General features: G+C 43.3%; 3 protein-coding genes, 1 long non-coding RNA gene and 1 pseudogene across 7 annotated transcripts; 3 read left to right on the forward strand and 2 right to left on the reverse strand.

Annotated features, from left to right (window-relative positions):
- Positions 1-1,461: 1,461 nt before the first annotated feature.
- NAPB (NSF attachment protein beta) lies at positions 1,462-88,632 on the reverse strand. Of its 3 annotated transcripts, XM_037022441.2 has the most exons (11): positions 88,454-88,629; positions 25,857-25,936; positions 21,725-21,841; positions 19,891-19,937; positions 19,686-19,763; positions 13,012-13,067; positions 12,769-12,853; positions 6,649-6,753; positions 5,803-5,871; positions 5,397-5,447; positions 1,462-4,441 (listed from the first exon to the last, which is right to left on the reverse strand). In XM_037022441.2, exons 1-11 carry the CDS (start codon positions 88,549-88,551, stop codon positions 4,331-4,333), a joined length of 897 nt encoding a protein of 298 aa, XP_036878336.1. In that variant the 5' UTR covers positions 88,552-88,629; the 3' UTR covers positions 1,462-4,330. The 3 variants fall into 3 exon arrangements, with proteins under 3 accessions (XP_036878336.1, XP_036878337.1, XP_017516478.1); XM_037022442.2 differs by lacking the exon at positions 5,803-5,871 and having other exon boundaries at positions 88,454-88,632; XM_017660989.3 differs by lacking the exons at positions 19,891-19,937; positions 25,857-25,936; positions 88,454-88,629 and having other exon boundaries at positions 21,725-21,784.
- On the forward strand, positions 45,635-46,583 carry LOC108397524 (glomulin pseudogene; annotated as a pseudogene).
- LOC140849545 (uncharacterized) lies at positions 58,682-73,887 on the reverse strand. Of its 2 annotated transcripts, none has more exons than XR_012131551.1 (2): positions 62,893-73,887; positions 58,682-60,360 (listed from the first exon to the last, which is right to left on the reverse strand). It is a non-coding gene; the product is annotated as an uncharacterized lncRNA (long non-coding RNA). The 2 variants fall into 2 exon arrangements; XR_012131550.1 differs by having other exon boundaries at positions 61,234-73,887.
- Positions 88,633-112,647: 24,015 nt separating the features above from the next.
- CSTL1 (cystatin like 1) lies at positions 112,648-117,201 on the forward strand. The gene is given in 4 exon segments (XM_017646131.3): positions 112,648-112,774; positions 113,172-113,486; positions 116,251-116,349; positions 117,118-117,201. Coding segments are annotated over 3 exon segments (399 nt in total). The 5' UTR covers positions 112,648-112,774; positions 113,172-113,270.
- A 26,329-nt stretch (positions 117,202-143,530) lies between these two features.
- LOC118973166 (endogenous retrovirus group K member 7 Pro protein-like) lies at positions 143,531-143,854 on the forward strand. The gene has a single exon (XM_037022433.1). It carries the CDS (start codon positions 143,531-143,533, stop codon positions 143,852-143,854), a length of 324 nt encoding a protein of 107 aa, XP_036878328.1.
- Positions 143,855-144,179: the final 325 nt, after the last annotated feature.

Below are 144,179 nucleotides of genomic sequence, written 5' to 3' on the forward strand. Positions count from 1 at the left end.
TTAGAGATCCTTTTTTCTCTCTGTTCCTCAGCTTCTTTGTATACCTCTTCTCTAGTTTCTATTTCATTTATCGTCTCCTCCACCGTATCCAACCTGCTTTTAATACTGTGCTCTTCAACGATTGGATCTCCAACCTGAATTCATTCCTGAGTTCTTGGATGTTTTTCAGTACCTCCATTAGTATGTTGATGATTTTTATTTTGAACTCCCTTTCAGGAAGAGTCACGAGGTCCATATTTAAATCTTTCTCTGCAGTTGTATTAATAATTTTACTCTGGACCAGGTTTCTATGGCGTTTCATATTTGTATATGGCACCCTCTAGTGTCCAGAAGCTCTATTCTGGAGCTGCTCAGCCCCCGAAGCAATGTTAGGGCTCACAGGGAAACAGTATTCGTGCCTAGAAGAAGGAAAGAGCCGTTCCCCGCCTCCCGGCTGCTGTGCCTGTCTCCACTGCCTGAACCAGTGGGCTGAGCACACAGATACAAGCTTTTGTCCCAGAGCAGCCGGATATGGATACCTGCTTTCCACAAGCACCCAGAATCCCAGTCTCTCCAGGAACTCCGCTTGTCACAGCTTTCCAACCCCATAATCAGAAGAGTATGATGAAAGCACCATGAAATGTAGGTGTGTGCTCCCAGCGCAGATCTCCGGAGCTAGGTATTCAGCAGTCCCAAGCCTTCCACTCCCTCCCTGCTCAGTTTCTCTTCCTCCTGCCGGTGAGCTAGGGTCGGGGAAGGGCTTGGGTCCTGCTGAGCCACGGCTTTGGTACGTTATTCCGTTTGGTGAGGTCTGCTCTTTTCCCCAGGTGTATGCAGTCTGGTGCCATCCTCTTTCCTGTTGCTCTCTCAGGATTAGTTGCGCCAACTATATTTTCTAATTGTATCCAGTTTTAGGAGGAAACCTCTATCTCTCCTCTCACGCCGCCATCTTTAATCCATCTCCTATCATCCATTTAAAAAAATTTGCTTCAAATTACTTTTAAGTTGTGAACGTAAGGATGTAAGGATGGCTATGCTACTCCCTGACAAGGTGAGCTGGCCCCATGGCATGCTCTTCCTCCCTAGAGCACCTGCTGCCCCTGTACAGACACCTGCAAAGGTAAATGGACATGTGCTCTTCCAACAGAGCTGAGTGCTGAAGGGGTACTCACCTCCCCCAATCTAACAGTCTTCTAAGAACCATTCCTATCTCACCTTTGCAAGTTAAAGGATGCATGCAAGATTTCCAAATGGGCAGCAGGAAGGATGAAAATGTGAGGCTTATGGATACAACATACAGACTCAGCGGACTGTACGAAAGGGCTAGCCAGGGCCACCATACACCTGCAGGTGGCCCAAAATTCCACCACAGCATGCAAGTGTCAACACAGAGGAACTCATTGGATGGGCACTCAGAGAATCTAGGGAATAGTAGTGCTTGCTGCCTTCAACTTAATGAACAACTTCAAGGACAGTAAGCTATCTTGATCTGTGTAGGTTTTATTTAGGAATTAAATTTAGCCAGGAAAGACCCATCAAAATATTACTCATAATTTTCTATTTAATTACAGGTTCACATAAAACATACACACTCTTTCTCCTAAGGTAGATTTATCATCACATTGTTAGTTTTCATAACATGACCTCCCATGCAAGAGCATGATGGAGAAGACCACAATGACAGACAGGCAGGAACCTGCTCCATGGCAGCTCACACCACAGGTAGACAGGCCACAGGTGGCATGCTGTGTGGCCAGATGCTCCACAGAAAGCCACAGCAGTTTGCATTTGAACCTTTTAAATGCACAGTATCAGAGAAAACAAATTTATGCACACTATGGTTATAGTAATGCCATCACACATGGTCACAACTATGCAGAAATACTGTTTCCAAATAAAAAAGAAACTCCACGAGCTATAAAAACATTGCCACAGAAAACAAAGTTTACCTGTAAGAAATTTTTACTGACTTTGACTATGAAGTACCTCCAAATCTGCTAAAATACAAGAACCACCAACGGAAATAGTTATTATATTTTGTTCATAAGTAACACCCTTTCCTGAAAACCTAACTTGGGTCTCAGAGTCATGGTATTGCCCTGAACAAATGGGACATTTCAAGAAAGGAAGTTTGGATACTGCTGATGGAACTTTTTTCCTCTTGTTTTCCTTTCATCTTCCAGCAGGTCTATTTTAGCTGTTAAAATTATTTTTTACTGTTTTTATGTCAACTATTAAAAAACAAAATTCTTAACTCAGACCCTAATCCCTGTGTTTACTTCAATAGAAACAAGTAGCTCTGACATTACACAATGTTACCAAGACAATTAAAAATATATCCCTTCCTCAGACAAGGCCTTGTTAGGAGATCATGATGAAAGCCAACTAGAATTGTCTTAAAAGAAATCATTTGGTTTTTACTTTAATTGGTCTGACCAGAAGGTATATTTACCCAGTCAAAACAAACTTTCTCGGCTACTGATGAAAAAGCCCACCGTCTGGCTAGGATCCCAGCGTGCTCAGATGGACAGACTCGTGCCAGCGGCCACAGGCTCTAAAGCATGCCCGGCGCTGCATCTGCACATAAGTGCTGTGGGCTGGCTCTGACTAGTCTAGGTATAGCGACAAGAGCCTACTCCTCTCTAGCCATGTTTTCATGAGGTTTCAAAAGGAAGTAAATATCAAGGGGCTCTGTTCCAAACTGTCCCAGCTTTCTTTTGCCCAGACTTTCAAAGGAAGGAAGGAAGACCCTCACAGATTCAGGGCACAAGGCCAGGCCAGAGTGTCCCCATCTCCTGGTCCATTCCCCCGTCTTCAGCGAACCCTTCTCTCAATAGATCCAGCTTGCACAGGTGACCCGACAGCTCCAGCCAGGTAATCCTCACAGCCACCCAAGGACAGCCTCAAGCTGGGCCTCAGCTGGCTCTTCCCTGCTTCCTTCCCTCTTTCTCTTCCACTCCAGACTGACTCTGACCTACCATCAACTCCAGACATTCCCCCTCACTCAGCCCTTGGGCACCCCCACTCTGCTTCTGTCCAACAAAATCCCAGCCAAGGGACATCCAAGGCTTAAACACAATTCAAATACCAGTCACTGCCAGGCATAACATGGGAATTTCATTATCTGCTGTTGACAGCAGCACAACTGAGAAAAGACTCACAGACCGTGTCTGGCAACAAATGCACATTAAATCATTTGAGCCTAAAAATATGCACAAAGGAGATTCAGGAAACAAGACTGTACCTAAAGTACAATGTCAGCATGTAACATGATGGGTAAGGATCAAGTTCATAAATCAATAGAGTACATATTATATAAAATAACAGGATGGAATTCAAACACACAAGCTAAACAATTACTTCAGCTCAGAAGAGTAGCACGTCCCCTCAGAAGCTAGTTGGGCCTCTTCCCCAACTGGACATACACTGAACCTCTGCATTATATTATCCTACCTAACCCATCACATAAGTAAGCAGATAAAATTAATGATACCCTTTCTCGAGCTTCAACTTAGATAATGTCCTGGCCTGAAGAGGATTGCCGTGACGGTCGTGCACAGGGAAACCGTACACACATGGGAGTAAAGAAAAGGGATGTCCCACTTAAAACACCTTTATGTGAATATAAAGGAATTTGTGAATTAAGGAAATCCACTCAACTAAAAGTGGGAACTCTTTCCACAACAGGAAACATTCCATTGCTTACAGATCTTTGTGTGTGTGTGTGAGCACAGAGCAGTCAGACCCACCTGGACATCCACCACACCTGAGCCAGCCACCTCCTCTCACTCTGCTGGTTTGGCACGGTTGCACACACACTGTCATACACAACAATGTAAGAAGCAAGCTAACTACAGCACCATCAAAGGAACCACAAGATAACAAAAAAATAAACAATTTCTAATAAGCAAAGTCATAAACTTATTCCTAACAATCATCCTAAAGTCATACATTCAGCGGAAACATCCAGATGCAGGTTTGCAGAAAGTATGCAAAGCATCTATTAGAATAACTAGGATTGTATGCCAGTCCAAGAAAACAGACATAAAAATATGGGACAAAATTAAACATGGGCTCTGCAAATATCAAAGCAACAGGACTAAAATTCTGAAGTAGTTCTCAGGAAACACTGAGGACACTGACAAGCATGAAATAACCCTATCACACCCACAACAAACACAGGGGCTTCCTACTCATCTGCCTCACAGGGACACAAACACAGCGAGCTTCAAAAACACACTGCTTGGCTCATGTGCAACAACAGCCATTAAGTGGGCATCCCAGGAAGATCACTTGGCCCTAACATGGAACTAAAGAGGAGTTAGCTGCATGCCACAAAGACATAATCATTTCACTTTAGGTCTCCATCTCCTTCACCATCCCCTTGGATGGACTTTTTGATACGAAGCAACATGGTAGTAAGCCACTGATCCAAGCGAGATATTGAGTCAAATTCCTTCACCTAGTTTAAGGGAAGAGGAACACGAATTATTCCATGGAGATAAAATAAAAATATAAAACAGTGTCCCACACTGTTTAAACACTTATCGTGATAATCTGCCAACTTTCTCTATTTAAAATAATACATTCCAGTTTGTAAGTTTCTCCATTAAGAACTGTTTATGTTTTCATTATCCTGTGACTATTCAATGGAGTTAGTGACAAGTTCTTGTACTTTTCATATTGCTCTGTGTGATAGCAAAAATTCACAAGAGCCTTTATAATGGAAGAGGAGCACATTTAACGTGACAAAGGAAGTTAGACCCTGTGTAAGAATAAGGAAAGCACATGGAAAAGTAATACTGCTCCAATATTCACAGACCGTTAACAAATGCACCAGCACAGACAGGATGCATGGAAGCAGAATTCCTTTAACTCATTTCAATGCATTACCAAAAAATGAAATTTTGATAGGATGCAAATGGCTTGGTAGCAAAAGTTAATTGAGAAAACATTCCTTTCCTCCATTGCTTCAAAGCCATGATGAATAAATTAATGGAGGATACTGAGAAATTTGCCTGATTCTGAACAAAAGATGTCAAAAGATGGGAAAACAGAAAACTAATGAGTGTAAAGGAATAATCCTCCATTTATTGTATGTCAGACTATAGCAAACCCTCACTGCTTTGTTTTTATATTTTAAATTATATTAAGGGACTCGACTTTACATTTATGGACAGATTTTCAAAAAAACGTTCGAAAGCCAATTATAATATTATGTGTTGTTTTCTCTTGAATTTGCCTCACAGCTAAATTCAGCATGGCTAACAGAACAAATGTCTGACCTTGGGAAATATAACTTGAATTTACTGGAATAATGTTAAAAAAAAAATGTTCAGCATTTATACAATGAAAAAGACAAGAAGTGTCTAAAACTTAAACCTTCAAAGGATGTGTGTATTCCAAAGATAACCTACCGCTTCGGTGTACGCTTCACTGTTCTGTTCCTCATGGGCTTCTAGAAGTTTCTGGTAGCATAAATATGGAAAAATTACTGAAATCTATGAACAGGTATTTTAAATACAGAAATAGCCTTAGTGTAACATCATGTTGCCAAATACAGGACAAAAGTGAGGAAATACTCAAATACCGGTCAGCAGTTATCCCAAGTCTGAGACCCAATTATTGTGCTAATGCTTCTGAATTGCCTGTTTCAGAACACGATGCTTATGTCCCCAACTCTTATGGCATCTGTGGCTTATTATACAAAAGCAGCAAAGTACCAAGGCTCCTTAATTAACAGACTTCAGAGAATTAAACCTTCACTTTACACCTAGTCCCACCTGAAAGCAAAGGCTTTTTTCTTCTAAGTCTACTACTTACTTTCAATAATTTACATTCTCTTGAATCAGTAAATGCTGGAAACATTTCCTCGTATTTCTCAAGAGCAAGCTAAGAGAGAAAAACCACTTGATTAATGTCTGATTCAATGAATCAGGAAACAAAGCTTTGAAGCTTTCTATTAATTTCAGTAAGATTTACTGACATCCTATGCAAGTGTGTAAGAGGTATGCTGTTAAACTCAATAGCAAAATCAACTCTGGAACCTGATTTATTTTGAATTTTTGATCTTAGGAATAAATTTCTAAACCAATTTTTCTGAATTAGGTTGCTGCAAAGACAATGTGAACCAAACTAATTCTTAAAAACTCACATACCAGGTGTGTTTCCATGCACTGAAGAGAGAAGTTCTTTCTTAACACTGTTCAGATTCCAAGTAAAACAGCCAGCCCACCAAGGTTGGGGGAATCTCTCTTTCTGTTCTCCCAAGTCCAGACACTGGCTGCCCAATCTCTGCCTCTCATCTCTCACCTTTCACGTTGCTTTCCACTTTCTCCCCAACCCTCATTCGAAACCCATTCCTAAGTTTAACAAAAAGGATGTTATTCTACCTGCACCATCTCCCTCTCAACTCCTTAATTTCTTTAAAGCAGAACTACCAAAGGGAACATGGATGCCAGGGAACTTTAAGAGGACAGCTTCTGCAACTGATACACGATCATAGCTGGGCCCGTATCACAGCATTACTACTGGCACAATTTGTAATGTACCTGGTTTAGTCTTGCTACTATCAAGTATCACCAACGTGGTATCAAGAATGACAGAGTACCAGAGGGCTGTTCTTACAGATGAAGTACATCAAAGAACTAGCACTGAAGGACTCTTTACCTTGGCATTCAATTCATCTACTATGAAGTGACAGAGAGCTGCTTTAAAGAAGTAATCTTTTGCACTGTACTTCAACAGAGGGTTATCCATGGTGTTTGCCCCAACCTAGGCAGAGAGAGCAAGCAGTTAGATTTAAAAAGTTTGTCTTCTTATATTAGGCAAAGTGATTCTTTAGAAAATAGTTCTGTATCTTACATTAGTTCAGCTATGAAATATATTCTTTTAACCCAGTATCACATAACAGAAAATCTTACTAGGCAAGAAACAATAACAACGTTCTGACCTGTTAAAAATGATTCAGAAGATCTCCATTTCCAGAGAGATGGAATAGACACACTTTCCCCTATCCTTCCTGCTAAGTACAACTAAAAGACCCAGTTCCTACACATGAAAGAAACATAAGACTGAGAAATGGAAAGAGGAGAGCAGACCAGCTGGGAACCCCAAGACACAGGAAAAGTAGGGCAGTGAGCTCCCTGGGTTTACTTTATCTTTTATACACCCTGACTTGGAAAAGAAGAAGTCACCAACCCATAAATGCCAGGGGGTACAGCAAAAAGTAAAAAAGAGAATAGACAAAAGTCTGCTCTTTCTAGCCCAGGAAAGGGGAAGCCTAGAAACTCTTAGATAATTACTACTCTACCCCAGCCAAACACTGCAGAAAACCTGCAGCCCCACCTGTACTCAGAGCAGCAAAGGGAGCCACAACATCTGTCCTCTGAAGGTGCAAGAAGACCCCAACACCTCTGCAAAGTGGCTTCAGAGGCTGAGAAGGGAGACAAGCCTTCAACCCTGCCAGCTGGCAAGGGCCCCCCTCTGCCCCTGCTGCAGAGATGGTGCAGACCCGGCAGCAGTGAGGCACCCCTCATGTCCCAGTGGGCGTGGTTTCAGAGGAGGCCTAGTGGCGAGGAGCCTGACCTTCAACCTACAGCTGTCAGTGATGGAGTGACATGCCCTCTCCCTCCGCCAGAGCAGTGTCATGGAAAAGTAGGCGAAAGAGAGTTTAAGTAAGATCTAGTCTTATTGGAAAATGTCCAGGTTTCAATCGAAACTCATTTGTATTACCAAACAAGGGAAAATCTCAAGCTGAATGGAAAAAGACAACTAAAAAAGGACAGCTCTGAATCACAAACGAGAAAGGAAAAATCACGACGGACCCCACAGAAATACAAAGAATTATTAGAGAGTACTATGAAAACCTATATGCTAACAAGCTGGGAAACCTAGGAGAAATGGACAACTTCCTTGAAAAATACAACCTTCCAAGACTGACCCAGAAAGAAACAGAAAATATAAACAGACCAATTATCAGCAAAGAAATTGAAGCGGTAATCAAAAAACTACCAAAGAACAAAACCCCTGGGCCAGATGGATTTACCTCGGAATTTTATTAGACATACAGAGAAGACATAACACCCATTCTCCTTAAAGTTTTCCAAAAAATAGAAGAGGAGGGAATACTCCCAAACTCATTCTATGAAGACAACATCACCCTAATACCAAAACCAGGCAAAGACCCCACCAAAAAAGAAAACTACAGACCAATATCCCTGATGAATGTACATGCAAAAATACTCAACAAAATATTAGCAAACCGAATTCAAAAATACATCAAAAGGATCGTACACCATGACCAACTGGGATTCATCCCAGCGATGCAAGGATGGTACAACATTTGAAAATCCATCAACATCATCCACCACATCAACAAAAAGAAAGACAAAAACCACATGATCATCTCCATAGATGCTGAAAAAGCATTTGACAAAATTCAACATCCATTCATGATAAAAACTCTCAACAAAATGGGTATAGAGGGCAAGTACCTCAACATAATAAAGGCCATATATGATAAACCCACAGCCAACATCATACTTAACAGCGAGAAGCTGAAAGCTTTTCCTCTGAGATCAGGAACAAGACAGGGATGCCCACTATCCCCACTGTTATTCAACATAGTACTAGAGGTCCTAGCCACAGCAATTAGACAAAACAAAGAAATAGAAGGAATCCAAATTGGTAAAGAAGTTAAACTGTCACTATTTGCAGATGACATGATATTGTACATAAAAAACCCTAAAGACTCCCCTGCGAAACTACTAGAGCTAATATCAGAATTCAGCAAAGTTGCAGGCTACAAAATTAACACACAGAAATCTGTGGCTTTCCTATACACTAAGAGTGAACCAATAGAGAGAGAAATCAGGAAAACAATTCCATTCACAATGGCATCAAAAAGAATAAAATACCTAGGAATAAACCTAACCAAGGAAGTGAGAGACATATACTCTGAAAACTATAAGACACTCTTAAGAGAAATTAAAAAGGTCACTAACAAATGGAAACTCATCCCATGCTCTTGGCTAGGAAGAATTAATATCGTCAAAATGGCCATCCTGCCCAAAGCAATATACAGAGTCGATGCAATCCCTATCAAATTACCAACAGCTTTCTTCAATGAACTGGAACAAATAGTTCAAAAATTCATATGGAAACACCAAAGACCCCGAATAGCCAAAGCAATCCTGAGAAGGAAGAATAAAGTGGGGGGATCTCACTCCCCAACTTCAAGCTCTACTACAAAGCCACAGTAATCAAGACAGTTTGGTACTGGCACAAGAACAGAGCCACAGACCAGTGGAACAGAATAGAGACTCCAAACATTAACCCAAACATATATGGTCAACTAATATTCGATAAAGGGGCCATGGACATACAATGGGGAAATGACAGTCTCTTCAACAGATGGTGCTGGCAAAACTGGACAGCTACATGTAAGAGAATGAAACTGGATTACTGTCTAACCCCATACACAAAAGTGAATTCGAAATGGATCAAAGACTTGAATGTAAGTCATGAAACCATAACACTCTTAGAAAAAAACATAGGCAAAAATCTCTTGGACATAAACATGAGTGACTTCTTTTTGAACATATCTCCCCGGGCAAGGGAAACAAATGCAAAAATGGACAAATGGGTCTATATCAAGCTGAAAAGCTTCTGTATAGCAAAGGACACCATCAATAGAACAAAAAGGTATCCTACAGTATGGGAGAATATATTCATAAATGACAGATCCGATAAAGGATTGACATCCAAAATATATAAAGAGCTCACACACCTCAACAAACAAAAAGCAAATAATCCAATTAAAAAATGGGCAGAGGAGCTGAATAGACAGTTCTCTAAAGAAGAAATTCAGATGACCAACAGACACATGAAATGATGCTCCACATCGCTTGTCATCAGAGAAATGCAAATTAAAACCACAATGAGATATCATCTCACACCAGTAAGGATGGCTACCATCCAAAAGACAAACAACAACAAATGTTGGTGAGGTTGTGGAGAAAGGGGAACCCTCCTACACTGCTGGTGGGAATGTAAATTAGTTCAACCATTGTGGAAAGCAGTATGGAGGTTCCTCAAAATGCTCAAAATAGAAATACCATTTGACCCAGGAATTCCACTTCTAGCAATTTACCCTAAGAATGCAGCACTCCAGTTTGAAAAAGAGAGATGCACCCTTATGTTTATCGCTGCACTATTTACAATAGCCAAGATATGGAAGCAACCTAAATGTCCATCAGTAGATGAATGGATAAAGAAGATGTGGTACATATACACAATGGACTATTACTCAGCTATAATAAAAAAACAGATCCTACCATTTGCAACATGAATGGAGCTAGAGGGTATTATGCTCAGTGAAATAAGCCAGGCGGAGAAAGACAAGTACCAAATGATTTCACTCATATGTGGAGTATAAGAACAAAAGAAAACTGAAGGAACAAAGCAGCAGCAGAAGCACAGAACCCAAGAATGGACTAACAGTTACTAAAGGGAAAGGGACTGGGGAAGACAGGTGGGAATGGAGGGATAAGGGCAGGAAAAGAGAAAGGGGGCATTACAATTAACATGTATAATATGGGGGGGGGCACGGGGAGGGCTGTGCAACACAGAGTAGACAAGTAGTGATTTTACAGCATCTTCCTATATTGAGGGACAATGACTGTGAATGGGTATGTAGGGGGGACTTGGTGAAGGGGGGGACCTAGTAAACATAATGTCCTTCATGTAATATAGATTAATGATACCAAAATAAAATTAATAAAAATTAAAAAAAAAGGACAGCTCTGAGATGGAAGGAATGTTAGAATTATTGAACAGAAATTTTAAAGGAGCCCTGACTAAAATGCTCCAGACTGGTGAAGTAAAACTATCATTACTGGCAGATGACATGATTCTGTATAAAGAAAACCCTATCAAAAAAAAAAGAAGAAGAAAAGAAAAGAAAAACCATTAGAGCTAATAAGCAAGTTCAGCAAGGGTACAGTATGGAAAACTAGCAATTAACAATCTGAGAAGTAAATTGAAAAAACAGTTTCATTTACAATAGAATCAAAAAGAGTAAAATACTTGAGTATATGCAACCAAAGAAGTGCAAGGCTTGCACACTAAAAACTCCAAACTTTGTTAACAAAACTAAAGATGATCTAAATAAATGCAAAGGCACCCTGTGTCCATAGATTTTAAGACTTGATGTTGCTAAAATGGCAATACTTTCCATACTGGTTTACAGATTCAATGTGGGCTTCGTCGCAGAGACTGACAAACTAATCCTAAATTCATAAGGAAATGCAAGGGACCCCAAATAGCCAAAACAATCTTGACAAGACCAACAAAGTTGGAGCACTCACGCTGCAGGATTTCAAACCTTAACCACAAAGCTTGAGTGATCAAAACAGTGTGGTGCTGGCACAGACCAATGGAATCAAGCCCAGAAATAAACCTTGCATATTGGGCAAGTAATTTTCAACATGGGTGCCAAGACCATTCAATGACAAAAGGACAGTGTATTCAACAAATGGTGCTGGGAAAATGGATACCTACATGCGAAGGAGTGAAGCCAGACCCTTACCTCACACCATATTCAGAAAAGTAACTCAAAATGGATCAAGTACTTTATTCTAGAAGCTAAAATTATAAAACTCTTAGGACAAAACATAGTGGAAAAACTTTCATTACCATGGGTTTGGGCAATGAATTTTTAGATATGACATGAAACATATAGTCAACAAAGGAAAAAATTGATAAATTGGACTCCATCAAAATTTAAAACTCTACACATCAAAGGACACTAATAACAGTAAAAAGGCAACCAACAGAATGGGAAATATTTGTAAAATGTGTCTCTGATAAGGGATTAATATCCAGAATATATAAGAATTTATAAAACTCAACACCAAAATACAAGCCCAAGAATGGGCAAGGGGCCCAGAACAGGTGTTTCTCCAAAGACACAAAACTAACCAATAAGCACATGAAAACATGCTCAACACATTAATTATTAAGGAGATGGAAATCAGTAACACAGTAAGATATACTTTATACTCATTAGAGCAGCCATTATAAAAAAGAAACAGAGAACAACAAATATTGGTGAGGACATGGAGAAACTAGAACCCTTGTGCTTTGCTGGTGGGAAAGTAAAATGGTGTAGCCAGTGTGAAAGAGTCTGACAATTCCTCAAAAAGTTAAAAATGGCCTTGCCACATGACCCAGCAATCCCAATCCTATGTAAATAACCAAAAGAACTACAAACATATCCCCACAAAGACATGAACATAGATGTTCACAGCAGCATTATTCATAATAGGCCCAAAGTGAAAACAATCCAAACATCCATTAGATACATGACTAAACAAAGGGTGTACTATTACTGAGCTATGAAAAGGAATGAAATATCAATAACACACTAAACATATATGAACCTTGAAAAATTATGCTAAGTGCAAGAAGCCAGTCACAAAAGGTCACATATTATATGATTTCACAAATGGCCTAGAATAAGCAAATCCACTGAGACAGAGGAGATAGTGGTTTCCAGAGTCTGGGGAGAGAACTGCTCTGTAAGGTGATGAACTGTTTGCATGCAGGTAGTGGTGATGGCTATGCAGCTCTGTGAGTACACTGAAACCCACTGACCTGTACTCTGTAAGGGGATGGAATTATATGATGTGTGGATTGTATCTCAATAAAGAGCAAAATGAAAGTTTAATTGGAAAAAAGACTCAGAAAGACTTCTCCTGAAAACTGAACAGACAGCAGTGACCTCACCTGCTCGTAGATCTCGATGGCTTTCTGGTACTGCTCAAGCTGGGCAGCATATGCTGCCACTTTCAGCAGACACTTGTTAGCTGAACTGAAACCAAGAAGAGAATAAGCAACAGTTTGACAGAAAAATAAAAGCGTGTCCCAGTACACTTTCACTGGGTGCAGCCCCATATGCTAATGTAGGCGAAGGTGTGCTTATCACACATAACTAACCTATTTCATGATAGTAAGAAAAATAATACTTGCCTGTTGGATTCCTCTCCTTTGTAATAATCAGCCGACTGCTCATAATGTGCGATGGCCTGAAAACACACATGTACTTTATTCAAACCACTCATTTGAAGAGTTGCACTTCAGAACTACATTTGCATAGATATTTTTCCATAATTAAACCTGTGAACAGGTCCAACAGTCAACCTTTCACAACTTGGCATACTTTATTTAGGGAATACAAAAAAGCTTGCACCTCCAGAAGCCTGAGGCAGAATGCTCGTCATCCATCAAAATCTCTCCTGCTGTTTCCTGCAAGGCAGATCCCCAGCCACACCATCCCCCAGTGCAGTTCAGGGCAGCCATGTGACCCACTCTTCCCAATGGACTGTAAACAGCATGCTGGGGTGACTTCCAGGCTTGGCTGTACTCTGACTCTGCATTCTTCTCCTGGCCTTTTCCCCTTCCCATGAGCTAGAATGGCAAGGACCAAGTCCAGATTAACACTGGAAGTCACAAACTGTTGGCATAACTTCTGTCAGCCTAGTTGCTAAATAACTACAGAAGGCAGAATGTACCTCAACCTGTGTCCCCACCTCACCAAGCCCAGAACAGCTATGCCGGACTGTTAGAGACACATGCAGTCCTAGTACATTTTAGCTCTATGGCTTGCTACAGTAGCACAGACTCCTCTCATTAATACTAGCACAAGGGTGTTGCCTTCCATCTGAACATGCGGTGTGCAATTCACATTCAAGTGGAAAGGAAACAGGCTGGGCTGGAAAGCCCTTGTCATGCAGGGACAAGATTTAGTGAAATCAAGGATGTGGCAATTCAGAAGGCAGAACAAGCCCACTGGAGCTGGAAACTTGGGGAGGAAGCTCTATGGAAAGAGAGAGAGAGAGAGAGAGAGAGAGAGAGAGAGAGAGAGAGAGAGAGAGAGAGAGAGAGAGATGAAGTGCACACTGCTATTTTCAGCAAGGTTTTACAAGAGACAGAACTCTGGGCAGAAGTAGTTGGGTTGCAGGCAATTATGAGGGAAATCCACAAAGAACGGTAGTAATAGGGCCTTGTAAGATCGGAAAAGCCAATGTTTCTATATACCCCAAATGGCAAGAGGTAAGTCTAAACAATGTTTTAATCTAGGGGTCCAGCCAACTTTTCTTTAACAGGCCAATAATGAATATTTTAGTCTTTGTGAGCCATACAATCTGTTGCAACTACTTAGCTCTCCTGTGGTAGCACAAACTTGGCCAAGATGATACATACATGAGTATGGCTATGTTCCATTAAGCTTTATCTAAGGACAATGAAATTTCAATTTCTTATAATTTTTATGTGTCATAAAATGCTTTTTCCCACTAATGAATTACAAAGTATAAACTATTCTTTTATACACAAGCAGACATAAACAGGTGGTGGGTTGTTAGACCCCTGCCTTAAATTTCAAGGCTTTCTCAGTCAGCCCCAAAGAGAGAGAGAGCTAGCAGGATGCAAATGTCAGATGACAGAGGCTGTCTGCCACCCCAGCATGTCACTTTAACAGCTTCCAGGCAGCCCTACTGACTTAAGGGAGAGGCACAGGGACAGAAGACAACAAAACACATCAGGCCAGGGAATTGTGCCAGAAAGTCACTTTGCTGTGGCTACTGGGAGCTGACTGGAGGCACAGACCTGGCCTGTGAAGCCTCAGCACCCCCACACCCACAAACGTGGCAGCCTCACCATTAAGCAGGTCTGGACTACAGAGCACCACTGGCAGTTGGTGAAAAACAGACACACTTCTGTGTTTAAATAATTATGTTTTGGATCCATCTGGTTAGCCATTTAGCCTACCCTAGTATGTTCCCCAATTTTCTGAATGTTATTTATAATAGGAGAAAAATGGGCAACAATTTAAGTGGTTAAATATAATGGGCTACTGTGCCAACATTAAGAATCATGACAGGAAGTACCAATATGTAACGTTCCTCATGAAATATTAAGTTAAAAAAAAGCCATCAAGAACAGATGCACTATAGCCCTTTTTACAAATGCATATTTAAAACACATCTGGAATCCTGCCCTTTGGAACACTTGCTGGAGCTGTGGCACACATGGTGGGATTACCTGATGTGAGTACATACCCTCCCACTAAATGTAAGCACTGTGAGGGCAGAATCTCATCACAGTCTGGCATACCATTATGTCCCTGAGCTTAGCATAATGCCTGTACACAGCAGGCGCTCAATAAATGGATGCTAAGAGTATAAATGAAACTTCATTTCAAATGATAATCCCCTATTGAATTACTGCCAATATCTTCATCAATCTGGAATATCCACAACGGATGTTTTTCAGTGAATTTCTCATTAACCAAAAACAATCCTCTCTGAACTGTCCTCATTCTCTAAAGTATTTAACACTCTTTCCCATCATAAGTGGGGTAAAGTATGAGAAACAGGACCAGGTCTTTCTAGAGCATCAGATTACATGACCTTTTCCTAGGGAGGGAGTGCAGCTACTTCTCTTCTAGTTCTTACAGCACCAGAATTCCACGAATAGCATTGACTTGAACCATACATAGCTGCTGTTTGGAAGGTTTTAAAAAAAAGGCCAATGTGGACAATTTGGTTTAACCTAATATTAAAATAATGATAGTGGCTCATCAAAATGTTAAAACTATAAACTACAGCTAGATGTATCAGAGTAAAAAAATTTTAGTAATGCTAACTAAACCAATAATCAAATTTCATGGTTTTCCCAAGTATTGACAGAGACTGTAGTTGAAAGGAAAGTTTATTTAGTTGTGGCTTAATGGGTAAGTTTCAGGAAAAAGAGGCTGGGCATGTTCACACCTAGTCTGGAATTTTACCATATAGTGAAGACCAGGCACAAGTAGACCCTTCTACATTAGACATCAGCCTGCTGTTTCTTACAATTTCAAGGGTGATCCTAAATATCACCCTTGTAGATCACAGCCATGAATAACAACAGCACACATAACAATAAATTCAGACATGAGCACCACCTGATGATCCTGTTACTTAAGTGCATGCCAACACACACCGTCGTCCTTCCAGGGAAACCCAGTGAACGTCACACTGCCGGAGAACGGATGGCTACTGAATGAGCCAAGGTCCCCAGGACTGCAGGTAGAAGCATCTCAGAGCAAAGGGAGACCCCAAATGGAAAACTGTGGGTGGAACAGCCTTCAACAGCCTGAGACGAGACCACTTCTCCCAGAACATATACCTCCAGAGAGGACCTAACATGAACCTGCCACAGACACTTATCCTACATTGTAACAGTATTAAATCATGTTCTACAGGGGTTGGAATGGGCCAAAGTTCCTGTGTGTCATATAAAAGACCACAGAAAGAGAACTATTTATTGTTTGGTTCAGTGTTTTACTTTATGAAGTAAAAGAGGGAATGTGAGCTTATGAAACCTTACACTTCACTGTTCACTAGATACCTGTGAATGAAGCTGCAGAGATGGCACAGCACTGCGGTCTCCTACCTCCAGTGCTCTTCTATGAACAGGGAAGCATTCATGTGTAATAAGTGACACATAAGATACCTTAGTCATAAGTGGTTTTTGAACTTGAGCTAAATGCACCACCAACACTATCTGGTGAGTCCAACATGGGATGCAAAGGCAATGATGTTTCTAAATACAGGAGGCCAAACATATAGGGAACAAGCTAACCCTGTGTGTGCTGATTCTTAAATTACCTTTAAGAAGTCAGGGTATCCATGAAAGACCATGCCACCTACTGGCCAACCTGCAGAGCGGTAGGAAGACTAGGCATATGGCCTCAGAAGTTGCCAGTTTTTTAAGGAGGAAAACAAGAGCAGGCCACGCATCCTTTTATCCACCCTGAATTTTATGGCAACCCATGTGGTGGAGCAGTTGTCCAAGACCATGCCCTGGCAGCGGACAACACAGCACTGCAGCATCTGCCTCAAGTGCTCTTCTGGCCACCGCGGACAAGAAGCTGATGAAGCAGCTGGCAAGGCTCTTTGCACAAATGTGTGCTTTTCCCGAAGGTCTCATTAAAGATACTGTGCCCACCCAGGGCACCCTGACCAAACAATATCCCAGCCACCCAGACCCATCTCTGCTGCTCTGCCATCAATCCTGTGCCAGGGAACAAAGAAGGGCTGAGGTCTGGGTCTCCTGTCTTACTCCAGGACCTGCAGACAACCTTTTCAAAGAGAAGGTGCACATGCATGTACCAGTGCACCTTGTGGCCCTGATTTAGTCCAGGTCAGAGGGTGTCCTTAAAAAAGCAAGGCATATTATGACAAAAACGGCCAAGTTATGAATTCTACCTAACAAGTCATCTTACATGAACTTCCATGCTGCATAACCACTACGGTGTGATGGTCAGCATGAAGTCAGAGGGCGAAGGTTAACACTACCAGAACAACTTAAGCATAAGAGGCACCCCCAAGCCAGGAAAGGATGCATCTGCTGCAGCAGGTGTGATTAAGCACAGCTCTGTGCTCTTGGGGTAAACCAGTAAACCGGAGGCTAAGCTCCTGCTGACAGAGGGCACCCACTTTAGCAGTGGGAGACATGATGAATAACAGGAATGATAAGCAAGCACATTGTAGCACAGGATGTAACATGACACATGTATTGCCAAAAAAAAAAAAAAAGGCTGAGGTCGAGGAAAGTATGTGGGTATGTGCTAGTGAGGGGATGAGGTTCCAATTACTAGGCAGTCATCATAGGGCTCATGGAAAAGGAGATGAATGAGCAAAAATTTGAAGAATAAGGAGCTGTTACCCATGTGGACATCTAGCAAAGAGCTCTGCAGGCAGAGGAAACAGTGGTGCAAAGGTCAGGCAGGAGCTCATCTGACATGCATGTGGGCCAGCAGAGGGCAGAGTGAGGGAAAGTGGGGAGTAAGAAGAAAAACCCCAAGAGGCACATGGATGAGGGAACAATTGGTGGGGCACTGGCAGGGATCTACAAGGCTCCGGCTATTCCTCTGAGTTAAGGGAAGGCAATGCCAGGCAGTAAGCAGCAGAGAAACACAATCTGATTTACTCTGACAAGGACCATTCTAGCTGCTGTTACACTGGGCGGAGGGGGTACTCTCTTACTGACAACATCAAAAATGAGTGTGATATGTATGAAATCACCATTTTATATCAAGAGAAAAACTCTCTTGTCAGCAACAGTATGCCAACTTCCGTATTACATACATTCCTTTGACGGGTACACTGCGGTCTTGGTGAACATGCTCATTTCTCAGTAGCAAGTGCACAGGAGAGATGAACAGAGTGAATCAGAAGGAAGGGGGTGATGGGGCCCTGTGTGCCAAGGGCCTCAGTGGGAGGAGAAACATGGAGACTAGTTTGGAGGTCACTGCAGTGACCCAGGGAAAGCAGGCGACAAGAAGACAGTGAGAAATGCTGAGACCTGGGAGTGCTGAGGACAACAGGCTGGCTGTGGGGGAAGAGAGCAGCAGCAAGGATGCTTGTGGTTTTGGGGGCACATGGGGGGAGGAAGGGTGAGGTCAGGGTTCAGTCTCAGACCTATTGAGTTTGAGATGGTGGATGGGACGGGGATGCAGGAAGGAACCTGAAGTTCAGAGAGGTACAGGCTGAAGTGAGACTTGTGAGTCACTGGCACAGAGGCGATACTTCAGGCTGGGATGCTGAATGACTGCAGAGTGCTGTGGGAACAAGGGCCCGGGAATGAGGTCAAGCCCCCACCCCAGATGGTGTGGAATAGAGAGGTGAGGTGGCCCAAGAACCAGGCATGCACTATCCAGGAGTGAAACAAAGGAGAAGGAAAGCAACAAGCATCCACTGTGATAGCAAGGGGCTGTTCAGACAGGATGGGACTATTGTCTCTAGGAACAAGCTCAGCGCTCACTGGTCTGATGGTGCCAGCAATGATCTCACTGGTGTTTCCTTCTTATGATCACACCTGCTCTCTCCACAGAACTCAGGAGCAGTTTTACATGAACATGTCTTCAGTCTGAGTGGAGGCAGCCTCTGGAGTCTGACAAATGTGTTTTCCTCTCACCAAGTCTACTCCAGCCCTGCTGGTAAGCCCATGACTGAGGAGACAGCAAGAGATGGGCACAGGCTCAGCACTGGAGCCAGAACCCCCTGGCCCCACTCTGTGTGATCCTAGGCAGTGCAACTCCCTTGCCTAGTTCCCACACCCATGAAGGGGACTCAGTGCTGTAAAGCTGAAATGTGGTAAGACATTGGCATGCCACCAGGGACAAAGCCTGGGAAAACAGTGGTGCTCAGTTAGTGTTTCCTCCTTCCCCTTTTCTTTTGCTACTATAAACCACAGCTCAGAAAACCAGAGCTGAGTGAAACATGTACGGCCAAGTTAGTGTTCACATCCCTTCTACCCCAGAGTTGGGGACTGAATAAAAGGTGTGCAAATGCCCACTGTACTTATGCTTCCTCCCCAGGGCTGCACAGGCCTCAGACAGGAAGATCCCCTGGTACTGGCAATGGTTTGACCCAAATCAGAGCTCAAACACAGGTGGGTGTGGTCTATCTGAACCGGCTCTCCTGCCTCAGGTGAGACCTGAGGAAAACAGCCATCTCTGCTTCAGCCTCTACAGTCTCCAGGTGAAGCCACCTTTGATCGCTCTGACCACAAAACTCCACTGGGAGAGGGAGGGCGCCTCAAGTCAGCTTACCCACCCACTTCACATCAAGTTCATGAGGAGCACGTCTATTGCCTACCTTCTCGATGTCTACAAGTTCAGTCTCATAGATCTCAGCAATGGTAATGTGGTGCTTGGCTGCAATTGTAAACCTTCCCTGAAGAGAAAAACAAAAAACAAAGTCACATTCCTGTCTGGGAGCTAAAAGAAAAAAGTAATCTCCCCCCACTCTAAACCACCTTAGGACCCCACCCCACAGCCACTGGAAAAAGTCAATGTCTTACCATGTCTGTGTAAATGTCGATGGCTGCATTTAAGCAGTTGATAGCCTCTGAAGCGAAGGCATTTAAGAAAAACAATAAAAAATCCATTCAGTCAAGGAGGGTTCTGGTGAACCTATCTTCCTGGCTGTTCCTAGAATGTTCTGAAGGTCCCACTGGGGTGGAGGGTGGCAGGTTAGTCAGTGGGAAGCAAACACAGATTACACACAAATCCAGACCCCCTGAGTGCGCGCTGGCTACAGCAGCTGCAGTGCAACTTAGGGAGTGGGGCCTGGAGTGCCGCTGGCATGGCTACTCTGAACCTGACAGTGAGGAATCCATCCAGGTGGAAAGACTGCATTATAAAGACAAAATTGTGGGGGCTGTTATCAACACTCATCAACTAACTCTATCTGCCAAAACATAAACATAAATGCATTTTTTGTTGGTATCATACATATGTATGAATTTTGGAAGACAGTACTTCATAAGAAAGATTGTTTTGATACATTCTACTCGTCCATGCAGCCAAAATCAAAAGCACTTTGAAATCCCTGTTCATATAACTCTTAAATGAGGTCAACATTTTGCACAATGTTAAAAGATGCTAGCTTTTGGTACACTAACATGTATCAATTTTCTCAGTGAGCCAACAAATTTCCCATTACAAAATGGTAGTATTACATGCTGGCTTATGGCTGACAACTCCAAGTTTATTGCTTTTGTTTTTTAAAAGAGGCAGCAAAGTGAAAAGGCCTGAATGAAGAATTAAAAAGGTACAGAGATTTAAAAAAAATAAAAGCAATTTCCTCCTAAACTATGCAAGAAATGTGGACTCATTGTTATGCCTTTAAACATACAGAAAAATAGAAAAATAAACTACCATAATCCCACTCAAACCCACTGTGAATACTTTGGTTCATTATTCCTTCCAGTGTTTTCTGGATGCATGGCCATAAGCATGAAATTTTTTATGCATTTGAGATCTCAATTTTAAAGTGGTTCTTTAGTTACCATGTGAACATTTACCACAGAACTAAAGATTCTCTGAAACCAGGGATTTTAATGCCTATTTTCACATTCTAAAACACTGATTTACCATTTCACTCTCACTGTTCATTTAGGCTGTATCCAGTTTTTCACTTTTGGAAGTAAACTGATTAATCTATATACAAAGCCCTTGAGATATCTTATTTCTGTAATGATATATTCATTAAATTGGGATTTCTGTAAAACTGACTGCTCAAGAAAGGGAGACTCCACGGCCATCGGTGTATATGTGGGAGGGAAGAAGTTAACGACGTTAGCTGCTCAGTGCACCAAGTGCACATTCCTCTAACTACAAAAGTGGTTACCACTTGCAAACCATTACCACTTTAAATACCTGATATTCTTTCTTCAAAACCAGTACTTAAAAAACGTCTTCTAAAAAGTCAGATGAATACTGTGATTAAGTTACTTTTAATTATTAGATATTATTACAACCTCCCATTAACTGGATCTTAAAGCACACTAGGTATTTAGTAGGAGTGAGGGAACATCAGTTTCCTTTAATGAACAATTATCTATTCATAAAATTAAGACTATAATTTTGTCTTTTGAAAAATTCTCCAAAATGCAATATAAATGTAGTTTAAGAAAATTAGGTGTTAACTAAACAGCCATGACAAATTAATGTCTCTCCTCCTCATAAAAACTCCAAATTATTAATACTTAAAATTGGCAAAATCCCTATTATTCCAAAGTACAATGACTTCTTTTTTAAAAGGCCCAGGTCTTATAGGCCCAGCACGGAATCCATGACGGTCACCAACACCAACCTTACAGACCCAGGTACCCAGACATGGTAGCATCTTACCTTGGGGGTCCGCCTTTTTGTAAGCATTCCCAGCATCCACAAAGCTGGTAGCAGAGTCATGTTTGCTCTGAAGCTGCATGTGGAGCTTGGCTGCCTGACAAAAGGCATTTCCTGCAGCTGAAGAGACAAATGACTATGATTAAACACAGAGGGACAAGCATTGCAAAGGGCAGCCCATGTTCTAAGTGCTGGGACCTACTCTTAGGAAAGTTCCATGTTACCGAAAAGAAACATTTTAGTCCAAAGCATGTGTAATGTGATCAAGCACACCTTAGGCATACGTAACAATCTCTAGGACTAAGGGAGCAGTGATGTACATTTCTCTCAGTCCCAAGAGACCATCTGAGTGGCCCAGCAACAGGCTTCCATTCAATACCAAAAACCAGATCCTGTTCAGTCCTGTTCCCCAGCATACAGTTAACACTGACTGGAGGATCAAGCTACACATTTAAAGGAAGGTAAACTACAGCGGCCACTGGCATTTGCTTGCTCATCTTCTTACAGTGCCTGCAGCAGTTAGGTGTCACTGAACTGAAACTGCTAATGAAAGCTCCATGGACTAAGTTTCTCAAAGAGTGGAAGAACATTAGGCCCAGAGTTTTGAAATTCAAATTTAAATCTACAACAAAATCTGTCTGAAACTTAAGACAAGGTTTATGTCTTTATTGTTGTTGGTGGAGAACTCACACATATACCTGCAGAATCACAGATGGGTGTGGCTGAGGGGCCTCTGCATAGGCCCCTGCTGGGACATGGCAAAACATGCAAGATTAATGCAGTAAGTTCTTTCAGAAAAGGCTTTGGGTCAGGTTCTGAAGTGGCAGGAGAGAACAAGGGGCAGGAATCTCTCAGAGAAATCATGCAAACAAGGAAGGACAAATGCTTGAAGGCAAGGAAGGGCTGGGACTGGAGGCCAGGGACAAGCTGTGCTGCCTGCAGGAGGGGGAAGAACATGCTGGGGCAGCGGGTACCAAGGCTGAAGAGGGTGTCAGGCTAGGCCAGAGAGCTTTAGTGATGACACGAGGAGTCTGGATGACCCCACTGTAGCATGAGGCCCTCCGTTCAGAGAGAGCACCACAGACCGGGGAGCATAAGGCCTCTGGGGACAAGGCTCAGTGAGGTCTCGACAGGAAGGCAGCAGAGCAGAGTGGAGGAGAAAGCATTTGCTCCCCAGGGAGACGTACCATCAGGAATATAACAAAGCCTTTCAGTATTAAAAAAACATTTTTAGTCAAACATTTCAAAAACATTCAAAGAAGTACAGAAAATAGAGACAGACACCTAAGCACCCATGGCTGGTAGTATTTCTTTTTAAGAAACAAAACATTCAATTACACTAAAGCTCCAGCAGCTGTCCCTTGTCCTGACCCTGACCCCTCTTCCAGAAGCAAGCATGCAACTCCCACTTGGATTTCTGGTCTTTCCCCTGAGGGAGAAAAGAGGCAGGTCTGCCCAAGCCAGCCTGCCACGTTCAACCCTTGCTCTGTGCAATATGAAAAGGGCACCTGGGCCACTGTGAAAATATCTAAGCACTAAGCGTGGCTTGGGCATGGCTGCCCAGTGAGGGTACTGGCCCCCTGGAGCCAGGCCAGGAGAACACCTGCCTGCTAGACTTTAGTCCTCTCGCTGGGGAGTCATGAGGCTGGGGGTCCCAGAAGAGGGGCCAAAGGCTGCCACCAGGGTAGTGGGCAGGCACCTGGGTACCTGGGGTAGCAGCTAACTTCCAAGCAGCAGTTTAGGAATGTTATCAACAGCAGCTCTCACAGGCTCTGCTTCAGAAGAGTGTCCTAGCGACTTGGAGCTCCCAAGTAAAGTGCTTCGAACAGCCTGGTTCCTGTTAGGAACAAGCTGGCCATTCTCATTATTACATGAAATCTATCACTGGGCCATACCTATGGTTTGGCACGTTTAAATGTCATTTATTTTACAACCTCCCTCTGCTATTGGTAATTTCATTTTTGACTATTTATGTTCACTGTCCCACAACTATTGTGATTCATTCCTTCCTCCCTGGCTCTCTCAGGCTAACTCTTGTCTCCCCAAACAATATTAAGAGCTTTAATTCTACAATTTTATGCTCCTGCCTTCCAGAAGTAGCTGCTGGCTTACTTTTTCACTCTGAGCACCCATTCCAGTCACCAGTAACAAATTCAATCCTGATCTCTCCAAACCTGAGGTGTCTTTAAAGAAACTGTATTGAACGAAGTCACACAACTTCTCCAGCTCTATTTTTTCAACTATAAAACTAATCTGATACCTTCCAGGATGATCTCTTAAAAGCTGTGTATGAAAGGAATTAGCCTAACTCTTTACAAAAGGGCTTTTAGAACTAGAGAGATGCAGTGCTGTTATGATCACCACCACTGCAACACAGAATCATTTGCAAGAAACCAACATTTATTCATTCACTATACAAATATCCTGAGCATGTACTGTTGCAATACAAATACCCTGAGCATGTTGCAGGAACTAGTCCAGAGCTAGGGCAGGACAGCATGTAATAAAAACACATTAAATAATGTAAGTTAATTAATACAAATAATGGCAACAAGGGCACTGGAGAAAAGGGAATCTTTAAGAGGGATGGCCAGGACAGACTAAGGCAACATCTGGAGGAGGACCTGAATGCAGGAGGGAACCAGCCACCCTCTATTCTGGGAAAGAGGGAACAGCAAACACAAAGGCTGTGAGGAGGGGGTGCAGTGAGCGAGGGGAGTGGGTGGGAGATGGGGTTGGAAACAGGAAGGGGTAAGGAGATCAGGCAGGTCCTTGAAGGCCACTCCAAAAGACTTTAGCTTGTGTTGGATATGATGTGGCCTGACTTACGCTTTAACAGGATTACCTTGACTTCTTCTTTAAAATAAAGTGGGAGACTGCCACAGCCTGAGGACAGGCTAGAGATGGGGTGGGTGCACATGAAGTTATGTGAAGATTAATGGTCATGAAACACTATTCCCAAAGGTTGAGACCACCTGGTCACCAGGGAAAATAAAGATGTGGTCTTTTTAGGTGAGTGGTCTTTCTACCTTAAGACTACCTGTGACTAGAGAAACCTCAACAAAACAAAAGATGTGGCTGCTGAGACAATACTCTTCTCCTCCAATTTTTTTCAATACATTATACTTAAGGTGTAAGTGCATTTTGAAAACATATTCTTTTAACTTAAAACTGAACCTATAAAAGAATTTTACAGCCCAAGAGAATTTTTCAGATTCATCTAGTTCAACAGCATTTTCTTCACTGATATGATTTTAAAGTGTCAGCCTTAAAAGCAAATGAGTAAAAATGAACACACCGTATACCTTAAACTTACACAATATTGTATGTCAACTGTATGTCAATACAGCTGGAAAACAAGGGCCCTGCTTTATGTCATGCAGCAGGTGTGAGCCAGGGCTGGAGACACATTACCTGTTTCGGCTGCAGGTCCTCTTCATTTTCACTACAGAAATAACCTTATCACAGGCTCAACAAGCCTCTTTTTCCAGAGGTAGGGAATGAGTTGGTTTCTCAAATTCGGGTTAGCACCATCCCCTCTCAGAACAATAATAATAATTCTGTTGATTTTGTTATATGTAATTTCTTTTGGTAGATAGCATTATGTCAAAAGTGATGATGAGTCTGTTGGGATTTATATAAGTGGCACCAACCACTGTCACATTTCTCCGGAGAAACACATCAGTTACCACAGAGCAGTTCTCAGAGTAGAGAATGGTTATAAGTTCTCAACCAATGGTTAGGGAAAGAAAAGCAGGCATTTCTCTTTATTCTTATTCTCCTTGTTTTCAGTGAGTTTTACTACAACTTTCATTCCTTCTGGCACTGGACTTATCCGAGCATATTAGTAAGAAAAAAATATTACTCTTAATTCCAAGAAATTGAACTCTTTTAATTACCATGTATGTGCCTTCAATGTTCAGGGGGTTATAGAAAACACAACAGACACTGCCTCTATGCCTAAGTCAGGATTCCAAGCTTAGTTCACTTAGTTCGAGGTCCTTTCTCCTAGTCCATTCTGGCCACAACTGCCTCGGAGCCAAGTCTTTTTTCTAAGGGGATGCAGACAGTTATTTCCTCCTTCAAAGTGATTTTAAAGCTATTTCCCTGAAAAACAAATAAAAGTTATACATACCACTCCAGTTTTTAGCCATCTTGAACATATTTGCAGCTCTTGTATACATTTCACAAGCCTCTTCTATTCTTGTGTTTCCTCTGAGAACAATTTAAAAATGAGATTAAGTTTGACTATATCAACCATCCTTATCCCTAATCCTCCCTCCTCAACTAACACATTTAATGCTATGTGCCAGACAAAAATTACAGTGTTAATAGCTGTTCAAAGGAGATACTCCTTTTATCTCCATTTCCCAGATAAGGAAACTGAGGCACACAAAATAACTAGCCCAATGTCACACAGCAAGGATGCCACAGAATGGAGACCCTCACACAGATCTGGCTGACCCCCGAGCCCACACACTCTTAACCAGAGTCCTTTCCAGGCATGCAGACTGAAGTTCTACATCTGTATGAAAAACAAGAAGTATGTTTTCCAAAGGAGATGAAACTTTTAAGGATAAAGATATTTTACCCTGTTAATTTTGAAGAGTTTAGCAGCGTGTTTATTGAGACTTAAAAACAAACCTGAAACCGGGCATGGGAAAAAGTACCATGTTGTTCTATGGCTATATTATCTGTATGCCTGGCAGGGACAGCCCTTCTCCAAAGCCCCTCACCCTACTTGGAAATGCATTTCACAGCATCCTGAGAGGAGGGAACTTCACTGCTGCTTGAATACATACAGTTCTGGAAAGTTCTTCAACAGACCACTGATTCAACTGAGGGACAGCTTAGCTGCTTAGAAATTTCTTCCAAAATTTCTAAAGCAAAATAATCCTCTGTAACTTCCACCAGTTTTCTAATTCAACCTTGTTTCTAAGCTAAGGCCCCTCTAGGAGTGATGTCTGACTATCTTGCCTATCTAACATCATAAACATAAAATAACTAGAGAGCCAAGACAAAGGAGACGTTGTGCAATACACATAACGAGGAACTCAGAGTGGAGTATGGACATAAGAAACAAAACATGGGAGATCAAAGCTAACCCTTGGAGAGTGGCCACGGGCAAGCACATTCGCACATGTCAGGACCTCACACAGACTCCAAGCTCAGGCAGGGGGTGTGCACAGATCTATGCCAATGCCAGTCCCCGTGCAGTGGAGCTGACCGTACAGGTAGGCCCAGTGTGACCTGAACCTTAGGCAGTAAGCACAAACTGGCCTGACCCAGGCTAGTTCTTTAACTTCTTCAGGCCTCTGCAATGTAAACTGAGGATAGTACGATCCATGCCTTTGGGTTCTCAGGAATATCAAAAGAAATAATCCATATATAGCTGCCACTACAAGGCTTAACCCAAAGTGGGTACTCAATCAGGATGATTATAATAGATTCATGTTTCAAAGGCATAAAAACTTTTGAGGGATATTTGATAAGGGACTTATATCTAGAAAAATGTGAAGAACTCTTACGACTCAATAATAAAAAGACTAACAACTCAATGTAAAAATGGGTAAGGATGTAAACAGACATTTCCCAAAAGAAGATGCATAAATGAAGAGATACTCAGTATCTTTAGCCACCAGGGAAATGCAAATCAAAACCACAGTGAGATACCACTTCACTCCCACTAGGATGGCTAGAATCAAAAGACAGACACAAGTGTTACAGAGGATGAAAGAAATTAGAATCCTCATACACTGCTGGTACAAACGTAAAATGGTGCAGCCATTTTGGAGGACAGGTTGGCAGTTGATCAAAGGATTAAACACATAGTTACTATATGACCTAGCAAGTCCACTCCTAGGTAAAGCCCAAAAGAAATGAAAACATGTCCACACAAAAATTTGTATACAATGTTCCCAGCAGCATTACTCCTAATTGCCATAAAATGGGAACCTAAAAGTCCACCAACTGATCAATGGGTAAATATAATGCAGTGTACACTTACAATGGATGGAGTATTACTGGACAAAAAGGAATGAAGTACTGATCCACACTACAACATGGATGAGCCTTGAGAGAAACCAGTTACAAACAAGCACATATATGATTCCATTTATATGAAAGGCAAATCAGAAAACAGATTTGTGGATGACTACAGCTGGGAGTGTTAGAGAAAAATGGGGCACAGGGAGGGTACAGAGGTATTTTTGGGGGTGGTGAAAATGTTCTAAAATGGATTGTTATGATGGTTGCACAGCTTTGTGCATATGGCAAAAACTACTGAATTGGACACTTTAAATGGGTGAATTGTATGGTATGTGAATTATATCTTAATAAAGCTATATCCTCCTCCAGCCCCCCAAAAATCTTTGGGGACCATGACAGGATGGGAACAAGCCTCACCAAAATGAAATGTGTGAACAAGCAGAGCCTTCTCGCACACTTTTTTGTTCCTTTCTCTCCACTTCAAATATTGGTCAATTACTCCAGTGGAAAATTCCTACAAAAGTTTTCAACCTTAGCCATATCTACTTGGAGCTAACAAAGGTTTGCCACTTTCTTGTGTCTTAGTTTTTTAAAGTGTACCAGGAATCTTGAACTGTAATTATAGTGCAGTCATTCTTATTAAAGATTTCCAAATAAAACTAGGTTAATTAAAATATACTTTATCCCATTATTTCCAGAGACAGATTCAGCTAGGAATAATAGAATGCCACACTATGCTAGGTTTTATGTTTGGTATTTCCAAGTTACTTCATTTTCATTATTACAACAGCCATGAAAGACACTATCTCCATTTTGACAGAAGAAAAAACTATCTGGAGGTCGATGGCTCGCCCAAAGTCATCCAATCAAGGTCAGTGGTGGAGCTGATACCTGAGGTCAAGTTTAGTGATTTTTATAAAAATAATGAATGAACCCTGCTAGACTCAAGATCCTCACCACTCCTAAAACAGAATCACTGTAAGTATTCTCATTGTATTCTCACTTTTCATAAACAGAACATCTTCAACAATTCATGAAAAAAGCACTTTTGAAATTACTGTGTTCTATACTTGTGAAAGTTAATTTTTGTAAGTTTTAAGGATAAATATTCAGAATTCACTTTTAAATAATTCATCTGATTATTATCCAAAGACCCATAAATGAAGAAGACCCTTGAAAAACAGAAACAAGTTTCTGTGAGGGAATCTTCATTGTATAGTGATACAATGTAACTACATGGCACTGAATTGACATTAAGAAAGCTAACTTGAGTCAAATTAACTATTCTTGGGGATTATGGTATCCTGATCTCAAACAAGAATATGTTTTCTACATCATGAACGAAAACAGTGATGAGCCTGCATAAATTAGCACCATCACCACCACGTCCTGGCTAATGCCACAATTCCAGGGACAAGGCCAACTCCCTTCTCCTCTTGACCATGCTTACTCAGGAAACAGATCAGTATGTGTCAGAAGCACCAAGGAAAACACATTCTTGCCCAAAGGAGGTCCGAATGCTAAGGGAAGAGGATTTAACTTCAGTGCTGGGGAAGATCTAAGTATCTGACCTTCCACCCCATGTTCCACTGAGGAAACATGGTCAGAGCCACATGTTCCACTAGAGCCAGTGGACAGCACAGCTGTGCCTTGAGCCCAGCCTGCAAGTCCCTGCTTCTAGTCACTGTCCCATCCTGCCTGTTCCCACTGAGGTATCTGGGAAGGGGTAAATAACTCAGCCCTTTATTTCAAAGAGGTCTTTTTAAAAGCAAGTAACCCTTGAATGATGTAAAGTCTTGATGTCTCATCATCTTGAGTAAGACTTTAGAGCACCGTAAGACACCGACAACTAGTACCTACTCTTTTAAAACCATGGATGGGAGGAGGGAGATGTTAAAGTGAATTCCATGGGGCCTAAAAGCACACACACCATGATATGTACCTGAAAGAAAGGGTGACAACTGCAGAAAAAAAGCAGTTTCTAAAATCACAAGATTCTGAAATCAGAGGGCTGAAAACAGGGACCGTTTTTAGTGGTGCCCAGGACTCTTGGGGGAAACCCCACCAGCTAGGAGCACTCCTTCTCATCACTCTAGCCACAGGCTGATGCTCTGGGGAGACGGACCAGGGCAGGGCCTGGCACACAAACCTCAATAACAAGGCCAACCAAGCATTTCCACACCCAGTGATCGCTTCAGCCACAGAGGGGCTCAAATCAGTTCTAATTGACTACCCAGTTAGCACCAGCCCCACGTGTAAGGCCCCAGTCCCATAAGACTTCCCCCATTTCAGGTCAGTGGGTCCTCAGAGCACTCACATCTCTAACATGGCTATATACAAAGCAGGGATTACCATGACACCCTCCTCAATTCCATAATTTGCTAGGATGGATCACACAACTCAGATGATCATTCACTTACTATTATTAGTTTATTATATGTGATACAGCTCAGAACAGCTAAGTGAAAGAAATGCAGAAGGCGAGACTTGCAGGAAAGGGGTGCACCACTTCCCAGCACCTCCATGTCTTCATCATATAGAAGGTCTCTGAGCCTCACTGCTTAGGGTTTTTATGAAAGCTCATTACAGAGGGATGACTTACTAAATCTCTGCCCATCAGGGATTCACTCAATCCCCAGCCCCTCTCCATTCCTTAGAGGTCAGGCATGGGTCTCAAAGTTCCAATCCCCTAATCATAAGGCTGGTTCCCCTAACAACCAGACCCCATCCTCTAAACGTCATCCTAAGTGTAAACACAGGTGTGGTTGCAAGGAGCTTATTATGAATAACAGAAGACACCCCCACATTCCCACCACTCAGGATCTTATAAGTTCTGTGCCAGGTATCGTGATAAGGAACATATAAGTTTCTTGTTGTATCACATCATACACACAGCCATACAGAACTATTTATTCTATTTTTTACCCCCATAAGCAATTTTATTCTGATACTTCATTTATGTAATCTCCAGAGAATCTAAAAACTTAGGAATTTTCCTAGATACACTTAACCCTTTTGAGACTATTTCCTTGCTAGGCTTAATATATTTAAAAATAGTCCAATTTCTTCCATGTGATGTAGGAAGCAGGGATCTGCAGCAGGGGAGACACAGAGGCCTCAGGGTGACATTTTTCATGATGCTAATGTGAATTCTTATACCAAATGCCAGTAACCACTAGAGTGAGGTTCTTTGTTTCTCACAAACCAGTAGTAGCTGTTGTGGCAAGGTACAGGCTTTGAAGACATACTACCTACAAATGAACGTTCGTTACTTACTAGCAGCAAGCTCCCAGGACAGAGCGGGTCGATGCTCCCGAGCCTCAGAGAAACCCCACCACAGCAGCCTCACGTGCTGGGGAGGGGGACACACCTTGACCACCAAATGTGGTCTCAGTACTCTGCCATGGATCCTGGGGTCAATCTTCTTTTAATTTTTCACTTTATTTCTGCTTATTTACAGAAAAACAATTAGACTCTCAGAAAGAGAAAACAATCTGCGACATTTAAGGAATGTCCGATGAAAGTGTGTCTTTCAGCATAATCTCCCGAGTGAAGCTTTGACACCATATACACTGAAGAAGGGTAGCTGGACTTTACTCTGTTAATAGTTCCAGTGCCTCAACCTAGTATGGGGAGTCACGTTATAGAGGGGAGATATGTATAGACTGAACCTAGTAATAAAACAAACCAAGATACTTAAACATACAAGAAACCCAGGAATAGTAACCACCGGATAAAGTCAGAAATGACTCACACACAACTTGACTTGCCAAGAAAAGTTTTTATATTTTATCGCAATCTTTACAAAAATTCGGTCTTTACACGGAATTTCAGTCTTTAAAATATACTGATGAAACTTGTGATTTCTACAGGATAATGGTGACTGCCTACACATGATGAGAGGCGGCCATCTCCAGAAGACACTGCTGCTGGGAGAGGGGTGGGCAGCTCGAAGAAGGTATGGTAATGAAGTGTGGTGGAAATAACTTACAAAGGAGATCACAGAACTGAAGTACAGCAAACTCCTACTGACCCCTCCACGCTATTCATGAGTCTAACAATACCTAACAGGACCAAGGGAAGACAGCATTCAAAAAATGAGGTCATGAGGCCACCCAAGCCCTGTATCTCCCATCAAGGAAACACATGCTACTGTGGCCCAAACTCTAAGACACTGAACAGAAAAAGGCCAGCAGCACCATACAGAGATACTGTGTAAGAAGGAAGAGTAAAACTTTTTCAGCTGACAAGTATACTCCCAAAACGACCACAAAGCAGAGGAAAAAAACACTCCCATATAATTTAAATATTATTAAGCAAGTATTTACAGATATGAAACCATACTACAAGTCATAAATTCAAAACTAAAAATAGAAGAGCATGTAACACATAATAAATATAGCAAGAAGGATGACAGAAACTCAAAAGACCAGGATACGCCACCCCAAATGCCACTTTGTCATATAGATGATTTTGGGCTGGAGGCAAATGAAAATCAGCAGAGGAGAAGCACAAGAGCACCTTCTCAGAGCTTCCCTTAACCTGACTAAAAGAGAAACTTGTGAGAATGAGGACTGCTTTAAATCCCCTCCCCAGGGAGCTTCATGACCATGAGGAAGACAGGAAGTCCATGCAGACAGGACACGCACAAACCAGCCTGCTCCATTTGTTTCCCAGTTTGCTGCCCATGGAAACCTGAAGCCTTTTGTCTTGACCCTTCTCTAGAAATGTACTTTTCTTTGTTGGGATTCTATATAAGCCCACATTCTAACCACCCCTTTGAGTTAATTACCACTGCATTGTTAGGCTGGAGAAAGGAAAAACAAGGACATGCAAACAGAACAGAGAGATGCCATAGGGGGAGAACAGACCAGACCCCAAAGTCCATGCCATATATGGAAAGGGGACAGCTCTCCCGGAATTCCATTCTGATGTGCCAACTACTACCCGGATGTCAGCCTCCCTCTTGGAAAGAAAAAAGTTTCTAGTTGACTATTATGTCACCTTTAGCCAATCATACCTCAACACCCCTTAGGATAGCTTGCCCACTCCTCCCCCTCCTAATCCCTAACCGGGCGTGACTTCTCTGGCCTCTGACAAGGCCACAGAACCTCACCGGGGGTATTTAAATAAATTACCTGGCCCTTTGTTGCCTCTCTTTGCCTGCTTATTTCAGCTAGAATTTATCTTACATATGGTGCCGAAACGCGAGGAGTGTGAGCACGAGACCCCAACCGGCCACTGGCAGCCCCGCCCCCTCCTTCCCCAACCCGGGACCTCAGCCTGCTCTCTGCTGCGTGGACTATTTTCCGGTGAGTCCCTCAGTTTCCCCAGTCTGCTTCCCTTCCTAACTCTGTTTCACTTGGTCCGTCCGAAATCGTAGCTACGTCCAGGTCCGGGCATTCAGCCTATCTGTTGCAAGTATCCAGGATACTCACCCCTGGCCCTGTGGTGGGGAAGACATCCCTCACCCAGGCTCCCAGGCCATCTCCCCTGACTTGGTGCGCTTGGGATGCTGGGCGCGATCCTCTCAGCAGGATTTTCTTTTCTGGGAAGTGAATGCAGACATGGGAAACCAGCCCATGAAAGCAGAGGCTCAGACCCAGCTGCGATGTCTCATTTCTAATCTGGCTACTCTGTTTGTCCCAGGAAGTCCGCAAATGGAAGCTAGTCTTCCTTTGCTCTGAGGCCGGGCCTCAGTATCCCTTGGACAATCAATCTCGCTGGCCCCCTGAGGGAACTTTTGATTTTAGCCTCCTCACCAACTTAACTAATTATCAACACCGGAGGGGAAAGTAAAATGAAATCCCATATGTGCAGGCTTTTTGGACTTTGCACTCCCGTCATGACCTTTATGTTAAGTGTTCTATAACTCAGGTTCTTCTGGCCCGATCTCCAGTTAAAGATTGTCAGCCTCTGAGTGTTCAGTCCTTTTCAGATCCGCCAGAAAACCTCAGTCGCCCACCTCCCTCAGCTCACGATCCCCTCCCCCTCTCTCCACCACCATCTCTAAGTCCTTTGTCTTCCCACGTGTGGCCTCCATCTTAAAGTCCTGCATTCTCAACCATGCCGTTGTCCTGCTCTCCTCTTCCGGTGGCTGCACCACCCCGCCCCCTCTCCTTCCACCTTCACCGCCCTCTTCCCCCACCAGAACACTCCCCTCCTGCCCTCTGATTCCAGAAGCCACAGACAAGAAAATGAGAAGAGAGACGGCAATTAGATATCAGTGACTCAAGTCTTTGTATCAGTTTGTCTATCTGCATATATGTTTTTATGAAAAAGTGTTGCTGACTGTAGTCATTGTATCTCAGTTTGTACGTTTGTGTGTCTAAGTGTATAAACGAAAAATACTTTATTTAAGAACAAGTGGTTGTGAAGATTGAGCATTCTAGAACTTCCAGAGAATCTAGTAAAAAAATGTTAAGCATGAAAGCTAATTTGAGTTTAGCTGAAGGGGGCATGTCCTTGTTATCATCTGCCTAAGTTTACCTAAAGTCATTTAAGTCAATGTTATCTGCTAAATCTTTTAAGAATAAAATGCTTAAAGGCTTCCCTTTGTCTAACATTCATTAAAAGTTTTGTAAGTAATATATAAAATTAAAGCAAATGAGTCTCAGTTTCAAGTACACAGCAAAATTAGAATTTTGTTTTCAATTAAAAAGACAAAGTTTTCTTAACTGTTAGCTCTTAATATTGAAAAATTGCAGAAAGTTCTTCTAATTGTTTTATCAAAGCAGTTTCTTATGCTTAAAGTCTCAGTGAGTTGTCGGAGTCTTTAAGAAAATGAGATCTTAATATTAAAAGGACTAAAAGCTAGACTTTGATAATAACTATATAACCTTCTTTATTTGCCTTTAAAGTACTTTGTTGTCATTCTAGTTAATTAGATGTGTTGCTTCATAGCAACCTATAATCCTATTTAAGCAAGTGCCTTAAAACTTTCTTTTAACAACTTCTCAAAATCAAATTCAAAAAAGGTGCTTTTGCCTCTAGTTAACTCTGATATTTTCCAGAGGGCCCCTGGAACATGTCAGAGGAATTTTTTTCTCATTGGAGAAAGTATTTAACTAATTTGGCTTATTTATCTGATATATACTTACCTGCTTAATTACCTGGAAAGCACTGTCAAAGGGAATAATGCTGAACTTTGTTACTGAATGTTTTGTGTTCCAGAAATATCAGAATTTCCTTATGTCAACTGTCTTACAGTAAGCTCTCATCAGATCTTTAACCATTGTCATTTGTAAGTCTTTTGCCATTTAGAGTCACTGTTTTATTACTCCTACACTAGTAAAGAACTAGATTTCAGCAGAACAGGTATTGGTTACATAGGATTAAGTGAACTAAGGAAGATAGTTTTGTGACTTTTTGTTTCAGATGTTGCTGATAAAGTGTTTTAAGCTTTTTCTCTTACGCTGACAACAGTTTCATGAATGACAATACCTTTATAAGCAGAATTGAAACATTTATCTTTCTACCTGACCCCCCAAGAATTTCAGTATTTTAATGTTTCATGGCAGTATGTTTATTTGCATAAGTTCAATAAGAACCTGCCTTCCTTGTAAGAGGACCAATTAAAAACACAGGTTATACTACCAAGGCTTTGAATGGAATGTCATACCTGAGAGATACATGCATAAACTCAGATACAGACAGACAGCTTTAAGGAACTAAGGTTGACTTTATAGAGCCAACAAAGCCCCTTGGAAGAACTGGCCTCGTACCTTGCTTACAGAGTTCCCAGCAGCCTTACCAGGTGAGTAAAGAAGGTCACTTTCTGGCAGGTGCAAGAACCTCAAGAAGAGAGGAATTCACCCAAATGAACAGGTACTGCAGGCACAATCTGATGGCAAGTCTGGCTTGGCTTTCTGGCCTCAAGAGGCCCTTAAAAGTTCAATCTGAAATTCCTTAAAAAAAGTTCCAGCAAAGCATATTTAAAAGAGCCCATGTAATCAATTGCTCTTCTTGCTGCACTTATGCAAATAATCAAGCCAACTGTTAATTATTTTCTTAATTTAACTACTAATAAAAATAAGGGTGATTTTACAGAAAAGTATTGTTTCAATAATGCAGTCTTATCTATACTAAATCCCAATACTAGTCATTGAGATGTAAGCTCGATCCAGAATTCCAGTCCCCCACAATAGCCTGGCTAATGCCCCTACTAGGCCCCTTAATAACAGTTTGTGGTTTACTCTTAGTTGCCCCTTGTGTCCCCAGGTTCCTCCAACAGCAGCTAACCCAGATGACCTGAGTCGCCAACAACCAGATGTTACTTCACCGTTACGCACCTCTTCCCACTGAACCCCCTCCTTCAGCCTAATACCAGCCTCAAACCCCCACGATGCCCCTTGTCAGCCGGAAGTAGCCAGATTGAGTCGTCACCCATTATGACCAAAAGGCTGGAATGTTAGGCTGGAGAAAGGAAAAACAAGGACATGCAAACAGAACAGAAAGATGCCATAGGGGGAGAACAGACCAGACCCCAAAGTCCATGCCATATAGAAAGGGGACAGGTCTCCCTGAATTCCATTCTGATGTGCCAACTAAGACCCGGATGTCAGCCTCCTCCCTCTTGGAAAGAAAAAAGTTTCTAGTTGACTATTATGTCACCTTTAGCCAATCATACCTCAACACCCCTTAGGATAGCTTGCCCACTCCTCCCCCTCCTAATCCCTTATAAGTGCCCCATCTCCCTAACTGGGCGTGACTTCTCTGGCCTCTGACAAGAAGGCCATAGAACTGCACCTGGGGGTATTTAAATAAATTACCTGGCCCTTTGTTGCCTCTCTTTGCCCGCTTATTTCAGCTAGAATTTATCTTACATGCATGTGTTTAATACACTGTTTTCTCTGTTAATCTGTCTTTGGTCAAGTCTAGTTTGCAGGGCCCCAGCTGGAGAACCTAAACTAGAGGGAAAAAGTAAAGCTTTGCACAAAAATGTAAGACAACAAACTGTTCTCTCAAATTCTAGAAGAGAAAGAAAAAGACTAAATCATCTCAGAAATGGAATCTTAGCTGTAACATACCTAAAAGGAGAACAGATTTACCAACTGTAACTCTAGGGAGAGGAAATCCAAGGACAACAGACCTCTAAAACCAAAATCAATCAAAGGGAGAAATTAGATTTAAAACCCATTTATTGCTTATAAACTGCAGTCTGGGGTCATCTCCCCTTCCTGCTCTAACAGAAGCAAACCACCCCTCCCCCTAACCTCTCAGGTTCAGATAAGCCCTCTGTTGCCTGGTAATTACCCATTGATATAGAGATGAACTTTTCTCCAGCCCTGAGGAACGCCTGGTGATATGCAGATGCACTAAAGCCAGAAGAGATATTCTGGAAACATTACAATTTTACCCACAGGCCACCCCTCCAGAAATCTCACCTTATAATTTACTTATTCCCCCTCTTCTGCAATGGTCCTTGGGGGAGAAAACTGGAGCATTGTGATCAGACTAATAACATATAATAGCAACAGCAATAAAATCACAATAATCCTCAAGCCAGAGGATTCAGCTAGGTACAAAGTCCCATGCAGATTAAGAACATAGCTCGTTCATTCCAGCCATCACATCGCACCTGCCACCTGCAGCCAGGGGGTGCATCCAGGCCACTAGGGCTGTAGAAGAAAATAACCACTATCTCTGGGGGCCACTCTGCTGTCACTCCAGGAATACACATGAGGACAGCTTCCAGGCCTTTTCCCCAAGGTGCCAGAAGGGCCAGCCATCACTGGTCCATGTGTCAAAATTTCCAGGGCCATGTCCATTCAATGGTGTCTCCAGAATTTAATGCTGTTGGGGCTGGTAGCAGGATGTTCTCTGCTGGCCATACCCTGGCTCCAATAACTCTTCTTTGGTGTGCACATACAGTTGTATATCCACAGGGCTTAAAGATCCTTTATGGGGCTTCTCATTCAAACACCGTAATACTGTCCATAGGCAAATTGACCAGCCCTGTAGACTATTGGTCAACAAACCATTGTATTTCCCTATCAGGTCTGCCCTGGTAGGGTTATGTGGTACATGAAATTTCCACTTTATTCCTAATTGCTGCACCCATTCTGTTAATACATGTCCAGTAAAGTGGGTGCCTTGATCCCTCTCAATCACGTGTGCCAGCCATAGGCTGCAAAGAAACTCTCTAGCTCCCCCTTGGTGGTCTGCTGATCAGCACGACATCCACGAAAAGCAATCAATAGTCCAGTAGATGTATCCACACAAGTCATGGCATCCCGATATCCTGATATGGGCAGACGTCCAGTATAGTCTATCTACTGCCTGAGGAGGGCTGTCTCTTACTATTGTCCCATGCTGCTGTGGGACTCAGTGTAAGTACCCCTTAGAGCATAGGAGGCACTCCTCTCCAAGGGCTCAGGGCCTCTCCTCGGCCTCCACTGCCCACAGTGCTCTAGCTGGCAGCAGGAGCAGCAGCAGCAGTGGCAGCGGCAGCAGCCTTCAGCTCAGGCCAAGGAAAGGGCCAGGGTCAGCATGGCTAGCAGTGGTGGTGGCACCTCCATGACCATACAAGTGCAGACACACATCCCTTGGTGCAAGTACCACTTCTCCCCATCATCTCTAGGGGCAGCCCTCCCAAAGGTCACACCCATTATGACAGATTTCGGGTTTAGAGATCCCGCCAACTATGCCAAATGTAACTCCAGGGAGAGGAAATCCAGGTACACTAGACCTCTAAAACTGAAATCATTCAAAGGGAGAAATAAAGTTTAAAACTCATTTATTGATTACAAACTGTAGACCGGGCCATCTCTCCTTCCTGCTCAAGCAGAAGCAAACCAGCCCTCCCCCTAACCTCTCAGGTTCAGATAAGCCCTCCGTTGCCCAGGTAATTACCCATTGATATGGAGATGAACTTCTCTCCACCCCTGAGGAACACCTAGTGATATGCAGATGCACTAAAGCCAGGCAAGATATTATGGAAATATTACAATTTTACCCATGCAGGCACTGAGCAGAAAAATGAAAGCAGCCAAAAGACTGAAAATGAAATAAAGGAGAGAAAATGATCAGAGACAAAGTGCTAGAGGACAGGCAAGAGCTAATACCCAGGTAACTGGAGTCCCCGAAGAGGGAGGGGACAAAAAACACTGAAACAGTATTTAAAACTATAACCTCATTAACCCTATTAAAAAATGGGTAGAGGATATGAACAGACAAATCTCCAAAGAAATACAGATGGCCAGCAGGCACATGAAAGATGCTCCACATTGTTAATTAACAGGGAAATGCAAATTAAAACCACAGTGAAATATCACATCACACCAGTTAGGAAGGCCAACATCGAAAAGACTAAGAACAACAGATTGCTGGCGAGGATGTGGAGAAGGGGGAACCCTCCCCTACACTGCTCGTGGGATGTAAGCTGGTTCAACCATTGTGGAAAGCAATATGGAGGTTCCTCAAAAAACTAAAAATAGAAATACCATTTGACCTGGGAACTCCACTCCTAGGAATTTACCCAAAGAAAACAACTTCTCAGATTCAAAAAGACATATGCACCTATGTTTACTGTAGCACTCTTTACAATAGGCAAGATATGGAAGCAACCTAAGTGTCCATCAGTAGATGAATGGATAAAGAAGATGTGGTACATATACACAATGGAATACTATTCAGCCATAAGAAAGAAACAAATACTACCATTTGCAATAACATGGATGGAGCTAGAGGGTATTATGCTCTAGTCAAATAAGTCAGGAAGAGAAAGACAATACCAAATGATTTCCCTTATTTGTGAAGTATAACAACAAAGCAAAACTGAAGGAACAAGAGCAGCAGACTCACAGACTCCAAGAAGGGACTTGTGGTTACCAAGGGGGAGGGGTGAGGGAGGGCACATGGGGAGGGAGGGAGAGGGGGATTGTGGCCTATCATGATTCATGCACATGGTGTGTGTGGGGTCATGGGGAGGACAGTGTAGCTCAAAGGAGACAAATAGGGACTCTGTGGTGTCTTGCTACACTGATGGACAGTGACTGTAATGGGGTATGTGGGGGGACTCGATAATAAGAGTGAATGTAATAACCACATTGTTTTTCTTGTGAAACCTTCATAAGAGTGTATATCAATGATACCTTAATAAAAAAAACTATAAAAAGAACTTATGGAAACAAAAGATCTGAATCTAAATACTGAAAAGGCCTACCACATACTGGGAAAACTGAGAATGTTCCACTGTGAATCACATTCTAGTAAGAACATCGATTTTGTGAAGAAAACCTCTGGGCATCCAGGAAAAAAGGTCACTTAAAAAATGAAGAATATCAGGTTAGCATCAAATTTCAGCAGTAACATACAAATCCAAGACAATAAAGGAACAGCACTTTTGAAGAAACTCAAGGGAAAAAACTGTGGACCAACAAAGCAAGAACTTAACAGCACAAACTTGCAACTGAGAGATGACGGAGGAACATATGAGTGAAGACTGGTTGTGGTGGCACTCAACATGCTCCACTACAGATTAGGGCTAAACAAAGTAGGGAAAAGGGTAGAGATACAACATGGAAATATTTGTTCGGACAAAGTACTGCCCACCAACAGTCCCCCTGCAGGAAGGGGGGAGCAGAGCATACCCGCTACTAGCACAAAGGCAATGCGTGTTCCCAGAGCAGACAAAATACTAGGTGCCTGTGTTAGAAAAGGGAGCTAATGGTATTAAAAGGATTTATACTATAATCAGTAGAATAAAATACAAAATTTCCTAAATAAAAAAAAATCACATTAAGAAAAATAGCAAATAAGATATAACACATAATAAATATAACAAGTAGGATGACAGGATTAAAAAACAGTCATGTACCAGTCATACAAATAATGTAAATGAACTGAAGATTTTTAGGTTTGCTCACAAAACAAAACCCAACTCTGTGCTATGAGAAATACAACTAAAATAAGGCTATTCTGAAAAGGCTTAAGAGATGGTCAGAAGTATGCCACACATAGCAACTGTATTTTGTTAGATTTGTTCTAAAGAGACAACCCCCAAAATGTTCCAAAGGCTTCTCTCTTGCCAGTGACTCTCTTCAGTGACTACTGAAGGCTGGCTGTGACTCTGCTGTTTCTTTCCCCTTGGGTCATCCTTCTCTATTCTTGAATGCAGTCCCCATCTGGATGTACTCTTCTCAAGAAAGGGGAAAAAAATGATGGCTGCTCGGGATAGCCTCTGCCACTTTTGCCCAGGTAGCATGTGTATGTATGTTAGGGGGCAGTTGTGTATATTCCTCAGTTCTTGTCCCCACTGCAACAATGAATTGAAGGGCAGAGACACAGCAGTGAAGCAGAGTAAAAGTTTTATTTAAAGTTACACACTTAAAGAGAGAGAAAGTGTGGATGTCCTCAGAGAGGAGATGCCCTGAAAGGCTGGGGATTCCCTCTTTCAAAGAGTTTACAAAGGGCCAGGGGGTATAAACTTGTTAAGTGGTCTCAAGATGCTTATCTCTGGTGAGAGACACCAATGTCTCCTCTCCTCTATTATCAGTCCTCCAGCTACTTCCTGCAAAATAAACCTAGCACAAGAAACTTATGGATCCAGTTCCTCTCCAGGATAGCAACTTTCCTCTGAGAACACATCAGTAAAGACCACCTGCCCTGCCCTCAAGATGAGCTGAATTATTATTGTCTGTTTGCTGAAGAATATTACGAATCTTACTTCCTGGTTTTTAAAATGCAATCATAGCTTTAAGATGGAATATCTCCTGTTCTTACTATGTTTATTTCTGGGCTTTTAGGGAAAACTAATTATGATGCTTATCTTCTGCCCTGCTTACGAATTATTTGATGGGGGTCCGGAGGAGGAGGAAAAAACAGCATATAGGTTAAGTTAAAGAAAAACCAGGCCTCAAACGTTTAGTGAAGACCTAATACCAATCTTCCTTATAGTTTTCCAAAAAGCAAAAGAGGAGGGAATACTTCCAAACTCATTCTATGAGGCCAGCATCACTGTAATAGCTAAACCAGGCAAAGACACAAAAAAGAAAATTATAGACCAATATCCCTGATGAACACAGATGAAAAAATACTCAACAAAATATTAGCAAACCAAATTCAAAAATACATCAAAAATATCAGCCATCATGATCAAGTAAGATTTATCCCAGGGATGCAAAGATGGTACAATATTAAAAAATTCAGAGAGGATTAAAGATGGTGGCATGAGAGGTGAGATGGAGGCTTCCTCTTAAAACTGCATATAATACGAAAATATAATCAATACAACTAATCCTGAAAGAGCAACAGGAAAGAGGACTGCACCAGACTGCATACACCTGGAGAAAAGAGCAGACCTCATGGAACAGGGTAATGTACCAAAGCTGTGGCCAGGCGAGACCCAACCCTTCCCCCACTCGAACTCACTGGCAGGAGGAAGAGAAACAGAGCGGGGAGGGAGTGGAGGCCTGGGACTGCTGAATACCTAATTCCGGGGATCTGCTTGGGAGCACAAACCTACATTTAATGGTGCTTGCATGGTACTCTCGTGATTAGGGAATTGGGAAGCGAAAACAGGCAGAATTCCTGGAGAGACTGAGATTCCAGCCACTTGGGGAAAGCAGGGATCCATATCTGGCTGCTCTGGGACAAAAGAAAGGTGGGCAGTCTGAGAGACTTCCTAACAAGGAAGCCCTTAGCAAGAGGGCTGCTAAAGGGGCAAGGACTGCATAGAGCTTACTGCTCAGGAGAAAGGACAGGTAGACAAAATTGTCCGGTACACTCTGCCCAGCAGGTTGGGAGCTTTCACCATCTTCAGGTGCTCCAGCTCCCTGGCTGGCTACACAACTCTAAGGACCCCCCTCCATGATATGCAGCCTACTGCGCCTTTCTTCTGGCCACCCCCACTTAGCTTGCAAACCAGCAAACCCAACCCTGGTGATAGGCCAGCCAGAGGGAAGATCTGTCTACAGCAACTAAAACACAAAGCATAGAGGCTTATACCTGTGTGCTCAGCCCACTGGTTCAGGCAGTGGAGACAGGGATAGCAGCTGGGAAGCAGGAAACAGTTCTTTCCTCCCCCTAGGCACCATACCACTCCCCTGCAATCCCTGATATTTCCACAACCATTGTGGAAAGCAATATGAAGGTTCCTCAAAAAATTAAAAATAGAAATGCCATTTGACCTGGGAACTCCACTCCTAGGAATTTACCTGAAGAAAATAAAATCCCTGATTCAAAAAGACATATGCACCCATATGTTTATCACATGACTATTTACAATAGGCAAGATATGGAAGCAACTTAAGTGTCCATCAGTAGATGAATAGTTAAGTTGTGGTACATATATACAATGGAATACTATTCAGCCATAAGAAAGAAACAAATAATACCATTTGCAACAACATGAATGGAACTAGGGGGGTACTATGCTCAGTCAAATAAGTCAGGCAGAGAAAAACAAATACCAAATGATTTCCCTCATTTGTGGAGTATAATAATGAAGCAAAACTGAAGGAACAAAATAGCAACAGACTCACAAACTCAAAGAAGGGACTAGTGGGTACCAAAGGGGGGGGGGTCGGGGAGGGCAGGTGGGGAGAGAGGGAGAAGGGGATTGAGGAGTATTATGATTAGTACACATGGAGTGTGGGGATCATGGGGAAGACAGTGTAGCACAGAGAAGACAAGTAGTGACTCTGTGGCATCTCACTACACTGACATGGCTGCAGTGGCGTATAGGGGGGACTCAATATGGGTGAATGTAGTAACAACGTTTTTCATGTAAAACCTTCATAAGAGTGTATATCAATGATACCTTAATAAAAACTTTTTTTAAAAAAGAATAAACCAGCCCCGGAAGATGACTGGTTAGCCAGAGATGGGTAAGATTCCTCAAGGGAGGAACAACCTAAGACAGGCACAGTCGCAGGAGGGCCATCAGGTGAGAAATTGGGGATCAACAGAGGTGAGGCTTAGAACCTCACCCACCCCCCTTGTTTTGAGAGAAATCTTCTGCATCCGTGGATGTATTATTGCCCTTGTCTAGCTTGGATTAACACATAGTCTACAGGCATACACCTGATCATCTACATTTGCTCTCTTACAACACTAAACTATGTTTTCTACCTTTATCTTGCATCTACCTACCACTTCAGCATTTTATTAAAAATAAAAATAATAATAATAATAAAGGGACAAATGTGGGATTCACATATAAATCAAGTATAAAAATCAAACGAATATTCATATTTGACCTGATTGTTTATAGTTCATAATGAGTGCTCAAAATCGAAAGTTTTTGTGATGACTGCCCTTGTACTGTTCACCATGTAAGAACTTATTCACTATGTAAGAATTTGTTCACCATGTAAGAACTTGTTCGTTATGCTTCAGAAGATTGGAGACTGACAAGAATTAGGCTGGGGTGGATTCATGATTGTGCATTGAGCATTGACTCCCCTATACAGAATTTTATTGTTGTTAACAACCATTTGATCAATAAATATGAGAGATGCCCTCTCAAAAAAAAAAAAAAAAGTTTACTTACATTAAAAAAAAAAAAAAAAGAATAAACCAGGCCCTTTAGCAGGTTGAAGTAAATCTTAGAAAGGCATGATCAATTAACACAGTGAAGACATGGGCTGTGCTGGGATACTTTTCTTTAACTGGTGAATATCCGGACATTCCAAGTTGCTCCTGGCCTTTGTAGCTTCAACTGATTAACTCATTAACTCTGGGGTTTTTTCTGGCTCTCTAGTTTTATCTGGTTAACACTGTGAGTCCCTCCTAGTGGGCTTTACTGACCTTATTCTCCCTCCACCCTGCTCATATCTATTTTTCTGCTGAACATGTATGCATCCTTTCCCCTCTCATCCCTCAGTCAGAGTCAGTCGAGCTAAGACAGACTCAACAGGGAGGGGAATTGCACTCTTCCCAAAGCCAGTACAGGTCACATGGCAGCAGGCAGAAGGTATAATCCTCTTGTGCAGTAAGGTCATGATGTAGGCAAATGCAAATAAGAAAGCAGGGATTGCTCTCAGTATCAGACAAGGCAGAATTTGAGCTCAAAAGTATCAAATAAGACAAAGAAATTCACTTTATAATACTAAAGATACAATTCAGAATGAAATTCTATCAGTTGTGAATCTCTATGTACCAACAAAGTAGCCACCTTTATAAGGCAGAAATGAGAGATGTAAAAAGACAGAAATATAAGACAGTAATACACCTATTTTAGTCTAAAATTAAGTGAAGAAAAAATAAACATAGATAACCAAAGACCTAGACAATGTAATCCTAACTAGATCTTAGTTATCTCTGTCAAGTCATACGTTTTGATAAGTGAAAATGCATCTTATTTGCATATGCACAAGACCATTCATGAAACTAGTAATATATTATCAGGTGGTACAGAAAAACCTCAGTTCTCTGATAAATGAAATAAAACTAGAAATTAACAATATACAAAAAAAAAAGTCCTTCCACCTGGAATAAAAACCTCAAACAATTCTTGAGTCAAAGAAGAAACATTAAAATAAAAACACTATGTATAAGAAGTGGGCGCAGGTAGGGGCGGGTGGTAGGGCTGTGCAGTGGGTGGTGAGCCAGGGAGGCCCTGCCTGTGCGATACAACAAGGCCTGCGTGGTGGTGGGGCCCGAACACCAAGGCAAGCAGGAATCGGGGGAAATGGCTTCCCTAGGATGTGGTCCGCACATGCGTCCAGGTTTTATCTGCTCCCCAGTGTGGGGCTGAGACCGGCCTTCCCGCCAGAGAAACGACGGCCTGCAGGAACCCTGCAGTGTTCCCCCGAGGACCACCGGTCACCTCACCTCCGTGGGATGCAGTGATTACACTGCCGGGATTAGTCTGGGGAGTGCATCTCTTAGAAACGTCCAGGTCACACTTGGGGTAGAGGGCATCTAAACATTCACCTCTCTGGTACAGTTCAGCATCAAAACCAGGAAAAATAAGGAGGAATGGCTGTGGAAGAACTTCAATCCATAATAAGAGATGTCAAATCCTAGAAAAGTGAGACTTTTAAAGATTTTGGCTTATTTCAGTTAGTAAATCAAAGATGCATAGATGAAGGGCACATAGACCAGCTATTAGAAATTACTCAAAATGAACAGAATAAAGTCATAATTAAGAATATGGGCTGGAATCTTGTTGGTCCTCTTGTTCAATGCCTTTTATGGAATGGTAAGGAAGATGAGAAAAGGAAATATTTTCTGATGCTTGATTAACTGATAAAGTAATTTAGAAACTTCATAACAAGGCATATTCAGTTGGATTAGCCTTGTCCACTCTTTGGAGTCAGCTATCCCTCCTCCCTCTTCCATACTCAAAAGAACAAATACAAACAGATGACTACAGCCTTTGTCAGTGATGCAAGGTCTTAATAGAGTTCACAAAGCCTTTTGTGGAAGAAGTCATTGACAACAAATAAAACTCACTGGAAAATGAAAAGTTAAAGGACAAATTACTGAAATTTTGTTTCAAAAGCTTGAAATGCCCTCTGCTGACAGCACAATTCCTTGAACAGCTGAAGAAAGTGGAAATGATCCTTTAAGGTGTTCTGCATCTGAAGCAATAAAATTTTTCTCAGCAAATGGACACCCTTTCCCCAAAATGATTTTTAATCATGGAAGGAAAAAAGAGGATTTGGGATTATCTTGAATTTGAGGAAGAAGAAGACAAACAGCAGACTATGGCTTCTCTGGCATATCTAGTATTTGCACAAGGCATCAATATTGACCAGCTCCCAATGGTCTTAAGCCCATTGTACCTTTTGTAGTTTAATATGGGGCATATTGAAGTCATTTTGCTCAGAAGAGTCTGTTTTCTCCAAAGGATTGGAGCTGTTGGAGAGTGGTTTATTAAGAATAGAAAAAACTATTGCTTCTTCACCAGTATTTAGAAATCTAGTCTACTCTCTAAGTATACTTCACCAGTGTTTAGAAATCAAAGTTTTCTTACTGTACCTCAGGGTTTAGTCAAAGTAATGACACTTTGCCCACTGAGACACTGAGGAAGAAGAGTTTAGCTTTGCTTCAGCTGTATATTAACAAGATGGATTCCAAAGGCAAATATATGCTATTTAGGTGCTTATTAAATACAAGCAATCACTCAGGTGTGGAGGTCTATATTATTCAAAATAACAAAAATCGTACAACATTTGAAAATCTATCAACATCATCCACCACATCAACAAAAAGGACAAAAATCACATGATCTTCTCAATAGATGCTGAAAAAGCATTTGACAAAATTCAACATCCATTCATGATAAAAACTCTCAACAAAATGGGTATAGAGGACAAATACCTCAACATAATAAAGGCCATATATGATAAACCAACAGCCAACATCATACTGAACACCAAGAAGCTGAAAGCTTTTTCTCTAAGATCAGGAACAAGACAGGGAAACCCACTCTACAGTGTTATTCAACATAGTACTGGAGGTCCTAGCCATGGCAATTAGACAAAAGAAAGAAATACAAGGAATCCAGATTGGTAAAGAAGAAGTCAAACTGTCACTATTTGCAGATGACATGATATTGTACATAAAAAACCCTAAAGAATCCACTCCAGAACCACTAGAACTAATATCGGAATTCATAAAGGTTGCAGGATACAAAATTGATACACAGAAATCTGTGGCTTTCCTAAATATTAACAATGAACTAACAGAAAGATAAATGAGGAAAACAATTCCATTCACAACTGCAACAAAAACAATAAAATACCTAGGAATAAACCGAACCAAGGAACTGAAAGACATATACCCTGAAAACTACAAGACACTCTTAAGAGAAATTAAACAGGACACTAAGAAATGGAAACTCATCCCATGCACTTGGCTAGGAAGAATATCATCAAAATGTCAAAATGGCGATTATGCCCAAAGCAATCTACAGACTCAATGCAATCCCTATCAAATTACCAAGAGCACTCTTCAATGAACTGGAACAAATAGTTCAAAAACTCATATGGAAACACCAAAGACCCAGAATAGTCAAAGCAATCCTAAGAAGGAAGAATAAAGTGGGGGTGGGGGATCTCACTCCCCAACTTCAAGCTCTAGTACAAAGGCACAGTAATCAAGACAATTTGGTACTGGCACAAGAACAGACCCACAAGACCTGTGGAACAGAACAGAGACTCCAGACATTAACCCAAACATATATGGTCAATTAATATATGATAAAGGAGCCATGGACATACAATGGGGAAATGACAGCCTCTTCAACAGTTGGCGTTGGCAAAACTGGACAGCTATGTGTAAGAGAATGAAACTGGATCATTGTCTAACCCCATACACAAAAGTAAGTTCAAAATGGATCAAAGAGCTGAATGTAAGTCATGAAACCATAAAACTATTTTTAAAAAATATATAGGCAAAAATCTCTTGGACAAGATGGGAGCCAAGATGGCGGCATGAGTAGACCAGCAGAAATCTCCCAAAACCATATATATTTTTGAAAATACAACAAATACAGCTCTTCCTAAAAATCTCTTGAACATAAACATGAGCGACTTCTTCATGAACATATCTACCCAGGCAAGGGAAACAAAAGCAAAAATGAACAAGTGGGACTACATCAAGCTGAAAAGGAACAAAAAAACTGAAGGAACAAAACAGCAGCAAAATCACAGAACCCAAGAATGGACTAACAGTTACCAAAGGGAAAGAGACTGGGAAGGATGAGTGGAAAGATAGGGATAAGGGGAGGGGGAGAGAGGGGGCATTATGATTAGCATGTATAAGGTGGGGGGAGGCATGGGGAGGGCTGTGCACAGAGAAGACAAGTAGTGATTCTACAGCATCTTACTGCACTGATGTACAGTGACTATAATGCGGGTTTGTGGGGGGACTTGGTGAAGGGGAGAACCTAGTAAACATAATGTTACTCATGTAATTGTAGATTAATGACACCAAAATAAAAAAAAATTCTTTTTAAGAGGTAAAAAAAAAATCAAATTGATGTGTCTTTAAAGAGAACATATAACAAATGGTTTACAGGATTGATGCCAGGGTTCTTGTTCACAAAGCTGAAGAATGAGCTTCACAAACATTCAAGGTAGGAGAGCAAGGTACCGGCTTTTATTTAGAGATAAATTGAAAGGACAGAGCTCCCAGTTCATGCCAGGAGGAGGGGGGGAACAAGAGAGTTTGTAGTGGTGCCCTGTCTAGGGGGTTTTATATGCAGTTGAGGATTTTTCAAGAACATGAAAAAAAACTTAGGGCTGTGGACTTATTAAGTGGTCCCAGGATATTTACAATTAACTTGATACAAGTAACCTCCTGCTCTGTTGATTTCTCCCTGAGATACCAGCATCTCGGTCTGGGGCCACATGAAACAAGGCGACCTGCTCAGCCACCAAGGTGGGCTGAGGCATTGTTTGCTAAGTGCAATCTTATCTTTAAGGTGGAATCCTTCTTGCTTTTTACTGTGTTATGGCTGAGCCTGCATGCTAAATTAGGTTGCCCAGTTTGCAAAATCACTTCATCAGATCTGAAGGAGAAAAGACAGCACATAGGCCTGAGATATTTAGCATGTTAAAGTGAATCGTACACATGATTACAAATGATTAGCATAAAATAAACATGTGCTACTCTTCATTATCTGGGGTACACCAACTGATCTCACTGAAGAATGACTCTACAGCTGCATGTTTAACAGTTTTAGTAGGAGGGTTTCCTTGCATTTAGTTATATTGCTGGCGGTAAATATCCTGCCTTACTTTTTCCAGAGGCCCTCACCCTACTCTGACTACAATCACAGTCCCTGTCTCAGGACTATCACTGATTTCCCTTCTAAATTTGGTACTCTTTCTCCCAGAGGATGCTGAAACAGATCTGCTGAAAAACTCAGACAGGATAATGGCTTCATTAAATATATTGAGATATATGGGTCTCAAAAATAATGAAAATGATAAACTGGATTATGCACAGAACTCGGAAAGATTCAGAATAATTTTTTATTTTTATTATTTTTATTTTGGTATCATTAATTCACAATTACATGAAGGACATTATGTTTACCAGCCTCCCCCCTTCACCAAGTCCCCCTCACATCCCCATTCACAGTCACTGTCCATCAAAATAATAAGATGCTGTAAAATCACTACTTGTCACCAAGTTCACAGTCACTGTCATTCAACATAGTCAGATGGTGTAAAATCACGACTTGTCTTCTCTGTGTTGCACAGCCCTCCCTGTGCCCCCCCAACACTATACATGCTAATCATAATGCCCCATTTCTTTTCTTCCCGCCCTTATCCCTCCCTTCCCACCCATCCTCCCCAGTCCCTTTCCCTTTGGTAACTATTAGTCCGTTCCTGGGTTCCGTGCTTCTGCTGCTGTTTTTTCCTTCAGTTTTCCTTTGTTCTTATACTCCACATATGACTGAAATCATTTGGTACTTGTCTTTCTCTGCCTGGCTTATTTCACTGAGCATAGTACCCTCAACCTCCATCCATGTTGTTGCAAATGGTAGGATCTGTTTTTTTCTTATAGCTGAGTAATATTCCATTGTGTATATGTACCACATCTTCTTTATCCATTCATCTACTGACGGACATTTACGTTGCTTCCATATCTTGGCCATTGTAAATAGTGCAGCGATAAACATAAGGGTGCATCTGTCTTTTTCAAACTGGAGTGCTGCATTCTTAAGGTAAATTCCTAGAAGTGGAATTCCTGGGTCAAATGGTATTTCTATTTTGAGCATTTTGAGGAACCTCCATACTGCTTTCCACAATGGTTGAACTAAGTTACATTCCCACCAGCAGTGTAGGAGCGTTCCCCTTTCTCCACAACCTCGCCAACATTTGTTGTTGTTTATCTTTTGGATGGTAGCCATCCTTACTGGTGTGAGATGATATCTCATTGTGGTTTTAATTTGCATTTCTCTGATGACAAGCGATGTGGAGCATCATTTCATGTGTCTGTTGGTCATCTGAATTTCTTCATTAGAGAACTGTCTATTCAGCTCCTCTGCCCATTTTTTAATTGGATTATTTGCTTTTTGTTTGTTGAGGTGTGTGAGCTCTTAATATATTTTGGATGTCAACCGTTTATTAGATCTGTTATTTATGAATATACTCTCCCATACTGTAGGATACCTTTTCATTCTATTGATGGTGTCCTTTGCTGTACAGAAGCTTTTCAGCTTCACATAGCCCCATTTCTTCATTTTTGCATTTGTTTCCCTTGCCCAGGGGGATATGTTCAAGACGTCACTCATGTTTATGTCTTAAGAGATTTTTGCCTATGTTTTCTTCTAAGAGTTTTATGGTTTCATGACTTACATTCAAGTCTTTGATCCACTTGAAATTTATTTTTGTGTATGGAGTTAGACAGTGATCCAGTTTCATTCTCTTACATGTAGCTGTCCAGTTTTGCGAGCACCATCTGTTGAAGAGACTGTCATTTCCCCATTGTATGTCCATGGCCCCTTTGTCAAATATTAGTTGACCATATATGTTTGGGTTAATGTTTGGAGTCTCTATTCTGTTCCATTGGTCTGTGGCTCTGTTCTAGTGCCAGTACCAAATTGTCTTGATTACTGTGGCTTTGTAGTAGAGCTTGAAGTTGGGGAGTGAGATCCCCCCCCACCCCCACTTTATTCTTCCTTCTCAGGATAGCTTTAGCTATTTGGGGACTTTGGTGTTTCCATATGAATTTTTGAACTATTTGTTCCAGTTCATTGAAGAAAGCTGTTGGTAATTTGATAGGGATTGCATCAAATCTGTATATTGCTTTGGGCAGGATGGCCATTTTGACGATATTAGTTCTTCCTAGCCAAGAGCATGGGATGAGTTTCCATTTGTTAGTGACCTCTTTAATTTCTCTTAAGAGTGTCTTATAGTTTTCAGGGTATATGTCTTTCACTTCCTTGGTTAGGTTTATTCCTAGGTATTTTATTCTTTTTGATGCCATTGTGAATGAATTGTCTACCTGATTTCTTTCTATTAGTTTATTATTAGTGTATATGAAAGCCACAGATTTCTGTGTGTTAATTTTGTATCCTGCAACTTTGCTGAATTCCGATATTAGCTCTAGTAGTTTTGGAGTGGAGTCTTTAGGGTTTTTTATGTACAATATCATGTCATCTGCAAATAGTGACAGTTTAACTTCTTCTTTACCAATCTGGATTCCTTGTATTTCTTTGTTTTGTCTGATTGCCATGGCTAGGACCTCCAGTACTATGTTGAGTAACAGTGGGGATAGTGGGCATCCTTGTCTTGTTCCTGATCTCAGAGGAAAAGCTTTCAGCTTCTCGCTGTTAAGTATGATGTTGGCTGTGGGTTTATCATATATGGCCTTTATTATGTTGAGGTACTAGCCTTCTATACCCATTTTGTTGAGAGTTTTCATCATGAATGGATGTTGAATTTTATCGAATGCTTTTTCAGCATCTATGGAGATGATCATGTGGTTTTTGTTTTTCTTTTTGTTGATGTGGTGGATGATGTTGATGGATTTTCGAATGTTATACCATCCTTGCATCCCTGAGATGAATCCCACTGTGTCATGGTGTACGATCCTTTTGATTTATTTTTGAATTCGGTTTGCTAATATTTTGTTGAGTATTTTTGCATCTACATTCATCAGGGATATTGGTCTGTAGTTTTCTTTTTTGCTGGGGTCTTTGCCTGGTTTTGGTATTAGGGTGATGTTGTCTTCATAGAATGAGTTTGGGAGTATTCCCTTCTTTTCTATTTTTTGTAAAACTTTAAGGAGAATGGGTATTATGTCTTCTCTGTATGTCTGATAAAATTCCAAGGTAAATCCGTCTGGCCCAGGGATTTTTTTCTTTGGTAGTTTTTTGATTACTGCTTCAATTTCATTGCTGGTAATTGGTCTGTTTAGATTTTCTGTTTCTTTCTGGGTCAGTCTTGGAAGGTTGTATTTTTCTAGGAAGTTCTCCATTTCTCCTAGGTTTCCCAGCTTGTTAGCATATAGGTTTTCATAGTACTCTCTAATAATTCTTTGTATTTCTGTGGGGTCCATCATGATTTTTCCTTTCTCATTTCTGATACTGTTGATTTGTGTTGACTCTCTTTTCCTCTTAATAAGTCTGGCTAGAGACTTATCTATTTTGTTTATTTTCTCGAAGAACCAGCTCTTGGTTTCATTGATTTTTGCTATTGTTTTATTCTTCTCAATCTTATTTATTTCTTCTCTGATCTTTATTATGTCCCTCCTTCTGCTGACCTTAGGCCTCTTTTGTTCTTCTTTTTCCAATTTCGATAATTGTGACATTAGACCATTCATTTGGGATTGTCCTTCCTTCTCTAAATATGGCTGGATTGCTATATAATTTCCTCTTAAGACTGCTTTTGCTGTATCCCACAGTAGTTGGGGCTTTGTGTTGTTGCTGTCATTTGTTTCCATATATTGCTGGATCTCCATTTTGATTTGGTCGTTGATCCATTGATTATTTAGGAGCATGTTGTTAAGACTCCATGTGTTTGTGAGCCTTTTTGCTTTCTTTGTACAGTTTATTTCTAGTTTTATGCCTTTGTTGTCTGAAAAGTTGGTTGGTAGAATTTCAATCTTTTGGAATTTACTGAGGCTCTTTTTGTGGCCTAGTATGTGATCTCTTCTGGAGAATGTTCCATGTGCACTTGAGAAGAATGTGTATCCTGTTGCTTTTGGATGTAGAGTTCTGTAGATGTCTATTAGGTCCATCTGTTCTAGTGTGTTGTTCAGTGCCTCTGTGTCCTTACTTATTTTCTGTCTGGTGGATCTGTCCTTTGCAATGAGTGGTGTGTTGATGTCTCCCAGAATGAATGAATTGCATTCTATTTCCTCCTCTAATTCTGTTGGTATTTGTTTCACATATGTTGGTGCTCCTGTATTGGGTGCATATATATTTATAATGGTTATATCCTCTTGTTGGACTGAGCCCTTTATCATTATGTAATGTCCTTCTTTATATTTTGTTACTTTCTTTATTTCGAAGTCTATTTTGTCTGATACTAGTATTGCAACACCTGCTTTTTTCTCTCTGTTGTTTGCATGAAATATCTTTCTCCATCCCTTGACTCTAAGTCTGTGCATGTCTTTGGGTTTGAGGTGTGTCTCTTGTAAGCAGCATATGGATGGGTCTTGCTGTTTTATCCATTCTATTACTCTGTGTCTTTTGATTGATGCATTCAGTCCATTTACATTTAGGGTGATTATTGAAAGGTATGTACTTATTGCCATTGCAGGCTTTGGGTTCATGGTTACCAAAGGTTCAAGGTTAGCTTCTTTACTATCTTACTGTCTAACTTAACTCACTTATTGAGCTATTATAAACACAGTCTGATGATTCTTTATTTCTCTCCCTTCTTATTCCTCCTCCTCCCTTCTTCATTTGTTGGGTGTTTTGTTCTGTGCTCTTTTTAGGAGTGCTCCCATATAGAGCAGTCCCTGTAAGATGCCCTGTAGAGGTCATTTGTGGGAGGCAAATTCCCTCAACTTTCTCTTGTCTGGGTATTGTTTAATCCCTCCTTCATAGTTAAATGATAATCGTGCCGGATACAGTATTCTTGGTTCCAGGCCCTTCTGTTTCATTGCATTAAGGATATCATGCCACTCTCTTCTGGCCTGTAGGGTTTCTGTTGAGAAGTCTGATGATAGCCTGATGGGTTTTCTTTTGTCAGTGACCTTTTTTTCTCTCTGGCTGCCTCTAATACTTAGTCCTTGTCTTTGATCTTTGCCATTTTATTATGTGTCTTGGTGTTGCCCTCCTTGGATCCCTTGTCATGGGAGTTCTGTGTACCTCTGTGGTGTGAGAGGCCATTTCCTCCCCTAGTTTCGGGAAGTTTTCAGCAATTATTTCTTCAAAGACACTTTCTATCCCCTTTTCTCTCTTCTTCTTCTGGTACCCCTATAATGCGGATATCGTTCCATTTTGATTGGTCACTCAGTTCTCTTAAAATTCTTTCATTCCTGGAGATCCTTTTATCTCTATCTGCATCAGCTTCTCTGCGTTCCTGTTCTGTTTTCTAGTCCATTAATGGTCTGTTGCATCTCGTCCATTCTGTTTTGAAGTCCTTCCAGAGCTTGTTTTATTTCTGTATTCTCCCTCCTTAGTTCTTGCATATTTCTCTGCAAGTCCATCAGCATGGTTATGACTTCTGTTTTAAATTCTTTTTCAGGAAGACTGGTTATATCTATGTCCCCAGGTTCCTTCTCAGGTAAAGATGTAGCAGACATCAAAGCTGTCTGGGTTAGTCTTGTCTGGATCAAATTTTTTTGCCTTTTCATATTGATAGGGGCAATGATGAGCTATTGACTTTCTGTCAGCTGGGAGGGCCAAGGCTTTCCATTAGCTCCTGGCCTTTCTTTACTGGGACAACTGCGACCCCTAGTGGCTTGTGTTGGGCAATTGCGTAGACTGGGTCTTTGTATCTTGCCCGGCCAGTATGGAGGAAGCTCCCTTGCTGTGGGCATGGCCAGCCTCAGGCTGCTGCTCTGCTATGGCGGGGCCCCAGAGGGGTAATGGACGGGGGGCTGTTTGGCTGTTTACCTCTGTGAGGGGTCTCAGAGCTGTTGCCCAGGGGGCTAGTGTGCCCAGAGTTCCCTGGAATTTCCAGCCGCTGGACTGTAACCCAGGATGCTTCTGTCCAGCTGTGGCATCCCTGTCCCTTTAAGACTTTCAAAAAGCACTCACTTTTCTTTGTCACAGGGGCGCCGGCTTTGGGACCCGCTCAAAGATCTTGCTGCTCCGTTTCCCTAGTTTCCAGCACCCCACGCATGCACTGTGTGTCTGCGCTCTGGTGCGGATGGCTGTGGCTGGGTGTTTAGCAGTCCTGGGCTCCCTTTCCCTCCCTGCTCCGACTCCTCTCCTCCCCCCGGGAGCTGGGGTGAAAGAAGCTCGGGTCCCGCTGAGCCGGGGCTTGTATCTTACCCCTTTCACCAGGTGCTGGTTTGTCACAGGTGTGAATGTAGTCTGGCCATTGTCCTGTGTCTTCTGGTCCCTCTTTTAGGATTAGTTGTATTTGTTGTATTTTCAAAAATATATATGTTTTTGGAGGAGATTCCCACTGTCCTACTCACGCCACCATCTTGGCTCCCTTGCCCAGAATAATTTCTTAAAGCCACTCCATACAGGACTTAATATGTCAAAAGCACATTATGAAGCAGAAATTTTAAAAAGCCAGGAAAATAGCCAAGACGTCCAGAAGTCTAAGGATCTTTACTCTATAACTGTAGGTACAGAAGAAATCCCTAACATGCCTCCTGAAATGCAGCTTAAGGTACTACATTCAGCTCTTTTCACATTTGATTTGATTGAAAGTGTTCTGGATCAAGTAGAAGAACTCATTGAAATAAAAACAAAGTCTACCTCAGAAGAAAATATTGGGATGAAATGAAAGTTCAATTTCCTAAAAAAATTAGTGAAATACTGTAAAAAAAAAAAAACAACCTACATTATCAGAGCCTATCTGATACAATTAAAACATTAATAATTTTAAAGAAAAAGTGTTCTGTGAATATTTGGATCCATATAAATAAAATAATGAAAATAGTGAATTAAATACCAACTCCCAATCCCTCCAAAAAGCTAGAGGGTAAAATGAAAGGAAGCAATAAAAATAAAAGGAGAAATTAATAAGGTAGAAAACTGGAAACTAGTAAAACTCCTAAGTCAAAATACTAGTTGTTTGGACAAAAAGAATCAAGAAAAAAAGAAGAAAAGCACAAACAGAAATTAAGAAGTGACAAGAGGGAAGTAACTACTGAAATAAATAACTTTTTTTAAATTACAGAAGACTTTCACAATTCTGCAAATAAATTTTAAAACAAGGATGAAACAATTAATCTAGTAAAATACACTTTACCAAAACTGACTTCAATAGTGATTGAAAGACACAGATACACAAAGGGAGAGAGATACAGATTCCAGAGGGAAAAAACAGAAAGCTATTTTAAAATAGTCCATTAAAAATTCCAAGATAGTTTTACTATAAGTGGATTCCACATAAACCTTCAAAGACCAGGGCATAGGAAAAAACCTTCCAAATTATTTTTACCAGCCTCCTTATCATCAATACTTAAATGTGATAAAGATTATACACAAAAGAACTGTAAATTTAAAAAACTGAAATAAAATATTTAAAACAGAATCTAATAGCCTGTTATACAATATACTATAACCCAGATGGATTATTCAAGGAATGCAAGGACACTTCAATATTAGGATATCCATTAACATATTAATAACTAAGGAGAAAAATCAGATTCACCTTGACAGATATTGAAAAAGCCTTGAAAATATAACTCTGTTCTATCACTAATGAAAATTCCTATTAAAGCAGGAATTGACAGATACTTTATCATGAAAATATATTTTTTAACCCAAGAAAGTACTGATCTGTTGTTACTTTTAAATTATCATTGCTTATAATAAGCTCATTTAAATATAGAAATGGTTAACTTTCTGAAATGCTATTTCCAGTTTCATGACTATGAGCTCTAAGTAGCCACCACTGAAAATTATTTGAAAGTACAGAAGCTGTACTTTCTGTCATCTAATGAAATGAACACAAAGTGAAAGCCTAGGAACAGATCATAAAGTCTCCCATAAGTAGGATGACCCTGGGTCCTGGTGTTGGGCAGGAGAATAGATATGAGTGGGGTGGAAAGAGAATAAGGCCAGTAAAGCCCACTAGAAGGGACTCAAAAGAGTTAACCAGTTAAAACTAGAGAGCCAGAAAAGACTCACAACAGAGCTAAAGAGTTAATCAATTAAAGTTCAAAAGGTCGAGAGTAACTTGGAATATCCAGATGTTCCCCAGATAAAGACAAGTACCTGAGCAAAGCCAATGTCTCCTTTGTGTCAGATCATGCCATTGTAAGATTTACTGTAGCCTCCTAAAAAGCCCAGTTTATTCTTCAACTTAACCTACATGCTGTTTTTGCCTCCTCCAGCCCCTAATCAAGTAATTTGCAACCTGAACAGGAGATAAGCATCATGATTAATTTAACAAACAAACCCAGCTATAAACAGCATAGTAAAAACAGGAAGGATTCCATCTGAAAGGTAAGATTGCATTTTAAAACCTAGAAAATTAAGAAGATTCTTAACATACTCTTTAGCAAACAGACAATAACTCAGGGGCAGATGGTCTTGACTGATATGCTCCCAGACCAGGAAGGATATCCTGGGAAAGAATCAAAGCAGTATATTTCTTGTGTTAATTTTGCAGAATTACCTATAGGACTAATAATAGAAGAGACTTAGTATCTCTCATTTTAAAGATACTTAACAAATCTACACCCCCTAGCCCTTTGTCATATTCCTGAAAATTCTTAACTGCCTGTAAAACCCCAGACCCTACACCCTTAGAGGCACCTCTTCTCTGAGGTAGCCCACACACCCCTCTCCCCGTGTGCACCTTTTTGCCTTAAACTTCTCACTGCTCAATTAATAACGTTTTGTCTCTGTGCTTATTCAGTGCTGAGCATCTTTGCTACTTTGCTTTTTCATTCTAATCCTCCAGATTTAAGCTCAAATCTTCACTCTTTCTGTCCTATTTCAGAGGAGGGAGGGGCTGCTGAGAGGTCAGATTTGGCTTTCAATTTACCATCACCTGGGTAACTGGGACAGAACTGCAGCTTAAGTTCACGCTCTTTAATAGCCTGCCTGAAAGTCTTCTTTCTTTGCCTCTAGCAAGTTCACAGAACATAATCTCACTCCATCCAGTGCACTGCAGCTCCAAGTGGACACTGGACACCAGGTGACACTGGCTTAAGGAGTTTGCAGGGGATGTGCCCCATGCTGAGTGGCAGTTCAATTGAATTCCTTTATCATTCTGTTCTGTCATTCCCTGACATTCTTGCTTTAATAAATTCTTTCCTCACCTTGTACTCTGACCTGTCTCTGAAACTGAATTCCTCCCAACACTGGTAGCATGCACACTCTTAGTTCATACTCATTTTCTTGGCGTCTCAAAAATATCCCAGTTTAGACAATGTAAGATAAATTCTAAACGAAATAAGCAGGTGACGAGAGGCAACAAAGGGCAAGGCAGTTTATTTGAGCACAATCCTGGGCAAGGTTCACCAGTCTGAAACACAGGCTGGAGAAGTCATGCCCAGCAGGGCAGGCAGTAAGTTTTTAAAGAAGGTAGGGGGAGGCAGAGTATAGATTTACAGCAGCATGAGGATTGGCTAGCCTAAGGCACATTTTTCAGGTTGGGAGGGGGCAGCAGCCGGGAACTTTGGCACATCATCAGTGTCCGACGTGCTCACCCCTCCCTCCAGTGCCTCCAGCCTTACATTCCAGCCTTTTGGTTATAATGGGTGCCGACCCGATCTGGCTACTTCCAACTGAGGATGGGTGACGTGGGTAGGGTTAAGGCTGGTGGGAGGCTGGAGGAGGCTTGGAGGGAAGGGGCAAGTTCTGGTGTAACAGCATTTGGTTTACTGCGATGCAAGATTGTTCTGCTAGGCGTTGTTGCAGCAACCCAGGCTTTGTCCCATCCAGTACTGTTGTCCGAGGGAGGAGAGGCAGACTGAGGCTTGTTTGTAGCAGGCAGCTTGGATGAAAGAATGGAAAGACAAGCATTGGGTGGGACAAGGGGTTATCTCTCTTTGAGAATTCGTGGGGGGGGTTTCATGCCCAGCAAATGGCTGCGCCAATTCCTCTTGGACAGCTAGTTTTGAAATCTCTCAACATTACAGCGGCCTAGAATAATTGGTCTCTCTGCTGGCAAGGTATTTTTTGAAAGTAACATCTCTTGGGTACTAACTGGTGGAGTTGGAGTTTACCTGATTTAATGCATGTTACAGACCCAGTTTGCTGGAGCTGGATGGGTCGTTGTGGCTAGACTAATGTGAGTAAGGCACAAATGGAGAGGCCCCGTCTCACTAGACTTCCACTTATCATGACTGGGTGCTCGTTTGCGCCTGGAGATGTGGTACTACGGGGAGTGTCCCAATAATTTGGCAGCTGTGGGAGTGGTAAAGATCACCGTGTATGGTCCTGTCCACTGTGGTTGGAGTGATCAAGGCTGGAGTTCTCTTAGAAGTACTTCGTTTCCTGGCTGAAGGATCGCTGCATTTTCTGGGTTGTTGGACGACGTGGGTTGGGGTAGGAGCTGGTTTGTGTGTTCCCTGAGATGTTTCAACAGTGAAAAGTAGGGAAGGTAGGAGAGGGCAGGCCTGTGTTCAGTAAGAAGGGCCTACCATACATTAGCTCAAATGCACTTAGGCCAGCCAGTCCCCAGGGGGCAGCATGCAACCGAGTGAGAGCAATGGGGAGAAGATCAGGCCACAAGAGCTTTACTTCTAGAGACAGCTTAGTTAGTTGGTCCTTTAGAAGACCGTTAGCTCTTTCAACTTTACCCAATGATTGGGGGTAATAGGGTATATGGAGGTTCCAGGTGATATTGAGAGCCTCAGCTGTTAGCTGAGTGACTTGGGAAATGAAGGCAGGTCTGTTATCAGATTGAAGTGGGGAGCTCAAAATGATGTGTTCTTAACCTAAACGATGTGTTCTACCAGCACTTGCACCACCACTGATGCAGTCTCTCAGTAGGTGGAGAAGGCCTCGATCTACCTTGAAAAGGTATCAACTAAAACTAGTACATACTGGAGTTTTTTATGCCTAGGCATATGGATGAAATCGACCTGCCAGTTTTGTCCGGGGATCATTTCTCTCATCTGGTGGAGGGCCATCCAGGTCTTCAGAGCACCTTGAGACGAGACACAATGAAAAGTAGTGCAGGTCTGGTGCACTTGACCTATTGCCTTGTGGAGACCATAAGGGGCAAATATGGGGGAAAGAAACCGGTGCATGGCTTCTGGTTCAATGTGTAGAAATTGATGAATGTTGGATATGATATCTCTGCCTTGGGCTTGGGATAGGGCAATTCATCCCCCAAGGTATATCCATCCCTGATCTCTTAACATCCCCCCTTGATGTAGAAGCAGTCGCCATTCGTCATCAGGGTATTGGGGCAATAGAGAGGGGGAAAGAGCACAGAGGGTTGGCTAGACTCGGATGTTAACTGTCGGGCCATGGCATCTGCTAACGCATTACTCCTGATTACTGGATCATTTCTAGTCTGATGTCTTTTACAATGCACGATGGCCACTTCTTTGGGGTCCTGTAGGGCCTGTAGCAGGTGGCTGATAGCCCTGCCATTGATGATCAGGGTTCCCTTAGTGGTAAGGAGGCCCCTTTCCTTCCAAATCGCAGCATAAGTGTGTGTAATTAGAAAGGCATATTTAGAGTCAGTATAAATTGTGGCTCTCTTCCCAGCCACTAGCTGTAACACCCGGGTAAGAGCTACTAATTCGGCTTTCTGGGAGGTGGTCCCAGATGGGAGTAGGTTTGCTTCTATCACTTGCAACAGTCACCATTGCATAGGCTGCCCTTCGCACTCTGTCACTCTCTTTCACCGAGCTTCCATCCATGAAAAAAGTCAAGTCAGGGTCCTCGAGGGGCATGTCTTGTAGGCCCTCTCTAGGTTTTCTAAGGGCCTCAACAATCTCTACACAGGAATGAGTGGGCTGACGGGAAGCAAGGAAGCTAGGTTAAGGGGTGGAGAAACTTGTAGGGTTACCTGTGGATGTTCAATGAACAGAAGATGGAATTCTTGTATTCTTGACTCAAAGAGGCCAGGGATTTATGACTTAAAAAATCTTGCACTTGGTGTTGGGAATACACAGTAATGGGCTGTTGGAGTTAATTTCAGAGCTTCCTGGGCCAGGCTTTCCGCAGCTGCCAGGGCTCGGAGGCAAGGCTGCCACCCCCTGGTGGTGGTATGTTTGGAGAGAAAGACAACGGGATGGTACCCTGGCCCTACTGGCTGTACCAGCACCCCGGTTGCTACCCCTGCCCTCTCTGCTGTATGTAGGGTAAAGGGCTTAGTTAAGTTGGGGAGCATCAAAGGGGGGGTGGGATGAGAGCAACGCATTTTGCAACTGAAAGCAAAAGCTACTTCGGTGGGTCAATTAGTGGCCCAGTAGGGGTCTCTGTGGCAGCTGCATAGTGGTCTGGCCAGAAGGGCAAAGTTAGGCACCCAGTGTCTGAAAAACCCTACTAATCCTAGAAAGGATAGTATCTTGCCTCCTGAAGTAGATGGCAAGAGAGCTTTAATTACAGCTGATCAGTCTGCTGTTAGGGCTCTAGTGGTGGGGGTTAGAGCTAGCCCGAGGTATGTAACTTGAGGTAGAGACAGCTGTGCTTTGGCAGGGAATACCCTGTATACCATGCCTGCCAGGAAATTAAGAAGGGATGTGGTGTCTAGAACCGAGGTCTCTTTTGAGGGGCTGCAAAGTAAAAGATCATCCACGTATTGGAGGAGAGTACTCTCGCCCATTGGTTGTCGCAGGAGGTCCTCTGCCAGGGCTGTCCAAAAAGATGGGGGATATCTCTAAAACCCTGAGGTAGAACTGTTTAGGTTAATTGTCTAGATTGACAGGTGTCAGGGTCTTCCCACATGAAGGCAAATAGCGGCTGTGAGTCTGAGTGGAGAGGTATAGTGAAGAAAGCATCTTTAAGGTCTAGTACAGTAAAATGAGAGGTACCAGAAGGGACCTGAGACAGAAGAGTATATGGGTTAGGCACTACTGGGTGTAAGGGAATAACAGCCTCGTTAATTATTCGGAGGTCTTGAATGAGGCGATACACTCCAGGCTTTTTTACCAGCAAGATGGGAGTATTGCATGGAGAGTTCGTGGGTACTAAAAGCCCCTGCGAGAACAGATGATGAATAGGCTGTAGTTCCCTTCCCTTCAGTGAGCCTGCAAAATAGGAAACTGAGGCCAAGAAGGGAAATGGGGTGGGTCTTTAAGGCGTATTAAAACCGGGGTATGGTGGGTTGCCACCACAGGGGTGGAGATGTCCCACACGACCAGACTGGCAGCAGTCCAGGGAGTTGGGAGACTCAGGTCCCCATCATCCAACTCCCCTTCGCTGACCAAAGCAATGAGGGAACTTCTGGCGTCTTGTAAGCTTTCAAAAGGTAGGAGAGAAATAGAGGCTCTTAACTTATAGAGCAAATCCCGTCCTAACAAAGGGGTAGGACAGGAAGGCATGACTAGAAAGGAATGGGTAAACAGGATGCCTTGGAAGGTGCAGGCCACCGGGCCCATCTCTAAAGGCCTGGAAAGGGTTCCCATGACCCCAACTACGGAGACTCTGGCAGGGTATAAAGGCCCTTTAAAGGAGGGGAGAACAGAGTAGGTAGCCCCTGTGTTCACCAAGGAGATGGGCTTACCTGCTACCCACAGCTTTGCCCTAGACTCAGCGAGGGTGATCGGGGTGTCTGAGTCCAGTTGTCTTCAATCTTCGAGGATGCCCAGCAGGTCTGAAGGGTAGTCTTTCGAAGGTGTCTGCCCCCCGTGTGGCTCTGCCACTGGAGGAGGACCACCCCTAGTGGACAGTCCACTTTCCAATGACCTCGCTTACCACAGCTGGGGCATGGTTTGGTTGGTCTGCGTGGGTTGGGGCACTTCCGTGCCCAGTGCCCTTCTTCGCTGCACTGAAAGGGCCCAGAGGTTCGAGTCGATCTTCAGGGACACTCCGACGATCTCCACGAGCCAGCCGCAGAGCAGCTTTTATGGCGCGAGCTTGTTCTGCCATTTAGGCAGCTGACCTCCTCTCGCTTTCGTCCTCTCGGGCATGAAAAACTTTGAATGCCATATCTACTTGGTCTCCTAGAGGGGTCTGGGGACCATCCTCAGCCTTTTTAAGCTTGCACGTGATGTCAGGAGCTGACTGAGTTATAAAATGTATGGCCAGGAGAGAGGAACCTAACACTGAGGCTGGGTCGATCTTAGTAAAAGCTCCTAGGGTTTCTTTTAGGCACCTGAGGAATTATGATGGGTTTTCATCAGGCTTCTGGGTAATTTCTCTAAGCTTATCATAATTGATGGCCTTTTGGGTGGTTGAGTTCCTACCTGCCAACAAGTAGCGAACCATGCGACCCCGGCATGCTTCACCCTTGGGAGAATTATAATCTCACAGAGGTTCTTGTAGAGGAATAGCTTCTCTGCCCATAGGTTCCCGTTCATCTGTGGCATGGGCCTCATTGGCACAGTGCTGTGCCACCGCCGTGACACAGTCATATTCCTCCAGGTTAGAGTAGATTGGAGGACTACATGTACATTGTGCCAGGTGAGCTTGTAAGTTCAAGTGAGATATTTAAACTGTTTAGCGAACATTACAGGGTTGGAGGAAAAGGACTCTGATCACTGTTCTACTTGGGACAAGTCTGCCAGGGAAAAGGAACATGAACTTGCACCACTCCCTCAGCTCCCGTCACTTCTCTCAGAGGAGCCATTACATGAGCTTGAGACCGCTGTGACTTAGAGCGGGTTACAGGAGGGCTAGACCAGTTGGGCACCAGCCGCAGTGAGGATGGCAGCGGGTTTGAAGGAGAGGACGGAGGAGGCAACACTGGCAGTGAGGGATACAACTTGGGAATCTATGTGGAACTTGAAGGCCGGGGACTAGGATATGGGGGGGTTTTACCTGTTTTTTTCTGAAGTGGAGTCGGCACCTGTGGAGCAAGACGGCGGCGTGACCAGAAGAGAAGGGGAACAAGATGGCGGAGAGGGAGGAAGAGAAGAGGAACAAGAATGGTGGAGAGGCAGGATGAGAAGAGGAACAAGATGGAATAGAAGCAGGAAGAGAAGAGGAACAAGATGATGGAGAGGGAAAGGAGGGGGAGGGGGTGAGGACATGAACTTTGAGGAAGGGAGCTGGCCCCCACGGTGGGCCTGGAGGAGCAGGAAGGGGGGTAGCCGAGATCTTCTGCTGAGTCCATCAGAGAAGAGCCTCCCAGTAATAGAAGTGGTAGAGATCGGTGGTCTTTGGAGGAAGCCTGGACCAACAAAACTTGGGAAGGAGTACACTTAACACACAGATCTGGGTGGGCGCACAAAGTCCAAAAAGCCTGCACATATGGGATTTCACCCCACTTTCCGTTCCGGTGGCAATAATTAGTCAAGTTGGTGAGGCCAAAATCGAAAGTTCCCTCAAGGGGCCAGCGAGACTGGTTGTCCAAGGGATACTGAGGCCTGGCCTGAGAGCAAAGGAAGACCAGCTTCCATTTGCAAACTTCCCAGGACAAATATGGAGTAGCCAAATTAGAACTGAGACACCACAGTGGGGTCTGAGCCTCTGCTTTCAAGGGCTGGTTCCCCATGTCTGCGTCACCCTCTCAACTAATCCTGCTGAGAGGAGCACCCAGTGTCCCAAGTGCGCCAAGTCAAGGGAGACGGCCTGGGAGCCTGGGTGAGGGACGTCTCCCACACCGCACGGCCAGGAGCGGGTATCCCAGATGTCCGCAGCAGATGGGCCAGATGCCCCAACCTGGACATAGCTACAATTTCGAATGGACCAGGTGAAACACAGTTAGGAAGGGAAACAGACCAGGGGAAACTGAGGGACTCACCAGAAAATAGTCTACGCAGTGGAGAGCAGGATGAGGTCCTGGGTCAGGGAAGGAGGGGGCAGGGCCACCGATGGCCAGTTGGGGCCCCACGCTCACACTCCTTCCCAGGTTCTTCAGCACCAAATGTAAGATAAATTCTAACCAAAATAAGCAGGCAAGAGGCAACAAAGGGCCAGGCAGTTTATTTGAGCGCAATCCTGGGCGAGGTTGACCAGTCTGAAACACAGGCTGGAGAAGTTGTGCCCAGCAGGGCAGGCAGTAAGTTTTTAAAGAAGGTAGGGGGAGGCAGAGCATAGATTCACAGCGGCGTGAGGATTGGCTAGCCTAAGGCACATTTTTCAGGTTGGGAGGGGGCAGCAGCCAGGTACTTTGGCTCGTCATCAGTGTCCGACGTGGGAGGGGGCAGCAGCCAGGGACTTTGGCACGTCATCAGTGTCCGACGCGCTCACCCCTCCCACTGGTGCCTCCAGCCTTACAGACAATATATTCATGGCCACTGTATAACTCACAGAAACAGGGGAATCTTTGGGAAAAAATGTAAAGTATTAATGTAGGTTTAAATTACTTATATATAAAAGGTAGTGTTTAGATATACAGAATCAACTAAGTAATCAGGAGGTAAAGATGATGCAAGCATGTAAACTATGTTAAATTCATCATATTTAGTAGAACTGATACTGTCTGAAATTAAAGAGAAAGTAGAAATATTCTAAAATTACTTGGAATTATGGAAGTAACCATCAAAAAAGTTAAAGAGAAAGTTTAAAACAGTTACTTTTGGGGAGTGTGGTTTAGGAAGAGAGGGAAGACTCTGAAAAAATTCTCTTCAATTGAAACCCTTCTGTACTTGCCTTTTTCTACCATTATGTAACTGCTATATGTATAATAAATACATATTTAAGTAAAACATAGAATAAAGTGACATGAACTCCACTTTGTTGCCTTTACTCCTGAAACCAGACAAAAAAGTAAAAGAAAAATCAGTATTTGTATCAACATTCACACATTTCCATTCTCTCCATCAATACTCACCTAGAGCCTCCAACATGCCCTGTGCTGGGTGGCATGTTGGACCCTAGCAGTAAGACCCCTCAAGACCTACATTCTAGAGCCACACACTACCACTGCCCTCCCCACCTCTTCTAAACAACTCTGCACCTCACACAGCTCACAAGAATGAGTTATATGAACACTGCAAAAAATGCAAACAGAAAAAAGGCCTATCCGGTAATCATCTGATACATGTAACTTGATACTAAAATCAGAAAACCAAATGATTATAATTAACAGTCATACAGCTCTATGCACCTCAACAAGCACAGTGACACCCCATTCAATACTTATGACTCTTACGTCCCTTCCCTCTGCCTGTTTGAACATTGAAAACGACAGAAAGTCTGAGGGTGACTTCTTGGCCAAGGCCCCCAAATAGTAAATGAGAACTACAGCTTGTATTTGGTCTTCTTGTATATAATAATACACATTACAGTTCACATATAATATGTAAAATAATTATCCAATATATGGTATTTTATTTCTTACATTACATAAGAAAAATATACATATTTCTTCCAAGTAAATATGAGCTTAATGGTTTTTTTAAAGTTCAATCTGCATTTGAGTATCTATTTTAACTGAGGACACCTTAAATGCTTTATAAATGCTACCACATGTCTCTACCATATTTTGGCAAAACTTATACACAATCTTTGTTGAAATAAAGCCAAGCAAAGAATACCAATAATTAATGGCCTGCAATGCTCAAGAAATATTCCCAATTTTCACAAATAGCTAAGACTAATTATAGATTCATATTTCAAAATAATGCAACGGCACCTTGTTAAATTTACTTTGACACTGCCAGATTTATGGCTCTTATTACAAGCTCGCATGATGGGGAAGATTTAAAAGCAAGAAAAGAAAGCATTAATCACCCAGAACACCTTCCCGTTGTCATTCTAACACAACCACAGTCTTTGAGGTACACTGTGTAGGTTTTCCCTAGTCTCCTAGTGACAAGAGGGAGAGGACAGTGAGAGACCTTAGCAATTCAAAACTACTTTACTGTCAGACCCAGGCAGTTTTAAGATCATACTAGAAATTCATTAAGATTCTAAATTAAAATTTGAAACTAACAAAATTCAAGAGCTCATCTATGGAAACAAATGAAATGACAACACTACTCTTTTGGTGGTAGTTTTGCTATAGTAATAATGCTAAGCCCTTCAGAAAGAGCAGTTTTAATTTAATTCTACAACTACAAAAACACAGCAATATTTACCTGGCAGTATATCAAAATAAACATCACTAACAGTATTGTCTTGCCAATGGGTTTCAGCCCTGGGCAAGTTCACTATGGATTCAATGTGACCAAAGAAATGACAGCAGAATGTTCTTGGGGTGATAGCCAACTTTATTTTCACGTGGCAGGTCAATCACTAGAATTCCGTCCACTCAAAGCAAGTCTGCATGCAGCAAGCCGGTCTCTGCCTCTGGGTCTCTCTACCTGTGCAACCATCTCAAGCTCTGTCCTTGGCACTGCCACAACTCCAGCCTCTGCTCTGCTTTCCTGTAGCCTTGCAGCCATGCCACCATATCACCCAGAGCACTGGGCGGGGAGCTCTTATTGCCCACACTTGTGTAGTGACCTAGCCGACCAGGGCCAGGTGAGAATCCTGGCCACAGGAACCTTCACTTTATCCACAAGTGGTTTCATGTGACAGCTGCAGGGGGCTGTGGAAGGGACACTGACATCTTGCAGGCAAGCAGGGAATTGTGCCTTACACACAGAATACATGACTGACTTTTCTCAGGTATACAAGGCATATTTTCATCTAACTTTACAGAAAACAACAAAACAGGAAGGGCTACAGAACAATAGTAACAATACAGCATTGCCACAAACTCAGCATGAGTGGTATGAACTGCTAACAGTTCTTCATCTACAATTAGGATAATGAGTGATTGTGGGGAGCGGGCTGATGCCCCTTCCCCCACTTGCTGATGTGGCAGGAATGGAGAACAAAGAACATCCTGTTTACACATTCCATGACCAACTGAAGGAGCCCTGCTGTGCCTACCTTTGCCCGGCTACCACTGACGTCAATACTGTGCTTGATTGTCTATTGGATAATGCTATTTCCTGGAATAGTGTGCCTTTTTTGCTGTATAAATACTCTGGACTCTAATACAGCTTTGCTGGCGACGTGCAGGAGCGTCAGCCCTCCCAGTTTTTTCTGTCTGTCTTTGTTTTCTTCACCCCCCTTCTGCACTTCAGGACCTGCTCGACTCGGGGTGGCCGGACCGCATCAAGTGGCACCCAAACAGGGACCTGAAGAGAGGGAGGTGAGGGCCACCACGTCGAGAAGAAAAAGTCCTGGCCAGAATAACTAGAGAAGACGCGTGAGAGAAGAGGCGCACAAGAGACGTGAACATGGTGATTTTTCTGGGAGTCCAATATGGGACAGGCAGGAAGCAAACAGCTTTATGTCTGCAGGTTGAAGAAATTATTGGCTATTAGGGGAATTCTAGCAGGGAAGCCCCAATTAGAAAGATTTTTAGACTTTATTAAGGAAGTCTGCCTGTGGTTTCCAGGAGAAGGGACAGTAGACATAGATTTATGGAATAAGGTAGGAGAGGGATTACAAACTTATTATTCTGCCCACAGACCAAAGAAGGTTCCAGTACATACTTTTGGACTGTGGACCTTGATTAGAGATTCTTTAGATCTTAGGCATGAAGGATTTAAGATAGAAAATGTGAAAGAGCATGCCCCTGGTACGGGTCAAGCCACTAAGGAAAACAAAAGCAATCTTGCTTCTCCAGCCATCTCCCCGTCTGCTCTGCCATTAGAAGCGCCGGAAGGGCAGAAGCCATCTTATCACGAACCGGACAGCGGCTCGGACGAGGAGATGGAGGAGGAACAGAGCCCTCTAGAGGAGGAAGCTTTAGTTCAACTTTGTGATAAGGAGATACAAACAACAGAGATAGCCTCCATAGGCTCTAGCAAGAAAGTTTATCCATCCCTGCTCACAGCAACGCGGACAGTCGCCACAGACCCATCCAGAATACCTTTCGAAGCGCGGTGGAATGAAATTCAGGGCACCCTGAAGTGGCTTACTTTAGCCTTAGAAGCGCAGCAAAGATGGGACAGCCACACCCCGAGAGAAGAGACTCCTCTGTAAGGCTGGAACAGCTCCCCTTGAAAGGGCAGATTTTGATCCTGTTCAGCTTATATCCTCAGAACAAACTAAAGAGAAAACAGTGGAGCGAAAGACAGAGAAGGGTTTAGAACAGAAAGAAAAACAGCCCATGGAGTCTAAGAAAGAAAAGCCTCGTGTGCTCCCAGTTAATATGCAGAAAAGACAGCAAAAAGTTACTCCTCTTGAGGCAGTACTACAACAAGCTCAAGATCAGGGAGAGGACACACAAGAATTTTTTGCCTATCCAGTGTTAGAACGACCAGGTGACAACGGAGAGGTATTCAGACAACATGTGCCATTTCCTTTCAAACAGTTGAAAGAGCTGAAAGAGGCCTGCAATAAATATGGCCCCACTGCTCCATTTACATTAACCATCTTAGAAGCTACAACTACAGAGGCTTTGCCCACAGGAGACTGGAAGTCCTTAGCACATGCATGTCTTACAGGGGGAGATTATCTGCTATGGAAATCAGAATTTTATGAGAATTGTCAGAAAACAGCTAGGACTAATGCTGCTCAGCAAATACTCATTGTTTTTGACATGTTGGCGGGAGAGGGCCAATATGCTGAGGTGGATGAACAGTTGGTCTTTCAGTTAGCAGTATATGCTCAAACAAATGCGGCAGCTAGAAGAGCATGGAAGGCTCTCCCAGAAAATACTAATGGAACAGAGGAGGTCTCTAAAATCAGGCAAAGGCCTGATGAGCCATTTCAAAAATTTGTGGCTCACCTATTGAAGGTGCACCCACTATCTTCACGGATGGCTCCAGCAATGGCACAGCTGTGTATGTAGTGCATGGCAAAGCCTTTTCGCACCACACCACTCCAGCCTCAGCACAAGTGGTAGAACTGCGTGCTGTGGCTTTAGTTCTGCTCCACTTTTCGTCCTCATTTAATCTTTACTCAGACAGCCAGTATGTAGTCAGTGCAGTCTCCCGACTGGAGACTGTTCTTCTCATTGACACTTCTACTACAGCCATCCAGCAGCTTTTTGTACAGATACAGTCTTTGCTTCAACAGCGGACAGAGCGCTGTTATATAGGTCACATATGTGCTCACACTATGTTACCTGGTCCTTTGACAGCAGGTAATGCATTAGCTGATGCAGCCACGTGCTGCATAGGCCTTACACAAATAGAAAAGGCTACGCACTCTCACTCATTACATCATCAAAACAGTCATAGTCTTCACAAATATTTTCACATCACTAGAGAAGCTGCGAGACAAATTGTTAAACGATGCTCGACCTGTCCTGAGCATTTCAACCTTCCACAACTTGGTGTCAACCCTCACAGCCTCCTGCCAAATCACCTGTGGCAGATGGATGTCACGCACATCCCTGAATTAGGAAAATTAAAATATGTTCATGTTACCACTGACACCTATTCAGGTTTCTTGCATGCTACCGCTCTCTCTGGAGAATCCACTTCACAAGTTATTCATCATTGCCTCTCTTGCTTTGCTGTTATCGGCATTCCTAAACTGATTAAAACGGACAATGGATCTGGCTATACCAGTAGCCACTTTCACACATTTTGTGCGCAATGGGGTACTGCCCACAAGACAGGCATCCCCTATAATCCCCAGGGCCAAGGCATTGTTGAAAGAGCCCATGGCACTTTGAAAGTCCAACTCAATAAAATTAAGAAGGGGGAGTTACACCCCATTACACCTTTGAATTATTTATCCCAAGCACTCTATATTTAAAATTTTTTAACTCTAGACCTTGCGGGACGCAGTTCTACAGAGCACTTTTGGTGCTCTGGTGGTCATCCGCCCCCCGCACAGGTGCGATGGAAAGATCCTCTGACGGGGGCATGGCAAGGTCCAGATCCCGTCCTTCTTTGGAGGCGAGGACACGTTTGTGTCTTTCCACAGGATGCTGAGGGCCCAAAGTGGTTGCCAGAAAGGCTGGTGCATCATGCAGACCATATTCCTCCTGATCCTGCTCCAGCTTTGGAGGACCCCAGCTGAAGAGCAAGCAGCGGAGCAAGCAGTTCAGTGCATATATTCAGCTTATGTTCCTGACCCTCCTCTGCTCCATCCAGTCAGTTGGAAGTCTCCTGAGGTACAGATTTACTCCAATGATTCTGACATTTTGGGAGGCCCATCAGAACACCTAGCAATAGGAGCAACGGCACCTTGCCTTCTGACCACCCTGCGTGAGTGTGCTTACATCTTCATCTTCACTTAAAAATGACACATTGCCACTACCCTGGACAAAGTGCAAGGGCTCCCCTTCACTTGCAGGCACAGGTGGTGGTCACAGCAGATGAACATCACTAAAGAACTTTACATTGTGGACTGGTCTTTAGGACCAAATTCAAAGACGCTGGCCCCGCAATACAGAGGACTCTCTATGGGACTTTGGTACACTTCAGATGGGTACCCTCAAACCTCTTGGTGGAAAATAAGGGTGGCTATGGGAGGGTTAGATTGGGATAATAGTACAACCTTTAATGTAAACAATGACACACATGTGGCGGCTTGCATTGCCCCCCCATGCGCTGTTGGTAGGGTCTATTTCTATTAATATGACTTCTCAAAAAAATGTTTCGGAGGGCGGAGCCAAGATGGCGGCGTGAGTAGAGCAGTGGAAATCTCCTCCCAAAAACACATAGAGCTATGAAAATATAACAAAGAAAAATCTTCCTAAAATAGAGACCACAGGACACAGGACAACATCCAGACCACATCCACACCTGCAAGAACCCAGCGCCTTGTGAAGGGGGTAAGATACAAGCCCAGGCCCGGCGGGACCCGAGCGCCCCTCCCCCCGGCTCCCGGCGGGTGGAGAGAAACCGGAGCGATTTTTTTTTTTTTTTTTTTTTTTGGCGAGCGCTTTTTGGAAGCCTTAGAGGGACGGGCCCCCGTTGCTGGGGAGGCAGGGTGGCGGGACCGGTGAGGAGGTGCCTGGGAACGGCGCCGGAGGACAAAGAATATCCCGCGTTTCTCCCTGCGAGACCTGGGGGCGGGTGCCTGAGACCGGTGCCTGAGGACGGAGGTCGCGCGTTTTTCCCCTTTTTTTTTTTTTCTCTTTTTGGCAAGCGCTTTTTGGAAGCCTTGAAGGGACGGGGACCCCAGTGCTAGGGAGGCACGGTGGCGGGACTGGTGAGTGGGTGGCTGGGACCGGCGCCTGAGGACAAAGAATATCCCCCGTTTTTCCCTGCGGGACCGGTGGGCGGGTGCCTGAGACCGGCACTTGAGGACAGAGGAAATCGCGCGTTTTTCCCCTTTTTTTTTCTCTTTTCTGCGAGTGCTTTTTGGAAGCCTAAAAGGGACAGGGACCCCGGTGCTAGGGAGGCAGGGCGGCGGGACTGGTGAGCGGGTGCCTGGGACCGGCACCTGAGGACAAAGAATATCCCGCATTTTTCCCTGTGGGACCGGTGGGTGGGTGCCTGAGACCAGCACCTGAGGACGGAAGAAATCGCACGTTTTTCCCCTTTTTTTTCTCTCTTTTTGCCGAGTGCTTTTTGGAAGCCTTGAAGGGACAGGGACCCCGGTGCTAGGGAGGCAGGGCGGCGGGACTGGTGAGCGGGTGCGTGGGACCAGTGCCTGAGGACAAAGAATATTGAGCGTTCCTTCCCTGCGGGACCGGTGGGTGGGTGCTTTTTGGAAGCCTTGAAAGGACAGGGACCCTGGTGCTAGGGAGACAGGGCAGCAGGACCAGTGAGCGGGTGCCTGGGACCGGCACCTGAGGACAAAAAAAAAAAAAAAATCGCTTGTTTTTTCCTTTTTTTTCCTTTTTTTTTTCTCTTTCTTTCTGTTCCCTCTCTCATTGTTGCTGCTGTTGTTTTGGTTTGGAGAGTGCTTTTTGGAAATCTTAAAGGGGCAGGACAGGTCACTTAGTCCAGAAGCAGGGAATCTGGGGATCTCTGGGCACTCTAACCCCCTGGGCAGCAGGGAGCACAGAGGCCCCTTACGGAGATAAATAGTCTCCTGGCTGCTCCCCCTCCAACGGGGCTCCACCATTTTGGAGGAACAGCCCCAGCCAGGCCAAGCCCACAGCAACAGCGGAGATAAACCCCAAAGCAACTGGGCGGGAAGCAGAAGCCCAGTCTGCGCACAGCTGCCCAGCACAAGCCACTAGAGGTCGCTATTCTCCCAGGAAAAGGCTACAAACCAACAAGAAGGGAAGCTCTTCCAGCAGTCACTTGTACCAGCTCTGCAAACTATCTCTATCACCATGAAAAGGCAAAACTACAGGCAGACAAAGATCACAGAGACAACACCTGAGAAGGAGACAGACCTAACTAGTCCTCCTGAAAAAGAATTCAAAATAAAAATCATGAACATGCTGACAGAGATGCAGAGAAAAATGCAAGAGAATGGGATGAGATGCAGAGAAAAATGCAAGAGCAGTGGGATGAGATGCAGAGAAAAATGCAAGAGCAGTGGGATGAAGTCCGGAAGGAGATCACAGATGTCAGGAAAGAGATCACAGAAGTGAAACAATCCCTGGAAGGATTTATAAGCAGAATGGATAAGATGCAAGAGGCCATTGAAGGAATAGAAGCCAGAGAACAGGAACGTATAGAAGCTGACATAGAGAGAGATAAAAGGATCTCCAGGAATGAAACAACACTAAGAGAAATATGTGACCAATACAAAAGGAAAAACATTCGTATTATAGGGATACCAGAAGAGGAAGAAAGAGGAAAAGGGATAGAAAGTGTCTTTGAAGAAATAATTGCTGAAAACTTCCCCAAACTGGGGGAGGAAATAATCGAACAGACCATGGAATTATACAGAACCCCCAACAGAAAGGATCCAAGGAGGACAACACCAAGACACATAATAATTAAAATGGCAAGGATCAAGGACAAGGAAAGAGTTTTAAAGGCAGCTAGAGAGAAAAACGTCACCTATAAAGGAAAACCTATCAGGCTAACATCAGACTTCTCAACAGAAACCCTACAGGCCAGAAGAGAATGGCATGATATACTTAATGCAATGAAACAGAAGGGCCTTGAAACAAGGATACTGTATCCAGCACGACTATCATTTAAATATGATGGTGGGATCAAACAATTCCCAGACAAGCAAAAGCTGAGGGAATTTGCTTCCCACAAACCACCTCTACAGGGCATCCTACAGGGACTGCTCTAGATGGGAGCACCCCTAAAAAGAGCACAGAACAAAACACACAACATATGAAGAATGGAGGAGGAGGAATAAGAAGGGAGAGAAGAAAAGAATCTCCAGACAGTGTATATAACAGCTCAATAAGCGAGCTAAGTTAGGCAGTAAGATACTAAAGAAGCTAACCTTGAACCTTTGGTAACCACGAATCTAAAGCCTGCAATGGCAATAAGTACATATCTTTCAATAGTCACCCTAAATGTAAATGGACTTAATGCACCAATCAAAAGACATAGAGTAATAGAATGGATAAAAAAGCAAGACCCATCTATATGCTGCTTACAAGAAACTCACCTTAAACCCAAAGATAAGCATAGACTAAAAGTCAAGGGATGGAAAAACATATTTCAGGCAAACAACAGTGAGAAGAAAGCAGGGGTTGCAGTACTAATATCAGACAAAATAGACTTCAAAACAAAGAAAGTAACAAGAGATAAAGAAGGCCACTACATAATGATAAAGGGCTCAGTCCAACAAGAGGATATAACCATTCTAAATATATATGCACCCAATACAGGAGCACCAGCATATGTGAAGCAAATACTAACAGAACTAAAGAGGGAAATAGACTGCAATGCATTCATTGTAGGAGACTTCAACACACCACTCACCCCAAAGGATAGATCCACCGGGCAGAAAATAAGTAAAGACACACAGGCACTGAACAACACACTAGAACAGATGGACCTAATAGACATCTATAGAACTCTACATCCAAAAGCAACAGGATATACATTCTTCTCAAGTGCACATGGAACATTCTCCAGAATAGACCACATACTAGCTCACAAAAAGAGCCTCAGTAAATTCCACAATATTGAAATTCTACCAACCAATTTTTCAGACCACAAAGGTATGAAAGTAGAAATAAATTCTACAAAGAAAACAAAAAGGCTCACAAACACATGGAGGCTTAACAACATGCTACTAAATAATCAATGGATCAATGAACAAATCAAAATAGAGATCGAGGAATATATAGAAACAAATGACAACAACAACACTAAGCCCCAACTTCTGTGGGATGCAGCGAAAGCAGTCTTAAGAGGAAAGTATATAGCAATCCAGGCACACTTGAAGAAGGAAGAACAATCCCAAATGAATAGTCTAACATCACAATTATTAAAACTGGAAAAAGAAGAACAAATGAGGCCTAAAGTCAGCAGAAGGAGGGACATAATAAAGATCAGAGAAGAAATAAACAAAATTGAGAAGAATAAAACAATAGCAAAAATCAACGAAACCAAGAGCTGGTTCTTTGAGAAAATAAACAAAATAGATAAGCCTCTAGCCCAACTTATTAAGAGAAAAAGAGAGTTAACACAAATCAACATAATCAGAAATGAGAATGGAAAAATCACGACAGACTCCACAGAAATACAAAGAATTATTAAAGACTACTATGAAAACCTATATGCCAACAAGCTGGAAAACCTAGAAGAAATGGACAACTTCCTAGAAAAATACAACCTCCCAAGACTGACCAAGGAAGAAACACAAAAGTTAAACAAACCAATTACAAGCAAAGAAATTGAAACAGTAATCAAAAAACTACCCAAGAACAAAACCCCGGGGCCGGACGGATTTACCTCGGAATTTTATCAGACACACAGAGAAGACATAATACCCATTCTCCTTAAAGTGTTCCACAAAATAGAAGAAGAGGGAATACTCCCAAACTCATTCTATGAAGCCAACATCACCCTAATACCAAAACCAGGAAAAGACCCCACCAAAAAAGAAAATTACAGACCAATATCCCTGATGAATGTAGATGCAAAAATACTCAATAAAATACTAGCAAACAGAATTCAACAGTATATCAAAAGGATCATACACCATGACCAAGTGGGGTTCATCCCAGGGATGCAAGGATGGTACAACATTCGAAAATCCATCAACATCATCCACCACATCAACAAAAAGAAACACAAAAACCACATGATCATCTCCATAGATGCTGAAAAAGCATTTGACAAAATTCAACATCCATTCATGATAAAAACTCTCAGCAAAATGGGAATAGAGGGCAAGTACCTCAACATAATAAAGGCCATATATGATAAACCCACAGCCAGCATTATACTGAACAGCGAGAAGCTGAAAGCATTTCCACTGAGATCGGGAACCAGACAGGGATGCCCACTCTCCCCACTGTTATTTAACATAGTACTGGAGGTCCTAGCCACGGCAATCAGACAAAACAAAGAAATACAAGGAATCCAGATTGGTAAAGAAGAAGTTAAACTGTCACTATTTGCAGATGATATGATACTGTACATAAAAAACCCTAAAGACTCCACTTCAAAACTACTAGAACTGATATCGGAATACAGCAAAGTTGCAGGATACAAAATCAACACACAGAAATCTGTAGCTTTCCTATACACTAACAACGAATCAATAGAAAGAGAAATCAGGAAAACAATTCCATTCACCATTGCATCAAAAAGAATAAAATACCTAGGAATAAACCTAACCAAGGAAGTGAAAGACTTATACTCTGAAAACTACAAGTCACTCTTAAGAGAAATTAAAGGGGACACTAATAAATGGAAACTCATCCCATGCTCATGGCTAGGAAGAATTAAAATCGTCAAAATGGCCATCCTGCCGAAAGCAATATACAAATTTGATGCAATCCCTCTCAAATTACCAGCAACATTCTTCAATGAATTGGAACAAATAATTCAAAAATTCATATGGAAACACCAAAGACCCCGAATAGCCAAAGCAATCCTGAAAAAGAAGAATAAAGTAGGGGGGATCTCACTCCCCAACTTCAAGCTCTACTACAAAGCCATAGTAATCAAGACAATTTGGTACTGGCACAAGAACAGAGCCACAGACCAGTGGAACAGATTAGAGACCCCAGAAATTAACCCAAACATATATGGTCAATTAATATTTGATAAAGGAGCCATGGACATACAATGGCAAAATGACAGTCTCTTCAACAGATGGTGCTGGCAAAACTGGACAGCTACATGTAGGAGAATGAAACTGGACCATTGTCTAACCCCATATACAAAGGTAAACTCAAAATGGATCAAAGACCTGAATGTAAGGCATGAAACCATTAAACTCTTGGAAAAAAACATAGGCAAAAACCTCTTAGACATAAACATGAGTGATCTCTTCTTGAACATATCTCCCCGGGCAAGGAAAACAACAGCAAAAATGAGCAAGTGGGACTACATTAAGCTGAAAAGCTTCTGTACAGCGAAAGACACCATCAATAGAACAAAAAGGAACCCTACAGTATGGGAGAATATATTTGAAAATGACAGATCCGATAAAGGCTTGACGTCCAGAATATATAAAGAGCTCACACGCCTCAACAAACAAAAAACAAATAACCCAATTAAAAAATGGGCAGAGGAACTGAACAGACAGTTCTCCAAAAAAGAGGTACAGATGGCCAAGAGACACATGAAAAGGTGCTCCACATCGCTAATTATCAGAGAAATGCAAATTAAAACTACAATGAGGTATCACCTCACACCAGTAAGGATGGCTGCCATCCAAAAGACAAACAACAACAAATGTTGGCGAGGCTGTGGAGAAAGGGGAACCCTCCTACACTGCTGGTGGGAATGTAAATTAGTTCAACCATTGTGGAAAGCAGTTTGGAGGTGCATCAAAATGCTCAAAACAGACCTACCTTTTGACCCAGGAATCCCACTCCTAGGAATTTACCCTAAGAACGCAGCAATCAAGTTTGAGAAAGACAGATGCACCCCTATGTTTATCGCAGCACTATTTACAATAGCCAAGAATTGGAAGCAACCTAAATGTCCATCGGTAGATGAATGGATAAAGAAGATGTGGTACATATACACAATGGAATACTACTCAGCCATAAGAAGTGGAAAAATCCAACCATTTGCAGCAACATGGATGGAGCTGGAGAGTATTATGCTCAGTGAAATAAGCCAAGCAGAGAAAGAGAAATACCAAATGATGTCACTCATCTGAGGAGTATAGGAACAAAGGAAAAACTGAAGGAACAAAACAGCAGTGGAATTACAGAACCCAAAAATGGACTAACAGGTACCAAAGGGAAAGGAACTGGGGAGGATGGGTGGGCAGGGAGGGATAAGGGGGGGGAAGAAAAAGGGGGTTATTAAGATTAGCATGCATGAGGGGGAGGGAGCAAGGGGAGGGTGGGCTGCACAACACAGAGAGGACAAGTAGTGACTCTACAACATTTTGCTAAGCTGATGGACAGTAACCGTAATGTGGTTGTTAGGGGGGACCTGATATAGGGGAGAGCATAGTAAACATAGTATTCTTCATGTAAGTGTAGATTAAAAATTTAAAAAAAAAAAAAAAAGAAAGAAAGAAAGAAAGAAGGAAAAGAGGGATTACTCCTTAACAGGATAAAACTATTGGTAAATCAAAAATCAACGCATGCTTTAAATATCCTTAATGTTGATCACTTAAAGGGTGTCAGATGATCAGCTATGGAGGTACTCTTTTCTGATAATATTCCTTTCTCTTAATTAAAAAAAAAAAAAAAAAAAAGCAGTTACTGTGTGCTGACCTCCAATGAGTTCTGCACAGTGGTATAGAGGGCATGTCAAAGTGTGGGCAAAGGGTCTGTTTGTTTCTACGCAGAAGATCAAGGCCTAGCTTGGATACCCAGAAAATGAACTAAGATACGATATGAGGAGGAGCTTCCGGCATCAGCACTCTCTGGAGGACTCGTGCCGGGGGATGATCATCAAAAAGCCTCCACAGGGATCCGGACGATGCTGCTGTTGTGGCTGCATCCAGCCCACCGTCTCCTGGACTTGCCATAAGAAGGAGGAGGGAGATGTCTAGGCTGGCATGTGCATACAGTGAGACAACGAATTTGACTGGATCTGTACTGTTGGAACTCAACCAGGAGTTGGGAGGGGTGCAAGTTGTAGCACCCCAAAATCTCATGACTATAGACTATCTATGGTTAAAAGAACATATGGGATGTGAACAGATCCCAGAAATGGGCTGCTTTAATTTGTCTGATGGTTCAAGTACAGTTGGAAAATATCCATCATATCATAGATAAATTTTCACAAATGCCTAGGGTGCCTAAATGGTTTTCTTGGCTTCACTGGAGATGGCTGGTAATTATAGATTTGCTTTGTTTATGTCACCGTATTCCTATTATGTTAATATGTGTGTGCAAATTAGTTAGTAGTTTAAAACCTATACATACTTAAGGTACTATACAAGAAGATATGTCAAAGAAATAATCAATCCTCCCAAGTTTCCTTCATATGCTACATCTATAGCTTTTCTTCTTCCTTCCTAATTACAAACCTTAAATAGAATTCGTGCCTCATATCGAATTTACCGAGTATCATAATTCCTCCAGGTGGTAAAGATACCTCGAGACAAGTGCTGGGCATAGAAGCCACAGGGCATAAATCTGCAAAGAAGTAAAAAGCTAACCTTTGCAAACAATATGGCTTCTCTCTCACTTACCAACTTTACATTTCCCTGTATGGCCCCGGAAGATGATTGGTTAGCCAGAGACGGGTAAGATTCCTCAAGGGAGGAACAACCTAAGACAGGCACAGTCGCAGGGGGGCCATCAGGTGAGAATTTGGGGATCAACAGAGGTGAGGCTCAGAACCTCACCCCCCCTGCTTTGAGAGAAATCTTCTGCATCCGTGGATGTCTTGCTGCCCTTGTCTAGCCTGGATTAATACTTAGTCCATAGGCACACACCTGATCATCTGATCATCTACATTTGCCTTCTTACAGCACTAAACTATGTTTTCTACCTTTATCTTGCATCTACCTACCACTTCAGCATTTTATTAAAAATAAAAATAATAATAATAATAGGGGAAATGTGGGATCAACATATAAATCAAGTACAAAAATCAAATGAATATTCATATTTGACCTGATGGTTTATAGGTCATATTGCATGATCAAAACCGAAAGTTTCTGTGATGAATGCCCTTGTACTGTTCACCATGTAAGAATTTATTCACTCTGTAAGAATTTGTTCACCATGTAAGAACTTGTTCGTTATGCTTCAGAAGATTGGAGACTGACGAGAATTAGGCTTGAGATGGATTAATGATTGTACATTGAGCATTGACCCCCCTATACTGAATTTTATTGTTGTTAACAACCATTTGATCAATAAATATGAGAGATGCCCTCTCAAAAAAAAAAAAAAAAAAAAAAATGTTTCGGGGACGGAGCCAAGATGGTGACATGAGTAGAGCAGCAGAAATCTACTCCCAAAACCACATATATCTATGAAAATATAACAAAGACAACTCTTCCTAAAATAGAGACCAGAGGACACAGAACACCATCCAAACCACATCCACACCTGTAAGAACCCAGCACCTCCCAAAGGGGGTAAGATACAAGCCCTGGCCTGAAGGGACCCGAGCGCCCCTCCCCCCAGCTCCTGGCAGGAGGAGAGGAGTCAGTAGGGAGGGAGAAGGAGCCCAGGACTGCTGAACACCCAGCCCCAGGATTCCAGACCAGAGGGCAGACACAGTGCAAGCGTGGGGTCCTGGATACTAGGGAAACAGGGCGGCAGGACCGATGAGTGGGTGCCTAAGGCCGACGCCGGAGAACAAAGAAATGGTAGCGGCGATTGTTTTTTTTTTTCCTCTTTTTTTTGGTGAGTGCTTTTTGGAAGTCTTAAAGGGACAGGGACCCCAATACTAGGGAAACAGGGAAGCAAGACCAGTGAGCAGGTGCCTGAGACTGGCACCTGAGGACAAAGAAAATCGTGCTTTTTCTTTTTTTTTAATTAATTAATTAATTAATTGTTGTTGTTGCTGTTGTTGTTTTGGTTTGGAGAGTGCTTTTGGGAAGTCTTAAAGGGGGAGTGCAGGACACTTAGTCGAGAGACAGGGAATCTCGGGTTCTCTGGGCACTCTAACCCCCTGGGCAGCAGGGAGCACAGAGGCCCCTTACGGAGATAACTAGCCTCCTGGCCGCTCCCCCTCCAACGGGGCTCCACCATTTTGGAGCAGCAGCCCAAGCGAGGTCACGCCCACTGCAACAGCGGAGATAAACTCCATAGCAGCCAGGCAGGAAGCAGAAGCCCTGTCTGCGCACAGCTGCCCAGCACAAGCCACTAGAGGTCACTATTCTCCCACGAGAGGAAGGCCACAAGCCAACAAGAAGGAAAGCTCTTCCAGCTGTCACTCGTACCAGCTCTGCAAACTCTCTCTATCACCATGAAAAGGCAAAACTACAGGCTGACAAAGATCACAGAGTCAACACCTGAGAAGGAGACAGACCTAACCAGTCTTCCTGAAAAAGAATTCAAAATAAAAATCATAAACATGCTGACAGAGATGCAGAGAAATATGCAAGAGCTAAGTCCAGAGGGTGATCACAGATGCCAGGAAGGAGATTACAGAAGTGAAACAAACCCTGGAAGGATTTATAAGCAGAATGGATAAGATGCAAGAGGCCATTGAAGGAACAGAAACCAGAGAACAGGAACATACAGAAGCTGCCATAGAGAGAGATAAAAGGATCTCCAGGAACGAAACAATACTAAGAGAACTATGTGACCAATCCAAAAGGAACAATATCCGTATTATAGGGGTACCAGAAGAAGAGAGAGGAAAAGGGATAGAAAGTGTCTTTGAAGAAATAATTGCTGAAAACTTCCCCAAACTGGGGGAGGAAATAATCGAACAGACCATGGAAATACACAGAACCCCAAACAGAAAGGATCCAAGGAGGACAACACCAAGACACATAATAATTAAAATGGCAAGGATCAAGGACAAGCAAAGAGTTTTAAAGGCAACTAGAAAGAAAAAGGTCACCTATAAAGGAAAACCCATCAGGCTAACATCAGACTTCTCGACAGAAACCCTACAGGCCAGAAGAGAATGGCATGATATATTTAATACAATGAAACAGAGGGCCTTGAACCAAGGATACTGTATCCAGCACGACTATCATTTAAATATGATGGTGGGATTAAACAATTCCCAGACAAGCAAAAGCTGAGAGAATTTACTTCCCACAAACCACCTCTACAGGGCATCTTACAGGGACTTCTCTAGATGGGAGCACTCCTAAAAAGAGCACAGAACAAAACACACAACATATGAAGAATGGAGGAGGAGGAATAAGAAGGGAGAGAAGAAAAGAATCTCCAGACAGTGTATAGAACAGCTCAATAAGTGACCTAAGTTAGGCAGTAAGATACTAAAGAGGCTAACCCTGAACCTTTGGTAACCACGGATTTAAAGCCTGCAATGGCAATAAGTACATATTTCTCAATAATCACCCTAAATGTAAATGGACTTAATGCACCAATCAAAAGACACAGAGTAATAGAATGGATAAAAAAGCAAGACCCATCTATATGCTGCTTACAAGAAACTCACCTCAAACCCAAAGACATGCACAGACTAAAAGTCAAGGGATGGAAAAACATATTTCAGGCAAACAACAGTGAGAAGAAAGCAGGGGTTGCAGTACTAATATCAGAAAAAATAGACTTCAAAACAAAGAAAGTAATGAGATAAAGAAGGACACTACATAATGATAAAGGGCTCAGTCCAACAAGAGGATATAACCATTCTAAATATATATGCATCCAACACAGGAGCACCAGCATTTGTGAAACAAATACTAACAGAACTAAAGAGGGAAATAGACTGCAATGCATTCATTGTAGGAGACTTCAACACACCACTCACCCCAAAGGATAGATCCACCGGGCAGAAAATAAGTAAGGACACAAAGGCACTGAACAACACACTAGAACAGATGGACCTAATAGACATCTATAGAACTCTACATCCAAAAGCAACAGGATATACATTCTCCTCAAGTGCACATGGAACATTCTCCAGAATAGACCACATACTAGCTCACAAAAAGAGCCTCAGTAAATTCCAAAATATTGAAATTCTACCAACCAACTTTTCAGACCACAAAGGCATACAACTAGAAATAAGTTCTACAAAGAAAAAAAAAGGCTCACAAACACATGGAGGCTTAACAACATGCTTCTAAATAATCAATGGATCAATGAACAAATCAAAATAGAGATCAAGGAATATATAGAAACAAATGACAACAACAACACAAAGCCCCAACTTCTGTGGGATGCAGCAAAAGCAGTCTTAAGAACAAAGAATATAGCGATCCAGGCACACTTGAAGAAGGAAGAACAATCCCAAATGAATAGTCTAACATCACAATTATCAAAACTGGAAAAAGAAGAACAAATGAGGCCTAAAGTCGGCAGAAGGAGGGACATAATAAAGATCAGAGAAGAAATAAACAAAATTGAGAAGAATAAAACAACAGCAAAAATCAATGAAACCAAGAGCTGGCTCTTTGAGAAAATAAACAAAATAGATAAGCCTCTAGCCAAACTTGTTAAGAGAAAAAGAGAATCAACCCAAATAAACAGAATCAGAAATGAGAATGGAAAAATCACGACAGACTCCTCAGAAATACAAAGAATTATTAAAGACTACTATGAAAACCTATATGCCAACAAGCTGGAAAACCTAGAAGAAATGGATAACTTCCTAGAAAAATATAACCTCCCAAGGCTGACCAAGGAAGAAACACAAAAGTTAAACAAACCAATTACGAGCTAAGAAATTGAAACGGTAATCAAAAAACTACCCAAGAACAAAACCCCGGGGCTGGACGGATTTACCTCGGAATTTTATCAGACACACAGAGAAGACATAATACCCATTCTCCTTAAAGTTTTCCAAAAAATAGAAGAGGAGGGAATACTCCCAAACTCATTCTATGAAGCCAACCTCACCCTCATACCAAAACCAGGCAAAGACCCCACCAAAAAAGAAAATTACAGACCAATATCCCTGATGAATGTAGATGCAAAAATGCTCAATACAATATTAGCAAACAGAATTCAACAGTATATCAAAAGGATCATACACCATGAGCAAGTGGGATTCATCCCAGGGATGCAAGGATGGTACAACATTTGAAAATCCATCATCATCATCCACCACATCAACAAAAAGAAAGACAAAAACCACATGATCATCTCCATAGATGCTGAAAAAGCATCTGACAAAATTCAACATCCATTCATGATAAAAACTCTCAGCAAAAAGGGTATAGAGGGCAAGTACTTCAATATAATAAAGGCCATATATGATAAACCCACAGCCCACATTATACTGAACAGCGAGAAGCTGAAAGCATTTCCTCTGAGATCGGGAACTAGACAGGGATGCCCACTCTCCCCACTGTTATTTAACATAGTACTGGAGGTCCTAGCCATGGCAATCAGACAAAACAAAGAAATACAAGGAATCCAGATTGGTAAAGAAGTTAAACTGTCACTATTTGCAGATGACATGATATTGTACATAAAAAACCCTAAAGACTCCACTCCAAAACTACTAGAACTGATACCGGAATACAGCAAAGTTGCAGGATACAAAATCAACACACAGAAATCTGTAGCTTTCCTATACACTAACAATGAACCAATAGAAAGAGAAATCAGGAAAACAATTCCATTTACAATTGCATCAGAAAAAAACATTTCACATTGCCTGTAAAAATTGCAGTCTCACTAGCTGCATCTCTTCTGTGTCCAACAATACCATGGTTTATTTTACTTAAGCAATCCCCTTTCCTTTTGATTCCTGTGAACCACACGGGACCTTGGTATGATGATAAGGGCCTGTAAGTATTGATAGAATTGAAGAAAGCTCTAGACAGTCCCAAGAGAGCTGTGGGCCTCATAATTGTAGGGTTGTTATCTTTAATTTCCTTTATTGTATCTTCTACTGTAGCATTAACGAGAATGTACAAACTGCAATCTATGTCAATGGTTTGACCCAAAATGCAACTCAGGCTCTTAATGATCAAGGGAATATTGATGAGAAAATAAGTCATACGCTTAATGCCCTGTATGACATGGTCATGTATTTGGGTGAAGAGGTTCAGGGCCTAAAGTTAAGGCACCAATTGAAATTTCATGCAGCTTATAATGAAATTTGTGTCATCAAACTAGGATTACAGTCCTTTTCGCAACTGGGTTCCGAGACCCATATGCTAGCTCTTAAACGCCACCCTCCTTATATGGATGTGGAGAAGCGGACAGGATAGTCAACGACGGGTAAGTGTCTTGGAGACCTCTGGTAACCTAAGACAGGGCCCTCATGATGGAATGTGGGTACCAATGACGGGTAAGTCCAGATAAGTCATCCAGGAACACCTAAGACAGGCGCTGTCACCCTCTTATAAAATAAAAAAGGGGGAGATGTGGGGAGCGGGCTGATGCCCCTTCCCCCACTTGCTGATGTGGCACGGAATGGAGAACAAAGAACATCCTGTTTACACATTCCATGAGCAACTGAAGGAACCCTGCTGTGCCTACCTTTGCCCGGCTACCGCTGACATCAATACTGTGCTTGATTGTCTATTGGATAATGCTATTTCCTGGAATAGTGTGCCTTCTTTGCTGTATAAATACTCTCGACTCTAATAAAGCTTTGCTGTTGACGCACAGGAGCGTCAGCCCTCCCAGTCCTTTCTTTGTTTTCTTCACCCCCCTTCCACACTTCAGGACCTGCTCAACTCGGCGCAGCTGGACCGCATCAAGTGATGTGAATCCTCTGCACCATGCTGGGCTCCTTTAGTGGCAGCCATAGCCTCACTATAGCCTCACCTGAGCCCCTTGAAGCACTAACCAGTCAGCTCTGAAGTGCATGGGCTTGACAATACTCATGTTGGTATGTGAGTTTTGTTAAGTCAAGACTCCCACAGGGAGATGGACTACACTGTAGTTTAAATAAATAACAAGTAGAAGGAAGAATCCCACAGCTAAGGAGGTAGGATAGAGTAACATGCATTTCAGCCTAGAAGGCTGATGAAAGGAGCAAGCGATGCCAGATAAAATGTAAGATTCTAAAACACCTAAATTAACCGATATAGAAGCTGTTTTCCATTGTAGCTGACAGAGAAACTAGGCCTGGTTTTTGGCTTCCAATAATCATATAATACTATTAAAACTCACAGAATGTCCAACTACTCTTCTTCCCCAAGCTTTCCCAGAGCCAATAATTACTGAAAATAAAACGGTCATCCATTGCAAATAATACTTAATATGATATGCTCTTTCAAATATTTCATTTCACTAAAAGAGCAGTGATCCAGTCCAAAATGTTTTGGCTCTGAAATGACTTTGGCAAAGTCACTTAATCTGTCTGGCTCTCCACTTCCTTGATACCTAACTGGGGCTGACAATTTTGATGAATTTGCTAATTAATATTTTATAATAATTATCTCCAAGTTGTAAACGTTTGACAAGAATTCATTGAACGCTAACTATGCCATGTACTGTTGTTGCCCCCATTTTATAGCAGAGGAAACTGAGGCATGAAGAAGCTAAGTAACTTGCGCCAGGGCCTAAAGCTGGGAGAATAAACTGACCTGCTGTTTCCATGTCAGCCCTACAAAGAGTGCAATGACTTTCACGTAGAAAGAGTGTCACTTGTGAAGGTTAAAGTCTTTCTAGATGAACTGTCAATGAAATAAATCATCAACACTCGAGAAGAAAAATACATTTCTTTCAAGACAAAAAGCCTTTTCAAAATCCTTTTAGGATACTGGCTCAATGCTTGGCCTAGTTGCACAAGAACAGTAACACAACACCTCTATCTTCACAAAAAAGAGTATTTCCCGAGACAAGTAATGCTTTTTCACTCCTCCAATTACAGATTCTCTTCCAGGGAAGCACATCCTGACTTGAAATATGCTGTGACATTAATATGACATCCTGGCATGAGGTGCAACGACATTAAATTTTATCTGAATCTATTTTGATTGTTTTGTGAATCTGAGAAAGGAGCTACTGTTTGGTGTTAGTATCAAGTATAAGACAGTGCTCCTTATGTATTGTCACAACTCTTAAAGGGAACAAACTTAACAATCAACTGGTATGTTCCAAACTGCACATCACAGGAGAAACTGAGAAACCAGCTGGGTAAATGAGCTCTGAGAGGTCCCTGAGAACAGAAATCCCTCCCTTTATGCATCTGTGCATCTTGCACTCGCCAGGCCCTGAACAGAACTCACATTTAAGCATTTCCTGGATATGTACCAACAGTGCGACAATATTATTATTAAAGGATGAAGGTGGCAAAACAAGAAGATTCCAAACAATCTGTACAGAAATAAAACTACGTCTAAAAATGCAATGGTTAAATATGGAACACTGGTCCTTCTCAAGAACAAAAATATGCTCTTGGTGTCAGCAGTTTATCTTTCACTTTCAAAAGGAAAAAAACAGAAAACCACCGCGAAATTTCTGCCTCTCCCTCACCCTAAACAGCTGAATCATTCACATATTCAACCGCCCAGAATTCCTCCAAAAACTGTCCATGCAGGCTTTGCCTTTTGGTAAGTCCGAATTTAAAACCTTTCCTAGCAGAACAAATTATCTGGATTCCCGACAGGCCCCGACTCTAAACAGAATTGGGTTATTCTTAATCAAACAGGAGGCCCTGGCTAAGACAATCATCTCTGGTTAGAAAATACACTATGCTGAGGAAACGCATTCGTTCATCCAACGACTATTTATTGAACGTCTACTTGGCGCCAGGCAATCTGATACACGATCGCTGAACCAGGGCGCACCGCTCAGCCGGACGCCCCCACCCCCCCGAGCGCAGGCCAGGGGTCCTCCTGCTCCTCTCGGCCCTCCTCACCCCGGCACGGTTCTCCCAGCGATGCGGGAATGGGCCGAGACGAAAAGAAAAATCCGTCTCGCTACGTCAGTGAGTTTCCCACACACCCCGGGCAGCCGTGCACCGGCAAGGCCCGGGGACCCGCACCAGCGCGGGGCCCGAGGGGGCGCGTACGGCGTTTTGGGCAGCCTAGGGGCTCCCCGGCGGGGAGCGGGGGCCGAGGACCTTGGGACGGTCCCGGTGGGCGCCTGGGCCCTCTGAGGGGCCCGAGGAAATCGCGGGGGAAAGCCTGCAGGGGAACGGCCGGACACGGAGACGCTCCCAGGTCACCCGCGGACTGGCGCTCACCCAAACAACCCTCGGAGGAAGGAGTGGGAAGCCTTGACCCGCTTCTCGGCCTCTGCCATCAGCTGCACCGCCTCACGCTCCTTCCCCGCGTTATCCATGCCCCCAGCTGCCGCCGCCACCGCAACCTCCCCACCAGTTCAGACGCGCCTTCACGCCTTTCCTCTGGTAGCGATGAGAGCGCAGGCGCAGCGCGCGGGACCCGTAGGGATTTGTAGTCCAGGCCGGGCCCTGGAGGCGCTGGCGCAGGCGGGCCGACTACAGTTCCCAGAAGGCCGCAGGGCACGGCGGGCCAGGATGGGGCGAGGCGGGCCTATTGAGGGTCCTGGGCCAGGGGCGTTTGCGTCGTTCCAGTGACCGCGGCTTTCCACGAAAACTGCAGAAACTCAGCGTCGCGTTGGTTCCAACCTCCCTGCGGCACTGGACTGGCAGGGCCCTGAGGTGGACGCGAAGACCGACTAGCGCTGGGACATACGGCCTGCGCTCAGTCCCGCAAAGGGAACCGGATGCAGCCACGGAAGGCTGTTCGGTTAGCCGTGTGATGCCCGCCCGCCCGCAACGGCTGGCAGAAAGTCACTTCCATCTCCAGAGCGAGACGCTTAGGAATGCATCATTCTCCCCAACATAAATCCCATATTACAACTTTCTGTTGGTCCTCTCTTCTTGGTTATAAATGAGTTACGTTGTGTAATACATGCAGAATCTTCTGTTGACTGAATTATTCTAGTGTGAAGCACTGGGCTATCCTACCTTTTACATAATGCTGGCCACAGGGGGTAGGTCTCCTGGGACACAATTCCTGCCAGCTGGGAAGGCTCCTAATCTCCTACGGGAGGTATCCATAGATGCTCTCTTGTGCCAACAATTTCCAGGCCCGTCCCAACGAGTTATTTTTTCATACAAAGTCTAGGCCATTTACAATTGGCAATGCTAAAGCAGAAGTGGTGAAGCAAATACGAAAGTCACTGCCAAATGAGAACTTGTGACAACTTCAAATAAATACACTGTGGGCACTGACGCACATATCTAAGAAAATGAAGACTGTCTTTAGAGGGCAAAGCAGAACGGCCAAACTCCTGGAGAGAAAAAACTAAAACATATCACAGAGGTCCTTACATTGCAGATATTCTGGAGATAGTAGGAAATCTCAGACCTGCAGGCAGAGTTTATTTACTAGGACAGGAATTACTCTCTTTGAAAGCTCATTTGTGGAAGGAGGCAGGAAACTAGAGGTGGCAGTAGAGCAAAAAACTGCAAAACATGGACACTAACATTTGAAAAGCAGAGCAGTCCAGGAGATTTAATGGCATGGGGCCAACTCAAAAGCTCCCCGGTGGCAGCCACAGTATATTAATGAAGGCCATTCCCAAAAGCTGGCTCAATGCAGAAACTCTAAAGGATGTTTGAGGAAACACTGATTCCTAAGTCAGTAGCTTTTTGTATCAGGATTTCCTGGAGCTGAGGTCCAGAAAATGTGTGTTTTAAAAAGAACTCTCTGCAACTACAACTTTCTGATTCTCAAATCTGTAGTTAGCTGAAAAGGATATGGAAGGTACTGCCTCCTCTAAACTAGAACTTGTAATTAGGGGTGAAAGGGTACACCTGGACATTTTTTGTTTCTGGCTATGTCCTCATTCTCTCCTGTCACGGACACTTCCGTCCTTCCCCAGCATACACTCAAGTGGGAGAAAAACTTGAAATCTTCATTGTTGTACACAGCCTGTGTTTTCTTCTCCCAGATGCTACATGCGGGGAGGTGGCAGGGCAGAGAGCAAACCTCACAGAATGAGGACTGGCTGGATAGACAGAGGAATCCTCCGAGCAGGAGAGAAGAAAAGACCCACTCAGGTATGGACCAGGGAGGGCAGGAGGCACTTGAGTAGGAGCAGGCCTGGAGTTGAACCAAAGAGTCCAAGGCCTACACCTGTGCCCTGTGACCAGGATGGTCGCCACTCACCACAGGTAGCCACTTACATTTAGAACAAATAATATGAAATTAAATGTAAAATTTCATTCCTTAGTCACTAGCTATCACAGGTTGAGTTCATTCTCCTCAGTCCTCATCCCCCGATATAGAGTAGGGACCTGAGACAAGCATCATGATTAATTTTCCAAACAAGCTGAGATATAAGCAGTATAGTAAGAACAGGAGAGATTCCATTTTAAGGCTAAGATTCCATTTTAAAAGCCAGGAGGTTAGAGAGTAAGACTCCTAACATATTCTTTAGCAAAGAGTCTTTAGAGGGCAAGGCAAGAAGGGAGCCCCCACCTTGGAGCCAGGGCAAGCAATCTTCATTGATATATTCCCAGAGGGAAGCTGCTATCCTGGGGAGGAACCAGATCAATAAATTTCTTGTGTTGTTTGTTTTGCAGGAACTAGCTGGAGGACTGATAATAGAGGAGACATGGTGTCTCTCATCAGAGACAAACATCTTGAGACCACTTATTAAGTTCACACCCTTGGCCCTTTGTCACATTCCTGAAAAATGCTTTAAAGAGAGAACACCTAAGCTTTCAGTGCACCTCCTCTCTGAGGACACCCACACTTTTTCTCTCTTTTAGTTCATAACTTGAAATAAAGCTTTCTCGATGCTCACCTTATCTGCATTTTGTCTCTGTAACTCAAGAGAGAGGAAATTCTGGGACAAAATACCTTTAAAACCAAAATCAGTCAAAGAGAGAAATAAAGTTTAAAACTTAGAAACTGCAATCCAGGACCATCTCTTTCCTACTCTTGACAGAAACCAGCAAGACCTCCCCCTAACCTCTCAGGTTCAGATAAGCCCTGGATCGCCCAGGTAATTACCCATTCATATGGAAATGACTACTTTTCTACACCCTTGAGGAACACCTGTTGATAGGCAGATGCACCAAAACCAGGTGAGATATTCTGAAAATATTACAATTTTACCCACAGGCCACACCTCCAGAAATCTCGCCTTACAATCTATTCATTCCCCCTCTTCCACAATGGTCCTGGAGGAGGAAACTGAAGCATTGTAACCAGACTGTTGTGCCCAAAGTCGCGAATCCCAAGGAGACCACCAAGGAGCCAACACCAATGCAAAAGCAAAAGAGCCTTTATTCAAGCTAGCCCAAGCTCAATCTCACACCCATGCCAACACAGTGGCCAGGTGCCAGAGAAAGAGAGCGCGTTTTCCCCAGAACAGAGGTTTTATGGGTTTCCAGGGTGGTTTGGGGGGGGTGATGGCCATGGCTCTGGCTGATTGGCTGGGCCTGGGGGTAGTTGGGGGTGGTGGTGATGAGTCGAGGCTTTGGTCAGTTGGCAGGGTCTAGGCGTGGTGGGTGTACTTCTTGCTGACTGGAGAGAGACTAAGCTCCGATTGGCTGAAATAGGATCTGGGAGCTTGCCCTTTCATTCCCCCCTTTCTCTGGATCCTAAGGGACCCAATCATGGGTCTAATAAAATTTTGCAGTTGTAAGGAGATAAAGGCTGATACTGTTGTCTTAGCACCATTAGCTGGACTGTATTAACTCTATTTTTAATAAGTTATCAGGTAAGCAGGAGTAACAAGATTACTAGGGGCTTGTATTGACCAAGGAGGACCATCAGTTGGATGGCCCCCATGTGGTCTCTGACAATCTGGACCAGCCTGTTGATGATACAGAGCCTAAGGGTTAGGAAAAGGAGTAGGATGGCAAGGGGTCCTTGATTAAAGATAATCTCCTGCCTTGATTTCTCTCTGGGACACTGGTACCTTGGTCCAGGCGCACATTAAAAGACTGTGTGCCCAGCCTCTAAGGTGGGCTGAGATATTGTATATTTGCTAAAGAATCCTGCCTTTTACTATGCCATCTACAGCTGGGTCTGCATGCTAAGTCAGTTGCTCAGCTTGCAAAATTACTTAGATCAAAAGGAGGAAAGACAGCACATAGGCCTGGGCTTTTTAGTATGCTAAAGTGAATCTTATACATGATTACAAATGATTAGCATAATAAAACATGTACTACTCTTCTTTATCTGGGGAACATTAACTGATCTCACTGAATGATTCTAGAGCTTAATGTTCAACATAGTTTTAGTAGGAGGGGGGTTTCCAGCATGTAGTTACATTCCTCTGATTGCAAATATTCTGCCTTGCTTTCTCCAGAGGCTCTCACTTTATTCTGTCTAAGCCTATGGTCTCTGTCTCATTCTCCCCTCTACAGATAGAGACTCTAGCTGCTGTTAGGGAAAAGGGGCAATGACCACTCTGGCTGCTTCATGTTGAGAAGGGGGCACAGTAAAGGGTGCAGCAAGGTCTCCATCACTGGTCAGTTGAGAGGGCCTCAGAAGGTTGGCACTTCTATTCTGGGTTTCATTTCTATTACTATTTGCAGTTTTGTGGCTTCTAGGCAAGATAAAACAAATTGTGTTATTAGGTTATGTAGCAACATCTGGAGTTGTATTTTCCATTCTGGAAGGACAAACTTGATGAGATTAAGAATGCATGGTTGAATATGAGAACTAGAAATAGTAAAATTTTAATTGCAATGACAGGAGAAAACTAAAACATAGCTAGATATTTTGAAGAAGCTGGAATTCTGGATCTAGTTTATGTCCCAATGACTAGTATTAGGATTTAGTATGGATAAGGCTGTGTTATTGCAACAATACTTTCTCTAAAAATTACCCTCATTTTATAGAAGTAACCAGGTTAAGAAAATAATTAACAGCTGGCTTGATTATTTGCATAAGTGCAGCAAGAAGAGCAATTGATTACACACGCTCTTTTAAATATGCTTTGCTGGAACTTTCTGTAAGGAATTTCAGATTGAATTTTTAAGGGCTTCTTGAGGCCAGAAAGCCAAGCCAGACTTGCCATGAGCTTGTGCCTTCAGTACCTGTAGATTTGGGTGAATTCTTCTCTTGAGGTTCCTGCACCTGCCAGGAAGTGACCTTCCTTACTCACCTGGTAAGGCTGCTGGGAACTCTGTAAGCAAGGTGCCAGGCCAGTTCTTCTAAGGGGCTTTGTTGGCTTTATAAAGTCAATCTTAGTTCGTTAAAGTTGTTCATATCTGAGTTTATGCACATGTCTCTCAGGTATGACATTCCAGTCAAAGCCTTGGTAGTATAACCAGTGTTTTTAATTAGTCTTCTTACAAGGAAAGCAGATTCTTATTGAACTTGTGCAAATAAACATACTGCCATGGAATATAAAAATAGTCACTGAAAGTTTTTAAATTCTGGAGGGATCAGGTAGAGAGAAAGATAAATGTTTCAATTCTGCTTATAAAGATAGTCATTTACTAAACTGTTGTCAGCTTAAGAGAACAAGCTTAAAACACTTTATCAGCAACATTCGAAACAAAAAGACACAAAATCATTTTCTTTAGTTTATGTAATCTTATGTAACTAATACCTGTTCTGCTGAAATCTAGTTCTTTACTAGTTTAGGAATAATAAAACAGTGACTATAAATAACAAAAGACTTACAAATGACAATGGTTAAAGACTTGAGAACTTATAAGAGTTGATATAAGAAAATTTGGATATTTCTGTAATACACAACATTCAGTAACAAAGTTTAGCATTATTCTCTTTGACAGTGCTTTCCTGGTAAATATATATGTATATATCAGATAAATAAGCCAAATTAGTCAAATACTTTCTCCAATGAGAAAAAATTCCTCTGACATGTTCCAGGGGCCCTCTGGAAAATATCAGAGTTAACTAGAGGTAAAAGCACATTTTTGCATTTAATTTTTTTTTTTTTTTTTGGCACTTGCTTAAATAGGATTATAGGTTGCTATGAAGCAATACTTATCTATTTAACCAGAATGATAACAAAATATTTCAAAGGCAAATAAAGGTTACACAGTTGTTAACAAACTTTAGCTTTTAGTCTTAATATTAAGATTTCATTTTTTTAAAATATTCTGGCAACTCACTGAGACTTTAAGCATGAGAAACTGCTTTGATAAAACAATTAGAGAACCTTTTGCAATCTTTCAACATTAAGAGCAGACTAACTGTTAAAGGAAACTTTGGTTTTTTTTTTAACTGGAAACAAAATTCTAATTTTGCTGTGCACTTGATATCAAGACTCACTTGCTTTAATTTCACATAGCATGACTATCTCTGTAAGAATATAGTGATTTATTCTTCATTTGCCCCATGGTCCCAAGCACATAAGCCGGTGAGAATTATGCCTGGGCTTGCCTGGGGCTTGACTGGGTTTATTCCCCCCTTATCTCTAAACATCCTGACCCTCCCCCAAAGCAACAGGCTGAGCGGATCCGCCACAACAAAAGGCACCACGCTGCTGCACCACACTGCTCTCTCTTTGTCTCTGTCTCTCTGTCCCCCATTAAATAAATAGCTGTACTTGAGAACAAAGTTACTTTCTTTTGTCAAAAAACACATTCTTTAGCATGCAGACGAGTTTTCATTCTTTATACCTTCTCTTATTAAAACATACATCTTTTAGCATAGAGAAATGTTTTCCTTACTTAAGTAGTTTTCATTAGAACTTAAAATCATTTGATACTTTAACTTTCAGTGAACACTGAAAAATAGGCCACCGTAAACTGTTACACTAGCATTCTTCAGATTGATACATCTATGAACATATATTACCATTTTTGGAAATGTACTTTACAACACAATTTCTCATTAGGCACAAAATATGTCTATATAACTTAGCAAACTTTAAAAATTTTGGTTACCACAAAAATTCTCAGGCTGTTTGCATATATACACACTGTTATACATTAATACAGTATTATTATTAAGATGCTTATTTGCTACACTTGTTTACTTATTTTTAGCAACCATGCTAAATTAATTAGAAAACTTTTACTAAACATTAGACAAAGTCAAGCTTTACTTTAAGCATCTTCTTGAAAGTCATTTAGACTTTAAGTAAACCTTGGCAGCTGATAACTATAAGGACATGCACGCCTCAGCCAAACCCAAATTAGCATTAATGCTTAACATTTTTTATCAGATTTTCTGGAAGTTTTAGAATGCCCAATTTTCCCAAGCACTTGTCTTCAAATCAATTTCATTAATACCATCTGGAGGTAGAAAGATATTTTCATTTACACACTTAGACACACAAACATACATACTGAGATATAATGATAAGGTTCCCTCTGGCAGCCATCCTGAAGGGCCCCCACCAGTAAGATGGTGAACTTCTGACTTCTCTTCAGGGTCCTCAGTTCCCACCGGCACCACCTGAAGCCCAATCACCTCTTGCCCCCCTCCCAATCCCAGCACCTAGCCAATAGCCACCAGCCCTGTAGAAGTAACACCACAATCACCCCATGCCCCTTCCTATATAACCCAGCACCTTTTCCTAATAAAGCGGATTTCTCTGGTGAATAGCTGCTATGTGTCGCTCCTTTCCTTTCATTGGTGCCAAAACCCGGGAGATGGGACACCCCAACTGGGCCCCGTCTTCCCCCCAACACCAGCAGCAGCATGCCCTCGTCCTCTTTTTCCGGCACTGGCTCATCACACTCACCACTCCTCTCTGGCCTTTAGGTAAGTTTTCCCCCAAGAGTAGGCCACTCTCCCCCGAGCTATTGCAGTGTCATTGACCGTGATTGTCTGGCAAGGCCCTGACGCTCGGGGATGGGGAGGGAACTCTCCCCACCTCAGGCCTTCACAGCTGCGGCAGACCCTCAGGCCCCTCCTCCAACAGCCATAAATGAGGTGACTCCTTTGCGGATGAGAACGCTCCCTTTTTCCCCCCTCCTCCTTCTGTTCTGTCTGCCAAAAATTCCTAGTACTAGGTACCTCGTGAATCTGGCACTCTGCCTTCTTAGAGAAGTCTGGGTGACGACCCACACTTCCTAAGAAAGTCCGACTCCCTATAGAAGTTTCCGCAGACCACCAAGGATCATCAGGGATGCCCTTTGTCTCCTTGCAGTCTGCTCCCAGTCCGAGGATCTCCGTTCGTCTTCCCCTGTTTGTCTCCTTCTCGTCCTTTAGCCATGGGAGCCTCCTCATCCCTCCCTGAAAGTTCACCTCTTGAATGCCTGCTTAAGCATCTGGCTACCCTCTCCCTGATGCCTGATATAAAACCAAAACTTCTCCGTAAATATTGCTCCCAAGATTGGCCGACATACCCCCTAGACAATAACAACCAATGGCCTGCAGGGGGAACTCTTAATCCTAACATCACTCACGATCTTTTTAACTACTGTCAGCACCTGAAAAAATGGAAGGAGATTCCCTATATCGAGGCTTTTCACCTCCTAGCTCAAAATCCCAGCCTCTGCACCACCTGCTCCCCGCCCCAAGTTCTCCTAGCCTGCAAGCTGTCTCCCTACACTCCCCACACTCCCAGTCCCTCTTCAATTACCTTTGACCCAGCTGATGAGCCTCCGCCATACAGGCTTCCCCCTTCGGCCCCTCCCCCTCTTACAACCCCTCCACCCTCCACCACGGCCGCTGCCTCCACCCCCGCAGAAGCCTCCCGTCCTCTCCCTTCCCCCTCCTCTCCTCCCTCCACCACCATCTCCTCCCCCACCTCACCCCCTCCTCCTCCATCCCCCTCACCTCCCCCCCTTCCGCAGATCGAGCCTGAGCCTTTCAGCCCCCCTCTAACTTCCAGGAGCCTCGTCCATCTTTGCGCCCTCAGACTGGGTCCTGAGGGCCTCCCAAAATTATCGCGTCTTTGCCCCCATCACCTGTTTCCCCCCTACAAACTGAGCCAGAACCCTTCAGTCCCCCTCAGACTTGGTCCCCAGGGCCTCCCAAAATTATCACCCCCCTCCGGCAGGTAGCAGGATTCAAAGGCATCGTGCGCGTTCACGTCCCTTTCTCCTTAGGAGATTTAGCCCAACTAGAGAAACGCCTAGGTTCCTTTTCCACTGATCCCCTGACATACATCAGGGAGTTTCAATGGACCCTCCAGTCTTACAGCCTCACACATCATGACATTTTCATGCTCCTGGCCAATACTCTCCCCCCTGAAGAGCATAGACAAGTTTGGGAATTCACCCAAATGCTCGCTACCAAAACCCACAGGAGTGACTCCACCTATCCCCATGGCCCCACTGCTGTCCCCGAACAAGACCCACACTGGGATTATAACACCACCATGGGTCTCCACTCTCGAGATATTTTTGCCTCCTGCTTAATAGCAGGTCTGAAAAAGGCAGCTCGTAAAGTAGTCAATTTTCACAAGCTCCAAGACATAATTCAAAAGAGAGATGAAACCCCCTCCAAGTTCTTAGACAGACTCACTCAAGCCCTATTACAGTATACCAGCCTGGACCCAGAAACACCTGAAGGAAGACATGTCCTTATGACATACTTCCTAGCTCAAAGCTACCCTGACTTTAAAGCTAAACTCAAAAAGTTAGAACAAGGCCTCGCTACCCCACAGACTGAGATCCTAACAGTGGCCTTTAAAGTCTTCCATAACCGGGAGGAGGAGAAAGAACGCTGTAAACAAAAGACTCATCAGGCCAATTTCCAAATGTTGGCCCAGCTGATAAAACCACAACCTGAGCACCCCTCTCAACAAGCCCCCCCAGAAGCTTGTTTCAAGTACAGAAAAGAGGGACATTGGTCAAGGGCTTGCCCCTCCCCCAGATCTCCTACCACCCCATGCCCCAGATGCCACAAAATGGGCCACTGGGGGTCTGATTGCCCAAGCACCCGAAGGGGAGGCTGGATGAACAACTCCCATCCTAAGCCTGCTGTAGTGGGGCTGGCAGAAGAAGATTGACGGGGCCCGGGGGCTTCTCGCCTGACCATTTCCATCACCAAACAGGAGCCCAGGGTTACTTTAACAGTAGATGGTCGCCCCATTGCCTTCCTCCTAGATACAGGAGCCACCTTCTCAGTCTTGCGAGAATACCGGGGCCCTACTATGCCTGCCATTACTCCTATAGTTGGGGTAGGAGGTAAATAGATTTTCCCATTAAACCCCCCCCCTTTTATGTACAATCCAAGACAATCCCATACCTTTCTCCCACTCCTTCCTGGTTATGCCCCAGTGTCCCATCCCTTTACTAGGACAGGACATCCTTTCTCTTCTCCATGTTTCCATAACTATATCCACTCCCACAGCCCCCAGTACTCCCTTTCTGATGGCCCTCATAGCCGACGACCCCCCTCTACCCAATGAAAGCTCCAGTTTGCCCTCATACACCCTGTAAATCCCAAAGTTTGGGACATTATAAGCCCCTCCATGGCCCTATGTACCCCTGCCTCTATCAAATTACGTGACCCCTCTCAGTATATCTGTCAGGCCCAATACCCCCTAACCACTTCGGCCCTCATAGGCCTCCAACCCATCATTCAAGATCTCTTAAACAAAAATTACCTCAGACCCACTCACTCCCCATTTAATACCCCCATATTAGCTGTTAAAAAAACCAACAGATCTTTCCACCTTGTCCAAGACCTTCACCTCATCAACATGGCTGTTGTCCCTATCCATGCCTTAGTTCCAAATCCGTACACCCTTTTATCGCAGATACCTGCCTCAGCATCCCACTTCTCAGTCCTAGATCTCAAAGATGCATTTTTTTCTATCCCTCTGGACCCCTCCTCCCAAGATTTTTTTGCCTTCACCTGGACGGACCCATGCACAAGACATTCTGAACAACTTACTTGGACAGTTTTGCCACAAGGCTTCCGAGATAGTCCCCATATTTTTGGACAAGTCCTAGCTCAGGACCTCAAACAGTTTTATCATGATCACTCCGGGTCCACTTTATTACAATATGTAGACGATCTTCTACTCTGCAGTCCCTCATGGGAACAGTCTCAACTTGACACTGCCTCTCTACTTAACCTTCTAGCTCCCAGAGGCTACCGGGTATCCCCCATCAAAGCTCAAATCTCTTCCCCTTCTGTCACTTACCTTGGATTTCTTCTGTCTCAACAAAGAAAGTCCATTACCTTAGATAGAAAATGACTCCTCTCTGACCTGCCCATTCCCAAAACCAAGACAGAAATCCTTTCCTTTCTAGGCCTGGCTGGGTATTTTAGAGCTTGGATCCCTAACTTCTCCCTGTTGGCAAGACCCCTATATGACCTCAGCAAGGGCCCCCCTGAAGAACCATTATCATCCTCACCCCAACACTCCTTCATTAAGCTCCATCAACCCCTTGTGGAAGCTCCAGCTCTCCATCTCCCTGATTTGTCAAAACCCTACTCATTATACATTCATGAGAGGTCCAGTCAAGCTCTAGGAGTCCTAGGCCAATATTATGGCCCATCCTTTGCCCCAGTAGCTTATCTCTCCAAGCAATTAGACCCCACAGTTCGGGGATGGGCCCCCTGCCTACGGGCATTAGCCGCTGGGCAGCTCTTGCAGAAAGAAGCTCATAAACTAACATTCGGGGTGCCCCTTACCATTCTGTCCCCACATCACCTAAAAGATCTCTTAACCTACAAAAGTTTACAGACTCTCCCTCCCTCCAGACTCCTGACCTTACTGTCCTCTTTCCTCCAAAATCCAGACATTTCTTTCCTCCCCTGCCAGCCCCTGAATGTGGGCACTCTTCTTCCTCTACCCTACTCTCCTCATACTTCCTCGCATGATTGCCTAGAAGCCCTTCACAACTTCCTTTCGTGCTACTCCACGATCTCCAAAGGAGCCCTCTCACACTCCGACCTCATCTGGTTTACTGATGGGTCCTCCTTTAAACATGAGGGCACCCACTATGCAGGATACGCAGTAGTCTCCCTCAAAGATGTCACTGAGGCACGAGCCCTACCCCCTGGTACAACCAATCAGCAGGCCGAACTCATTGCAGCCACCAGAGCTTGCACTCTGGCCTGGGACACGTCTCTCACATTGTACACTGACTCCAAGTACGTATTTCACATTCTCTTGTCTCACGCGGCAGTATGGAAATAACGAGGCCTCCTCACCGCAAAAGAAAATTCCATAACTAATTCAGCCTTAATTACTAAACTTTTAGAGGCTTCACAACTCCCACACTGACTAGGCATAGTCCACTGCAAATCACATCAAAAGGATGAGTCTCCTATTGCAAGAGGTAACAACAAAGCCGACAGAGTAGCCCGGTCAGTTGCCCTATCAGAAGATTGCCACATTGCCACATCAGACTGCCCTATGAAAGGCTGCTCTGAGCCTTTATACCTCCACTTTCCTCCCTCCACCGAAGTGTTCACTAACAGCTACCTTTATCCTCCCTACCTCTGCTTCCTCTATGAACAAAGACAAGCCTATTGAAGACAATGGCAAGACACCTACAGGGGATGTCCCTACTGGTCTTGTGCCATTCACTACATGGGTAACTTCCAGAACCCACAGAAGACACACCAAACAACAATCCATCTGCCCTTGCGGTTTTAGCCTTATCACAAGACACCCTCTGTTCCCAGGACAAAGAGTCTCTCTTCCACCTCTTACATGATCTGTTCCATCCCAGCCCCCAATCCTTGATCCATTTTTTTTACAATCTTTTTTTTCTCTCTCTCCTGAAGACAAAACCCTACTTAACCAAATCACCTGCAGGTGCACTATCTGCCAATGCACTAACCCTAATACCCCCCTCAAGGCCCGACCCTTCCCAGCTCATCAAGCAAGGGGTAATGTCCCCGCCGCAGATTGGCAAATAAACTTCACTAACATGCCCCCTGTACGGCATACCAGATACCTACTCATGTTAGTAGATACATTTTCAGGATGTGTCGAAGCTTTCCCCACCACTAACAAACAAGCGTCCGCGGTTGCCTCTGTCCTCCTCACCCAGATCTTTCCTAGGTTCGGGATGCCCACTTCCCTCCAATCAGATAATGGCCCTGAGTTCACTGCCCAAATTGTCCAGAACCTCTCCAAGTCGCTCTCGCTCCCCTGGCATTTACATTGTCCTTATCGACCACAAGCTTCGGGAAAAGTAGAAAGAGCCAATAGGACTCTAAAGGACATCCTGACCAAACTATCTCTAGAACTACACCTTGACTGGGTTCGCCCTCCCAAAGAAACCTTCCTTCTTGTCGCCCTTTGAGATCATGTACGGCCGCCTGATTCTACCCCCGGGGCTCCCTTCCCACAAAGGACCAATTCCTCCCAATATGGCCCTTCCACTACTCTCTCTCCTCTGCACTGAACTGTGGAAATATCAGGATTGGCTCCTTCCTGATCCATCCACCTCCCAAAATCCTCCTGTCTTACAGCCCGGTCAACTAGTGTTTTATAAGCCACCAGAGGATCGGCCCTCTCTCACCCTGAAATGGGAAAGTCCACACCCAGTTATTCTCTGCACCCCCTTGGCTGCCAAGCTCTCACTGCCTGATAACTCTGTCACCCTTGGATTCATATCTCCAGGTTGAAACCAAATACCCAGGACCCACCTTCTCTGGACACCCAAGACCCATCAGTCACAATCCAGAGTCCTTCGGATACAGCCCAAGACGCTGTCCACTCTACCACGCCTCATCCCTCTGATCCCTTGAAACTCCGCATCTCCCGTTCACCCACTTTGCCAATCATGACTTTTTCCTCTTTTACCGCTCTCTCGCTTTTTTTCCTCATTCCTATTGTCTTCCCCACCTCCCCAGCCTCCTTTGTATGGCAATTCAAAGTCAGACAGACTTACACACAGCATCAAACGAAAGTTACTTCCCTCATTGCCACATCAGACTGCCCTCTGAAAGGCTGCTCTGAGCCTTTATACCTCCACTTTCCTCCCTCCACCGAAGTGTTCACTAGCAGCTACCTTTATTCTCCCTACCTCTGCTTCCTCTATGACCAAAGACAAGCCTATTGCAGGCAATGGCAAGACACCTACGGGGGATGTCCCTACTGGTCTTGCGCCATTCACTACATGGCTAACTTCCAGTACCCACAGTATTACTCCTCCAACTGTTTCATGAAATATCCCAATGGCTCATTCTCCTTATCAATCCCAGATCCCTGGGACCATCAATGGGCTGCCGGAGTCACAGCCTCAGTTTACTACGGGGGGTCCTCAACCTCCCACGGTACCCTTCATATCTCTTGAGAGTATGTTCCCTCTCACTCCCAGATCTCTCAAGTTGCATCAGATATCAGACATTCCGAAAAAGTCATTATCCAAACTCTTGATGGCACCTCTTCATCTTCTTATTCCTCCTACTCTTGGTTACAGCTCATTCAAGACACCACCATCTTTCACAACCATACCCTCAACACCGCCAAGTGTTTCTTGTGTGCATCACTACAGCACCCACTGCTGGCCACTGTGCCCCTTAATATTTCCAACTACTCCTTCCATGCAGAAGGACAACCCCTCCGCCCCCTGGCAGACATACCCCTATGGGAACCAGAATACGCAGATAATCTCACCATTCACCACTGTGTAGGCCCAACTCCACCCCCCTCCAGTGCACTTCACTGCCTCTCTGTCTACACCCCTACCTCCGGCTCTAAGACTTTTACACTTCTTTTGGTGTAATGGCAGTCTTTTCAACTCACTGCCTCCCAACTCCGATACACCCTGCATTCTCATCACCCTAATCCCACAGCTTACACTTTACAGCATGGCAGAATTTCTTGAGCTCCAACCTCCCTTGCCCTCGTGCACAAAAAGGGCTGCTTTCCTTCCCATTATGGTCGGTATCTCTTTGACCACCTCAGCCATTGGGGCAGGGTTTTCGGGAGGTGCCTTGGGTCACTCTCTATGGGCAGTTAGAGATCTCAATGCCAAACTTGAGGGAGCCCTGACATCCACTGCTGATTCCCTATCCTCTCTCCAAAGACAGGTCACTTCGCTAGCTAAGGTCACCCTTCAAAACCAGTGGGCCTTAGATCTGCTTACAGCCGAGAAGGGCAGCATCTGCGTCTTCCTCCGGGAAGAGTGCTGCTATTACATCAACGAATCCCGCATTCTAGAAACTGACATTACCAAACTCACCAACCTTGCCTCCAGCCTCCACTCTGCTTCCAATTCCAACCCATTCTCTTCAATACTAACAACACCCCTCCTTACCTGGGTCTGGCCCATTGCAGGCCCCATAATAATCATTCTTCTCGCCTATCTCTTCTTACCCTGTATAATAAAGTTCATCAAATCCCAAGTCGGAAAAATCTCTAATCAAGCTTTCAACCAGCTTTTACTCAGGAACTACCAGCTTCTGGCCACAGAAGATCCCTCACCCTCACGTAACCTCCTCACCACATGCTGAGATGGATGCCTCTCTCCACTGGAAACTGTTCCTGGAAACAATGGCCACAGACGCCTGGCTCCTGACACCCATATCCTCTTGGCACTATTGGAATCAACAGGTCCTCGACCTATGGTTACAGGGAACCTACATTGATTTCCAACCTGAAGAAGTCCACATCTACTCATCCTTACTGTGGGGAGTCCTATCAACCCTTTCCTCCCAATCCTCAAGCCCTCACTCCCTTCTCCACCCCCATTCAGCAGGAAGCAGTCAGAGAGAAAGCAATGTCCACAACCCCATAGAGGAGAAAGGTGGGGATGAAGGGCCCCCACCAGTAAGATGGCAAACTTCCAGCTTCTCTTCGGGGTCCTCAGTTCCTGCCGGCGCCACCTGAAGCCCAATCACCTCTCACCCCCCTCCTAATCCCAGCACCTAGCCAATAGCCACCAGCCCCATAGAAGTAACACCACAATCACCCCATGTCCCTTCCTATATAACCCAGCACCTTTCCCTAATAAAGCGGATTTCTCCTGTGAATCGCTGCTGTGTGTCGCTCCTTTCCTTTCACATCCGACATTGAAAACTGGCTACTCGCTAGAACAAAAAGTCTGCCACCGACCCTTCTGGACTTCCACACTGAGGTTGTTAGCTCTTCCCCTGATGTCTTTAACCTATAAAACAGTGGTAGGATTAAATGTTCCCTCCGGCAGCCAGCGAATGTTAAAAGACGGCCACTCAGAGGTGCAGAAAACACGAAATTTTCCCTGATGTCCGTGCTCAAATTGTGAGCTCTCTCCCTAACGTCTGAGAAAAATGGTCTGTCATGAGAGAGAAGGGGGTTGTCTGAGTCTGTCTCATTTCTTCTGTCAACAAGATTTAAGACAAACACGACAAACAACAAACAGGCGCCTGCAGAGAAGAATCTGCCATGGCCATGGAGGCAAAACTGAAAGTAAGTTGAGGGCCTGTCGGACTGCAGCGGCAGCTGACTTCCCTCACAGATGAGGACCTCGTCCTCCAGATGGGGGCAAGTGACGTCTCCCAAGACCCCCAGTCAACGACCTGCCAACGCATCCGCCAAAGTCAATGTCGACCCTGATACAGATTGGAGCTCCTACAGGCTTATACAGGCTTGTTCGCGAACAAAAACAGTGAGACACAGACAGACAAAAACAGACAGGTAACTGAGTGCACTCACCAGCTGGCATAGGGCCCTCCAGGTCGGGAGTCCTGGGGGTCTCTGGGATCCCAGACAAGCCCCCAAATGTTGTGCCCAAAGTTGCAAATCCGAAGGAGACCACCAAGGAGCCAACACCAATGCAAAAGCAAAAGAGCCTTTCTTCGAGCTAGCCCGAGCTCAATCTCACACCCGTGCCAACACAGTGGCCAGGTGCCAGAGAAAGAGAGCGCGTTTTCCCCAGAACAAAGTTTTTACGGGTTTCCAAGGCGGTTTGGTGGGGGTGATGGCCATGGCTCTTGCTGATTGGCTGGGTCTGGGGGTAGTTGGGGGGGTGATGAGTCATGGCTTTGGTCAGTTGGCAGGGTCTAGGGGTGGTGGGTGTACTTCTTGCTGACTGGAGAGAGACTAAGCTCCGATTGGCTGAAATAGGATCTGGGAGCTTGCCCTTTCACAGACTAATGACATAACAATACCAATGGCAATGAAATCATGATAATCCTCAAGCCGGAGGATTCAGCTAGGTTCCAAATCTTATGTAGATTAAGTCCAAAGCTCTTCCATTCCAGCAGGCAATAGCTGAAGAGGTACAGGGTTCAGAGCAGTCATCATGTGGCAGCTGCAGCTAGGGGGCACATCCAGGTCACAAGAATTGTAGAAGAAAATGACCTTAAGAGCAATAAGATACATGTTTTAATGACACCAGCATAGGCAAATCTTGCCCATCAGGTGGGATGCATGAGGGAGAGTGGTCCTGTGATGGGACAGTGGCAGGAATGGGATCTTGTCCTAGTCTAGTATACCAGACTTTCACCCCCTCCCTGTGAGAGTTACAGATGGGTCAATATATAGGACTATGGGAGGTATGTGCACTGGCCATAAAGATAAAACAAAACTTCCCCATAAGATGCTCTTACCTCCTGGACGTTTTGGGTACACTACCATGATATTTGGGGGCTATTCTTCTGTTATTCCAGGAATACACACGAGGCCAGTTTCCAGGCCTTTCCCCCAAGGTGCCAGAAGGACCAGCCATCACTGGTCCATGTGTCAAAATGTCCAGGGCCACGTCCATCCAACAGTGTCTCCAGGGTTTAATGCAATAGGGGCTGGTAGCAGGATGTTCTCTGCTGGCCATATCCTGACTTCAATAACTCTTCTTTGGTTTGCACATACAGTTGTATAGAAGAGGGAGCAATGTGTGTTAGCATGTCCACAGGGCTCAAGGCTCCTTTACATGATTTCTCATTCAAACACCGTAGCACAGTCCATAGGCGAATTGACCAGCCCCATAGACTTGGTGTCCAATTTCAGGCCAGATTTCAACAAACCATTGTACTTCTCTGCCATGCCTGCCCCAACAGGGTTATATGCTACATGAAATTTCCACTTTATTCCTAATTGCTGCACCCATCCTTGTAATGCATGTCCAATAAAGTGGGTACCATGATCACTCTCAATCACCTGTGGCTGGCCATAGGTGGCAAAGAGATGCTCTAGACCCCTCTTGGTGGTTTGCTGATCTGCACAACGTGCAGGAAAGCAACCAATAGGCCAGTATCCATGTCTGCACAAGTCATGGCCCAATATAATCTGTCTGCTCCCTGACAAGGGGTATCATCCCCCTTACTATTGTCCCATGTTGCTGCTGTACTCAGTGTAAGTCCCTTTTAGAGCACATAAGGCACTCCTTCCAGGTTCATCAGACTTCTTCAAAGGTCAATGGCAAACCCCACTGATGGGCTACAGCCCACATTGTCTTTTGCTCTGTGTGTAACACACGCTGATGTAACCATTGGCCACATCAGAGGCAAGCTTTCCTTCTAGCAAATGCACAGGGGCCAATGTGTCTGCTTCATCATTCCCTGGGGATGCCAAAGGCAAATGGCCAGTCACATGATATACAGTAACAGTTTAGTCTGACCAGAGGCCCATAGGTCATGCCACAACTCTTGCCCCCAAAAGGGCCAATGACCAACCATCCAGTTGGCATGGTACCATGTAGGTAGCCATAGGGTCAAGCCCTGATAGGTGACTCTGCTGTCAGTGCAGACAACTATGGGGGAAGGCTCCTGGGTTATCATGAGTCATACTGCCTGCAACTCAGCCCATTGGCTGCTCTTCCCGTCTCCATCCTCCATCCATATTGTCTGTCTTAGGATGGAAAGCCACAGCCCTCCACTTTGGGGACCACCCATGACTGGAGCCATCTGTATACCAAGCATCTTCAGGTATAGGGGCTTTTCCTTCCCGATAAGGACTCTTGGCTACCAATGGCTCAAAAGCAAGTTCTTCCTGCTTTTCACTGGTATAGGTCACTGGTCCTAATAGGTGTTGGAGTTTTCCACTTAAGGGGCTTGTTGAGAGGGCACTGCGCTGCTGTAAATATGCATCCCATTTGGCCAGTGTAGGCATCTGTGCCACACCACTCCATGGCCTTTGGGTCCAGTCTCGCACCCACCCCATGATGGGATAGGTGGTTATTACCTTGGTTGGAGCTGTTCTGGTGATGGGCTCCATAGCCAGTAAGGCATGGTACACAGCAGCCAGTTGCTTCTCTACCAAGATGTACCAGATCTCTGCTCCTTTCCATAGTTGTGGCCAGAATCCAATAGGTTGGCGTGTCTGTTCAAGATGCTGCCAAAAACCCCATCCATAACCATCTTTGGTTACATAAACATCTAGCTCACAGGGCCTTGAACAGTCCATTACACTCAAGGTCTGTGCAGTCTTGTTGCTTGCTAAGCAGCAGTAAAAGCAGTTGCACATGTCTCATCCCAGTTCCACCTGATGCCCTTTTGTACTAACCAGCATAAAGACTTCAGAATTTGTGCCAAGTGTGGGATAAACACTCTCCAGTAGCCAAATAGACCCCAGAACTCTTGTAATATTGCCACAGTGGCAGGGGTAGGGAAAGCCTGGACCTTATCTATGACTGTTTCTGGGACAACTTTAGTTTTACCCGACCAAACAACCCCCAAGAATTTTGTAGCAAACCAGGTCCCTGAACATTGGTGCTGTTCACAGCCCATCCTTTCTCCTGTAGATGTTGCAGCAGTCTAGGACCTGCCCCTTCTAAATCACAAGAGAATCAGACGTGAGCATAATATTAATGTAGAGATACAGCCATACTGTTTGTGGTTTCTTCCATGTGCTCAAGTCCTGGGCTATAAGTCCATGACAGATGGTGGGACTGTGGAGGTGTCCCTGTGGAAGGACAGTGAATGTCCACTGCTGGCCTTCCCAAGTGAAGGCAAACTGTTCCTGGCCTTCCTGTGCTATGTCAATAGAGAAAAAAGGATTAGCAAAGTCCACAACATAATGATACATCCCTAGTTCATGACTGAGTGTGTCCATAAGGGCTGCTATTGAGGGGACAGCAGCATGCAAAGGGGATGTGACTTTATTTAATTCAATGTAGTCCACAGTCATATGCCAGGCACCATCTGGCTTTTTCACTGGCTACACTGGGAAATTAAAAGGACTATGAGTGGGCTTTATGATGCCCACATTCTCCAACTCCTGTAGTTTCTCTAATTTCCTTGTGCCCCCACCCCCAGCAATTTATACTGCTTAGTATTTGTCACTTGCCTAGGTACAGGCAGAGATACAGGCGAGTGCTTAGCATGTCCCTTCAGTACTTCCTTTACCACACATATCCTCAGTCTGAACTCACCTGCAGTGGTCTGTAACCACAGGTCCTGCAGGATATCTATCCCCAAAATATTCAGGGATGGGAGAAATGTACCCAATATCTTCCTTTGAGGGTAAATGCTCTATTCCCAATGGGATTTGGGCTTTCTTCACTCTAATTGCCTTGCCCCATAGCCATCTATCACAGCAGGAGTTCCAGGAAAATGCTCAGGGTTTCCATAAATCAGAGAACATTCAGCTCCTGTGTCCACCAGCACCAGGATACATTGTACATTCACAGGAGACCAATGAATTGCTAATTCTACATGTGGCCTCTGGTCTCCACCATGTCCCCCAAGGTGCCCAATCATCCTTCTGTGGGGGTGAAGGCCCAGGCAAATCCTGAGCACTGTCCCCCAGGAAGTTTTGCAGGGACACAGGCCGGACATGAGGCTTTTAGTCTGGCTTCTGTTTCCTGGACCTCAGTAGCTGGAACTGATGCTCTGGCTTTAATTGGTGACACAGTTCTAACAAGATCCTATTGGGCTGCCCATCAAGGCAGCCTTGGCTTTATCAAATCAACTCACTTCTGGGTCCTCGAGACCTTCATGGGAGTGACCTTTTGCACTTCTCCTTTCAGTCATAGCCTGTACTTCCTTCTGTGCATTTATTGTTTCAACTTCCCCAGATCTGCTAAAGTATGAGTAGTCTCACTTATGGATTGCCCTATGTGGGGGTAAGAATAGTCACTAGGGACCAGAAGAGATGGGGGAGCTGTATGGAGCACCATATTTCTCATTCCTATGGTGAATAACTCCTCATCAGGGCCCTGGTGATCCATATTATAGATGATGTTTTTCACGCCCAATTCCCTCAGCACCTGTGGGAGCTCTACATGTTTTCCACCTAGGGAGTAAGTGTGGTAAATCACCCTGATTAGGCCAAACTGCCCTGATGGCTGCTGTCAGCCAATCCAGAATAGCCAGATTCCCTGAGATGTGACGGGCACTTTGCAACTGCTGTTGGAGAGAGGGGTGAGTCATCAGGGAAGCCAGTCTACTCATTTCAGAACCTGACATAACAATGTTTTCCAGCCCCATATCCCAGAGATGTAAAAGCCACATAGGTGGAGGTTCCAGTAACTTCTGCTGATACCGAATGCTCATGTCCACCAGCTCATCCTGGGTATAGGGGCGTAGCATGGAGTGCTCCACAACCTGGGGAGGCGGCAGCTTCTCCCCCCGAGGAGGCCTTGTTTGTTGCATTTTTACTTTCTTAATTACAACCGGTGGGCCTTTAATACAGGAGAGGCCGGTACCTCCGGTGGTGGCCTTGGCAACATATCAGCCCTTGGCCCCACCCCCTCATCCTCTCCCAACTCCTCCTCCACCATCTCTGGAACTGAAGGCACCACTCTTTTTTCTCCCACCCCCATGGCCTCCTGCAATGCAGACTCTCCTGCTGCCTCCCCCGTCACTGTTGCTAAGGAATCTTCCAGGAGCACAGTCTGTCTTCTTAATAACTGTCTCTCTTCCTTAAGGGCATCCCATAGGTCATCACCCAGCTCCTCCAAGTGACGTTGAAGTGTGACTCTCTCCTGCCAAAATTTCTCTCTCTCCTCAATAACCATCTCTCTCTCCTCAATAACATTTTCCAATATCTAGAGGAAAAGAGATCCTACCATGCCAGCTGCTACACAGCCACTCAGGGCCTCTAAGCAGTCTTCTATCTCACAGAGGACTAATTCTGTAGCTTTCAGTGTCTCCACCCTTCCCCACTTCTGGGGAAGGCCCCACCCCTCTAGGAAGTGCTTTACCCTAGACCAATTCCCCACTATCCAGACCAATTCCCCACTACCTCTCCCCAGGTTATGAATTGGTCTTCCTAACTGGAAGCCCCACAGAAAGAGGTCTCCTGGGTGAAGCTGCACCCTCTACCCCTGCAGCCACTGGGGCCTTCCCACCATCCACAGGGTGGGCTCTGGGCATTTCCCCACCATCTGCAGGGGCAGCCCACCCAAGGGTTGCACCCATATAGACAGATTTCGGGTTCAGAATCCTGCTGACTATGCTACATGTAATCTGGTGGGAGAATCCTGGGCAAAATACCTTAGAAACTGAAATCAGTTAAAAGGGGAAATAAAGTTTAAGAAATTCATTTATTGCTTACAAGCAGTTGGTCCATGTCTATCTCGACCCAGGTGCCGCAGCAGAGCAAACTCCACCCAGTCTCTCTGGTCCAGATAAGCCCTCCTTGCCTCATAATTACCTATTAGTATGGAAATGGACTACTTCTCTCTACTCCTTGGAAACAATATTTCCTGAATTTATCACCTAGAGATGCACTAGAGCAAGGTGAGAAATTCTGGAAATATTGCAATTTTACCCACAGTTGGCTTCCTCACTTTCCCTGTCCCCACACCCCTACTGGTATCACCTCCCAGTAAACTGCATAATGAGAGCTTGTCTCATGTCCCTGGACATGGCTAGGGTCCCTATATTTCCCTTGCTGTATGAGTATAAGCAGGTCCCTTCTTACTGTTGCCCTATGGACATGACAGGGTGTCCTATTTTCCTTTCAATCTATAGACATGACCAAGGCTCTCTGCTTTTCCCTATTCCATGGACACAACCAGGTTGCCTACTTTTCTCGTGGTAACATGGATACACCTAGCACCCCATTTTTCCTCATTGCATGGAAATAATCAGGCCTGATATTTTCCTTTTCCATGGATTTTATCAGGCTCAAGATTTTTCTTTCAGTTGTGGACATAGCCAGGCCACTTACTGTCATTAAATTCCATAGACATGACCAGGGTCCCTATTTTATCTTTATTCCATGGATATTATTAGGTCCCCATTTTCCACTTCTCCATGGCCATGATGGGGTCTCCTAAGCCACCTTCTCTTTTGGACATTAAAATGCCACCTCTCCCCAAAGCATGTTCTGGATAAAACCAGGCAAGTTTTTTCCCTTTATTCTGTGGTCTTAACCAAACCTCCTATTTCCCCCTGTGTCCATGGATTTTTCTAAAATGTGTGCCCTTCCTTCCTGCAGGCCCACATCTGATAGGCATATCCCAGATGTCCAGGCAAGCTGAACCCATGCAGATCTGAGCACTCTGGCACATTATTCAGGATCCTTGTATGTCTGCTGGACAGTGACAGCACAGCACAGCCAGGAGACATTGACTGGACAAGCCCTGCATCTGGCTCCCAGGGCATCTGGGGTCCAGAAGACCATGGGAGTCAGTGTGAGGTTTCAGTCATAGAAGAATTATGCAGAGGATGGTCTTGGGCACTAGCCGACGTCTGACTGGGAACAGGTTTTTTGCTGCGTTGAGTTGGTCTCCATCACATCCAAATGGGCAGTTCTCCACATTCTCATAGTGCAGACAAAGAAACAAGTCTCAGGAGGCTAGCTAACTCCCAGCAAAGGCATCCCTTGTCACTTCTGAGAGCACGGCTTCTCAGAGACCAAGGTCCTATTTATTTATTTTTGAACATTTTAATCTTTATTTTGAAATGATTCCAGACTTGCAAGAAGGTTACAAAAATAGCATAAATGTTCTCTTATATCTTTCACCCCACTTCTCCAAATGTTAACATCTTACATAATTACAGCACAACAGTGACAGCCAGAAAGTTAACATTCAGACAACACTACCAGCTGTTCTGCAGACTATTCACATTTCATCAATCATCCCACTAATGTTCTTTTTTTTGGAGCAGGGATCCCACCTTAGTGTTTTAAAAACAGGGGGCTCTTATGGCTTCTGGGTGCAGACCATGGGGTTCAGGACATAGTACCCTGATATTTGGCACCTGGGCATTTCAAATATCTGAAAAGCTAAGTCAATTTGAAAAATGGGCAGAAGCAGGAAGGACCCTCTGCCCTTGCTGCTGCCCTTCCTTGCTGAAAGCAAGAGGTGAGTCTCCCGTGTGAAGTGTGTCCCCCTGACCCAACATACCAGGCGAGCCAGGGATCATCATCACCCTGCTTCCTGCTCCGGCCACATTTTCGAGTCCTCATTCTTTTACAAAGGCTCCCCGCACATGACCTTTGTTGACAAAAGGTCAATGAAACTTTTCTGCTCTTCATCTTCCTTATGTCAGTTTAATTCTTAGTTGCAGCCAGAGACCCAAAGAGGGTAGAGGGGAATTTTTCCTTCTCTACACAGGAGATACCTAACCTTCAGGGTCTTTGGGGTTAATTTCTGAATAAGGCTCACACCTTATTCCTCCCTCATAGAGAGAATGGATTACCTCACAAAGCTCTGCTGGGGTCACACCAGGACAGCAAGAGCTAGCACCAGGGCCTGCAGGCACAGTGGGGCCAGCAGGTGGAGATCTGTGGAGAGCTATCTCTAGAGGAAGCACAGAGAATAGCTGACCTCTGGGTGGACAGTTATAAACCTCAGTAGGTAAATGGGATGTACAAGCCCTGATTGCATGTTCCTGATTCCTTATATCCTGATTCATGTATTACCTTCTCCACCAGACTGTCCTGATTCCCACAGATTGCACTCCTCTGCCCAGTACACCAGCACTGACTGCAGACCCCTGTGAGAGCCTAGTGGCTTGCTTCCTCACTCAGTCTGAGGGCAGGGCGAGGGCCTTGCCCATCTTGGTGGATGTCCAGCAGTTGCACTTGCCTGAGTCCCCAGAAAACCAAATGGGTGTCATGGAAGTGTGGAAGATGTACTGACCTGAGTGGGTTGGGCAGCCCTGTGGGGAGAATTCTCTTGTTGGTCCTTTGGTCAAATTTTGGTAGGGTCACAGGAGGATGAGGTTCAGCTCTCAATCTATGTTTAAACACAGGTAGGCTGGCTCCTGGGAAAGCGAAGGAGGATTGTGTGCAGCCTGGCACCCTTGCATTCTGGATGGCACAGTGGATAGGAGGTTCCTGAGGCTGCAGAGATGGGAGACAAATGCTGGAGGCTCACTCAGCTGCTGGCCATCTTGGTCCTGGTGGCCAAGTTGGGTCACTTTCAAAGGTGGGGAGGCTTCCAGGAAAACTCCACGAGCAAGGAAAACATGAACTCAGCGCTCAGATTCTTCATCGACAGCTACAACAACGCTAGCAGTGATGCCTACTTATTCTAAGTGTAGAAGTTACTTCGGAGTCAGGTGCAGGTTTGTGCCTCAGTTTCTCTGGGTGTGCACAATGTCCCCATTCTTGCCCACTCAGATCTGTGGGAACATGTTGCTCCCAGAGAACCAAGTGATCATGTCGTTGACTGGAGAGGTGGCTTCACTTGGGATGAGCAAGCATTAGACTTGTTCAGACCCCAGACTGCCTTAAACTCACTCCTGAAACACTGGTCTAAGGACTGGAGTGACCCCTAACTCTGTTATGCTCATCCCTGAGCCCGAAGCAAAAATGTCCCCTGAGGTTCTCAACTGTTCTTCCTCCAGAAGCATGGCCTTTCATTCTGAAATTAAATCCTACCAGAGTGACAGAAAACAAGGAAGATTTTGCTTCCCTTACTGTCTAATTTGGCAAAGCATAAATGCATTCTGTAGGTTCCTTTGGCAAAAGGTTTCCAGTGTCCAGGGTTGTAGAATCTGGGTCTGGACTTCCTAGCTGTGTCCTACAGAAACCTGGGATTCCACAAGTGGAGGCATAGGTTTCAACCAGATCATCTCTTCTTTTGTTTTACATATAAAGTTTCTCTGAAATGTAGTAATTGAAGGATGACAAGGAAAGAAAATTTGTTTGATGACCTCGTTTGTTGGTCCAACCTTCCCTCAAGGTCAGATAGTGAACTATGTAAGTTAGGTAGTCATACATTGTAGTTCAATTAACCAGATTTGGAAAAAAGTCACTGAGAGGACAGGAGAAACTAGCCAGGGTGGGGGCAGAGCAGTGCTAGTGTGGCAGCCTGTGGGTGGCCAGCAGCCTGTCCCTGTCACGGTGGCGCACTTGCTGTGAGGTGGCTTCTCAGGGACAAGAAGGTCATGGGACTCAGCCACAATGGGGCGGCCAGCGACCAGCATTCTAAGGCGGCTGGTCTGGGCCCTTCAGGCTTCCCAACGACAAATCAGAATCCGGGATCAGGCCCACATTGCAGAATCAATCCATTATCATTAACTCTAAAAGAATTGTTTCTGAACAAACTTCTGATATCATTCAAATGGATGAATGGACAGAGCAGGTGTGTCCTGGCAGCCGAGAGGCCTGGACCAGGGACCCTGGGCACCCCAATGCCTCCTGCTGTATGATTGCCTGGCGTTTTTCAGGTGTTGGAGTGAGCATTGTGGCTGCCTGTGCCCAGGCTCCAGACCCCCTCCAGGCTTGATGACCATTCATCCTGACTGTGGGGCCTTGGTCCAGCGCTATCCATACTCCAGGCCTCAGCTTCCTTACCTGCAAAGCAGGCAGAGTAAGAAGGGTGCAGCCTCGTAAAAATATTTGTATTATTAGGATTGTGTCTTTTGCTACATAACAAGTCTAATGATGAATAAGAAAACACTTGGCCCACTGAATGTTGATGAAGTTCATGCCCAGTGTTCTAGAACTTTCATCCATACAGAGTGTGCTGAAGGTCAGAGTGAAAACACATGACAACGGCCCTGCACATAGACAGAGCTGCCCTTGGGGAAGAGTCTGGGAGCCCTGAGCCTTGAGGTCCTTCTGGGGATGGGGCGTGGGGGCCAAGGTGGAGGTAGTATGCTCAGACTGCCTTCACTTACAAACTGCTCTGACGGCAGCGTGAGCACCTACTCCCGGAGGGTGCTGCCCTCTTGCCTGGTTTGGTTGCTGACATTTGGACAGGGAAGCAGGGATTTTGAAGAGCTTCTCCTCTCATGTGTGCAGTACTCCAGTCCACACATTTACTTGGGAATCTAGCTGTTTTCAGCAGGTAACACTAATCACCAAGCCATCAGAAAAGCCCCAGTCTTTATCCCCACATGTCTTCAGAGCCTTGCACTTGAACATGAGCAGAAGACAAATCCCAACTGCAGGAAATGGTCCTCTGTGTCTCCTCCTTGGCTTATGGTTTCAGCATTCCCATATACCCTTGGAGGAAACTGGCACTATTCTCCCCATTTTCTAGAAGAAGAACAAACTCAGGGAGGTGGAAGTGCTTAGCCATGGCAAAAAAGCCGAAACTTGAGCACAATTCTTGTGTTTTCTGTTCTGTGGTTCTCCCAGCTCCATAGCTGCTTCAGAGTATGAAGCAGCACCAGGACCAGGGCCAGGGCCCCTGGGCACCCCCACTCTGCTAAAACAGTTAATAATTTGTGACTATTGTTATTTTCAAAATTTATTTTGTGTGTCCATTGAAATGAATGCTTCTCTTTACCAATACAACAAGTCCTTGAGCAGGCTCAGTTACTATCTGTGCTCTGTAGGTGAAGAAGCAGGCCCAGAGTTAGGAGGTGGGAAGTGCATGCCCCAGATCAGTTCAGTTCCTAAGCCTCTGCTTTAGCTGCACTGCAAACCTGCTCCCACCAGGATGGTTGGGAAGAAGAGCAGTGAGGAGACAGGAAGCGCTGGGACAGCTGACGAACAGGATGTGGCTCTCTGCACTCTGAGGACCCCATGTGCAGACCTCAGGGTGCTATGGGGCTGTCTGGCAGCCAAGTCCAAGTGTTGCCTCTCTTGTCCTGAGGATGAAAGGGAGATAGTGAGAAGACATCTGTAACTGTCACAGCAAAGCCAGTCCAGAGCAAGGGAATGGCCTCCACAAGCACTGGGGCTAGACGAGGGGCTTCAGCAGTCACTGTGTGTCCTTCAGGCATGAGGGCAGGGGAAGCCATGCTTTCAGTGGGCAAGCTCTGGGGATGGGGGTCTGTGGCCCCTGGGGCTTCACTCTATGTCCTAGCTTTTCCAGGAGACAGACAGCAACTGAATACTTGGAGTCAAAACTAATGGTGCATTGTTTCTCCATAGCTGACGACAGGTGTAGAGTACCTGGTCTCTGTGAAGATTAGCTGGACCAAATGCAAAAGTAATCTGTGCCCCATTCAAAATAATACAAAGCTGAAGAAGGTGTGAGGTAGTGGTTGTCTGAGAAAGAACTTGGGATCAAAAGTGGGAAAGCGAACATTTTAAAAGTAGACACAAACTGGAGATGGGTAGCCGTTCCAGCTGTGGGAGTTGGGTCAGGGCAAGGGCACACCCTGGGGCTGCCTGATGCCACTGGAGGCACCCCAGTGGGAGGAAGTCTTTCTGATTGGGAGGCCTCTCAGCTGCTGGCACAGTTGTCTGGAACGCTCCCCTGACCGGCCTCCTAGGCCAGGGGTAAAGCAGGCTCGCTTTCCCTGGAGCTTTACTCTGGTCTTGGCTCCCATTCTCCAGGTCTCTGAGGACAGTCCAGTTTCCTCCTTGTCTTCCAATCTCTGCTTGCCCATTCCTGCTTTTCTGGGTCCCTCCTGGGGGCACCATGCAAGCTGGCAGATACCTGGGTGTCTCTGTACCTGGGTGCAGGTGTGGGAGGGCTGGGGCAGTGGGCAGTGCCGCTGACCTATGCTGTCCTGCCTGGCCTTCATCCCAGGCTCCTGCTGGGCCACCCAGTACAGACTTACCTGTTCCACATCCCAAACTGCCTGGTCGGGGTAGGAGGAGCCCAGGTGATATTCCTGTTCCAGGCTCAGCCAGCCAAATGATGGAGCAGATCCTTCCCACCCCCAAGCCAGTGTGCAGCCACAGAGACTGTACTGACTCCTCACACTTGAGCCTCAGGGGTAGGAGATTTTTGTTCACCTTAAAAAATACTTTCCTGAAAGCTGATTGTTTGTTTTCTTTCTCCTTCCACAGACTTACATTTGTGATTTGCTGGTATATACTGTGCCCTGGACAAACTGTTACCAACTCTGGAACAACTCCTGTCTGGAGGTTTAAGTGTGTTCATGCAAAGATCTTCAATAAAACCTTAGACAGCTGCTCTGTGTACTTTTATAGCCTTCAGAAGGGACTTCATCACCCTCAGCCAGGCCTCAATAAACACATATTCACACACACATGCACACTTGTAAAGACACACACACACTTAATCATGCACATATGCAGTGGTCTGTAAGGGGCTGGTGCAATTTGGGCAGAAGGTAGTTACTCTGGGAGAAACTCAGAATTTTTTCTACTTCAGCTCATAGGCTTTTCATGGCTCAGACACATCCTGACTTCCTGCCTGAGCTTAGACAAGCTGTTTCTTACCCACATGGTTATAACCCGGAGACTGACATTTTTGTGAGTGTGTCTGAGGTCCCAGAGACCACACTCGGGTTCAGTAACTCACCAGCAGGATTCCTAGGACTTGACATACAGGGGCACTCGTGCTATGACTTCTTACAGTGAAAGGATACAGGACAAAATTGGGAAAGAGAAATGGTACATGGGGAGAAGGCAGGACTAGAAGCAGGCTTCCAAGGCCTCTCTCATGCAGTCACACAGGACACACCTAATTCCTCCAGGAAGTAAATGCAGCATCTGGCAGGAAAGCTCATTAGAAACTCAGTGCCATGGGTCTCCCCTGGAGCTGGTCATGTAAGCAGCCTCTGTACAGCACTTACCAAATTCCAGACTCCTAGGAGAGCAGGTGTTTGGCATGAATGGCATTGTCAGTACAAATGATGCAGACCCAGCGAGGCCCTCTCTTCATTTAGGGGAAGTTATATCAGTGTAGGGAACTCTTTGCCATCCAAGCATCCAAGTACCTAGCCTCCAGCCAAGGCCAGCTTTGCAAGCAGGCTTTTCCAGGGCCAGCTCTGTGAACTCTGATCTTCACAGAGTTCCTGAGCCTCCCTGTGCTCAAGGCTAGTGGAATGAGACCCAGGGTGTTTCCCTCATGCAACTCATAATCAAACAGAGAAGGTGCACCCTGGACTGAAAGTGGTGTGTACCTGTGGACAAGTTGGTCTTTCCAGGACCATCCCATCAGCACAGACATAATGGAAACTTGAGATACTATTTCCAAAGGTGAAGAGCAAACACAGGAGCAAGAACCTCAAATTTTCCCAAGAGACCTGAGAGCAAAGGGAGGATAGAGGTGAGGAATTAAAAGTGGAGAAATTCTTGAGCAAAAACCAGGGAAGTCAGAAGCATCCAGTTCAGCAAATCTAAGGCTCCTGAGGGCTGAGCAGGGCCTGTCTCCGGCCTACTGTCACCATTAGCTTGCTGGATTGTCATGATAACCATGTTCGATGGTGACTCTTACCTCCACATTACAGGGGAGGAACCTCCAAAGGTAAACCTCTGTCCAGATCCTAACATCCATTAAGAAATACATTGAATGAAAGGAGCCAGAAATAAAAGAATATATACTGTATGATTCCATGTCTAAAAGTTCAGTGAACAGGTCACGCTCCTAACATCCTAGCTGAGTGTGACCTGTTCATTGAACTTTTAGACATGGAATCATACGGTATATGTTCTTTTACTTCTGGCTCCTTTCATTCAACATATTTCTGAATACATCTATGTTGTGTGTATTTGTAGTTTACTTTTATGACTGTAGGATTCCAATTGTGTGACTACACTGCAGTTCATTTATCCACTCAACCGATAATGAACCTTTGGGTAGTTTTTAGCTTTTAAGAAATATGCATGTACATGTTTAAATGTGGATATATGCATGTGTTTCTTTTGGGTACACATAAGAATGGAATTGGTGGATAATAGGGTGTTCAGCCTTTAATGAATTTACTCAAGGTCTTTTCAACATTTAACATTTTTTACTTAATTTGCTGGTCTAATGTTACTTATTGATTTAAACCTTGTTCAACATCTAAGTTCTAACTTTTAAAATATCTTTTATTTATATGGCCTAATGATCTTATATCTACCTTTATTTTGTGTATTTTCAATTGACACTACTCTTTCAATAGTATTTTACCCAACTTTATAGCTTTGCCTTGGCTTAAACCCCATCATGCTTTTATAAATGGCACCTACAAAGGGTGGGCATCTGAGATAGGACTGGAAGCCCTGGCCCTGACCTCTCAGAGACCCAGGACAGCAGGGTGGCAGCAGCTGGCAGAGACGTGAGGAGGAGGAGGAGCAGGAAGGCTGGGGGCAGAGATCAGGGCAGTGCACCCAGGTGCCAGCAGCCAGCAGAGGCTGGAAGAGGCAAGGAACAGAGTCACCTGGGAGCCTCTGGAAGGGGCACCCCCACTCGTCATGGCTCCACAGCTGTGTGAGGATACATTTAGGCAGTTTTGAGCCACCAAGTCTGTGGTGACTTGTGAGAGCAGCAACAGATGCTGAATGCTGGGTTTTCCTTTGCTTCATGAACTTCAGACTTGGGGATGAAGAAGCCGGCACCAGACCAAAATGCCTCAACCCAGTCTTGCTCTCTCTAGCCAGGGGGCTGGGAAAGAGGCAGCCCATCAGGACGCAAAACATTTAGACATATACTGCTCTAGTCCAGGCAAGCACCACAGCAATAGGCAAGGTCCCCCAGCCCCCAGGGAAGGCTGAGTAGGGAGCTTAGACTTTCACCCTCTGGAGGCTGCAACAAGGATTCCCAGCACCAGCACTGGGATGGTGTCAGAGGAGGCCAAGTAGGGAGCCAGGACTTTCATCCCCTTTGTGTTCCCACAGTGACTGTGAGGGCCACACAGGGAGCCTGGGCTGCTCTCTCTCTCTGTGAAGGCAGTGTGAGAAGAGGCATGTGGGAGCTTGGGCTCTCATCCCCATTTGGAGGGATGAGGTAGCCCCTTTCTTTTCCTATCAGAGAAGACCTGCTAGAAGAGATACAAATAGGATTCAGAGTTATAATATGAGAACACCCAGGTGTGTGTTTCTTTCTTTCTTTTTCTTTTTCTTTCTTTCTTTCTTTCTTTCTTTCTTTCTTTCTTTCTTTCTTTCTTTCTTTCTTTCTTTCTTTCTTTCTTCTTTCTTTCTTTCTTTCTTTCTTTCTTTCTTTCTTTCTTTTTTTTTTTTCTTTCTTTCTTTCTTTCTTTCTTTCTTTTCTCTTTCTTTCTTTCTTTCTTTCTTTCTTTCTTTCTTTCTTTCTTTCTCTTTCTTTCTTTCTTTCTTTCTTTCTTTCTTTCTTTCTTTCTTTCTTTCTTTCTTTCTTTCTTTCTTTCTTTCTTTCTTTCTTTCTTTCTTTCTTTCTTTCTTTCTTTCTTTCCTTCCTTCCTTCTTTCCTTTCTTCTTCCTTCCTTTCTTCCTTCCTTCCTTCTTTCCTTCCTTCCTTCTCTCTCTCTCTCTCTCTCTTCCTCTCTTTCTTTCAATTAAGGTATCACTGATATACAATCTTATGAAGGTTTCACATGAGCCACATTGTGGTTACTATATTCACCCATATTATCAAGCCACCCCACCCCCACCCCCACTGTAGTCACTGTCCATCAGCATAGTAAGATGCTATAGAAACACTACTTGTCTGCTCTGTGTTATACTGCCTTCTCTGTGACCTCCCCTACATTATGTGTGCTAATCATAATGCCCCTTATTCCCCTTCTCCCTCCCTCCCCATCTACCCTCCTGAGTCCCTTTCCCTTTAATAACCGTTAGTCCCTTCTTGGAGTCTGAGAGTTTGCTGCTGTTTTGTTCCTTCAGTTTTGCTTTGTTGTTATAGTCCACAAATGAGGAAAATCATTTGGTACTTGTCTTTCTCTGCTTGGCTTATTTCACTGACCACCATACCCTCTAGCTTCATCCATGTTGTTGCAAATGGTAGGATTTATTTTTTTCTTATGGCTGAATAATATTCCATTGTGTATATATACCACATTTTCTTTATCCATTCATCTACTGATGGACACTTATGTTGCTTCCATATCTTGGCTATTGTAAATAGTGATGTGATAAACATAGGGGTGGATATGTCTTTTTTAATCAGGGATCTTGTTTTCTTCAGGTAAATTTCTAGGAGTGGAAATCCTGGGTCAAATGGTATTTCTATTTTTAATTTTTTGATGAACCTCCATATTGCTTTCCACAGTGGTTGAACTAATTTACATTCCCACCAGCAGTGTAGGAGGGTTCCCTTTCTCTGCATCCTTGCCAGCATTTGTTGTTTTTTGTCTTTTCTATGTTGGCCATCCTAACTGGTGTGAGGTGATATCTCATTGTGGTTTTAACTTGCATTTCCCTGATAATTAGCACTGTGGAGCATCTTTTCACGTGCCTGTTGGCCATTAGAATTTCTTCTTTGAAGAAGTGTCTGTTCATGTCCTCTGCCCATTTTTTAATTAGGTCATTTGTTTTTTTGGGTGTTAAGGTATGTAAGTTCTTTATATATTTTGGATGTTAATCCCTTCTTGAATAAGTTGTTTAAGAATATAGTCTCCTATGGGTAAGATTCCTCAAGGGAGGAACAACCTAAGACAGACACAGTCGCAGGGGGGCCATCAGGTGAGAAATTGGGGATCAACAGAGGTGAGGCTTAGAACCTCACCCCCCCTGTTTTGAGAGAAATATTCTGCATCCGTGGATGTTTTGTTGCCCTTGTCTAGCTTGGATTAATACTTAGTCTATAGGCACACACCTGATCATCTACATTTGCCCTCTTACAGCACTAAACTATGTTTTCTACCTTTATCTTGCATCTACCTGCCACTTCAGCATTTTATTAAAAATAATAATAATAATAATAATAATAATAATAAGGGAGAAATGTGGGATTCACATATAAATCAAGTATAAAAATCAAACAAATAATCATAATTGACCTGATTGTTTATAGTTCATGATGAGTGATTAAAACCGAAAGTTTCTGTGATGACTGCCCTTGCACTGTTCACCATGTAAGAACTTGTTCACCATGTAAAAACTTGTTCATTATGCTTCAGAAGATTGGAGACTGTTGAGAATTAGGCTTGGGGTTGATTAATGATTGTGCATTGAGTCCCCTATACAGAATTTTATTGTTGTTAACAATCATATGATCAATAAATATGAGAGATGTCCTCTCAAAAAAAAAAAAAGAATATAGTCTCCTATACTGTAGGATGCCTTTTTGTTCTGCTGATGGTGTCCTTTACTGAACAGAAGCTTTTTAGTTAGAAGTAGTCCCACTTGTACATATTTGCTTTTGTTTCCCTTGCCCAAGGAAATGTGTTTAGGAAAAAGTTCCTCATGTTTATATTCAAGAGATTTTTGCCTATGTGTTCTTCTATGAGTTTTATGGTTTATGACTTATATTCAGGACTTTGATGCATTTCAAGTTTACTTTTGTGTATGGAGTTAGACAATAATCCAGTTTCATTCTCTTACAAATAGCTGTCTAGTTTTGCCAACACCACTTGTTGAAGGGGCTGTCTAGTATATCCATGTCATAGTATATCCATGGCTCCTTTATCATATATTAATTTGCCATATATGTGTGGGTTTACATCTGGGCTCTCTAGTCTGCTCCATTGGTCTATGGGTCTGTTCTTATGCCAGTACTAAATTTCCTTGATTACTGTGGCTTTGTAGTATAGCTTGAAGTTCAGGAGTGTAATCCCCTCAGCTTTATTCTCTCATGAATTCTCTCATGAATGACTTGCAGTTTTCAGAGTATGGGTCTTATACCTCCTTAAAACCCAGGTTTAATATGAAATCACTTGTTCTAGAAAGAACTAGGAATATGTAAACATAAGTGAGAAGAGATAATGACCAAATGATAACAGAGAGATGACAGAGATAATAAATCATTTGATATTTTAAAGCAGTCATTGTAAAAGTGCTGAAAGGAGCAATTATGAACATGCTTCAAACAAATAAATGAGTAGAATATCTCAGCAAAGGTATAGAAAATCTCAGCCAAGAAACAGAAGACATAAAGAAACATGGAAATTTTAGAATCGAAATTACAGTCACTGACAAAGCTCCGTGGGTGAGCTGCCTGTGGGATGGGGGAACAGATAAGCAAATAAGTGAACTAGAGGAGAGAACAATAGAAACTACTGAGTTTGAATAGAGAGAATTCAACTGATTAGAACTGAACACACTACGTACTCTTCTAGAGCCCTCAGGAAACAAGGCCCTACTGGAGGATTGCAAACCTGTGGAGAAAACAGACAAGCATGAGAGCCTTACTTCATTGTGCTAGAATGAAGAAGTCTTTGGACTGCCCTTAAACATTTAGCCAAAGACTATAGCAAAGGATTCTTTCTCCCTGCAGCTCACAAAGAGAGAGCTGTGCTGCATATGGTTAGTTCAGGCTGATAGAGTTCTGGCTCAGAGCAGAGCTTTGTGCTGATGAATGGATGATCAGCTATAAGGAGCCCCAACAGCATCTTCCCTTAAATCTAGTTTGAAGTCCTATGCACAGCAATCATATCTCCTAGACTTAAGGCACATTCAAAGAGGACATCTAGACATGCCTAAGTTTTGCCATTCCACTCAGTATGAATGAGGAAAAGTAAGTGAAAGGTGTTAGTTGCAGTGTTAGATTATCAACTTAGAGCTTAGGTACAGGAGAACAATTTCCAGGGCAGGTTTGAATTCAGCTTCATTAGCCATAAAGAGCAGCTTACTTGAAAGAGGCTCCTGGTGCTGCCTGCTGTTGTCCTTCCTATTTAACAGAAGACGCATCCGTCCTGGGTCCAATGCTGTGGAGAAAGCAACTTGCTCAGCTCCTTCCACTGAGGCTGCATAGAAGACATCTTCACAGTATACTTGTGTCTGGGAGTACATGTATATGTAAGTAGCTCACTTTGACCGAACAATATCTGGCTGTCAATCTGAATATGTCTGAGAAGCAAATCACTGGGACCAAGACAGCCACAGAGCCTTCTCTGTGTGTTTTAAACTACCAAGCTGAATTCATAGTATTCAGGCCTTTCTCTGTCAGCCATGCTGCCTTAGCAAGGCCTCAGGCTAAATGGCCACACAAGTGAGTGACGGCTGCTCAGCAATAGATATTTGTACAGGGCCGACTTCATTCAGTCACTCAGAGTGCAGGCACACAGGACAGACACGGAAAGCCCATTGCAAGCGCAGTTTCTTCATCCACTGCCACGACTTGAATGGTTCCTTGAATGGGGCATCCTGCACTGTTTTCTTTCACTCATGTAAACTGAATCCAAATCTCACTTACCTCCAGTACTGTTATTTCAAAGCATCTTGTTCTGCATGTTCTTGCCTGGCTAAGGCTACAGCCTATTCACAGCACACTTATCTCTGGGAAGTGGAGGGCATACCGAGAGCAAAACTTTCTACAGCAATGTTTACTAACTTTTCCATATCACAAAGGAGAATGTTGCATGCAAGGGTAAAGCAGCCTAGTATTCTCTCATGGAGGGTCTCCTCAGTGCAAAGTGGATGCTTTCCTCACCAGAGTCTGGTATAAGGCTCTCCTGTAGCATTTCTCACACTCTACTACAAAGGATCTTCAGGGCATTGCTATTTCACACAGGGGTGAAGGAGTCTCTCTGCGTCCTCTTCTAGGGCCCTCAGGAAACAAGTCCCTATCAGAGGATTACAAACTTGCTGAGAAACAGACAAGAACGAGAGTCTTTCTTCAGTGTGCTTGAATGCCGCAGTCTTACACCTACAATAAGGGATTTAGCATAAGACTTATAGCACAGGATTATTTTCCCTGCATGTCACAAAGACAGAGCTGTGCTACACATGGTTAGTTCAGGCTGACAAAGCTCAGGCCTAGAGCAGAGCTTTGTGGGGATGAATTGATAATCCAGTCTAAGGAGCCCTAAAAGCATCTCCCTTAAATCTAGTTGGAAGTCCTATTCACAGCACTTGTATCTCTTGGACTTAAGGTGCATTCACAGAAGACACCTATGTACACCTAGGTTTTGCCATCCCACTCTGTTTGACTTAGGAGAAAATAACCGAAAGGCCTTGGTTACAGCGTTAGATCATCAAGTTTGAACTTAGGTATCTCGGAACAATTTCCAGGGCAGGTTTGAATTCAGCTTCATCAGCCATAAATAGCTGGTTACTTGAAAGAGACCTCTTGTGCTGCCTGCTTTGGGCCTATTGAACTGAATGAGATTCTGTCATGCTTCCATTCTAGTGCAGAAAGTAACTTGCTCTGCCTCTTCCCTGAACATAAGGTAGTGACCTCTTTATAGTATAGTTTCTTGGAGTTTAATAATCATATTAAGCACCCCTTGATAGAACAATATTTAGATGTCATTCTGAATTTGTCTAAGAAGCAAAACACTTGGCAGAGGAAGTGTGAGAGATTTCTCTGCGGGACTGCCAGTCTGAGGTTTAGTGCCCAGCTCCAGCCGGTTATTGAGGACGCTTGCACAGACCTCTTGCTAACATGTCATTTGTTGCTTCCCAGCCAATGTGCACATTCCCAGAGTTCAGGCTGTGGCACAGGGTTTCCACTTAGAGCTAACAGCTTACTCTGGGCCTTTCTGAAGCAGCCAGGCTAGAGAAAAAAAGGCCCTTTTTATACTTTCAAGCCATTTTACTCCTTGTATGGAAGCCGTTCTCAATCAGCCAGGCTGCCTCAGCAGTACTTCAAAGTGGACAGCCACACATAGGAGCATTGGCCACTCAGCAAGAGAGCTCTTCAGGGAAACTTCATACAGGCATTTAGAGTGCACGCACACAGGACAGCCATGGAAGGCAGATTGAAAGCTCAGTTTCAGCAACTGCTGGGATGACTTGAACGGGGCATCCTGCACTGCCGTCTTTTACTCACCTAAGCTGAATCCCAATCTGAATTGCTTCCTTTGCTGTTCTTAGAAAGCATCTTGTTCTGCATGATCCCCTGAGGCTAGTGCTAAGGCCTATTCACAGCACACTTATCTCTGTGAGTTAGAGTGTATATCAAGAGGACAGCCTTCTACAGCAATGTTTACTAAATTTTCCATATTACATTCGAGCAAGTTGCATGCACACAGGCAGTGTGCGCCTCTCACTTGCCTCCAGTACTGTTATTTCTCTCAGTCATGTTCTCTCAGTCAGGCTTCCTCAGTGCATGGTGGAGTCTTTCCCCAGCAGTGTCTGGCAGAAGGCTGCTCTGTAGCTGTTTCTGACACTTTACTACAGAGGCATCTGCAGGGTATCGCTAGTTCTCACAGAGGAGGCTGTGCTGTACATCCAATTCTAGAGCCCTGAGGAAACAGGACTCTTATTGAGGTCTCCAAACCTGTGAAGAAACGACTCAGCAGTGAGAGGTTTATTTCAGTGTGTTTGAATTTCAAAGACTTAGGACTCCATAGAAGAAGCATTTAGCATATGACTCATAACCCATGCTTCTTTCTCCCTTCATGTCAAGGAGAGAGCTGTTTTGCACTGTGGTATTTCACGCAGAAAGAGGTCAGGCAGAGAGCAGTGCTTTGTAGGGATCAAATGATGATCAGGTGCAAGGAGCCCCAGAAGCATCTTCCTGTATAGCTAGTTGGAAGTCCTATTCTCAGCACACCTATCTCTGGGACTTCAGGTGCATACACTGAGAACAACTCTGTACACCTGGGTTTAACCATCTATTATTCTGTATGTGAAAAGAGCAAAGAACTGACGGGTGTTTGGTGCAGTATTAGATCAATGTTTTAGAGCTTAGGCTCAGAGGAGCAATTACTACAGCAGGTTTAAATTCAGCTTCCCTAGGCTTAAAGAACAGGTTACTTGAAAGAGGCCTCCTGTGCTTCTGGCTTTCAGGCTATTGAATGGAATACCCATCTGTCCTTCTTCCTTTTTTGTGCAGTAAGCAACTTGCTCTGCCTCTTCTGAAGATGGAAGAAGACCTCTTCATAGTATACTGTGTCTGGGAGTTTAATACTTATACGTAGCATACCCTGCAAGAGCAATGTTTAGATGTCATTCTGGAAATGTCTCAGAGGCAAATCACTGGTCAGGAGGAAGCCTTAGAGCCTTCCTGGCAGTGGAAGATGCTTGCACAGACCTCTTGATGACATGTCTTTGGGGCCTCCCAGCCAATGTGCACCTAGTTCCCAGAACTCACAGTGTGACACTAGGGACCCACTTATAGGGAACACTTTACTCTGCATTTTTGTGAAGCAGCCAGGCAAGAGGGAAATGAAAGGGCCCTTTTAAAACTTCCAAGCCATTTTCCTCATTGTATGGAAGCAGTTCCCAGCCTCAGCTGCCTCAGCAAAGCCTCAAGCCAAATGACCACACTTGTGAGTGTCTACCACTCAGCAACAGCAATCACACCCCACCAATCCCTTTCTCTTTGGCAACTGTTAGTCCATTTTGGGGTTTTGTGAGTCTGCTGATGTTTTGCTCCTTCAGTTATGCTCCACAGATGAGTGAAATCATTTGGTAGTTGTCTTTCTCTGCTGGGCTTATTTCACTGGGCATAATATCCACTATCTTCATCATGTTGTTGAAAATGGTAGGATTTTTTTTCTTCTTATGGCTGAATAATAATCCATTGTGTATATTTACCACATCTCCTTTATTCATTTGTCTACTGATGGACACTTACATTGCTTCCATTTCTTGGTTATTGTCAATAGTGCTGTGATAAACATAGGGGTGCATATGTCTTTTTGAATCTGTGATCCTGCATTCTTAGGGTAAATTCCTAAGAGGAGAATTCCTTTGTCAACTGGTATTTCTATTTTTCGTTTTTTGAGGAACCTCCATACAGCTTTCCACAATGGTTGAACTCATTTACATTCCTACCAGCAGTGCAGGAAGGTTCCACTTTCTCCACATCCTCACCAGCATTTCTTGTTCCTATACTTTTCTATATTGTCCATCCTACCTGGTGTGATGTGATATCTCATTGTGGTTTTAATTTGCATTTCTCTGATAATTAGCGATGTGGAACATCTCATGTGCCTGTTGGCCATATGAAATTCTTTGGTGGAGAAGTGCCTGTTCATATCCTCCACCCATTTTTTTTCTTGTTACAAGAGTATTTTAAAACTAATCAGTTTAATTCACTTCACAAGGAAGATACAATTGGTTTTACTTTCCAACTACTTATATGAAATTCTATTTCCCTGGAGAGCACTGCATTACTACTCTCAAATTTTTTATTTATTTTTATTTTGCTATCATTGATGTACAATTACATGAACAACATGATGGTTACTAGACTCCCCCTATTATGAAGTACACCCACATACCCCATTACAGTCACTGTCCATCAGTGTAGCAAGATGGTACAGAATCATTACTTGACTTCTCTGAATATACTGCCTTTCCCATGTCACCCCCCTGCTACATTATGTGTGGTAATCATAATGACCCTTTTTCCCCCTTATCCCTCCCTTCCCACCCATCCTCCCAAGTCCCTTTCCCTTTGGTAACTGTTAGTCCATTCTTGGGTTCTGTGCTTCTGCTGCTGCTTTGTTCCTTCAGTTTTACTTTGTTCTTATAACTCCACAGATGAGTGAAATCATTTGGTACTTGTCTTTCCCTGCCTGACTTATTTCACTGAGCATAATACCCTCTAGCTCCATCCATGTTGTTGCAAATGGCAGAATTTGTTTTCTTCTTATGGCTGAATAATATTCCATTGTATATATGTACCACATCTTCTTTATCCATTCATCTACTGATGGACACTTAGGTTGCTTCCATTTCTTGGCTATTGTAAATAGTGCTGTGATAAACATATGGGTGCAGATGTCTTTCTCAAACTGGGCTGCTGCATTCTTAGGATAAATTCCTAGGAGGGGAATTCCTGGGTCAAATGGTATTTCTATGTTTAGTTTTTTGAGGAACTTCCATACTGCTTTCCACAATGGTTGAACTAGTTTACATTCCCACCAGCAGTGTAGGAAGATTCCCCTTTCTCCACATCCTCACAAACATTTGTTGTTGTTTGTCTTTTGGATGTTGGCCATCCTAACTGGTGAGAGGTGATATCTCATTGTGATTTTAAGTGACATTTCTCTGATGATTAGTGATGTGGAGCATCTTTTCATGTGCCTGTTGGCCATCTGAATTTCTTCTTTGGAGAAGTGTCTGTTCAGCTCTTCTACCCATTTGTTAATTGTCTTTTTTGCTTTTTGTTTGTTGAAGTGTGTGAGCTCTTCATATATTTTGGGTATGTCATTTATGAATATATTCTCCCATAACATAGGATGACTTTTTGTTCTATTGATGGTGTCCTTTGCTGTACAAAAGCTTTTCTGCTTGATATAGTCCCACTTGCTCATTTTTGCTTTTGTTTCCCTCACCTGTGGAGATATATTTATAAAGAAATTGCTCATGTTTATGTCCAAGAGATTTTTGCCTATGTTTTTTTCTAAGAGTTTTATGGTTTCATGACATACATTCAGGTTTGATCAATTTAGAGTTTACTTTTGTGTATGGGGTTAGACAATAATCCAGTTTCATTCTCCTACATGTAGCTGTCCAGTTTTGCCAACACCAGCTGTTGAAGAGGCTGTCATTTCCCCATTATATGTCCATGGCTCCTTTATCGAATATTAATTGACCATATATGCTTGGGTTTATATCTGGGCTTTCTAGTCTGTTCCATTGGTCTTGGGTCTGTTTTTTGTCTGTTTGTTTTTGTCAGTACCAAATTGTCTTGATTACTGTGGCTTTGTAGTAGAGCTTCAAGTCAGGGAGTGTAATTCCCCTGATTTATTCTTCCTTCTCAGGATTTCTTTGGCTACTCAGGGTCTTTTGTGTTTCCATATGAATTTTAGAACTACTTGCTCTAGTTCATTGAGGAATGCTGTAGGTATTTTGATAGGGATTGCATTGAATCTGTAGATTTCTTTGGGCAGGATGGCCATTTTGACTATTAATTCTTCTTACCCATGAGCACAGGAAGTGTTTCTATTTATTGGTATCTTCTTTAATTTCTCTCATGAGTGTCTTGTAGTTTTCAGAGTATAGGTCTTTCACTTCCTTGGTTAGGTTTATTGCTAGGTCTTTTATTCTTTTGATGCAATTGTGAATGGAATTGTTTTCCTGATTTCTCTTTCTGCTATTTCATCATTATTGTATTGGAATGCAACAGATTTATGTGTACTAATTTTTTATCCTGCAACTTTGCTAAATTCAGATATTAGATCTAGTAGTTTTGGAGTGGATTCTTTAGGGTTTTTTATAAACAATATCATGTCATCTGCAAACAGGGACAGTTTGACTTATTCCTTACCAATCTAGATGCCTTTAATTTATTTGTGTTGTCTGATTGCCATGGCCAAGACCTCCAGAACTATGTTGAATAAAAGTGGGGAGAGTGGGCATCCTTGTCTTGTTCCTGATCTTAAAAGGAAAGCTTTCAGCTTATCACTGTTATAATGTTGGCTATGGGTTTCTAATATATGGCCTTAATTACATTGGGGTAGTTGCCATTTATAGCCTTTTATTGTGAGTTTTTATCACGAAAGGATGTTGAATTTTCTTGAAAGCTTTTTCAGCATCTATGGAGATGATCGTGTGGTTTTTGTCCTTTTTATTGATGTGGTGGATGATGTTGATGGATTTTTGAATGTTGTACCATCCTTGCATCCCTGAGTTGAATCCTATTTGAACATGGTAGATGGTCTTTTTGATGTATTTTTGAATTACATTGAATTACATTTTGAATGTATTAGAATGTCATTGGACTCAGAATGAGTTTGGGAGTAGTCCCTCCTCTTCTACTTTTTGGAAAACTTTAAGGAGGATGAGTAATAGGTCTTCATGAAATATTTGATAAAATTCAGCAATGAAACCATCTTGTCCAGACATTATGTTCACAGGTAGTTTTTTGATTACCAATTTAATTTCATTGCTGGTAATTGGTGTATTCAGATTTTCTGTTTCTTCCTGGGTCAGCCATGGAAGGTTGTATTTTTCTAGAAAGTTGTCCATTTCTTCTATGTTATCCAGTTTGCTACCATATAATTTTTCATAGTATTCTCTCATAATTCATTGTATTTCTGTGGTGTACATAGTGATTTTTCCTTTCTCATTTCTGATTCTGTGTATATGTGTAGACTCTCTTCTTTTCTTGATAAGTCTGGCCAGGGGTTTATCTATTTTGTTTATTTTCTCAAAGAACCACCTCCTGCTTTCATTGATTCTTTCTATTGTTTTTTTTCTTCTCAATTTTATTTATTTCTGCTCTAATCTTTATTATGTTCCTCCTTATACTGAATTTGGGCCTCATTTGGTCTTCTTTTCCTAGTTTCATTAATTGTGAGTTTAGACTGTTCATTTGGTATTGTTCTTCTTTCCTAAAGTAGGCCTGCATTGCAATATACTTCCCTCTTAGCAGTACCTACCACTTCATCATTTTATTAAAAATAATAATAATAATAATAATAATAAAGGGAGAAATGTGGGATCCACATATAAATCAAGTATAAAAATCAAACGAATACTCATATTTGACCTGATTGTTTATAGTTCATAATGCGTGATCAAAACCGTAAGTTTCTGTGATGACTGCCCTTGTACTGTTCACCATGTAAGAACTTATTCACTATGTAAGAATTTGTTCACCATGTAAGAACTTGTTCGTTATGCTTCAGAAGATTGGAGACTGATGAGAATTAGGCTTGAGATGGATTAATGATTGTGCATTGAGCATTGAATCCCCTATACAGAATTTTATTGTTGTTAACAACCATTTGATCAATAAATATGAGAGATGCCCTCTCAAAAAAATATATGTATATACAATGGAATTTTATTCAGCCATAAAAAGAAAAAAATCCTGCCATTTGCAACAACATGGACATAGAGAGTACCATGCTCAGTGAAATAAGCCAGACAGAGAAAGACAAATACCATATGATTTCACTTATTTGTGGGATATAAAAACAAGGCAAAACAGAAGGAACAAAACAGTATTAGACTCATAGACACTGAAAGTGACTAGTGGTTACCAAAGGGAAGGGGAGGGTACAAAGATGGGGGTTGGGAGGAAGAGGGGTATAAAAAGGCACAATTCCCATCACAATATAAATTGATCACTGGGCTGTTGAACCACTCTAATGTACATTTGAAACCAACACAAGATTGTATAGTAACAATTTTTAAAAATACATTGTTCCAATATTTAAAAATAATAGACTTCAAAACAAATAAAGTAATAACAAAAGATAAAGAAAGACATTACATAACGATAAAGAGGTCAGTCCAACAAGAGTATATAACCATTATAAACATATATGTACCCAATACAGGAACACCAACATATATGAAACAAATACTAAGAGAATTAAAATGGGAAATACAATGCAATGCATTCATTTTAGGAGACTTCAACACACCACTCACTCCAAAGGACAGATCAACCAGGCCGAAAATAAGTGAGGACACAGAGGCACTGAACAACACACTAAAACAGAGGGACCTTACAGACATCTACAGAACTATACACCTCAAAGCAGCAGGATAAACAATCTTCTCAAGTTCACATGGTACATTTTCCAGAATAGACCACATACTAGGCCACAAAAAGAGCCTCAGTAAATTAAAAAAGATTGAAATTCTACTGACCAACTTCTCCGACCACAAAGGCATAAAACTAGAAATAAATTGTATGAAGAAAATAAAAAGGCTTACAAACACATGGAGCCTTAACAACATGCTCCTAAATAATCAATGGATCAATGACCAAATTAAAATAGAGATCAAGCAATATATGGAGACAAATGACAACAACAGCACAAAGCCCCAACTTCTGCAGGACACATCAAAGGCAGTTCTAGGAGGAAAGTATATAGCAATCCAGGCCTATTTAAAGAAGGAAGAACAATCCCAAATAAATAGTCTAAAGTCAGAATTACTGTAACTGTAAAAAGAAGAGCAAATGAGGCCTAAACTCAGTAGAAGGAGGGACATCATAAAAATCTGAGAAGAAATAAATAAAATTGAGAAGAATAAAAAAATAGAAAAATCAATGACATCAAGAGCTGGTTCTTTGAGAAAATAAAGAAAATAGGTAAGCACGTAGCCAGACTTATTAAGAGAAAAAGAGAATCTACACACATCAACAGAATCAGAAACGAGAAAAGAAAAATCACGATGGACCCCACAGAAATACAAAGAATCATTAGAGAATACTGTAATAATCTATATGTTAACAAGCTGGAAAACCTAGAAGAAATGGACATATATAGTCAATTAACATACAATAAAGGAGCCATGGATATACAGTCGGGAAATGACAGCCTCTTCAACAGCTGGTGTTGGCAAAACTGAACAGCTACATGTAAGAGAATGAAACTGGATTATTGTCTAACCCCATACACAAAAGTAAATTCTAAATGGATCAAAGACTTGAATGTAAGTTATGAAACCACAAAACTCTTAGAAAAAAACATAGGCAAAAGTCTCTGGGGCATAAACATGAGTGACTTCTACATGAACATATCTCCTTGGGCAAGGGAAAGAAAAGCAAAAAAGAACAAGTGGGACTATATCTAGCTGAAAAGCTTCTGTACAGCAAAGTACACCAACAATAGAACAAAAAGGCATCCTATGGTATGGGAGAATATATTCATAAATGACAGATCTGATAAAGGGTTGGCATCCAAAATATATGAAGAGCTCACAAACCTCAACAAACAAAAAGCAAATAACCCAATTAAAAAATGGGCAGAGAAGTTGAACAGGCAGTTCTCCAAAGAAGAAATTCAGATATCCAACAGAAACATGAAAGGATGCTCCACATCACTAGTCATCAGAGAAATGCAAATTAAAACCACAATGAGATATCACCTCACACAAGTAAGGATCACCACCATGCAAAGACAAACAACAACAAATGTTGGTGAGGTTGTAGAGAAAGGGGAACCCTCCTACACTGCTGGTGGAAATGTAAACTAGTTCAACCATTGTGGAAAGCAGTATGGAGGTTCCTCAATAAAGTAAAAATAAAAATATCATTTGACCCAGGAATTCCACTTATAGGAATTTACCCTAAGAATACAGCAGACCATTTTGAAAAAGACATCTGCATCCATGTTTATCACAGCACTATTTACAATAGCCAAGAAATGGAAGCAACCTAAGTGTCCATCAGTAGATGAATGGATTAAGAAGATGTGGTACATATACACAATGGAATATTATTCAGCCATAAGAAGAAAACAGATCCCACCATTTGCAACAACATGGATGGAGCTAGAGGGTATTATGCTCAGTGAAATAAGCCAGGCAGGGAAAGACAAGTACCAAATGATTTCACTCATATGTGGAGTATAAGAACAAAGAAAAAACTGAAGGAACAAAACAGCAGCAGAATCACAGAAACCAAGAATGAACTAACCGTTACCAAAGGGAAAGTGACTGGGGAGGATGGGTGGGAAAGGAGGGATAAGGGGGGTGGAGAAAGAGGGCATTATGATTAGCATGTGTAATGTTGGGGGGCATGGGGAGGGATGTGCAACACAGAGAAGTAGTGATTCTACAGCATCCTACAATGCTGATGGACAGTGACTGTAATGGGGTATGTGGGGGCCCTTTTTGATGGGGGGAGTCTAGTAAATATAATGCTCCTCATGTAATTGTAGATTAATTATACCAAAAAAAATTCAGCACTGAAATAATCTGTTTCAGAGTTTTTGTTCTTACATAGGTTTTTGATTACCAGTTCAATAACCTTGCTGGTAATTGGTCTATTCAGATTTTCTGTTTCTTCCTGGGTTAGCCTTGGAAGGCTGTATTTTTCTAGAAAGTGGTCCATTTCTTCTAGGTTATCCAGCTTGTTACCATATAATTTTTTATACTATTCTCTCATGATTCTTTGCATTGCTGTGTTGTCCGTAGTGCTTTTTCCTTTCTCATTTCTGATTCTTTTTATATGTTAGGCTCTCCTTAATTCTTGATAAGTCTGGCTAGGAGTTTATGTATTTTGTTTTTTGTTTACAAACAACCAACTCCTGCTTTCATTGATTCTTTGTATTGTTTTATTCTTCTCTATTTTACTTATTTCTGCTCTAATCTTAATTAGGTCCCTCTTTCTACTAACTTTGGGCCTCATTACTTCTTCCTTTTCTAGTTTTATTAGTTTTGTGTTTAGACTGTTCATTTGAGATTTTTCTTTCCTGAGGTTGGTCTGTATTGCAATATACTTCCCACTTATCATGGCCTTCGCTGCATCCCATAGATTTTGTGGTTTTGAATTGTTGTTGTCATTTGTCTCCATTTATTGCTTGGTCTGTTTTTATTTTGTCATTGATCCATTGATTATTTAACAGCATGTTATTAGCCTCCATGTGTTTGTGGGCTTTTTCATTTTCTTTGTGTAATTTATTTCTAGTTTCATACCTTTATGATCTGAGAAGCTGGTTAGTACGATTTCAATCTTTTTGAATTTACTGAGGCTCTTTTTGTGACCCTGTACATTATATATTCTTGAAAATGTTCCATGTGTGCTTGAGAAGAATGTGCATCCTGTTCCTTTTGGATGGAGTGTTCTGTAGATGTCCATTAGGTCCATCTTTACTAATACGTTGTACAGTGCCTCTGTCTCTTTACTTATTTTCTGTCTGGTTGATCTGTCCTCTAGAGTGAGTGGTGTGTTGAAGTCTCCAAAACTGAATGCATTGCATTGTATTTCCCATTTTAATTCTGTTAGTATTTGTTTCACATATGTCAGTGCTCCTGTGTTGGGTACATAGATATTTATAATTGATATATCCTCTTGTTGGACTGACCCCTTTATCATCATGTAATGTCCTTCTTTTTCTGTTGTAACTTTCTTTATTTTGAAGCCTATTTTGTTTGATACAAGTACTGCAACTCCTGCTTTCTTCTCCCTATTAGTTGCATGAAATATCTTTTCTCATCCCTTTATATTCAGTCTGTGTATGTCTCTCGGTTTGAATTGGGTCCATTGTAGGCAGCATGTAGATGGATTTTGTATTTTTATCCAATCAGTGTCTCTATGTCTTTTGATTGGTGCATTCAGAGTATTTACATTTAGGGTGATTTTTTTTTTTTGAGAGGGCATCTCTCATATTTATTGATCAAATGGTTGTTAACAACAATAAAATTCAGTATAGGGGGGTCAACGCTCAATGTACAATCATTAATCCATCTCAAATGGTTGTTAACAACAATAAAATTCAGTATAGGGGGGTCAACGCTCAATGTACAATCATTAATCCATCTCAAGCCTAATTCTCGTCAGTCTCCAATCTTCTGAAGCATAACAAACAAGTTCTTACATGGTGAATGAATTCTTACATAGTGAATAAATTCTTACATGGTGAACAGTACAAGGGCATTCATCACAGAAACCTTCGGTTTTGATCATGCATTATGACCTATAAACAATCAGGTCAAATATGAATATTCGTTTGATTTTTGTACTTGATTTATATGTTGATCCCACATTTCTCCCTTTATTATTATTATTATTTTTATTTTTAATAAAATGCTGAAGTGGTAGGTAGATGCAAGATAAAGGTAGAAAACATAGTTTAGTGCTGTAAGAAGGCAAATGTAGATGATCAGATGATCAGGTGTGTGCCTATGGACTAAGTATTAATCCAGGCTAGACAAGGGCAGCAAGACATCCACGGATGCAGAAGATTTCTCTCAAAGCAGGGGGGGTGAGGTTCTGAGCCTCACCTCTGTTGATCCCCAAATTCTCACCTGATGGCCCCCCTGCAACTGTGCCTGTCTTAGGTTGTTCCTCCCTTGAGGAATCTTACCCGTCTCTGGCTAACCAGTCATCTTCCGGGGCCATACAGGGAAATGTAAAGTTGGTAAGTGAGAGAGAAGCCATATTGTTTGCAAAGCTTGGCTTTTTACTTCTTTGCAGATTTATGCCCTGTGGCTTCTATTCCCAGCACTTGTCTCGAGGTATCTTTACCACCTGGAGGAATTATGATACACGGTAAATTCGATATGAGGCACGAATTCTATTTAAGGGTTGTAATTAGGAAGGAAGAAGAAAAGCTATAGATGTAGCATATGAAGGAAACATGGGAGGATTGATTATTTCTTTGACATATCTTCTTGTATAGTACCTTAAGTATGTATAGGTTTTAAAGTACTAACTAATTTGCACACACATATTAACATAATAGGAATATGGTGACATAAACAAAGCAAATCTATAATTACCATCCATCTCCAGTGAAGCCAAGAAAACCATTTAGGCACCCTAGGCATTTGTGAAAATTTATCTATGATACGATGGATATTGTCCAACTGTACTTGAACCATCAGACAAATTAAAGCAGCCCATTTCTGGGATCTGTTCACATCCCATATGTTCTTTTAACCATAGATAGTCTATAGTCATGAGATTTTGGAGTGCTACAACTTGCACCCCTCCCAACTCCTGGTTGAGTTCCAACAGTACAGATCCGGTCAAATTCATTGTCTCACTGTATGCACATGCCAGCCTAGACATCTCCCTCCTCATTCCTATGGCAAGTCCAGGAGACGGTGGGCTGGATGCAGCCACAACCACAGCATCGTCCGGGTACCTGTGGAGGCTTTTTGATGATCATCCCCCGGCACAAGTCCCTCCAGAGAGTGCTGATGCCGGAAGCTCCTCATCATATTGTATCTTAGTTCATTTTCTGGGTATCCAAGCTAGGCCTTGATCTTCTGCATAGAAACAAAAAGACCCTTTGCCCACACTTTGACATGCCCTCTATACCACTGTGCAGAACTCATTGGAGGTCAGCACACAGTAACTGCTTTTTTTTTTTTTTTTAATTAAGAGAAAGGAATATTATCAGAAAAGAGTACCTCCATAGCTGATCATCTGACACCCTTTAAGTGATCAACATTAAGGATATTTAAAGCATGCGTTGATCTTTGATTTACCAATAGTTTTATCCTGTCAAGGAGTAATCCCCCTTTTCTTTCTTTCTTTCTTTCTTTTTTTTTTTTTTAATTTTTAATCTACACTTACATGAAGAATACTATGTTTACTATGCTCTCCCCTATATCAGGTCCCCTCTAACAACCACAGTACGGTTACTGTCCATCAGCTTAACAAAATGTTGTAGAATCACTACTTGTCCTCTCTGTGTTGTGCAGCCCACCCTCCCCTTTCTCCCTCCCCCCCCATGCATGCTAATCTTAATACCCCTCTTCTTCTTCCCCCCCCCCATCCCTCCCTGCCCACCCATCCTCCCCAGTTCCTTTCCCTTTGGTACCTGTTAGTCCATTTTTGGGTTCTGTAATTCCGCTGCTGTTTTGTTCCTTCAGTTTTTCCTTTGTTCCTATACTCCTCAGATGAGTGAAATCATTTGGTATTTCTCTTTCTCTGCTTGGCTTATTTCACTGAGCATAATACTCTCCAGCTCCATCCATGTTGCTTCAAATGGTTGGATTTTTCCACTTCTTATGGCTGAGTAGTATTCCACTGTGTATATGTACCACATCTTCTTTATCCATTCATCCACTGATGGACATTTAGGTTGCTTCCAATTCTTGGCTATTGTAAATAGTGCTGTGATAAACATAGGGGTGCATCTGTCTTTCTGATTTAGGGTGATTTTTGATAGGTATGTACTTATTTTTACTGCAATCTTTAGATTCTTGGTAACCAAAGGTTCAAGGGTATTTCCCTTACTATCTAGGAGTATAATTTAACTCACTTTATATGCTATTACAGTACAATCTAAAGGTTCTAGTTTTTCTTTCTCCTTTTTCTTACTCCTCCATTCTTTATATAGTAGGTATCATATACTGTTCTCTCTGTCCATCCTTTGATTGTCTGCAGAGGTAATTTGATTTTGCATCTACTTAGTAATTAATTGCTCTACTTTGTTGTGGTTTAATTCCCCCTGGTGACATCTATTTAGCCTTAGGAATACTTCAAACTATAGTACTCCCTCCAAAATACACTGTAGAGGTTGTTTATGGGATGTAAATTCTCTCAGCTTCTGCTTATCTGAAAATTCTTTAATCCCTCTTTCAAATTTAAACAATCTTGCCGGTAGAGTATTCTAGGTTCGAGGTTCTTCTGCTTCATTGCATTAAATCTATCATGCCACTCCCTTCTGGCCTGTAACATTTCTGTTGAGATATCTGATGATAGCCTGTAGGGTTTTCCTTTGTATGTGAACTTTCTCCTTTCGCTAGCTACTTTTAAAAGTCTGTCTTTATCCTTGGTCTTTGCCAGTTTAATTATTATATGTCTTGATGTTGTCTTCCTTGGTTACCTTGTGTTGGGAGATCTCTGCATGTCTATGGCTTGAGAGACAATCTCCTTCCCCAGATTAGGGAAGTTTTCTGCAATTACCTCCTCAATAAGACTTTCTATCTCTTTTTCTCTCTCTTCTTCTTCTGGTACCCCTATAACACAGATATTGTTCCATTTGGATTGGTCACACAGTTCTCTCAATATTCTTTCATTCTTAGAAATCCTTTTTTCTCTCTGTGCCTCAGCTTCTTTGTATTCCTCTTCTGTAATTTCTATTCCATTTACCATCTCTTCTACTACATCTAATCTGCTTTTAAATTCCTCCATTGTATGTTTCATTCAAGATATGGACTTTAATGATTTAATCTCCATCTTAAGTTCATCCCTGAATTCTTGAATACTTTTCTGTACCTCCATGAATATGTTCATGATTTTTATTTTGAACTCTGTTTCAGGAAGATTGTTGAGTTCACTTTTATTTGGCTTTTTTTTCTGGGGTTTGTGATATTTTGGTCTGAGCCAGGTTCCTTTGATGTTTCATAAATCTATGTGGTGCCCTCTAGTGCCCAGAAACTGTAGTCTCTGAAGCTGCTCTGTCCCTAGAGTGAGGTTGGGTTTCATAAGGGAGTGGTGCTGGTGCTGGGGGGAGGAAAGAGCTGTTTCCTGAATCACGGCTGTAGTGCTGTCTCCTGTATCAGAGCCAGTGGGCCAATGGCACAGGTGTAAGCCTCTGTGCTTGGGGTCTCTGGCTGTTGTAGGTGGGGCCTCCCTCTGGCTGGCCTGATGCCAGCACACTGGCTTCTGGTTTCCTAGCACATGCTGCCAGGCCAGGAAGAAGGTGTAGCAGGGTGCGTGTCCCAGTACGGGGCTTCAGAGCTTAGAAGCCAGCCAGGGGAATGGATCGCCTGAAGCTTCTCAAAGTTCCCAACCTACTGGGCAGTGTGTGCCCAGACAAACTTGTCCACCAATCCTCTTCCCTCATAGCAAGCTCCATGCAAACCCCACCCTTTCAGCAGCCCTCTCGCTGCTGGGAAGTCTCAGACCATTTATCTTTCCTTTGTTGCAGAGCGGCCAGATGTGGATCCCCATTCTCCATGAATGGCCGGAATCTGTTAGGAGCCGTAGGCCATAGAAACAATGGTCTCGCCCTTTTCGCCTAGGTCTCTAGTTTCTCAAGCCTGCCCTGTTTACGTAAGATCAATTGACCCAGCTTGAGATTAGACTGCTGGGATAGAGATTAAGCAGCTACTGTGATAACATCTCCTCTTTATGAAAACATTCTGTCTTTTCTCAGTAATCCCCCACCCATGATATTTTCCAGAGAACATTCTTCAGTTAGGTATCCTAGCAACCTAGATAACCCTTGCCACTTCAGCTGGGGCTGTTTCCCCCTCCTAGCTCCTATATAATCTACCTTGTAAGAATAAACCTTGAGACCTTGATCATACTTTTGACTTGGTTTCCTTCTTTGTGTCTGGTTTGTCTCTCATCCAGGTTAACTTCCCCTCGAGCCCTTGTTGAACTCCCCACTGGCCGAGGCAAGTGGGGCACAACGTGGGGCTTGAGGTACGAAGCCTGATCTGGACATCGCTCATATGGACAGCCGTCCTTCTTTCTTTGGATCACCACCCCACCGGTGAGTGAAGATCCACACGAAGATCACCACAGGAGTACCCGCCTGTGACACAGATCAGTAAAGGTAAGGAAAGCGATGCAATCATGGGGCAAACACTAAATAAGCATGAGTTATTTGTTAAGGGACTTAAGGCTTCTCTCAAGACACAAGGAGTACGGGTTAAGAAAAAAGATTTAGTTAAATTCTTTATCTTGCTAGAGGATGTCTGCCCATGGTTCCCCCAGGAAGGAACTATAGATGAAAAACGGTGGCACCAAGTTGGCGACTGCCTGAATGATTATTATCATTCCTTTGGCCCTGAGAAGGTCCCAGTACAGGCATTTTCCTATTGGAATCTCATAAACGATGTGTTGCAGGTCCACCACTGTCACCCAGATGTTTCAAAGATTGTTGATAGTGAAAATTATCTGAAGGGAAAGTTTAAAACCAGTCAGACTTCTCTCCACAAAAAGGAGGTCCCCAAGGACCTTCGTCCCTCCTCCCCAGCCTCTAATTGTCCCTCTGTCTCCATTCCCATGCCCGAGGTTAATAATGATCTGCCATCTAGCGGTACCCCCCCAAAATCTATTTACCCAGTCCTGTGCGGTCTCAAGTCCAACAGCCCTGATGATGATCCCCTCTCCCCTGAAGAGGAGGCCGAACTAAAAGATGCTGCCACTAAGCACCATAATCTTGATTGGCCCCCTCAAGCACCTTTAGGTGCATGTCCACCGCCCTATACCACCCCCTTTCTGTACTCAACCCGATCTAGAAGAAATAACTAGACAAGCCACTGTTAAACTCTCTCGGGAGGTACAGTCCCTTAAGGCACTGCTTCAGATCAAAAGGGAGAGATCCCAACTGCTTAGGCAATTATGTGACCTTGACTTAGAAATAAGCTCCCCCCTGTCCCTCCTGTTCAGAAAATAAAAATAAGTTCCCCCTCTGCTCCCCCCGTTCAGAAAGTTAAAACCAAAAATAAAACGCTTCATGTCTTCCCGGTGACCCGGTCCCAAACTAGACCAACCAAGGGAGAGCCGACCGAGGGAGAGTCAAATGAGGCTGAACCACGAGAATCAGAAGGGGGAGATACGGACGCAGAAGAGCCTATAGCCCAGCTTGAGTCAGAAAACACTGAGGGAGAGGACGAGAATGCAACTTCAACCATTAGGACTCAGCGGTACTGCTGCCTTAAATTTAAAAACATTAAAGACTTAAAGAATGCTCTCTCCTCATATGGCCCTGTTGCCCCCTTTACTATTTCATTGTTAGAGTCTCTAAGTGAAGACTGGCTTACAGTTAATGATTCGGGCATGTTAACTAAAGCCACCTTAACAAGGGGTGACTTTCTCTTATGGAAAGCTGATGACACTGAAAGATGCCAGGATACTGCCCACCGCAATATGGCTGCCAGCGGTCCTTCCAAATCCTGGGCATTAGACAAACTGGGCAATCGCCCCTATGACACAAATGAAAGACAGGCTAAGTTTTCTCCAGGCTTACTCACACAAATCCAACATGCAGCCCTTAAGGCCTGGAAGAGCCTCCCTTCTAAAGGGTTGGCCGTCACCTCTCTTGCCAAGGTTAGACAGGGGCCGCAGGAACCTTACAGTGAATTCATAGGCCGCCTTACAGAGGCCGCTGAATGCCTCATGGGAAGGGAGGAAACAGATAATGAATTCATTAAACATCTTGCTTTTGAAAATGCTAACTCATCTTGTCAAGCGGCTATGCGTCCCCATCGCCGCGGCAAAAATGTCTCTGATTTTATAAAACTTTGTGCCGATGTCAACCCAACCTCTCGCAATATCGGAATAGCCATAGGGGCAGCTCTTAAAGATTTTACTCAGGGAGCCAGGCCCAAGACTTGCTTTAATTGCAAGCAACCAGGTCATTTTTCAAGAGAGTGCACAGCCCCTAGGACCGAACGATTGCTCCCATCATGTCTGTGCCCACGGTGCAAACGGGGTAAGCATTGGGCCTCTGAATGCCTCTCCAAGGCTGACATACAGGGTAACCCTCTGCCTCCGAAGCAGGGAAACTTGATATGGGGCCCACCCCAGGGCCCCAAAACCTACCCAGGACAGAACCCTGGGGTTGTCAGGTTCGTCCCCGAGTCAGCCCAAAATCCAGCGTCACTATCCTCTCCCGAGCAACCGCCGGTAGCGCAGGACTGGACCTCTGTTCCACCTCCCAGTCAATATTGACCCCAGAAATGGGAACTCAAATTCTTTCCATGGGGATTTTTGGCCTTTTGCCGCAGGGCACCTTTGGTCTTATTCTGGGTTGTGCCAGCTGTACTATTCAGGGCCTCACTATTTCTCCAGGCGTCATTGGCAACGATTACACGGGAGAAATTAAACTTATGGCTGGCTACAGCCTTTCAGGGACCAATTACCATTTCCCCTGGCCAAGGGATTGCTCAATTAATATTACTCCCCCTCGATGATAAAAATCCTTGCTATAAGCAAAAGAGAGGCCCCCATGGGTTTGGATCATCAGATGTTTATTGGGCACAAGCGATCACTCAAAAAAGACCCCTTCTTAAGTTAAAATTAAAAGGAAAAACGTTTGAAGGCCTTATAGATTCTGGCACGGATGCCACAATCATTTCCAGTAAGGATTGGCCTTCATCTTAGCCTCTCACCACTTCCATGACTCACCTTAGAGGTATTGGACAAACCTCCAACCCCCTGCAAAGCTCCGAAGTTATTCAATGGGAAGATGAAGAAGGCAATCACGGTACTGTCCAGCCCTACGTGGTTGCAGGCCTACCTATCAACCTCTGGGGCAGAGATATTCTCTCTCCAGTGAAGCTCATTATGTGCAGCCCTAATGAGCTAGTCACTCACCAGATGCTCAATCAAGGCTTTCGCCCTGGGCAAGGGTTGGGCAAACACTCTCACGGCGCAAAAGAGCCGGTCCTGGTCACCATAAAAACTGATCGTGCTGGAATTGGCTATGAAAATTTACCCTAAAGGCCATTGACATATCTGTACCCCATGCAAATAAAATATCCTGGAAAACAACAGAGCCTGTATGGGTTGATCAATGGCCCTTAACTTCTGAAAAACTGGCTGCAGCCACAATGTTAGTACAGGAACAACTTGCTGCAGGCCATATCAAGCCCACCACCTCCCCCTGGAATACTCCTATTTTTGTCATAAAGAAAAAATCAGGAAAATGGAGGTTACTTCAAGATCTTAGAGAAATTAATAAAGCTAGGATACCTATGGGGGCCCTTCAACCAGGCCTCCCCACTCCTGTGGCGATTCCTGCGGGATATTGTAAAATCATTATTGA

Source organism: Manis javanica, chromosome 5 (assembly GCF_040802235.1).
Source record: "Manis javanica isolate MJ-LG chromosome 5, MJ_LKY, whole genome shotgun sequence".
Lineage (NCBI taxonomy): Eukaryota > Metazoa > Chordata > Mammalia > Pholidota > Manidae > Manis > Manis javanica.

Bases quoted from the DNA above. Each gene is read 5' to 3' on its own strand.
- NAPB (XM_037022441.2), bottom strand. From the start codon at position 88,551: ATGGATAACGCGGGGAAGGAGCGTGAGGCGGTGCAGCTGATGGCAGAG. The intron at 19,938-21,724 runs GTAAGATGCTAC...CCTTCGCTTCAG, and splicing joins CAAAAAGGCGGACCCCCAAG to AGGCTATCAACTGCTTAAAT. The intron at 13,068-19,685 runs GTAGGCAATAGA...GTGTGTTTTCAG, and splicing joins AACTTGTAGACATCGAGAAG to GCCATCGCACATTATGAGCA.
- LOC118973166 (XM_037022433.1), top strand. From the start codon at position 143,531: ATGACTCACCTTAGAGGTATTGGACAAACCTCCAACCCCCTGCAAAGC.